Source organism: Delphinus delphis, chromosome 4 (genome assembly GCF_949987515.2).
Source record: "Delphinus delphis chromosome 4, mDelDel1.2, whole genome shotgun sequence".
Lineage (NCBI taxonomy): Eukaryota > Metazoa > Chordata > Mammalia > Artiodactyla > Delphinidae > Delphinus > Delphinus delphis.
Genome location: NC_082686.1, coordinates 8,558,139 through 8,701,346, shown reverse-complemented (window position 1 = coordinate 8,701,346; position 143,208 = coordinate 8,558,139). Strand labels below are relative to the sequence as shown.

The following is a 143,208-nucleotide window of genomic DNA, read 5'->3' as shown; positions in this document are numbered from 1 at the left end:
GAAAGTTTTAGTGATCTGGTTAGAAGATCAAACCAGCCACAGCATTCCCTTAAGCCAAAGCCTAATCCAGAGCAAGATCCAACTCTCTTCAATTCTATGAAGACTGAGAGCGGTGAGGAAGCTGCAGGAGAAAAGTTTGAGGCCAGCAGACGTTGGTTCATGAGGTATGAGGTATAAGCTGTCTCCATAACACAAAAACACAAGGTAAAGCAACGAGTGCTGATGTAGAAGCTGCAGCAAATTACCCGGAAGATCTAGCTAAGATCATTAATGAAGGTGGCTACACTAAGCAACAGATTTTCAGTATAGATGAAACAGCCTTATATTGGAAGAAGATGCCACCTAGGACTTTCATAGCTGGAGAGGAGAAGTCAACGCCTGGCTTCAAAGTTTCAAAGGACAGGCTGCCTCTCTTGCTGGGGGCTAGTGCAGCTGGTGCCTTTAAGTTGAAGCCAATGCTCATGTACCATTCCCCAAATCCTAAGGCCCTTAAGAATTATGCTCAATCTACTCTGCCTGTGCTCTCTAAATGGAACAACAAAGCCTGGATGACAGCACATCTATTTACAACATGGCTTACTGAATGTTTTAAGCCCACTGTTGAGACCTACTGCTCAGAAAAAAAAATATTACTACTCATTGACAATGCACCTGGTCACCCAAGAGCTCTGATGGAGATGTACAATGAGGTTAATGTTTTCATGCCTGCTAACACAGCCTCCAACCTGCAGTCCACAGATCAAGTAATCATTTTGACTTTCAAGTTTTATTATTCAAGAAATACGCTTTGTAAGGCTATAGCTGCCATACACAGTGATTCCTCTGATGGATCTAGGCCAAGTAAATTGGAAACCTCTGGAAAGGATTCACCATTCTAGATGCCATTAGAAACATTTGTGATTCATGGGAAGAGGTTAACAGGGGTGTGGAAGAAGCTGATTCCAACCCTCATGGGTGAACTTTGATGGGTTTAAGACTTCAGCAGAGGAAGCAACTGCAGGTGTGGTGGAAACTAGAAGTGGAGCCTGAAGATGTGACTGAATTGCTATAATCTCATGATAAAACTTTAACAAATGAGGAGTTGCTTCTTATAGATGAGCAAAGAAAGTAGTTTCCTGAGATGGAAACTACTCATGGTGAAGATGCTGTGAAGATTGTTAAGGATTTAGAAGGATTACATAAATTTAGTTGATAAAGCGGCATCAGGGTTTGAGAGGATTGACTCCAATTTTGAAAGACGTTCTACTGTAGGTAAAATACTATCAAACAGCATTACATGCTACAGAGAAATCATTCTTGAAAGGAAGAATTAATTAATGTGGCAAACTTCATGGTTGTCTTATTTTAAGAAACTGCCATGCCCCCCCCAGCCCTCAGCAAACACCACCCTGATCAGTTAGCAGCCATCAACACCAAGGCAAGGGACTTCCCTGGTGGCACAGCGGTTAAGAATCCGCCTGCCAATGCAGAGGACACGGGTTTGAGACCTGGTCTGGGAAGATCCCACACTCCGCGAAGCAACTAAGCCCATGTGCCGCAACTACTGAGCCTGCGCTCTAGAGCCCACGAGCCACAACTACTGAAGCTCGTGCACCACAACTACTGAGCCTGTGCTCCAGAGCCCACGAGCCACAACTACTGAGCCCACGTGCTGCAACTACTGAAGCCCATGCGCCTAGAGCCCGTGCTCCGCAACAAGAGAAGCCACCGCAATGAGAAGCCCGCGCACCGCAATGAAGAGTAGCCCCTACTCTCTGCAACTGGAGAAAAGCCCACGCTCAGCAACGAAGACCCAACACAGCAAAAATAAATAAATAAATAAATTTAAAATAAAATAAAAACCCACATAACATAAAATTAAAAAAAACAACATCAAGGCAAGACCTTCCATCAGCAAAAGTGTTATGATTTGCTGAAGACGCATGACGGTTAGCATTTTTTAGCAATAAAGCATTTTTTAATTAGGTACGTACATTGGGTTTTTTTGACATAATGCTATTGCACACTTAATACAGTAGAGTGTAAACATACCTTTTATATGCACCGGGAAACCAAACAATAAACGTGACGCTTTATTGCAATATTAGCTTTATTTCATTGGCCTGGAAGTGAACAGGCAGTATGTCCAATATATTCCTGTCTATGAACATATAGAAAGAGCTTTATTATAGGAATTGACTCATGAGATTATGATGGCTAAGTCCCATGACCTGCTATCTGCAAGCTGGAGGCCCAGCAAAGTCAGTGGTGTAATTCCAGTCCAGGTCCAAAGGCCTAAGAACCAGGAGTGCTGTTGTTGAAGGCCAGGAGAAGATGGGTGTCCCAGCTCAAGCAGAGAGCAAATTTGCCCTCCTTCTCCATTTTTCGTTTGTTTGTTTGTTTTTGTTTTTGTTTTTGCAGTACACAGTCCTCTCACTCTTGTGGCCTCTCCCGTTGTGGAGCACAGGCTCTGGACGCACAGGCTCAGCGGCCATGGCTCACGGGCCGAGCCGCTCCGCGGCATGTGGGATCTTCCCAGACCGGGGCATGAACCCATGTCCCCTGCATCGGCAGGTGGACTCTCAACCACTGCACCACCAGGGAAGCCCTCTTCTGCATTTTTGTTCTCTTTGGACCCTCAGTGGATTGGACGATGCCCACCTGCTCTGGTGATTACAATCTGCTTTACTCAGTCTACCAATTCAAATGCTGATCTCTTCCAGAAACCCCCTTACAGACACAGAATAAGGTTTCACCATCTAGTCTGGGCATCCGTTCGTCCAGTCAAGTGTGACACATAAAATTAACTATCACAATATATAAATACACATCCTATTGGTTCTGTTTCTCTGGAGAACACTAATTAATACACTCTGAACCAGTGTTCACAGAACAGTTGGGGAACATCAATGCAACATCTGCTGTCTCAGCCTGATGAAGGATCCTGTCACTGATGCAGTGCTAACCTCCAAAAGCCCCTCTGGGCAGGCTATCATGGAACAGAAAGGCTCACAGACCAAGTCAAGATGCTCCAACCACACAGTTTATTAAATCAACTCAAAACACGCAGCAAAAAACAAGGGGAGAGGTATGGGGTTGGTTGGCTGACTCAGGATCAGATGCTGGTGGGGTGGAAGGACCACACACCTGAATCCTAGACTATGCAGTGTTCACACAACCTCTCTATCTGCCACGTCAGCCTTCCCTGCTGATGGTGTGGTTATGGGACCAGCCTATAGTTGAACCAGGAGGCTCAGCAGACGGCAGGTGACCTTGCTCTTTGAAGAATCACAGGAGCAAGTTCACTGGGCCAATAGCTGCAGCTCATCAATTAGCCTGTTGAACGGCTGCAGGATTTACCTGCATTTCTGGGGGGTAAAGCACACGTAGAACCAGAAAAGTTGTCCCTAATGGGTGGCTGAGTTAAGACCTCTTGAATACTGAGTTCCTCATGTATATTTGCTTTCATCCCTTCTAACTCCATTCAATGCACAAATGCTTTACTTTATCTATGGCTAAGGGGTATCACAAGCTACTTGCTTCTATGCACGGTTTCATCTATCCTCCTTATTAACTTCTCTTATTTTCTCTAGCAAAATAGAAGAGTCTTAAACACAAGAACAAACACACATTGCAGATTCAATAAGAGAAATGATGGTGAAACTGCTGATTTCCCTAGTACTTTAAAAAATGGATCTAGCAAAGATCATTCATATTTTATATATCTGTTGTTTCAAGTAGAAATGCCCTTGATTAGAGATGAAGGAAAAGAAGGTGGTTTTTATTTCATGACGGTTAGCATCTGCTTTGCTTTCAAAACATACCAGAAGTGAATTTTTTAAAAAAATGAACATCATTTCTGAGTAGAGGGAAGATCTTTTAGAAGGTGACATTTTGGGAATTCCCTGGTTGTCCAGCGGTTAGGCCTCCACGCTTTCACTGCTGGGGGTGCGGGTTCGATCCCTGGTTAGGGAACTAAGATGCTGTAAGCCGCGTGGTGTGGCCAAAAAAAAACAAACCTCCTATATCAATAGAAGGTGACGTTTTAACTAGAAAAATGGAATGCGCTGGGCAAAGGGAGGGAGAGGGCAGCAGAGTGTGCGCTGAGTGCGTGGGCTCCACCAAGGATTCCTAGTGGGCATGCAGGATTGGTTGCAGAGGCGTGATGGGAAGGAGGATGAGGCAATGCAATAAATTTAAAGAAAGGGACAGATGCATATGTAAGTTATAAATCTCAAAAAAGATAAATAAAAGATTAGGAGTGAGAAATGCGAAGGCTGAGAGGTGTTATCTGAATGAATACATTGAATGTAGAAAAAGTTTCACAGCAGGATTAGGTAGAAAAATGCATCTTTCCCCCCTTTAACCAAGAGGCAAGAACTCTCCAAGGAAATACATTCCGCTTGAGAATGGCCATGGTAATTTTTCAGCAATAGAATCAGACCATTTCGGGGGGAAAACCTAATAAATGTCCTCTCTCTCAGTGGTCAGAATTTAGGATGGAAAACAGACTCCAAAGGCAGGCATTGATTCCCCAGAGGAGAAAGCATAAAGCTGAGATGAGAATGAGGCCAGCGCTGAGGGCTGAGAATTTGAATGTCCAAGGTCAAATTCAGTCTCCTAATCCCTGCCTCGCCTCCACACAGGGACTGGTTCCAAGAGGCAGCTCGTCAGCCCGCCAGCGTGGACCAGTTTTGTCTCCACCCATTGCTGACGAACACACTCCGCTTGGCCTCAGACCAGGAATTCGACACATGTTCTACCTACAACAAACAAGCTGTAAGGAAAGGGTTTTAGGTCTCTAGCGATGGAAGCTTCTCTTTGCAGTACCTTCCATGATCTTGAAAATTAAACTTGGTAATGACATAGCAAGATCTGTAGCTCAGGTCCCCTGTCCCCAGCCCCCCGTGATGTCAAGGGTGACAGCACAGTACCTGGCCAAGGCCTTGGGTGAGCTGTCAGCTCCTCAGTAGCATCCGGAAGGTCTCTGTGTCTTTAATGACTGTTCCATGATCCCCAAACCGACTTGGTCCATAAAGGGAAGTCCCTTACAGCCCCTTCCCAGCCCTCCAATGGTTGGGGTTAATGAATTGGGAGATTAGGTTTGACATAAATACACTACCGTGTGTAAAATAGATAGCTAGTGGGAACCTGCTGTAAGCACAGGGAGCTTAACTTGGTGCCCCGCGATGGCCTAGTTGGGTGGGATGGGGGATGGGAGGGAGGTCCAAGAGGGAGGGGATGTGTGGGCACGTCTGGCTGATTCACTTCGCTGTGCAGCAGAAACTAACACAACATTGTAAAGCAATTATACTCCAATTAAAAAAACAAAAACAAAAAAAACAGCTGAACAGAAAGTTACAAAAACAAAAACGAAAGTCTCAGCCAGGTTTCCCCTCCTGCCAAGGCTAAGCTTGGGAAGAGAGTCAGGATGCTGGGCTGGAGGGAGGATGGACGGAAACCCCTCCTATTACGTGCCACACGCAGGGAAAGCGCCCTCGAGGGTCCTGAACAGCCTTCGGAGGCCTGTGTGGCCACTCACAGCAACCCAGGAGGAAGCTAGGTATTTCCACAGGCAAATCGCTCCCATCAGGGATGTGACTGACAGACTGGGGAGGGCTGCAAGTATCTAGGCGATGCAGGGCTTCGCTAGAAGTGAAGCCATAGGGCATCCCACCCCCTGCCATCACCTTGTACGGGTCCAGTGACACCTGATCCTGGCCATTCCTTCATCTTCTCTCCACCAAAGAAAACCTACCTCCTGCTGCTTCGAGGGCCTCCATGCTGGCCTTGCCACTCTGAAGGCTCCAGGGAAGAATCCTCGCTGGCCTCCTCTAGCTCAGCCGTTCGCGGGCATCCTGGGTGCTGTTTGGCCTGTGGCAGCGTAACTCCAGTCTCTGCCTTCATCATCACGTGGCCATCTCCCTGCGTCTGTGTCTCTGTGTCCACTTTTCCCTCTTCTAAGGACACTGGTCATCTTGGCTTTAGGGCCCACATTAATGCAGGATGTTCTTACCTTATGTTGATCACATCTGCGAAGACACTATTTCCAAATCAGGCCACATTCCGAGGCTCCTTCTGATACAGGAGTTTTGAGAGGATACTACTCAACCCCGTAAAAGAAGCCAGAACGTTTAACTTTGTAGGTATAGCCAACTTTTATTACAGTACCCCCTTTTCCGCCCAAAGCACTCTGAAATGACCAGGGGTCTCCCCTTTCCATTCGGTAAATCTGGGCTAGCACAGGCACAGCAGAGCTTTCACGTAAACGAGTTTTCCAGAGTGACTACAAGGCAAGGATGTGTGTCAGCTCTAGTTGCTGGCCAGGCCAGGCTGGGGGTGCCCGTGGGAAGCCCCTCAGGATTCCTTCCAGGTGAGGGGGCGCGTTGGCCTAACTCCCGCCTCTCTCTGCCCGTCGCTCACTTTCCTTCCCGGCTGGTGCGTTTAGAAGGAGAAACTGGTCATGAGCAGTGAGACATCCCCTCTTTGGAGTGCTCTGTACCTCCATGGGGTGCCCAGATCCACCACACATCCCTGCTCAATTTGGTCTTCGTATTAGGGAACTTATTTGCCCACAGATACAAGCCATATCTTCAACCTGGCCTTTATCAGCTATAAAGGTGGTCTTTGGGACCCCTTACCCCTTCACTTCATCTCTCAATTGGTTCGGAATCACGGCAGGGAAGAGTGGGCCGTTTGGGGGGCACTCCAGACAGGGCTCACTTTGAACACCGATTAACTTAGCACTTTACACACAATCCACTCACATCAGCCCTTCCTGTGCCACAAAATAGACCTGAGGCTGAAAAGCAGAGGGCCCAACCCCAGGCAAGGTTGAACTTTCCATAGAAGGCCAAGGAGGGAATTGATTTCTCCGCCGGTATTATTACTCCACAATAGCAGGTATGCTTTCCAAATAAGGCAACAAAGGAGCCAGGCCAAGCTGGGGAAGGGAGTTTAAGTGAAAATCTTCCAAACACCAAAATCTCAAAGGAGAGGAAGCAGCTGACCACCCCCTGGGCTACAGTTCATCCTAACAGGGCCCATTTCTATACACCAGGCTTCCACGATTATCTCTTTGCCGAAATGTACAAACACAGTCAGCATACTCTGCGCCGAGGAAAGACCTGGATCTGTGTGAGTAACAGGAGAATGAAGGAAACAGAAAAGAAAAGATTTTATCAAGCCTATTTGCTTTAAAGATGCCTTAAAGACCTGAACAAACACACCTGCTTCTTCAGCGCCCTCCAAGAGCAAACATCTGTCTTTAAAAGTAAAGTGCGGAGAAAGAGACACTGCAGCCTCGGAGCCAGTCTCCCCCGGAGGCACTCCCATCTCAGCAAGTGAAAACGAGAAACCTAATCTTCAGGTCAAGTGTTTTAAAAAATGAGCCAGTGATCACTGTAAAAACCCTGATTATTAACAGTGTTCTGAATTAACCCTGCATCACACTGGGGACAGTGGGGTGCTGGGGAGTGTTTAACTGGATTGCCAAGGGGGAGAAGAACCCGGATCTGTACCATCTGCCAATTTCTGTGGTGTAAAAACTCCCACAGCAGCTGATTTCAAGCTACCAGTGTGGCTCACGGAAGGGGGAGTTGGAGCTGCTGCCAGTGCTGCATACAGACGCAACAGACACAAATGACGTCTCAGCACGGAATAGTAAAATGTACTAAAATAGGTAGGAAATTGTGAGTTGTGAGGACTTAAGACCTTTTTTTTTTAAACATTTTTTTTGATGTGGACCATTTTTAAAGTCTCTATTGAATTTGTTACACTAATCCTTCTGTGTTATATTTTGGCTTTTTGGCCCCAAGGCATGTGGGATCTTAGCTCCCAGACCAGGGATTGAACCCACACCCACTGCATTGAAAGGTGAAGTCTCAACCACCGGACTGTCAGAGAGGTCCCACGACCTTTGTTTTAAATGTCATTTATTTAGTTGTAAGCTTATATATTTTAATTTTTGGAAATACCAAGTCCCCCCCTCTCTCCTACTCCACAATTGCCCCAGGCCAACCGACGGAGCCAGAATCCACCGAGTAGGGACTGCGCATGCGTATTTGGGAGGCGGGGCGGGGCTCTCACTGCTGCGGCCTCTCCCGCTGCGGAGCACAGGCTCCGGACGCACAGGCTCAGCGGCCGTGGCTCACGGACCTGGGCATGAACCCGCGCCCCCTGCATCGGCAGGCGGACCCCCAACCACTGCGCCACCAGGGAAGCCCCGCATGTGTATTTTTAAAAGCTCACCAGTGTGGTTCTCATGGGCATCCTCCACTGGGCGATTCTGATGTATCTCTACAGAAAAGGAAACTGAGGTTTAAATGTCCCAGCTGTTGGTTAACCCTTGACCACGCTGGAGAATGACCGCGAGTGAGGTTTCATTGCTTCCCCCAGGCCTCCCATCCCGGTTATGTGCAATTCTTTAAATTAATTAATTAATTAGTTTATTTTTGAAGTGTAAGTTGATTTACAATGTTGTGTTAGTTTCCACTGTACACCCAAGTGATTCAGTTGTGTATATATATACATATATCTGTATATATATATTGTTTTTCAGATTCTTTTCCACTGTAGGTTATTACAAGGTATTGAGTAGAGTTCCCTGTGCTAGACAGTAGTAGGTCCTTGCTGTTTACCTATTTTATATATAGCAGTAAGAATCTGTTCATCCCAAACTCCTAATTATCCCTTCCCCCTCCTTTCCCCTTAGGTAACCACAAATTTGTTTCCCATGTCTGTGGGTCTATTTCTGTTTTGTAAATAAGTTCATTTGTATCACTTTTTTAGATTCCACATGTAGGTGATATCATATGATATTTGTCTTTCTCTGACTTATTTCGCTTAGTATGATAATCTCTAGGTCCATGCTGTAAATGGCATTATTTCATTCTTTTTTATGGTTGAGTAGAGCAATTTTTAATCGATTTTTGAAATATGGAGCCTTACGTTAGGAGCCATATAGCAAAACTTCATTGCTTTTTAATTATTTTAACAAGAGCTGCACTAAAGTTTACCTTTAGAACATCTATGGAAAAAAAAAAAAGGGCTTGGGCTTCCCTGGTGGTGCAGTGGTTGAGAATCTGCCTGCCAATGCAGGGGACACAGATTCGAGCCCTGGTCTGGGAAGTTCCCACATGCCGCGGAGCAACTAGGCCCGTGAGCCACAACTCCTGAGCCTGCGCGTCTGGAGCCTGTGCTCCGCAACAAGAGAGGCCGCGATAGTGAGAGGCCCACGCACCGTGATGAAGAGTGGCCCCCGCTTGCCGCAACTAGAGGAAGCCCTCGCATAGAAACGAAGACCCAACACAGCCATAAATAAATTAATTAATTTTTTTTTTTTAAAAAAAGGGCTTAAGAAAACTCATAGGTAAGGAGACTAAAAGGCGATATCAATGTCTTCAAGAATCTTTTAAAACCAGCTTTGTATCTATTTTTATACAAACCATTTGTTGATAACAAATGATTGTCATCTACTCACCCACAGGGGGGTGACTGAGCTGGCAATGTTTTGTTAGCGGTTAGTTTAAGTTCTTCTTTTTACTTAGAAAATGAACTTACTCTGGGGGACTTCCCTGGTGGCACAGTGGTTAAGAATCTGCCTGCCAATGCAAGGGATACGGGTTCGAGCCCTGGTCCAAGAAGATCCCACATGCCGCAGAGCAACTAAGCCCGTGCACCACAACTACTGAGCCTGAGCTCTAGAGCCCACGAGCCACAACTACTGAAGCCCGTGCTCTGCAGCAAGAGAAGCCACTGCAATGAGAAGCCCGTGCACCACAATGAAGAGTAGCCCCCGCTCACCGCAGCTAGAGAAAACCCGTGCACAGCAACTAAAACCCAGAGCAGCCAAAAACAAATAAGTAAATAAATTTATTTTAAAAAAAAGAAGAAAATGAACTTACTCTGTCTAGCAAGATTACAGGTGATTTGTATTTCCTGTGATCTACTTTACTATATTTTTCCTAAATCTTCTTCAGCAAGCAGAATGTTGTAATGCCGGCATTTCTAAAAGGCTTTTATAATTAGGGGAAAGTTGACATTATTTTTTCATAAAGAAACAAAATCTATTCTAGTTCTTTCTGCACTCAGACTGTTCACCAATCCAGTCTGGTTTTTCCCCGGAACATCCTGAAGAGAGAAATGAGAGGCTTTAACGGAGCCTGCAGCTCCTTTAAACTTCTCCCTGCTCTTCCTGGGGAGTCGAGGATAACCTCCACTGAATTCCCGCTCTGGGGCTGCTGGGTCCCCACGGGACAGGACACGGTTACTCGCAACAGGTCCCAGGCCAGTTTCTCCCTCTCCTGCTGTTAGTTGAGAAAACACTGCACTAACTGTGAACTCATCCCCTAAAGATATGAAATCTGAGTTTCATTGGAAGCCAGTCCAGTTAAGCCTGCTAAGCACGAAGGCTGCTGATTCCAGCGTCTTCCCTGTCCATCTCGAGAGGACATCCTTGCCTCGTCCTTCCGCTGCAGAGGAAGGGGCTGCTAAGGGGGGGTGTGTATGTGTGTGTGACAGGGCCGGGGAGCCGAGTGTGCAGGGCGATGGGTGCTGCACTGTGCTGTAGGCGCCTGCGCTTTTTCCTGAGAACAAGTACACACTTTTTATCCTTTTCTCTTCCAGGTGGGCCAGACTCCTTGAAAGCAATTTACTTCTCACACCCCAGGCAGCTCAGGTCTCTATAGCCACGCAGACCTTCACCCCCTTCTAAGCCACACTCGCTAAACCCCGATTCTAAGCCAGGATCCCTGACACTGAATCTCCCAGTGGACACCACGTCCAGCGGCAGGTTTCTCTGACACACCTCACACAACCCTGGGGTGCAAGGGCTCCCGCAAACAGTTGTGGGGAGAGTCACATCAGCGACCCCTCTCCTGCCCCTACTGGATGTGTGTCCGGAGGAAGTCACATGACCTCTTAGCATCTCAGTGGCCTCACTGGCCAGCTGGGGATAATGATGTCCACCCACAGATCAGTGTGAGCATTCGAGGAGCTACCGCATATGGCGAACTGTGCAAATGGCAGAGGCCACAACAATGCCTGAAACAGTCTCCAAGTCTCCTTCCCTGCAGACCCCTCCTCTGGGTCCCCTCGGTCCTTAAGCAGGCACCACCCATCATGTCCCCTGATCTTGGTATTGTCAGTAGGGTTGCCAGGTAAAAAAACAGGACATCCAGTTAAGTTTGAATTTCAAATAAACAACAAATAGTTTTTAGCATAAGTGTATCCCATGCAATATTTTTCTTTGCTAAATCTGGCACCCCGAACTTAAGGAGAGTACCTGCTTCATGGGGTAGGACACTAAGGCTCATTCATTTATGCTCCCAGCCCTCCTTCCCCCTCCCCTCCCCCTCCCCTCCCCCTCCCCCTCCCCTCCCCCTCCCCTCCCCCTCCCCTCCCCTCCCCCTCCCCTCCTCTCCCCTCCCCTCCTCTCCCCTCCCCTCCCCTCCCCTCCCCCTCCCCTCCCCTCCCCTCCCCTCCCCCTCCCCTCCCCTCCCCTCCCCTCCCCCTCCCCTCCCCTCCCCCTCCCCTCCCCTCCCCTCCCCTCCCCTCCCCCTCCCCTCCCCTCCCCTCCCCTCCCCTCCCCTCCCCCTCCCCTCCCCTCCCCTCCCCCTCCCCCTCCCCCTCCCCTCCCCTCCCCTCCCCTCCCCTCCCCTCCCCCTCCCCAGCCTGGCACACACACAGAGTAGATACTGATAGATAGTCCAATAGGTACCTGATCCCAACAGGGGCAGTACTGCCCCCTAGGGGCTGTTTTGGAGATTGGAGGAGGCATTTTTGATTGGCACCTTCAGGGAGAGGGGAGGGAGGAGGAGGGAGGGGAGGGGGATGGGGAAGGGGGAGGGGGAAGGGGCCTTCCAAGCATCTAGGGGACCCGCCAGGCACAGGAGAGTAGCTCTCAACAAAAAGTTGTCCCCTGTCCCACACGCCATCATGTAAATGGAAACCTTCTTGCAAGTCGGCCTAGAAACTATTTCCATATGAGCGAAAAGTGAATCTTGTTCTGTGTTTTCCAGGAACGTGACCACCGTGTAAATCGAGGGAAGACTGTTCTTTGTTTTGTTGATAACCAAGAGATCATCATTATGTCAGGAATCATCACATCTGTGGGCTTGAGAGTGTCACAGCTTCTACAGTTGGGGTCTCACGCTTCATTCGTGAAAAGTACAACTTTCTCCCCTTCACTCCCTTCCCGTCTCTGTGTTTCTTCCTCTCCTTCCTCTTCATTCTCTCCTTTACGTCTCACCTTCCAGTTCTCCCCTGCCGTGTCTTTTTTTTTTTTTGATTGATTGATTGACTGATTTGGGGCTGCATTGGGTCTCCGTTGCTATGAGTGGGCTTTCTCTAGTTGCGGCGAGCAGGGGCTACACTTCGCTGCAGTACGTGGGCTTCTCACTGCGGTGGCTTCTCTAGTTGCGGAGCACAGGCTCTAGGAGCGCGGGCTTCAGTAGTTGTGGCACGCAGGCTCAGTAGTTGTGGCTCGCGGGCTCAGTAGTTGTGGCTCGCAGTCTCTAGAGCGCAGGCTCAGTAGTTGTGGCGCACAGGCTTAGTTGCTTTACGGCCTGTGGGATCTTCTTGGCCCAGGGCTTGAACCCGTGTCCCCTGCATTGGCAGGTGGATTCTTAACCACTGTGCCACCGGGGAAGTCCTGCCGTGTCTTCTTTTGCCTCCCTCTTCCTCCTGCGTCCCTCGGCAGCACCAATGCCGTCTCTTCACCCTGATGGGTAGGAGGTTAATTTAGTTATTTTTTGGTTAAACACTCAGAAGAGTTCATGACACATAGTAATACTGGTATGTATAGACATAATTAAATAAATATGTAGTTAATTTTTTAGAAGACAAAAAAATAAAAGAGGGTCTGTAATTACCAAAACAAGAGAAGCATGAGACGGAGGCGTGAGGCCAGCACACGATGCTCTTCAAGTGGACGGACCCAGCCCTGGAGGCTCACCAGCTCAGCAGTGGGTCCCCCCTCCCGAGGAGAGCTGGGCTGTCCTGCAACCCTCTCTTGGCCTAAGGGGTCGCCTCCTCCTTACTCAGGCAGGGGGTAAAACCCTCAGAGACCCCGGTCGGCTGTGGGTGGGGACCGTCCCCTTGGCCACGGAAGCTCCTGGAAGAATGAGGAGTGTGTTTGGGGGATGGTCTATGGCTGAACTTGCCTGAGACATTGGCACCCAGAGCCCATCTTCTGAGGACCCCCAGGTGGCTGGGGTTAAAGTGCTGCACATCTGTCATCTCCCCTGGAGACATGACAGCTCTGAGGGGTCTCTGGTGCCAGGTGCCCATGAAGCAGCCCTGGTGACCCTCTTGTAATTCCCAGCCCCACCTGCATATCCAGGCCAAGTCCATCGCCACAGGCTGGCCTCTCTGGGCTGGGGCCTCCTTCAAACAGTCCAGCTGTGGAGTCTGTGGGGCTCTGTTCTTGGCTTCTTCCTTCTCTATTTCCGTGGGAAACAACCTGCCATATTTCTCTCTGTCCGCGCTCCTCAGGTAACCTCGCAGCCCAGGAAAATGCCTCACAGATTTCCTTACAGGCAATGCCCCTCTTTACTGCCTACAACAAGTAGCAAACTTTCTGTAAAGAGCCTGACAGTGACTATTTGGGGGTTTGTAGGCTATACAGGGGTCTCTGTCACAATTGTGGATGGGTGTGGCTGTGTTCCAATAAAACTTTATTGATAAAAACATGTAGTGGGTCAGATTTGACCTATAGGTCATAGTTTGCCAGCTGCTGGCCTTTGAGGTTAAGGAATCTAAAAGGGCAGAAGCTTTTCTGTTGGAATCGCTGAAGGACCACACAGGCTCCCTTTCCATTTTCCCAGCCGAGTCACTTGGGCTCTTCTTAACTTCTACACCCCAAGGAAGGCAGCTGGGCCTCATACTGCTCTGCCGGTCACAGTGGCCTCCAAGTCTTGAATGCTGGCAAGACAGTTCCTCTCTCCCTGCAAACTCCTCAGAGCTCACTGCTGCTTGTTAAAAATCTAGAACCTCCCTTAAGCGAGTGTGCTCCTTTCTGTGTCTTTTATGAGCTCTCAGGAACTGGCCCCATTTTGAAAATGTTTTATTACTACCTCTTGCTGAGCAAATGCCAAGCCTGTCAAGATGCAGAGAGAGGAGATTTGGTTCCTTTTGTTTCATAGAAAAGCATAATCTCCTGCACTCGTGGGCATTCTTGTGCCGTCTTCAGCAGCCCAATGGGACCAGCTCCGGTGGCTAACACCAATGACAAAAGGACAGAGACGGGCCATCTGGAGATCTTGTTATTACAGAGGCAATTCCAAACACAAAGGATTCCTTGGGCTTTATGAATCTATTTTCTGACTGTTAGACAAAACAGCAGTGTTTTGAAGCCAAAGAAACAGGGGGTGTCTTCCTAGATGATAGATTACATTTCCAAGGAGACTTTAGGTCTTGATTTAATTTATCCGATGAACAAAGGTTTGAGCCTAATGTTTTTCCCTCAGCAAAGATTCTTCAGACCAGGATTTTAAAACTCCTTCAAGTGGCTTAGAGAGAGATTTTTCTCTGAGTTGAAGAGTGTATTTGACATGTACTAAACATGCTGGGTTTCCTGAGTAGGTGATGTGCAGCCTAGAAGGTGAATGAGAAAAGTCTGGAAATGATGCTTTCTAAAGGAACTCTGGAAAGGTACAGAAGAAAAGGAGGGAGGGGGAGGGGGAAGGAGGGAGGCCAGTTTTCACTTCCTACTTTCTGTGTTCTTTTGGTTTTTCAACCACGTAGCTCTGGTACCCAGACCCTCCCACCCCCCAAAAAAAGTTAATTTTAAAATAGAATAAGAATGATGCTGTTTATTGCATCTCCAGTCCACTTGGGTTCCTTGGCCACCTCCTCTACCCTGGCCAGGGGGCCTTGCCAGGTGTGGTGGTGAAGAGCAGCGCCCCCTGGCTCGTAGGGTGTGTCGTAGCTCTGGTTTTAAGACACTGCCTGGACCCCAACACAGTTCCCGTAAAAAGGGTATTGTAAAAATTTTGGAAACATTTGAGTTTACTGATTTATTGCTAAATGAGTTAAATAGCCCATCTAGAAGAGCAGCCAATAGTTTCAGCAGGAATGTGTAGGTGTCAAGGGGATCTCAGAGCCATGAGGACTGAGGGAAGGAACTTGCAGACTCCAGGCCTGGGTTCCATCATAAAGTGAGGAAAGGTCTCTGGCCTCGTGGAATTGTGAAGAGTCACCAGGCAGTGCATTAAAGCCCCTTAGTAACTCGGCTTGTTCTCAGTAAAAGAAGCCGACACCAGCACGTCCTGGGAGGGAAGACCCCAGGGGAAGAGCCAGGCCATGCCCCTGCCTCCACCCCACCACTATCTGCTGCCTCCTTGGTACCCCGGCTCTCCTGCTGGTATGGCCAACGGGCTGCCCACTCTTCACGTCCCGTCACTCCCCAGGCCTGGGGGACAAACGCCCTGCTCCTCTGTTCCCCCATAACCAACACTCCACCCTCCACCCACCCTCCTTGCCAATAGCACCCAGGATTGTTTCTCTTGGGGAATCACCCTCACCTTTGCAGTGACCCTGACTGCTGATCAAAGTGCCCTCCCTAGACCGAGAGCTGGGCACAGGATGGGTGGGAGCTGGCCCGTGGGAGTCTCTCTCTGGGAACCTGAATTGTGAGCAGCGGGGCTCCAAGGCGGAAACGGTTCCCTTCCTCTGTCCCTCCCCTTCCACCCCACAAGGCTCCGGGCCCTTTCCGACCTACGTGCGTCCGACCTTTCCTCCGACGATGCCCCCCTTCCTAGTGAGGAAGGCTCCCGAAGCCGTCCTGAGGTAGCCCACAGGTTGCCTTCTTGGGGTGCCCGCTCTAACCCTGCAGGTAGAGGCACCGCTGCCCACGAAGCCCTCGCCAACCTGCACTGCATCCTGTTCGAGTGCACGTCTGCTTCCCACCTCGTTCCCCGCGCTGGGAGGCCTGAGACTGCGTTTCAGTGACCTTCGCACCCAGCCTCTAGGACATTGTCTGGCCTGTGGGCCCTAAAGACTGCTTTGAATGTGGAGGATTTACTGAGGTGGCCCATCCTCTCCGCTCAATATTCTGTAACAACCTAACTGGGAAAAGAATTTGAAAAAGAATAGATACACATATATGCATAATTGAATCACTTTGTCGTACACCAGAAACTAACACAACAATGTTAATCAACTCCACTCCAATATAAAGTAGAAAGTGAAAAAAAATTTAAAAGAAGAAAAAGAAAAGAAACAATAATGAGGTGGCGTATCCGCTCACAGGAGGGTTACAGAGAAACCCCACCAAGACCCCAAAGCCGGGCAAGCGTGGCGTCCACAGCCGGGAGGAAACCCTCTCTGTGTGGTTATGACAGAGACAGCTGATCCCACGGAGTGGACACCCTGCTCTCGCTGCATCTGGAAGCTGGTAGGGATGAGCGCTAGGGACCCAGCATCCCTGGAAAGAAGCATCTCCTGGGGGTATGCAGGGACCAGCTGCTCACAGCCAGAGCCAGGCATTAGAGGAAGCGGCGATCCTGGGTGTCTGTCCCACAGACGTGTGCCGTCACCCTAGCACCATGGGGTCCAGGGACTTGGAGGCGGGACAGAGGAGGCACTTTCCAAACACACCCCAGGACTTGACCCCTAGACGCAGAGCTGCCTCCCAGCCCACTGCCCTGCAGAATACCTGCCCTTGGGGTCCCACCTTGACCTCCCCAGAGGTGGGAGGAGCCGCTGCCAGGCCCTCCCACACCCCACATCCAGGGGCCTGCAGAGCCCAGGCCGATCTCCAAATGATTTCGGCAGAAACAGTCCCAGCTAAGTGGTGCTTAAAAGGCAGAGGGACTTTTTACCTAATTACTCCAGATCCCTCATGTCTGCATCGATCACACTGTCCTGATAAATGCCCGACTCCCCACCTAATTACTCCGGATCCCTCGTGTCTGCATCGACCACAGTGTCCTGATAAATGCCCAACTCCCCACTTCTCTCACGGGATAAATGTGGCATGACGCTGAGGACGGGCGGCCCCAGCTTTCCACACACTGGGCCTTTGTGGAGGAGTGTTTTTTTCACGGCCATTAAAGTGAACAGAACACGAGCAGGAGGTACGAGGGCGCCGGTGAACAGCAGGCGGCTCCTAGGGGTGGGAAGCCGGCGGGTGTAAGCTGAGCGCGGCCTGGCCCCCTGTGGGACCCCTGCCGTCCGGCCCAAACCCCACTCGCTTGGTCAATGGTGTTTGCAAACCTGGATGCTGTGCAGAAGCCCTTCGGCGGTCCCCTGCCTGATGCCACATCGGGACCTCGGCCTCCTGCACACTCCCTCCCCCTATCTCTCCATTTCGTCTCCCACCAGCCCCCCAGATGGACGGGGTGCCCCGTCCCAACTCAGGACACTGAACTACCACCTCAGCCCCTTTGCCTAGGCCAGTGTGTCCCCATCCCCGCCCTGCCCCCTCTTGTCCTAGGGTCCTCACACGCCCTCGCCAGCTCCATGCGGGCCCCTCTGGGGATGCTTGCCTGGCCCCCTCCAGACCCCCATAGCATCACCTCCAGCCCACTGGGCTGCCCTGTGTTGCCCTCTTTTCTGTCTCCTGGCCCCAGCCAGCCTGGGAGCCCCAAGCCTTCCTGGTCCCGGCACCCAGAGAGCTAATTGGGCAACAGATGCCTTCCCATGCTGTTCACCCCACTGATTGGCTCCTTTTAGAGAGCAGGCTCAGGCCTTCCACACTCCCCTCTCTAACCTGCGACACTGCTGCGCCTCTGATGTGTGCGGGGCTCCCAAAGCCAGCCTAGCAGAGGCTTCAGCAGTGAACTTGAGCCCCAGCCTGACCATGTCTGATTCCTGTGTACCAACAACCCCATGGACGCTTACCTCAGAAGATCATTCCCAAAATCAAACGCAAACAAAATGGGTTGGGACTTACGGGGACGTTCTTCATCAAACAGGTTGGAGGACTTGCAAAATGACCTCTCCTTTTCCCCCCAGTCACCCAAAACTGAGCTGATTGGGCATCCTGACCAATCACTTACCCTAACCTCTCCCAAATGTGCACCCCCAGCCCTAGTATGGGAGCAGTGAGCTTCGATGAACCTTGTAACTTCTGGGTTATAACTTCTATGTTCCCCTAAATCTGTGGTTCTCAACCAAGCACGGGTGATCTCTCCCCTCAGGGGACCATATCTGGAAATATCTGTGGTTGTCACAATCCGGGGAGAGGAGCGCTACTGGCTTTTAGCGGGTGGAGGCCAGGGGCGCTGCTAAGCCCCCTACAGTGCACAGGACAGCCTCCCACTAAGAATGATCGAGCCCCAAACGTCAAGAGTGCCGAGGGTGGACGCCCTGCGAGGGTTCCATGACGCATGTAGGCGTGGATCATGGCGTGCATCTTTGAGCTGATCCATCCGTTTGATTTGAGCTCCAGGGTGACAACTTCTGCTCTTCCTTTTTGTCCAGGGAAGCTCCCAAGATCATCCGAGGCATGAGGAATGGAGAACGAGAGGAAACGTCTAACCTGGAGAGGAAACAAAAGGTACACGACACCATAATTGCCAACACATTGGGGTGCAGGAGGCCCAGGGCGTCTCTGGGAGCCTCCCTTTGAAATTCAGAGCACGCATTCAATCCAGCTCACAGGAAGGCTCTGGACGAGAGGTCGATGAGAGAGATGTAAAGACAGCACTTTTGTTTCGAAGCTTACAGGGAAGGGTGGGGAATTCTTTTAACGGAGCCAAACCACACACACCTCTATTGGGCCGTGAAGATGTGCACATCAACAAGACAAAATAATGCACGTGATTCAGCTTTTCATGTGCACGGCACACATGGCTTACCGAACGAAATGTGAAGGCTTATTTGTTTAGTGGAAATTCTCAAAGAACGGCTCTGCCTGTTGCAGCAGGTAAAATGCAAAGTTTAATTGTGCGGGAGTTTTTCAACACAGGATTTCTCTGTTGGACAATATTTGAACAGAGAGCATGTAGGGCGGCACCTATGACAGCAAGAAGCCTGAGCGGTTTCCAGCCTGAGAGCCGGATCCCGAGGTCTCCCAACGTTGGCCAATGCGTTTGTACGACTTGGAGAACTCAGAGGTCCTTCCTGCCTTGTGCATCGCTGAGACTCCACTGGCCTTATTTTTGCTGACGCTTTCCCCTGCACTCCACTGATTGTATCAGTTAGGATTGTTTTAGCTGCAAGTAATGGCCAAGCCACCTAAGAGTGGCCCAAGCAATAAAGACAATTGATTATGTCACATCACAAGAAGTGAGAAGTAGAAAATGCCACGGTTGTTCTCACGTGGCTCAGGCATGTCACTGAGGACTCTTTTTCTGCTTAGTTTTTCTCAGTAAGTTAGTTTTTCATCCTTAAATGCAACACCTCGTGGTCCTAAGATGCCTCTGCAGCTGCAGACACAACATTTCGAACAAGGAAGAAAAGGTGGTCGACTGCCAGGGTGACCAGCCATCCCCCTTTGCCCAGGACTAAAGGGGAGTTTCCCTGGTAGTTCCCAAGCAGACTGGGACAAGTTCGTCAAGACCTGGACCTCTTTCATCACGGAAGGACGTCTCCTCCAGAAGCCCCAGCACACTGCCCTTGTGTCTTAGGTCACACACTCACCGCTAGGTCAATGACTGGAAAGAGGCCTGGGATCCCTGTCACGATTCACCCCCTTCCTCTGGGCTTGCCCGTCACTTGGACAGAGTTGGTATTCTGTTGGCCAGGAAGAAAGCAAGGGCCAAACACCTGCCAGAGTTCTCCTGAAAAAATGAAAATTTCCAATTAACTGTATCTTACCATCTGAGCAAATTCTGACAGACTACTCATTCATTCATTGATTCATTCATTGAACAAGTGTGGGTTGGACCCTACGACCTGCAAGCCCAAGCTGGGGTGGGTTCGGGTGGGGAGGAGGGAGCCTACATCTATCTGATAGGATTGTTGTTTGTTTGTTTTTTAATAAGTTTATTTATTTTATTTATTTATTTTGGGCTGTGTTGGGTCTTTGTTGCTGCGTGTGGGCTTTCTCTAGTTGTAGCCAGCGGGGGCTACTCTTCGTTATGGTGCACGGACTTCTCATTGCAGTGGCTTTTCTTGTTGCAAAGCACGGGCTCTAGGCAGGTGAGCTTCAGTAGCTTTGGCACACGGGCTCAGTAGTTGTGGCTTGCGGGCTCAGTAGTTGTGGCTAGCAGGCTTAGTTGCTCCACAGCATGTGGGATCTTCCCGGACCAGGGATCGAACTCGTGTCCCCTGCATTGGCAGGTGGATTCTTAACCACTGAGCCACCAGGGAAGTCCCAGGATTGTTGTAAGGATTAAATTACTTAACACAAATAAAGTTCATAGAGATAGGTTGGCACATAAGAAGTACTCAATAAATGTTAGCTATTACTGCTTGTGGTAGTTTTAAAACAGGGCTGCAAAACTTTTTCACTCCTCCCTTTGCAGGGGCAGGGCGGGCAGAGGAGAGAAAGTCCACATCCCCCATGCTCGAATCTGGGCAGGCTCTCTGACTGCCTTGACCACTAGGAGACAGGAAGAGTGTGACTTCCAAGGCTGAGTCATGAAAGGCCGTGCCCGTTCCTTGTTCACCGGGAACACTCACTCTTGGAAGCCTGAGCCACCAAATAAGATGACCCACCCTGAGACAGGCCTTGTGGAGGCACTCTGGTCCACAGTCCAGCTGAGTGAAGGCTTCCAGTTCTCCCTGCCAAGGTGCCAGACATCACAGTTCCTCCAGACCAGCCCATCTGCCAGCTGAGTGCCACTAAGCACCTCCCTCCCTCAACACCACGTGCAACAGAAGAATCGCCCAGCCAAGCCCCGCCTGAATTCATGACTAACAAAATTGGGCGCTAAAATACAACAGTGATCTTTTTTTTTTTTCGTTTGCGGTATGCAGGCCTCTCACTGTTGTGGCCTCCCCCGCTGCGGAGCACAGGCTCCGGATGCGCAGGCTCAGCGGCCATGGCTCACGGGCCCAGCCGCTCTGTGGCATGTGGGATCTTCCCGGACCAGGGCACGAACCCATGTCCCCTGCATCGGCAGGTGGACTCTCAACCACTGCGCCACCAGGGAAGCCCAACAGTGATCATTTTAAGCCTCCTGGGGTTGGGGTAGTTTGTTACACAGCAGTAGACACTGGAATGTGACTAGAATAATTACTTCTATTATTAGTTACTATTACTACTGTTATCAGTGTCAATATTAAAAGACTGATAAGGCAGGTATGACTGTGCTTTCCTAACAGAGCAGGAAATAAAAGGACAGAGTTAAAAGGGTTTGACCAGGTGAGTTGTGAACACAACTAGTCTTCTGGGTTGGTCATCCCTCCCGATGTCCGGCCTGGGACTCTCTGATGAGTCTTACACTAACTGTTTCCGGCTGGTAAACTGCCCTGTAGGAAGCTACAGAAACATTCCTATTACCTGGTTCTTCAGGACTCAACCCCCAGGAAAATTACTCATCCTGTGTGATCTGACCCCGAAGAATGAATTAAACTCTGTACATAGTAAACACTACCACACCAATGGTCATCATCAAACGACCATTTGCTTTTGCTGCAAAAATGCAAGACAAACGAACGAGCACAACCCCCCACACACGCTTTTTGAATTAAAATTATATAAAATCTAAACTCCTATTCCCCCTGAATATAGCAGAGGAGCCTTGGTGAATCCAATGTCTGTAGTGTACCAGCCAAGGAGGAAAAACTCTGATGACCCGATAAGTCTTTCTAACTGTGAAAGTGAAGGAAAGGACGCAGAGCTTTTCATCAATATTTACGTAACACTCACCAAAAGCTGTACTTGCTGAGGTAAAATATAACCTTTCTCTCTTTAAACACCTTTTACTTGTTATTTGAATAGGAAGTTATTCTTTCAGAATTAACTACATCTGTCAACCCAGCATTCCTGGCTGCCACACGTAAAGTTCTTACCATATCCCACCTTCTCAATAACTTTCTCTTTAGCTTAGATTTTATTTATTTTTGACAACTCCCTGGGGTTTCCTGACAGGAGAAATCTTTAAGACTGGGGTAATATGGTTTTTACATTCAGAGCTACGTTATTTTTTTATTAGTGTTTTCAAGTCAGAATAAGAGAGTGGGACAAATCCACCCCAAATGCAGTGAGTTTATTATTAATGGTCCCACCGACCAACATTTATTTTAAACCTTAATGTTTCAACTTTCTTGTCTCCTTTGTCAGTTTAAGAGGTGCCCGGCATGTTCTCAAATGTGTTTTTGTTCAATCGGCATAGGTTATAGCTCTTTGGCAGGAAAGCACGGGTTAAGTAGATGAAAATTCATCAGAGTCTATCTGTGCAAAACTCCATGCCCTTACTCCCACCGTTTCGTTATGTTGCCATCAATTGATCAGAATGAAACTGTCCTCTTTCTGCCATTGATCATGGTTTATAATCCCTTATCAAAGATGGGTTTTTGAGCTTTAGTCCTTGGCTGAAAAACACAAAGATTATCTCCTTCTGCCTTTTGTCTTGTGTCTAATCCAGTCCCTGTGGCTCTCCCGTCTGCCACGGATGCCCCTCCCTGTTATATTTTAACCCCATCATTCAAGTGCCACAGAATTAGTTAGGTTAGCCTTGGAGACTCTCCAATTTTTCCCCTAAAGCAATGGCAGGGTGGAGATTTTCCTTCCTCTCCTGGGGCAAACCTTACAGAGAGGGTCACCTTCTTTCTCTGGGGGAAGGTGGTCCTAAAAGAGGAGAATACTTTGTTTACAAGAGAAAGGGTTTACCAAGTCTGGCCTCAGAAGCTCTGATGTCTACATACCTCTGGCATTCCCCTTGGGGTCTTCTGGATGTCAGCTAATCTAAGCGGAAACCACAGAGGTAGAAGCAGAGCTCTTGAAAGACTGAAAGCAAATGGATTGGGTGAGGTCTTAAACCTGCTTTATTTTTTTTTGGCTGCACTGTGCCACATGCAGGATCTTAGTTTCCCAACCAGGATCGAACCCATGCCCCCTGCATGGGGAGTGCTGTGTCTTAACCACTGGACCACCAGGGAAGTCTCTGCTTTTTCTTTAAAAAAAAAAAAAAAATGCAAACCACTCCTTGCCTGAAAAAAGCTGCAACCATTTCTAGGTTCTCGGTTGAACACCTATGGCAGCCCAGGTCCTAACTAGCAGGCTCACTGTGATATATTCCAGACTTAACTTTAAAATATATATTATTTATTGTACCCTACCTTGTTCCAGAAAGGGTTTAAGGCAGCTAACTGAAATATATAATCATGAAAAGCCGATTCAACTTCTTATTTGGCTAAAGACATTCTGATGTAAACGGAAAAAAGTTTTGAAATCCTCTTTTTCATTTTAAAGAGAGTTATTCAAGATGATTACCTTATTTTACAACACACAGACGTTTCTAGTAATTGAAGACAGTTAAGTATCTGTCCAAAAATTTCCTTTGGACCTTGTAAATTACAGCTAATATATAGTGTTTTCATTTCTTGCGAACCACCAGGAAATCCGATGTCATCGTATAGATCATGCAGAAGAAATGTTTTGCACAGGCAAAGTTGGACAATCAGCAAGTTTGGATCACCTCTGAGGTCAGTGCCTTTGCCTGTAGCACGGAGGGTCTTCTGCCCTGACCCCTCCCAGGGTCCTTCCACTTTTTATTGGAACACGAGGGAAGGGGGCAGGGCACAACCTCTGAAAGAATGACATAGCCCGAGGACATGACATAAACTGATTAAAACCAAATGAGTCCAAGATGGTGGACAAGACGACTTCCCCTAGACCTTGAGCCTCAGTATATGCTCACTGTAACACATCAGCAAGCTAAATGACACACCCACAGGCACCACGACAGTTCCAAGGATCCATAAGGATCAAAAAGTGGGCGGTAGCCCAATTCCTGGACATCCCCGCCCCTTCCCGAAATAGCTGGAATACTCCTCCCCCTCATTAGCCTATGAAATTACCCGCTCCTAGAAAAACTGACAACCCCCATCCGCTGGTGCCTATCTCACTTTCTGCAATGGCCCACACTCTCTCTGTGTTTCTCTCTAAATAGATCCACTTCTTACCTATTACTTTGTCTCTCACTGAATTCTTTCTGCGATGACACATTAAGAACCTGAGCTTCATTTAAATCCTGAAACCAGGTGTGTGATCTCAGTTGGAAGACTGTGGGTTTTGGCCGGGTTCGAGTTCCAGCCATGTGGGGTCAAGTCCCAACCTGGGTTTTGGCTGGGTTCGAGTTCTGGCACTTGGGGTCAAGTCCCAGTCTGAGGTGCCGGTTTCATTATTTCACTTCCTTCAACATTGAGGCACATCGCTTTCAATTTTTTCCTTCCACAAGCCACTTAAAAACGATGTTCCTGTGATTTACTCAGTATTCAAGTGTCATTCTTTTATATGTTTTATAAATAAACTCTTGCCTGTATCCATAGCAGAACTGAGTTTGCATATTCTCTGGCCAGGCTTTGGTGGGGCTCCATGGCCCTCGGTGGCCGTGAGGTCAATTCCCCTCTACTGGCCATTGCCGCCATTTCCTGAATGGATGGACGGATTCTGGAGAAAGAAGGAGAGGAGAAATGCTATGGCATCGGGGTGGAAACCGGCACCCGCATGGCCCCTCCATCCTGCCTGTGTTCAGGTGTGGGCGGGACAACATCTGGATTACATGGTCCCCTTTAACTGCCTCATGGCTGAGAAGATACACTGCCCACCAGCCCTCTGGCTGACTTACTCCTGAACTGGCAACACCAGGTAGACCAGGTTTAGGGACGCGGCGACTTGGGGGAGAGGAAGCTCATTCCCTGGGTGGGTGTCAGGCCCATTGGTGCTAAAGGTGGAAGGGGGCCTTAGAAGCTGGTTTCCACTGGGAGCTGAGGGGTGGAGTTAGGGCTGAGGAGGGAGTGGGCGTGTCCACCTGCACCTACACCCGGGCCACCCCAATGCTGCTGGAGCCTGGACTCTGGCGACTATAGCATCTGATTTTGAGGGGCTTTTATTATTTTTGTTTGTTTAATAACAGGGCGGTCGAGTGGTTAAGACTCTGCGCTTCCACTGCAGGGGGCACAGGTTCAATCCCTGGTCAGGGAACTAAGGTCCCACATGTTGCACGGTGTGGCCAAAAAATTTAAAAAAAAAAGACATAACAGTAAAACAAGGAACCAAACAGAAAGAGGGAATGAAATCACAGGGGACACCTTCTTTTTAAAAGTCCCTCCCCATGTTTTGAGCTCTGCGGGGCAGGACAGGTGCTGAGGGACTTTCACACACAGGATCTCCCTGTGGAGGGGACTCTGTCACCCATGGTTTACAGATGAGGAAGTCAAGACCCAGAGAAGCCGGGATATTCCAAAGATGTGTTTGTTTTAATCAGGTGTGGTAAGACACGAAAACGCAGAAATGATGATCACGGAGGAAGGAGTTTATACTCACAGCTCCCGAGAAACAGGAAGCACGGAGTGCCTTGCCGGGCCACCCGGGGAAGCAGGGGGGTCGGTCAGGGGCAGAGGGCAGGGGAAGGAGAGCTCGGTCCACAGCCTTTACTGGCGTTTTCGTGAGAAGGAAAGGCCGGGCAGAGGAAACAGTTTAGGACTGGTAAGTTTGAATAATTACCGCAGGCTCTGGGCCATAGGGTTGTCTGGTTGTCTGTCCTTGGTTGTCTGGTTCCTGGCCCCGGGGTGATTTAGGGCAGGGAGAATATTGACGTGACATGTGACAGTTAAACACAGGAGATTGCCGAGATGTGGGCTCTGGATTGGTTGGCTTGTATATCAAAGGCGCACTTGCAGGGGAGCCTTGCTATCTAAGAATTAGCCACCCCTGGGAGGGGCAGTCTCTCCAGGTTCAAGACCCCAAATGCCAGAGCATTAAGAATACAGAAAATAAGAAAATATAGTCAATATACAGGATTTAAGTTAAAACACAGGTGCAGCTAATAAGGGACAGAGGCAGGGTTCAGACCCAGGCTGCCCAAGTCCAAGTCCGTCATACGATTCAACCCTGTGAGAGGTTTCTCACCTCCTCCCGCCCTCAGCCGGTTAATGGGAGTCATTTAATGCACGTGTCCTGCTCTTAGGAGCCTGTTTTTGTTCAGGAGTCAAAGACAGAGAGAAAACTCAAATATAAGACTAGAAAACCTCCCCCCCTCCCCGGCCGCCCTGTGCCGGGAAAGTCACCCCAGCGGATCAAATGGTATTTTAAATGCTTTAGGACATTTACGTTTCTAAGGAGGCTTATGATTCGTTTTTTTCTATAAATTAACAACACTTTTCCTGCTTTCCTTCCTTCTTGAGACCCTCCTTTTTCATGCATCTTTGGGCTGGGGAGTCACGTTTGCTCAGAAGAACATGTCTATTAGGCCAATATTTCTGTGCATACCTGGGGAGTTTCTGTGGCAGGAGTGGCTGTCGGAGCTTGAGTTTCCAGAGGGTTCCTGCTCGTTGGAGAACCACCACGCTGGGTGTCCTCTGTGCCACCGTCCACGTGCAGGCCCACTGTCTCCACGATTGACACACAGGTGCACAGAGGTCTGTGGAACAAGCAGGGAACAAATGAGAGGTGAATTGAGAGAAAGAAATTAATGTGGTAGATTTAGAACGGCCCCACCCGACAGAAGTGTCAGTCACACCACAGATGTAATTTAAAATTTTCCCGGGCTTCCCTGGTGGCGCAGTGGTTGAGAGTCTGCCTGCCAATGCAGGGGACACGGGTTCGAGCCCTGGTCCGGGAAGATCCCACATGCCGCGGAGCAACTGGGCCCATGAACCACAACTACTGAGCCTGCGTGTCTGGAGCCTGTGCTCTGCAGCAAGAGAGGCCGCAACAGTGAGAGGCCCGTGCACCGCGATGAAGAGCGGCCCCTGCTTGCCACAACTAGAGAAAGCCCTCGCACAGAAACGAAGACCCAACACAGCCAAAAATAAATAAATAAATTTATAAAAAAAAAAAAATTTCCAGTAGCCATATTAAAAAGATAAAAGGAAACAGGTGGAAAAAATGTAGAACTCTGTTCTATTTAAACCTTATATATCTGAAGCGTTATCATTTCAACTTGTAATCATATTAATATTATACAAAAATTATTGAGATATTTGACATTACTTTTTTTCTTTTTAAGTCTTTAAATCGGTGTGTATTTTATACGTAGAGCACCTCTCAGTTCACACTAGCCACATTTCACATGCTAAGATTTCACATCTCATGTGGCTGATGGCTGCTACCCTGGACGTAGAACAACAAATACCAGGACATTTGGTCTCTTGGTTACTATGAGCAGGAAAGGGAAGGGTTGTCGTCCATCTGGGTACAAAGAACTTATGGGAGAAAGTTGGCCTGAGTCTGAGCAGTTGAACAAAAATGAGACACAAGAGCAAAATGTCTTAAAAAGGAAAAAAGAACAGGATGAGAAGCACAGAGAAGACATAAGATGCAGAAGCGCTTCGATCATTACGTTTGTCCGCTGCGTGAGCACATCCAAGCTCCTAGGACGGTCACACGTGAAGTTCTCACAGCCACCCTGGGGGAACTGTGATGGTCTCTTTGTCATCCGAGGAAACTGAGGCCCACAGCCCAGGTACTGCTCACAGCCTGGGAGTCGCGATCCCAGAAATCAAACCCGTATTTGTGTGACTGCGATGCTGCCCCCAAACTTTCAGTAACATGCCCTGGGGACCCACTGTGTTTGCACCAAGGTGGAAAATTTTCTACTGAAAAGATTTATGAGTAAGTTACCATGGATCCAAAAGTAACTCCCCCTGTAGGGTTTTCACCCCAATATCGACTGGAAAAATGAGGCAGGATAACCTCATAGTAACAAGAGGCCGGGAAGCCAAGATGTCACTCCTAGGTAACCGTGGCCAATTCTTTAGGAAAAAGGCTTTTTTTTTTTCCTCTCCAGAATGGAAGTATCCTTATTGTTTTATTTTTAAGGAAGTGCATGTTCATTAGAAAATGACCAAAGAGCCTCAGTAAATCCTCTCCCTGCTCTGCAAGAATCAACGTAGGTACTTGTGCACAGTTGGAACCGAGAATCCACACAACGTGCACTGTTGGGTACCTGCCTTTTCACTTGGCTTTGGCCCTCAGGTGTCTTTCCATGGCGACGCCTTCCCAGGTGTGCTCCATCACCGCATGGACCCTGATTCAACACTTCCTGCGACAAGTTTGCAGGTTGTTTCCAATGTCGTGATACGCAGACAACCCCGTTTGGGAAATGGTCATGTATCGTCCCGTGTCTTGAAGTATTTCCTCAGGATGGGTTTACAGGGCAGGGTTTAAAAGAAGGGTGTCATTGCGCAGGTCATTCTGGGCCACGCCCTTTGCGAGTAAAGCGTCCACATCACAGTAACAATACAACCTGCATTCTTGGCTTATCCAGGCCCACCATGTGGGACCCCCAAATCTCCTTGAAGTGTCCCCCCTAAATTCTAAGGAGCAGGACACGGGCCTCTAGGCCACCCTACAGCTTTCTTCTGCTCACTTTCCCCGCACCCATCTTGTGAGATGTCAGCAACCCAGTTCTCCGCGCTGAGGGCCCGCCTCCCACCTCTGGCACTGCAGGTCTCCAAGCTGATGGGGGAAGAGCAAAGTCCTTCCCCAGCTCTGCCACCTACAGGCCAAGCTCGGCACTGCCTTGGCTCCTGCTGTCTCTGTCCACAGACCCCAGAGCTAGGCAGGCCTGGAAGATTCCAGAACCCACATGCAGGGACAGTATTAGTATGCTCAGCCAGACTGGAAGACCTGCTGGCTCTTACCTGTGGATGGGTTCTTTCCAAGGGAGCGCTCAGGCCTCCAGACCACTAGACTCCTGACTCAGGCACTGACAGGCTTCAGAAATGCCCAAAGCCAGCAATATCCTAGACTCAGCAGGCCCGGGTTCTTGCTGCGTCCCCACCACAGACTGTTGACCCTCTGTCCCTTGGGAGTGACAAAAGACCATGTGGGGAGGAGTAACATGGGCATCTCCATGTGTCCGAGGCTGACGAGGATGGGGAGACTTGAGAGGACAACTCAGGGCTAGGGTCAGATGCATTGAAGAACGTTGGAGTGTCAGGGCTGGAGGGGACCTGAGCTGGTGTATCGGTCAGCATTACTGCAGTAACAAACATCTCTAAATTCTCTGTGGCTACAACAGCAAAGACGTCTTTCTCACTACATTATCGGGTCCACTGCTGTGGCCCTGGTCTGCCCATCTTCTCATCCCAGGACACAGGCTCAAGAAACAGCCTCTTCTGGCTCTCAAGGCAGAGGAAGAGAGCAGGAGAGTGGGCAGACACTCCCACAGTGCCTCCTAGAAAGAGGGTGTGCTCACACGTGGCTTAAGTCCATGGATTCACGTTCCATTGGCCAAAAGATACCCCGTGGCTAAGCCCAAAGTCAACGGGGCAGGGATGTCTAATCCTTTAACAAGGGAGTGGAGAGTGATTCACTGTGAACGCCAACTCTAAGTACGGCAGACAGCACATCCCTAACTCTGTTACACACCTGAGGAAACTGAGGCACCGGAGGGGAAAGTGGCTTGCCCAAGTCCACACACCAGGTAGCAGCAGAGCCAGGGCTAGCATCGAATCTCTGGCAATCACCCAATGGTCTTAATCCTACCCTCAGAGTTTCCCAAAATACGTTCCAAGAGATATTAACGAGGGTCTTTATTGTAAGACATCTCAGAGCCTTTAATATGCCATTGAGATTTATGACTCTGCCAATTAGGGAAGTGGATTCTAGCTTTTTCTGACTTTTTTGACCCCAGAACCCACAGAACCAGCTGAGGAGCAGTTTGGAGAGGTGGCCCTACTGGGAACACATTGCGAAACACAGCAGCACCACGCCAGCTAAACAAATGGACTCTAATTCACCATCAGGAACTTGAAACTTAAAGTTTTGCATTGCTATAAGGAATGTTTTAAAAACACATAACCTTCCTATAAATTCTTCACAGCTTAGAAACAGACACAGCTTTCACTTTTAGAAAGTTCACATAACTTCGTGAGGCCATCATTAATTTTGATGATTTTTTTCCACTTTCCTTTCTTTTTTCAGTTGTAGCCAAAAATGTAATAAATGTAATGAAACTGATCTTCATAAAGTCTTTGGTGGATGAATCATAGGTCTCTGGAAAATGCGTTTGTCTATCTACTACAAGTCTTCTTTTTTTTTTCTTTGATAAAGACAACAAATGTTATGTATCATTTCTCAACCATAAAAATATGTTTTAACAAAATGAAAACGTGTGCTTTGGTGTGATAATGGCAACACATGTCATTCTCAAGACATCCCAAGTGGTCATAAAGGGCCTCCAGTTGGGACCATGGAGCTATTCTGAAAAAGGCACAGCAATTAGATCATCTCAAATCATTAGGGTGATGAATCTTTTGATCAGCAACATATGTGAAATTAAAATCAGCTTTATACGGTTTTGTCAAAGGCTTCACAAAGTAAAATCCTATTCAAATCGCTCAAAAATAAAACTGTGAAATACACTGCAGTCACCCTTTAAAAGAATTCTCTGACATAGTCGAATAGATGGTAACCCAGGCCGGGAGGGTCAGCTCCTTTTTCCGGCTCTCAGGCAGGCAGCCCCACAGATCACAAACTCCTGGGTTCGAAGAGGCCTGAAAGCCACCAACCAGCTCACCCAGGGCCTGGGTCCTCTCTGATATGTCCCTCCAGGTCACAGCACAGGACCCAGGGCAGACTCCTTCCTTGGGATAGATTGGGAGGTATAGAACTGTTCTTTATGTGCAAACACGACACACTTCCCTACAATTTCCATCCCTTGGGGAAGGAGAAAATGAGTCTCATTCCTCTGTTCCATGACCATCCCTTCAAATATGTCAAGACGATCATCTTCCTCCCAATCTTCTCTTCTCCGTGTCAAACACCTGCAGTTCCCTGGCTGCTCCTGGTGCAAATATCTCTAAGGGCCTTCAGCTGCTGGAGACGGACATTGGCCTAAAGGAGCCCCATGCATCTAGGACACCAGACAGGGCAGAGACAACCTGGGCTGCTGTACCCCAGGAAGTGGGGATAAGGGGGGACAGGTGGCATCAGAGCCACTGGAGGACCTCGTCGTCTTCATCTCAATGTGTCACCGTGACTGTGACCCCACACTGCCACGATGTGGCCTTTCTACCCAGGACCAAACATTGACTATGTAGGGATGTTTGTTCCTGCAGCAACACTGACTAATACACCACCAGCACATGTATGTATGTATGTGTATATATATATATACACATACACATATATACCACTTAGATAACATTCATAGATTTGCAGAATATTTCTATTACCATTCCAGGATGAAGTCATTTGTCATTTTTATTTGTGGCCTGCACCAAATCTAAGATTTCAGGTTGTTTTCCGATAGTATTGAAAATACATTTTAAATAATCTAAATCTTTTAGGTGTCAAAAGAAAAGTCCAGCCAAATTTTTGTCTGTCAGATCACAGTCTTCTTCAAATAACACAGGGGTTTCTTTTCTCCTCAGTGCTCCCTTCACATCCCAGACACCCTGCTTCTATGACAGTTGTGAGAAAAAGTAAAAATCGTTTGGAGAAGAGAGTTCAGTCAGGCCTCCATCTCTGTCTGGGCCTGCTTGGGGAACCTGTGGGTTTCATTCTGTGAGCCCAGAGGCCTGGCATCCCCATGTCCACGCCTGAGCGAGCTGGAGGGCTCCGCTAACCGCTGAGGTCCATCCACCTTCTGGCCTCCCTGCGGACAGTGAGCCATTGTTTTTCTGAAGGAGAAAATGACATTTAACGAGGGCACACAGCCCCTCAGCCCTCTGTGCCAGCAGTCTCATCCTGGAGAACACAGGGCAACAAAATGCAACTGTGCCGGGCAGGCCCCTGGAGCCCACACGCCTCATGCCACGGCTCCCCCACTGTCCCCACTCCTGCAGGCGTCACCTCGGGTCCCTGGGTGCGCCGTCCTCCTGAAACTGGACTCCATGGGACAGGACTGCAGGGTGAATTGTGGCAACAAGCGTAAGCCCCTTGCTTTTCCTCCCTGCTGGAGGGGAAGCAGCCAGAGTCAATCAGCTACTTAACTGACAAAACGCTGAAATGCCTTACGGGTGATTATCAGGGTCTCAGCGTCTGCTCTGTCAGAGGAACCCTGAATGCGCCAAGGTGACGCCCAGGGAGCCATCGTCACCGCCCCTGCTCAGCACATCCATTCTGCTTCCATAACAGTAAGTGTAACAGGGAAAAACCCTTTGTGTTGTATTACAAGGTAATCTTGTAATAGAATTACAAGATTAAAGGGATGTTGCCTATAAGCCTAAATTATACATAGTGGCCCATTTCTGGGAACCCTGCCTCCCAGGTAATGAGCATTAAGCTAAAATAACTGTGTTCAGCTCACAGGAAACACCCTGACCAGGCCCACCTGTGAATGACTGCAGGGAGGAAGAAATTAACACATCCCTTCCGGAGGCTGATGGGAACCAGGAAGTGTTTGACTTTACTCCCCGCCTTTTAGTATAAAAGGAGCCTGGATTCTAACTCAGGCAAGATGGTTCTTTGGGGCGTGAGTCCACCATCTTCTCGGTCTGCCGGCTTTCCGAATAGAGTCATTATGCCTTGGCCCGGCAAGTCATCTCTTGATTATTGGCCTGTTGTGCGGTGAGCAGAAGCTTAGACTCAGTGACACAAGGGGTTCATAAACCACCAACCTGGGCTCAGTGCTGATCTTTCTGAAGGGCAATAAGAAAATACTTGCTACCTGAGATCTTTCTGTAGGTTGGTGAAGGCAGCAGGTTCGCATGTGGGTTGCATCAGCCTCAGAGGTGAGCGTGGCTTTCTGACACAGGCGTATGCAGAAGGGTGAGTTTCATCACAACTACAACTCTCACTGGTGCTTATAGGCAATGAAGACTCAGCACCTCCAGCGCATAAGAACAGGCTAGTTGCTGTGTTCCTATGTCCCTAAGTGAAGGGTGCCCCAAAGACAACGTGGGGAGGCGATCACCCTGCCAGCATCCACTTGGATCAGCCTTGAGGAAGACTTTGAAGAATCAACACACTTGTGTGTGGGGAGGTGCTGCAGCTGTGCTCCCCAGGAACGCTTTGTGCAACTCAGGACTCCTGCCATCTGCTAGGCCTCGCCCGACGATGGTCTCCAGTCCTAAATGGACTTACGTCCCATCCCTTCATGACAGTTGCATACGAGGAAAGCGCCTATCTGGACTCCATAACTTTGGCCCTTGACGAATTGCTTCAGTATGTTCGTGTTTATGGTTATGCCCTTAGATTTCATTGAGGTCATTACAATAAGCAGCTGGATAAGAATTGCTTCTCCATTGGGGCTGAAATCATTGTCAAGGGTGGGGCTCATTCTGTCACCCAGTGAACCCAATAGAAGGTCCATGGAAAGATTTAAAATTTTTTAGAATATAATGCCATAGGGGAAAAACCTCTTAAAAGATTGCTGACTCCCCTTTTTCTAAAATGAATATTATGCAACCTAGTGGCTGCTAGGAAGTTCAGAGCCAAATTCAAGGATAAGTCTCAGAAGTATCTGGGCTCTGCCTACTGTATCTGCTTCCTTCTCCTTTGCAAGGTCTTGGGTTTGTTGCTGTTGTTACATTAACATTGCCATATATATTATTTGGCTTTGTGTATAGCAGCTTCCAAGGTTTTTGGAAGGAGATAGAGTATAAATAAATAATGCCCCTAATTAAACTCAAAAGCTTTTGCGCAGCAAAGGAAACCATAGACAAAATGAAAAGACAAGCCATAGATTGGGAGAAAATATTTGCAGATGATGCAATCAACAAGGGCATAATTTCCAAAATATACAAACAGCTCATGTGGCTCAATATCCAAAAAACAAACAATCCAATCAAAAAATGGGCAGAAGACCTAAATAGACATTCTTCCAAAGAAGATACACAGATGGCCAAGAGGCACATGAAAAGATGCTCAACATTTCTAATCATTAGAGAAATGCACATCAAAACTACAATGAGATATCACCTCACACCAGTCAGAATGGCCATCATCAAAAAATCTACAAACAAAAAATGCTGGAGAGGATGTGGAGAAAAGGGAACCCTCCTAGACTCTTGGTGGGAATGTAAATTCATATAGCCACTATGGAGAACAGTATGGAGGTTCCTTAAGAAACTAAAAATAGGGGTTTCCCTGGTGGCGCAGTGGTTGGGAGTCTGCCTGCCGATGCAGGGGACTCGGGTTCGTGCCCTAGTCCAGGAGGATCCCACGTGCCACGGAGCGGCTGGGCCTGTGAGCCGTGGCCGCTGAGCCTGTGCGTCCGGAGCCTGTGCTCTGCAATGGGAGAGACCACAACAGTGAGAGGCCCGCGTACTGCAAAAAAGAAAACAAAAATAACCTAAAAATAGAGCTACCATATGATCCAGCAATCCCACTCCTGGGCATATACCAGGAGAAAACCGTAATTCAAAAATATACATACACCCCAATGTTCATTGCAGCACTATTTGCAATAGCCAGAACATGGAAACAACCTAAATGTCCATCAACAGAAGAATGGATAAAGAAGATGTGGCATTTATATATACAATGGAATATTACTCAGCCATAAAAAGGAACGAAATAGTGCAATTCGCAGAGACGTGGATAGACCTAGAGACTGTCATACAGAGTGAAGTAAGTCAAAAAGAGAAAAACAAATATCATAAAATATCGCTTATATGCAGAATCTTTAAAAAATGATACAAATGAACTTATTTACAAAGCAGAAACAGACTCAGACTTAGAGAATGGACTTATGGTTACCAGGGGGGAAGCAGGGGGAGGGATAGGTTGGGAGTTTGGGATTGACATGTACACACTGCTATATTTAAAATAGATAACCAACAAGGACCTACTGTATAGCACAGGGAACTCTGCTTATTATTCTGTAATAACCTAAATGGAAAAAGAATTTGAAAAAGAACAGATACATATATAGGTATAACTGAATCACTTTGCTGTACACCTGAAACTGACACAACATTGTTAATCAGCTATGCTCTGATATAAAATAAAAATCTTTTAAAAAGGAAAAAAATAATGCTAGATATTGCTAGCTCTGTAAACAAGTTTAGCTCTGTTCGTGTGCAGGAATCACCTGTATTTTCAGGTCTGGAGACACTTCCACAGCACTGTGGGCAGACCCCACTGATTAAAGTCTCTAAGACATTTGCAAATCCTAGAAGTGTGGGGAAAAGGAATCCCTGTTAGCTTAATGCAGAAACTGATTCTGTGACTGGAGGGCAAACACCAACAAGTCTTTTGAAAATGGCATTTCCCCACCCGATCCTGGGAAATGATGGGACAAGCTGCCATACTTTCTATAAGCAACATTTTCTGTAAGAGAGTACCCTCACTTCACCCCTCCCCAGAATATTCCTTTTTTAAAAATTCCTAGTTAGAAACTCTACATTGTCACTGATTGAAGAAAAACAGTTTTTCAAAAAAAGGAAGTAGACTCACTGATACAGAGAACAAATTAGTAGTTACCAGTGGGGAGAGGGAAGGGAGGAGGGGCAATAGAGGGGTAAGGGGAAAAAAGGGTTATTATGTGTGTGGAACTTTTGAAAATTGTAAAGAGTCTTTCATTCAATTAAAAAAAACTATAAAAAAATGACTAAATAAACAAAAAAAAAAACCCGTTTCTAGAAGATAACTAGCACACTAAAGCATAAGACTCTTAAAAAGGTGATTAAAACATTATGGTTTGGGTTTCCCTGGTGGTGCAGTGGTTAAGAATCCGCCTGCCAATGCAGGGGACACGGGTTCAAGCCCTGGTCTGGGAAGATCCACATGCTGCGGAGCAGCTGAGCCCGTACGCCACAACTACTGAGCCTGTGCTCTAGAGCCCGTGTGCCACAGCTACTGAAGCCCAGGTGCCTAGAGCCCGTGCTCTGCAACAAGAGAAGCCATCGCAATGAGAAGCCCGTGCACTGCAACGAAGAGTGGCCCCTGCTCACCGCAACTAGAGAAAGCCCGTGCACAGCAACAAAAGACCCAACACAGCCTAAATAAATAAATTTTAAAAAAACACATGGTTTTCCCTATTTTCCATGACACCACCTAATAACTAACCTATTGTCAATCACACACAGGATCTGGGGAGGAGCTTTACCCCACCCCCAACTGAACATTTTTCCACTTAAAGACATGAAGAGGCAGAAATGACCCAGTTCTGCATGGTGTTAAATTATCCTTGCTGTCCTGTTAGATAACCAAGTGTTCTAAGCTGCTCTGCCTTTTTTTTTTTTTCTTTTTGAGACTAGAACAGCACAAGCTTTCTTCAGCGGTTCAAGAATGGAGAAGTCTGCTCTGCCTTTAATAGCTCTAAGACAGTGGAAATGTCACCTTTCTTCTCGGCCTCCATTTTCTTATCTTTGAAACCAGAGACATGTCTTGGACAATGTTAATGTCTTCTCTTACTCTGAGCCTTTTTTTTTGACTGCGCCAGGCGGCATGTGGGATCTTTACTCCCCAGCCAGGGATCGAACCCGTGTCCCTTGAAGTGGAAGCACGGAGACCTAACCAGTGGACAGCCAAGGAAGCGTCCTGGGGGAACCAACCATTCCTCCAGCTGCCAGCACGCGCCTTTCTAAGGGGAGTATTCAAAATGTCCACCAGGGGGCGCCTGATTCACTGCAAACAGTGGCCCGGGGGTCAGGACAAACTGTGGGCAGGTGAGGTGACCCCAGTTTTCCCATCCAGTCCTGGAAGGATTCCTGGCATCCAAGGATGGGAGGTCCTCCTGGGGGTTAGGATAGAATGGCACCATCTCCTCTACCAACCTGTTTTGCAATTTATCCCCACCTGGTCTGGACGATGCTATGTTTCTGAAATGTCTGCCATTTGGTAGTTTGGGGCCAGCTGCCTATGTGGGCAACTTTTCAGTTCATTCACTTATGCTCCACCAGAAGCCAAGAATCTGGAAGCTGGTTGAAGTTGAAAAAAAGGTCTGTCTCTTGCCCTCAGCCCCTGGTTGCTGAGAAGTGGGCTCAAGGCCAGCATGACAGCTGTGATTTAGAGGCGGTGGTCAAGGAGGGTCCTGGGTGATGGGAAGGGGGCCAGGGGCCAGAGGAGCGGGGAGAGGTGTGCCCATGCTATTCTTCCAAGATGTCCTGAATGCATCTCCTCTCATGGGGGCCATAGTCAACCATGGAAAAAATATGCTGTTTCGGCCACTCTATTTGTGGCCGGAATCTCACACCACATGGGAATTCTCTGGGTATAATTACACTCAGACACCAGATTCCACGTGCTTCCACTGAAGTTTCTTGGATTCCTGGAGGTGATATTTCTAAGCCTTTTGAAGAACTTCCCCAGCTCTGTAGAATATGTTTGTTATGGATTGTCTTTCCCTCAAAAACATACGTTAAAATTTTAACCATCAGTACCCGTGAATGTGAAGTTATTTGGAAATCATTGGAGTCATTGCAGATGTAATTGGTCATGTTAAGAGGAGGTCATTAGGGTGGGCCCTTAATCCAATACGACTGGTGTCCTTATAAGAAGAGGATATTAGGACATAGGCACAGACACAGAGAGAAGGCCATGTGGTGACAGAGGCAGAGGTTGGAGTGATGCTCTACAAGCCAAGGACCACCCAGGAGTGCCGGCAGCACCAGCAGCTGGAAGAGGCAGGAAGGATTCTCCTCTACAGGTTTCAGGTGCTGACACTGTGATTTTCAACTTCTGGCCTCCAAACTGTAAGAGAATAAATTCTGTTGTTCGAGTCCCCCAGTTGGTGGCACATTGTTACAGCAACCCCGGGGAAACTAATCCAATATTGAAAGTGAAATGAGGGTGGAAGTGTTTGCATACAACATGATGGAACACCCCAGGTCACCACAATTTTGGAAAACAATTCAGTCAATGTTTTGTTTTCCTTCCTCAATCAGTGTTGCTTTGCTCTTGCTAACACTGAACATGAGGCAGCCTTGCCAATTATCTCCAACTTTGCTCCATGGAATAACTGTTTCTCAGTCACCTCCTGCCCTTCTAACACCTCCAACCTTTTTTCTCCTCTCTTTCTCTGGTACTTCCAAACAAAGACTGAAACCGATCGTTAACTTTTATATATTTTTTTCTCTTCTTTCACTCTCAAAAATGTCAGTCTATGGTCACTGTGGGTTGAGTGGTGGCCCTACCAAAATTCCCATCCACTTGGAACCTCAGACTGTGACCTTATTTCGAATAAGGGTCTTGGCAGATGGAATTAAGTAAGGATCTCAAGATGAAATCATCCTGGATGATGGTGAGCCCTAAATCCAATGACTCGTGTCCCTGGAAGAGTCAGAAAGGGAAAAGACACAAGGAGAGACCCAGAGAAGGCCATGTGTAGAAGGAGGTGAAATTTGGAGTGACGCTGCCACTAGCCAAGGAGTGCCAGGAGCCACCAAGAGCTGGAACTGGCAAGGAAGTCTTCTCCCCTGGAGCCTTTAGAAGGAGTGTGGCTTGCCGACACCTTAATTTCAGACCTCTGGTCTCCACAACTGTGAGGGAATAAATTTCTGTTGTTTTAAGGCACGCAGTTTGTGGCCAACGGTGCAGCTGCCCCAGGAAACTGATACGATATAAAAGGTCTACATGTGCTGCTCCAAGGTTGACCGCTGTCCCTTCCTAAAATACTCTTCAAACTTGGCTGCTGAGGCTCTATCCCAGCTTTCTTCCTTCACTCACTAAACAAGTATTTGTTAAGCACCTACTACGTGCCGGGGACACTGCTAGGCCCAGGGCTTTGGCTGCAGTGACAGACAGTCCCTGCCCCAGGGAGCTTATGATCTTCTACTAGCTTGTCTCTCCTCCTTCCTTCCTCATCCCACTAAATAGCTTTGGGATCTCCCGCTGCTCCCTCTGCCCCTTGAAGCTTCTGTCACAGGAGCAACCCCCAAGTCTACAACTCCGTCCTTTTCCTGTCTCCTCTCTTTCAGACCTGCCTTCTCTGGTTGCTCCATGATTCCTCCTGGGGCCTCCTGCCGAGGCAAAGGCCTTCCTCCCTCCAAGCACCTCTATTCCCATCAATATAACCCTGTTCCCCCTAGAGCGCCCCCATGTGGCACATAGGTGCCTTGATGGCTCCCTCTGACTGGGCCATGCCCAGGCCCAGCCCCAGGCCTCTTCCACCTTCTTCCCTCTCCCTTCCGGCTGCCCCAGCCCACCTCTCATCACCCAGATCCGTGTCACTCACGCAGACTAGTGGTCTGAAAACCTCACTTTCACAGGCACGCCTCATGTCAGAAACCCCTGACGGCACTGGACTGACCCCAGAATAATGTCTGGCTCCTTGGCAGGGCAGCTCTCCTTATGGGGAGCCCAGCACACGTGCCCCTGCTTCTGCCAGCCTGGACCACTCACATCCTTCAACACACCCAGCCCTGTCCTTCTCCTTCCCTCCTTCCCCAGTGCCCTCAAGCTTCCCTAATCCAACCCTTCCAGTCACTGGCCCAGCGTCAAGCTCACCTCCACAGAGAACGTGTTCTCTCCTTCTCTGGAATGCTGACGGGTCCTGGAGCAGGCTATGACCTGTCATCTGTGCAGCATCCTGTCTCCCGCCTCCCTGTTCTTGGAACCTGAACCTGGTGGGAGCCACCCTAGGGCACCATGGCACTACTGCCCACCCCTCCCAGCCGCCACTACAGGAGTGGGCCCAGCAACCAGCCTCACGGTGGACCAGAGTCCCACCAAGAACATGGAAGTAGGATGGTAGATTTCAGCTCTTGGGGCACAGTTTTTCCTCCTTCAAGTGAAACATGAATCTCTTTAAGAAATATTGAATAGAAGGAAATAAGGTGACAAGTTCACTGTGATGATGAGTACTGTCCCCAGAACACACATGCCCCTCCCCCATCACCTCTGCTGTCAAAGACCCCAAGGTCCCCTGCTATGGGTTGAATTTCATATGTTGAAGTCCTAACCCCCTGGACCTCAGAATGTGACCATATTTGGCCAATAGAGTCATTGCAGATGTAATTAATTAAGATGAGGTCAGACTGGAGTAGGGTGGCCCTTAATCCAAAATGACTGGTGTCTTCATAAAAAGGGGAAATTGGACACAGACATGCAGAGAGGGAAGCTGATATGAAGACATAGGGAGAGGACCACCGTCTACAAGCCAAGGAGAGAGGCCTCAGAAGACACCAAGCCTGCCGACACCTTGACTTCAGACTTCTAGTCTCCAGAACTGCAAGACGTTTCTGTTATTGAAGCCACACCCAGTTTATGACACTGTGTAACAGAGGGACACTTACCAAGTGCCCTCAGACATCTCCCAATCCTCTGTCCTAAAGAACTGCATTTGCCCCCAGTACCCTCAACTAGAGACGTGCTTAATTCCTAAAGGGCAGTTACACAGCTCCACTGGTGGCTAATGACTCTGCTTTTCATGGTGGGTTGGGGGAGGCGGGTGTGGAAGAGCCCTGTACCCCCCTCCTTCCCCTCCCCCTTTTCTTCTTGGATCCCTTGGGGGTTTCTCCATTCAGCCAACACTAAGGGAAGGCCTGCCATACGCAGCCACAGTGCTGGCAACTGGACCACATGTCGCACCCTGATGCGAAGAGGACGTCAGGGCACCTTCTGAAGCTCACCATGGCGTCTACATGTCTGCTGGTCAGTGAGCGAGGGCCCTTTGGACCCTGAGTTCAGCCCTGGAGTAGCAGTTGTCCGTGAGAACATGGGTCTTCTTAGATGCACAGCATTCTGTACAAATATTCTAATTTTATTCTGTTCTTCAAAGGAAAAGAGGAGACCCCTTCTCTTGGGAAATTCTAACCCACTGAGGCAAAAAATGAGAACCATTTTCCCCAAAGGGCTGGTGGGAGGCTCCTGGGCCCCAGCAGCGGTGGGCAGCTCTTGGTCTTGATATGTGAGACCAAGCAGGGCATGCAGCTGGGCAGGGCAGGCTGGGACGGCTGAGCCCTGTGCCCCGGGAAGGGCAGGGGGTGAGGGGTAGGCGAGACCCAGGGTGGGAGAGAGTGCCAGCCTGGGAGCAGAGCCAGGAAGGGAGGGAGTCCAGACCAGCAGGAAGAGGCCAGCCCACCACTGTGCAGGGCTGGGGAGTCTGGCAGGGACCCAGGAGGAGAATAGGGTCCAGGATCTAGAGAGGCAGGCAGGTGGGCTGGGAGATGGCCATGGCTGGCCACAGGCCGACAGTTCAGGCAGGAAACGTCAGGCCCAGGCAGAGGGGGCGTGATGGTGCGCAAGGCCAGGTCTCCCACGGATAGACTGGGAAGCTCACCAGCCTAGGGGCAGCTGGCCTGAGAGCAAGACCTCAACTAGCATCCTGGCCCGGATGGTGGAAAGGAATTGTGTCTCTGACGGAAAAGGAAGGCGCAAGTTTTCAGAAGGGGACTGGCGGAGGAGCAACTTGAGAAGTCAGGCTCCTGAACGTAGGGCAAGCGCTCCTACCTGAGGTCAGGACCCAAATAGGATGGGGGGGAGGGGCGGGGGATTGGGGGTAGGGGAGGGGAGGTACACAGAGCAGGGAGAAAGGAGGGCTGGGGATGACCCCAGTCCGAGAGCCACACTTTTGGAAACCAAGGATCCTGATGGTCTTTGCATTGTCCCCAAAGCCACGGACCTGCCCCAGACACTTCCATGACTTAACACCAGCTCTCAGACTGCCTTTTCTACCTGGACAATAATCTTTTGAGAGCCACTGGGTTTAGAAAACACTCTTACTGCCTACGGATCTCAGGCTGGAGGGTTGGTCAGCAGCCAACCCCCAGCCAATACAGGGCCCGCCTGGAGGGTAGGCGGCCCAGATCAGGAAAAAGTCTTATTTGGTCTGCACCAGAGCTCCTGGGAGAGATGAAAAGGCGTGGTGGTGGAGCAGGGGACGTTGCAAGCTGACCCGCGTTGATGTTTGAGTTGCGAAAACCCATTAACCGGAAGACTAACGTTTAGCTTTCTGCTGCTGTTGATAAGAGCAAGGTGCTTAGGAATGTCGTCCCTTTTACCATTTCCTGACCTGGAATAAGAATAGCTTCTTTTTTCCATCAATAGATAGACAAATATGGGGTTTTATCCTTTAGTGAGTTTGATCAACCTACAAAGAGTTCATCTTGCCCTGTAATCCAAAAAAAAAAAAAAAAAAAAAAAAAAAAAAAGCCGTGTTGTGACATTTAAAAGGAAAAGGCATTGGCAGGAATCATCTGCTGTTTTGCAACGTCTCCCTTCTCTTTCCCCTCCCCACCACCCACTATTCCATTTTGGAGAAGCGCCGGCAGGGGTGACGTCTCTGGATTAGAAATTCCGCGGCTCCGTAGTCTCAAAAGACAGAGCTAACATGGGTGAGTACGAATGACTGATTCTTAGTGAGTCTGAGAACCAGAAACTTACAAGAGAAATGACCTCTTCTCTTGGAACTGATCGTCTGAGGAATCGGGCAGCCAGGCCGACGGCAGTCGTGCTGCACCTTTCCCCGCGACGTGAAGGCTGCCCCTCCACGATGACAAACACGCAGAGAATCCAAGACACCTGACGCACCCCTCTCCGCCAGCTTACCCAAGACGAGGGGCCCACATTGGTGCAGTCACCTGGTCCTGCAGGCAAGGAGACAGACAAAGGCAATGAGAGCGTTCTGGTAGGAATTATCTGAAGAGGAACGGCATGGGTGCTCGGGGTGGTTGGTGTTGTTTTCTCCCCAAGAAGGGCGGAAGCTGATGCATGGGAGAGAAGATCCAGGGACCTGAAATCTTTGTCCCAGAAGCTAACCCCGGCCTGAGCCTGTGGGGGAAGCACTGCATCGTAATCTCAGGCTATTCTTGGCCCTTCATCTCTGGGACCCCTGAACCCCACCTGTGTGGATGGAAGGGGCTGACTTCCTGGCCCAGTTTAGGGGCCCCAACTCTCGGCAGAAATTTCCAGGTGGCGTCCTGGAAGGAGCAAGCCAGGCTGCTGGGCCTGAGTGGTTGCCGGTCTCAGCAGGGGTGCCTGATGGCTGTGAGTGCTGTGTGACCCTGCCCTGCACCTGCTGGAACACAGCCTGCGGGGAGGTGGGCGTGGGGAAGAAGGGAAGGGGAAGCAGGGCTTCCTGGTGCCACTCCCGGAGCTGGTAGAGATGTCAGCCACGTGGCCTCTGAGTGCCGGGGCGCCGGCCCGCCGCGAGTACCCCGTCAGGAGAACTCGGTCCCCGCCAGCCGTTGGCTCATCGACCCGCACCCCAAGCCTCCGTGGAGCCGCAGGGGGCCCGTCTCGCCCCACCTTACACCCTCACATCCCACCTGCCCTCCCTGGCCCAGGCTGGCCCAGGGGAGAGTCGAGGAACCGGTGTTGGACACATAGCGGCCCACAGGCTACTTCCTGGGAAGGAGGCCTGGGACAGGTGGCTGAATCTCTCCAACTTCATCTTCTCCCGCACAACAAAGAATACCAGAGCCATTTCTGTTATCGTAAAGATCAAACAACTGAAGCTTGTGACAGTCCTTCTTAGAGCAGGGAACAAATAGGCTTCCCTCTTCAAAGGCAGAAGGGGTGTCTTGGCTTCACTGCTTCTCAAATCTGGGTCCTCCAGGCTTGCCCTCGGAATAGGAAAGAGGGCAGTGATTAAGGAATTAGGAACATCCGCTGTAAGGTCAATTCCCCTTTTATCGTTGTAGCTTCTGTAACAAATCTGAATGTCCCCACCGGCAGGTGGGTATTTTGGGCAGGCCAGAGCAAAGGTAACCGACAGGGTTTGTTACCAATTAGAACCAAGTAAAATCAATTTTAATGTAATTTTAAATTAAAATTTTAAATTTTAAAATGTTTCAAATGTAGGGCTTCCCTGGTGGCGCAGTGGTTGAGAGTCCGCTGGCCGATGCAGGGGACGCGGGTTCGTGCCCCGGTCCGGGAAGATCCCACATGCCACGGAGCGGCTGGGCCCGTGAGCCATGGCCGCTGAGCCTGCGCGTCCGGAACCTGTGCTCGGCCACGGGAGAGGCCACAACAGTGAGAGGCCTGCGTACCGCAAAAATAATAGTAATAATAAGTTTCAAATGTTAAAACTCACCAGCCCAAGGCTACCTGGGGCATACTTGTAGTCACAGTTAGGTGTATTAGCTTGGAAAGGAGAACAGTGGGGAAACTGCAGAGCATCTCAAATGGGGGTGATCAGGAACTAACGCAGACCCTTCCATAGGCTCATCATAGGGTGATTTGTAATCAAGGCAAGTAGCCGGAACAACGTCTTAACTTTAGAACAGGTGAAGAACACGTGAGTCCGAGCAGAGTTACCTGAGGTCAGCTTGTCTGTAGTCTTGTTGAGAACATAGGTCTGAACAAGCTTGGTTTGTCTCCCGTGTCATGGTTTAATAGGTTTATTGTTTGGGGATATAGCGCAGTTTTGTAAGCGGTGGCTTCTGTTTCCATTCTGTTTTCTCTCGCAGCCTAACTACCAGTAGGTTCATCTTTTACTTTATCATACATAGTTTTCAGAATGCTGCCACATCAAAATGATAGTGCTTTATCTTGATTTATCAACTTTAGATCACAATCTTATAGCTATGAGAGATGAGTGATTTAGCTTACTATACTAATCCCCAACACCTCCACCTTCTCCACATTTTTGTTAATTTTATTTTACTCTTAGTTCTTCCACTGGTTATACTCATAACTCTCAACTAGTAGTTCTCACCAGGGGCAATCCCCTTAGGTGTGTGTTGGGGGGTGCGTGTATTTGGCGATGCCTGGAAACAGCGTTAGGCTGTTACAACTTGGGGGTGAGGTTGACATCTAGGTAGAGGCTAACATGCTGCTAAACATCTTACAATGCACAGGACAAACCCCAAAGCAGAGATTTCTCCAGCCCAAACCATAACAGTGCCAAGGTTGAGAAACCCTGCTTTAAACAATACATTCAAACCTCTGGTCCATCAACCTTAGACACTACTGGACTTTGCTTCATCCTCTGGGATGAAGACATGTGGCCTGTCTCCTCCATTCCATCTCTTCCCTCTCTTTCAGCCATGCCAAGGTTTGATCATCCACATTCTACTTAGAGTGAAAACTGAGAATTTGGTCCAAAGGTTGGTTCTTAAATACAAAACCCAACAAACAGTGTTTACAACACCATGACTATGTAAATATTGATCTCTGAACTATGTGATGTGATTCAACCCGTGAAGCAGGAAATACCGTGCTTTGCCCCCAGCTTGGGCCCCTCCGAGGAGACAGAGCCAGGTGTCAGAGTCAACTGGATTCTTTCTTCTTACACCTCATCACCAGCTCCAGTCATGCCCCACTTTAGTTTCCTTCATGTTTGGACCATGACATCCTTGTGCAGTTTCTTGGGTTTGATGGAGTTTAAACATTTGTTTACAAAAGAAGCATATTCTTTCAGCCCATCATAAGATCACCCAGCTTTCTTTTTTTTTTTTTTTTTTTTTGCGGTACGCGGGCCTCTCACTGCTGTGGCCTCTCCCGTTGCGTAGCACAGGCTCCGGACGCGCAGGCTCAGCGGTCATGGCTCACGGGCCCAGCCACTCCGCGGCATGTGGGCTCTTCCCGGACCGGGGCACGAACCCGTGTCCCCTGCATCGGCAGGCGGACTCTCAACTGTGCCACCAGGGAAGCCCTCACCCAGCTTTCTTAATCACACTCTTTGTTCAGAGAATCTAGTTCCACCTTAAAGCTGTGCTCCCTGAAGTCTGTTCTTCTCTTCCTAATTTGGAATGCCTGCTTCCTACATGCACTGAGTGGCTCGCATCCTGACACCTATTTTCTGTTTTCTCCTGGGTTAGGTTCACTTGTGCCTGCAGCCTTCCCTTCCCTTCACTGGATTCTTTCTAGCTCCAAGAGGTGGGACATTCTGTTGGTGAAGTGCTGGACTCTCGGTACAACTTCAGGCGCACCACAGAGTAGCTGCACGACCCTGGATCAGTTCCCTCATCCCCCTATACTTCAGTTTCCAGTGTATAAAATGGGATTATAATGATAAATATAGTGACTTAACTCCAGGTAACTGTGAGGATAAAATTAGTTCCTGCATATCAAGTGTTTAAAACCATGCTTGGTATTTTGTAAGCCCTTGATAACTGCTGGCTGTTACTGTCATTATTTTACTGGAGTATATCCTTAAGTAATTTTTCCAGACAGATTACATGGAAGGTAAAACTTTCTGAGTCTTTTCATGTATTTTGCCTTCTCAGTTGATTGACAAGTTGCTAGATATAAAGTTCTATGTTTGAAATCACTTTCCTTCAGAACTTTGAAGGCATTGTCTTACTGTTTTCTAATATTCAGTGTTGTTGATGAGAAATTCAATGAAAATGTGATTCTTGACCCTTTGTATATAACCTTTCTTTGCATCTGTGAGTTTTTAAGGTCTTCTCTTTATGTTTGGTGTTCGGAAAGTTTACAAGGACCTGTCTAGGTATGAAATTTGACCTATTCAATGTGCCCAATATTTGTTGAACACTTTAGTTGAGCTTTTGTTTCTCTTCAGCTCTGATAGGTTTATTTTAAGCTCTGGTAATTTCCTTCTATTATTTTTTCTGAATATTTCCTCCTTTCAATTTTCTTCTTCTGTATTTTTGGAACTGCTGTCTGATAAAATACTGGACTTACCGAATTGATCCTTTATGTCATCTACATTTTCTTTCTTATTTCCATCTTTTTATTCTGGAAGATTGCCTTTACTCTTTCTTCTAAGTCTTTTATTATAGGTTTTATTTTCGATAATAATATTTTTAATTTTCAAGAACTCTTCTTTATTCTCTAAGTGCTCCTTTTCAAAGCAACTATTCTCATTTTATAAATGCAATATCTTCTCAAACTTCTCCAAGATTCTTATTGCAGGTTGGATAGAAATTTTGTTTTGAGTTCTTACCTGTGGACTAGTTTATTGATTCTTTCTCTGGCATCAGTTATTTTGTTTATCATTTTGGTCCTCCTGCTCGGGGTTATTTTTCCTTTGAATGTATGGTGCTCCTTGGTTGCCATTCATATTTATACATCAAAAGACAGGGTTGGTTAGTACAGGTAGCTATTTTCTGTTATCGTGTAGGCCGGACCAACTGCCTGGATGGGCTAGCTGGGAATTGTGGAGAATTTGTCCTCAATCCTCTCATATCCATCACCTCTCCCTCTCCCCTTCTCCCCACATAGACCACTCACTCTTTCCCTCTACTGGATTCTTCTCTCCCTGGTCCCCAACCCCCAGCCACTAGTCCATCCAACGACTGCAACAAGTCAACACCTACAGTGTGAGCCAGCCTAACATAGCTCTGCAAAGGCTTTGGCGGCATTGGATCACTTCCCAAGGACACCGCCTTAGTGCCAGGTTATCTCATTTCCCAGGTGCCCAGGAGATACATGTTGCTCGTCCAAAGTTAGTACCAGCATTTTGTGGACAGGGTGTTAGAAGCCCTGAAGTTAATGCACCCAAGCAGCTCAAAGTAGCCTGTACAGTCTGCTGGTGTCTGCACATCCCATATCTGGATGTGGCATAACCTAACTGTCCTGTATAAGGAGTCCATTTGGTACAGTGGTCCCTGGAGAACCTTTAGGGCACTGCCGGGCTGCCCACAGAGATCGAAGTGGATCCTGGGTATTGAGATTTAAGGCATTAGTATGGAAGCCTCATAGTCCTAGATTCATGCCTGAAGCAGAAATGCTATTTTCATTTCTTTCTGCCTTTGTATATAACGGGATCAAAACAAACTGAGGGCTGGAGATAGACAGAACTATTCCTAGGAACCAGAAAGCTATTTCCAGCAGCCAACACATTCCTGTGATTAACATGAAAGATAGTTGGACACATTTTCCACTCTGAGGGGGCTGCAGTGGGGACAGAGTACAGGTCAGTTACTATCAACGAACTAATTTACTGTCAACTTGACTGTAGAATTACATTCAAGCTAAACTATAAGAAGTAAAAGAAAGAATGCTGTTCAAGAAGGATTTTCCAAAGAAAGAGTAAAAAAAAAAAAATCCATTGGTTTCAATAGCAGTGGTAAAACGAGAACGTTTTGAACTCTGTGTAACCAAGGAATTCAAAGTTGATCTGCATGCCTTGTCCCGGTTGACTAGTTCTCCAGCTAAACTAGCAAACACCAGAGGAAGAGCCATATCTGCGCCTTCCTTAGTTCTTTGCTCTGAGTAAAAATACAAACACCTGTATTCAACTCCCAACCCCCCCCCCCTTACTGACTAATTCATGGGATCCAGTTGACCACCACTGATAAGTTTTCCCATTCATTTTTTAAAAAATAGGTTCGATTTAATTATTCTGGATTAAATATGTTTGGCTCTCAGTTTCTCCTAGAAATTCAAAGTTGAAGAATCCTTTTGTTTCTCTTAATGAGCTACTATAATAGTAATAATAAACTAACACTACCGTATTACTTTCCTAGGGCTTCTATAACAAAGTACCGCAAACTGGGTGGCTTAAAACAACAGAAATTCATTCTCTCCCAGTTCTATGGGCCAGAAATCCAAAATTAAAGTGTAGGCGGGATTGGCTCTTTCTTGGGGGCTCATAAAGAAAACGTCTGCTCCATGCCTCTGTCCTAATTTGCGGTGGTTGCTAGCAATCCTTGGAGTTCCTTGGCTTGTAGCTGCATAATTCTCATCTCGGCCTCAGTTGTCACATGACTGTCTTCCCTCCGTACGTCTGTGCCTTCACATGGTGGTGTCTGCTGTATGTATCTCTGTGTTCATTCTTCTCTTCTTATAACTTACATCTTAATTACATCTGCAAAGACCCTATTTTCTTTTCTTTTTAAAAAAATATTTATTTACTTATTATTAATTTATTTATTTGTTTTTGGCTGTGCCGCGTCTTAGTTGCGGCACATGGGCTCTTCATTACGGCGTGCGGGATCTTTTTAGTTGCGGCATGTGGGATCTTCAGCTGTGGCATGTGGACTCTTAGTTGCTGCATGCATGTGGAATCTAGTTCCCGACCAGGGATCAAACCCGGGCCCCCTGCACTGGGAGCACAGAGTCTTACCCACTGGACCACCAGGGAAGTCCCAAGACCCTATTTTCAAATAAGGTCACATTCCCAGGTACTTGAACATATCTTTTGAAGGGGACCCAACCCACAACAACTGCCTACCTAGTCCCACAAACATTGGTCTGGTTACATCACAGAAGGTGGGGATCCAGGGCTATCAGACAAAACGTCCTAGATCCTGATCCCAAGTTCTCAGCCTGTGACTATGCACACTGTTTCTAACAATGACATTAAAGGATCCTAAAGGTTGGTTATGTTGAAATCTGCCAAAGACCTCTAACCTTGAGACCCAGAAAACCCCAAGAATCTAAGCTCTTAGTCCTGGTCCCCAAATCAGCCCATCTTCTGCGTCACAAGGGTGTGTGGAGACTGCCCTGATGGTCTCCTGGCCACGGGTCCAGCCGGTGCAACCTTCCTCTGCAGCCTACAGAGCCGTCAGGGGCATATCGCGCTGCTCTAAGCATCTAACAGACGGCAGGATGTGGCTTTGCATGGTAGTTTGAAATGATCAAGAAAATATATATTTACCGAAATATGGGCTGAACTAGGATGCCCAGATGCTGAGTGTGAACGTACCGTGGATCAGTGCTTAACAGCTGGGGCCGTCGGTTTCACAGGGCTGATTCAAATAACGTTTCCAACTGTACAGGCCATGCAGGAAAAAGTGGCACATGGATTGGCTTATAGGAAAACATATAAATGGAGGGGGAAAGAAAAAAACAACCCCAGGGGGGACAAAAAAGAAAAAGGCTAAAAGGAAAAATAAATGTACACGTGTACCTCTTAAGTCTCACACATCAGCAGGGATTTGGAACTCAGGAAAACCCTAAAGTGAAACACAAATTAAAAAGTGACCAAGAGCCATAATCCACATTTCTAAATAGGTTGTCATTTCCAGTAATGAAAAAAGAATAAGACTGTAAATATACAATATCTCTCTCCATCATTATAGCTTCTTTCATTTCTTTCTTAAACTATTACAAAGCAAACAAATCCTGCATTCGAATCCATTATAAACCAGTTCCATGTCTAATCAACTTGAAGCCAAAGCCATATGGGTTGTGCAAACATTAAAATAAAAAGAAAAAAAGTAATTCTAAGATAAGCAAAACAGGAAATTGGAGGTTGACGATGTTGAAACTGATATCCAAATGGTAATCTGAGCGCTCAAGTCACTAAACCCTTCCTGCACCATAAACAGAGTTTCTCGGGGTGTGTTTCACTTTCTTTCCCTTGAGATTTGGTGGTAGGTTACACCAGTTAGTGCAAATCATCATCTTTCTCTTTATTACCCTCATCTCGGCAGAATGTGCCGGGGCTGCAGGATTCGAGCGCACCAGGCGTTTGCATCTGCTCTGCCGAATGCTGTGTGGTCCACCCTTAAGCCAAAGAAAGTGCAGACGGATCCACCACGGTTTCCCAGTGTCTACGAAAGTCAGTCTGCCTGTCTAGACCAGGCTTCTCAACCTCAGAGCTCATCACACTGTGGGCCCAATTCTTTGTCATGGGTGGACTGTCCTGGGCCTTGTCTGGCCGCTACCCACTAGATGCCAGTAGCAACCCCTTCAGTTGTGATGATCAAAAATATCTCCATATAGGGCTTCCCTGGTGGTGCAGTGGTTGAGAGGCCACCTGCCGATGCAGGGGACACGGGTTCGTGCCCCCGTCCGGGAAGATCCCACATGCCGCGGAGCGGCTGGGCCCGTGAGCCATGGCCACTGAGCCTGCGCGTCCGGAGCCTGTGCTCCGCAACGGGAGAGGCCACAACAGTGAGAGGACAGCATAGCACACACACAAAAAAATCTCCATATATTGCCAGGTGTCCCTGGGAGGGAGGGGCAAACCGCCTGCACCTGAGAACCACTTATTTAAAGGAACCTTTGCTGGAAAGAGCTTGAATCATGCATTTCAGAAAGTGTTACTTCATTAGACTTCACAGAGGGAATTAATCGTGATGCTTTGGACTTGAACGTCACCTTCCCCATAAGACCTCCCCTGACCACCCTATTTACACTCACCTACTATTTCTGTTACTTACTTATCATGTTTTTTGCTTAACAGTCTTTCTCCCTGCCATAATACATGCAATTCCGGGCACATAATGGGTTCTCAAAAAACAATCGTTCAATAAATGAAGAATGAAGGCCAAATGCCACACAGTGTAAACAGTGAAGAGACGCATTCCCCACGTAACCAAAGTGCTGGGTGAGGCATAACCAGGGTTCGCTGGGTCAGTAGGCCCAGCCACAGACCCCGGGGTCTGCCTTTCCTGCTCTGCTTCTCACGAAACACATGAATGCCTGGCGGGAACTCAGTCTGTGAGGCACCCATGGCATCCCCACCAGGAGCATCATTCGTCACTCTGGGACAAGCTACGGTTTTTTTTCCACTTTGGCTTTGGCACTGCAGAGAGTGGGGCTTATCACAGGATACCTTGATGGGCTCACTGTTGCCCTTACAGGGAAGGGCCTGTCAGGGGTCCCAGAGGGCAACGTGGGGCTCCTCGTGCCCCAGCGAGGCTGCTGAGTTCATCCCATCAGGATGTCCCTTCCCCGCCCCGGCTAGTCAGGCTGACAATGCTCACCTCTCGCCATCCCCACGCGCAAGCCGACGTGAGAGGCTTACAGAAAACCCCCATCCTGCCAGAACCCGGAAAATACTGATACAGCCAAGGAGTAAATGTCAGCATTTACTGAGCACCTACTGTGTGCCAGCCCCTGGGCTAGGAGCCAAGCAAACACAGCCCTGCCCTCCCGACAGGAGGCAGGTAGGAATCAGATTTATTTGGGGGGTTTTGATAGCTTCAGAGTCCTGGTCACAGAGAAAAACTCAAGCAAGGTTTTAAACTGCATACGTGTGAGTGAGAACAAGAGAGAAAAAGAGGGAACACGCATGAGAGAATTGCTCCTGACACGCCCAGTAGGAACCATTAAAAAACAAACCTCCTTCACTGATTTCCCCAACAATCATCCCAAACACTTCATCAGGGAGAGAGAACAACGCCTTTTCCTCGTGAGAGTCGGTACAGTATTGTTTCTCAATGTTTCAAACCCATAAACAAACACCCCCATTTATAAAATCCCATTTCACTCAAGAATCATCTATCTTCATCTCAAACGCACATTTATGCTTCTTGGTCAAAAAAAGAAAAAACGCTAAAGAGACTTTAGCGGCCATTCCATGAAATCTGAGAGGACAGAGAAGCCTCAACTTTCATACTTTATCTGATTGGAAGGGGTCCAGGCGTGGGTATTATCTGAGAGCGTTTACAGAGCACGGGAGTGAGGGTGCCTGGGAGGAGGGGGGTTCTGCAGGAAATTCTGAGCAGGACACTGAAAAGTTGAGGGAAATCCTGCATTGTCACAGCGACATAGGTTTAAGAACAGCCTTACAAGTAGCCCAAAGTGAGGGACCTTCCTTTCCAATGAGAGAGACTCCATTTTTAAAAAATTTTTATTTTATATTGGAGTATAGTTGATTAACAATGTTGTGTTAGGGAAGCAACGTAAGTGTCCATCGACAGATGAGTGGATAAAGAAGATGTGGCACATATATACAATGGCATATTAGCCATAAAAAGAAACGAAATTGAGTTATTTGTAGTGAGGTGGATGGACCTAGAGTCTGTCATACAGAGTGAAGTAAGTCAGAAAGAGAAAAACAAATACCGTATGCTAACACATATATATGGAATCTAAAAAAGAAAAATTGGTTCTGAAGAACCTAGGGGCAGGACAGGGATAAAGACACAGATGTAGAGAATGGACTTGAGGACATGGGGAGGGGGAAGGGTAAGCTGGAACGAAGTGAGAGAGTGGCATGGACATATATACACTACCAAATGTAAAATAGATAGCTAGTGGGAAACATCCGCATAGCACAAGGAGATCAGCTCAGTGCTTTGTGACCACCTAGAGGGGTGGGAGGCAGACGCAAGAGGGAAGAGATATGGGGATATGTGTGTATGTATAGCTGATTCACTTTGTTATACAGCAGAAACTAACACACCATTGTAAAGCAATTATAATCCAATAAAGACATTTAAAAAAAAAAGAAAGAAAAGGACACTGATACTTTCAGAAATTAAAAAAGCAAAATAGAACAAGAAAACAATGTTGTATTAGTTTCAGGTGTACAGCTAAGTGATTCAGTTATACATATACATGTATCTGATCTTTTTCAAATTCTTTTCCCATTTAGATTATAAGAGAATATTGAGCAGTTCCCTGGGCTATACAGTATTTCCTTGTTGGTTATCTATTTTAAATACAGCAGTGTGTACATGTCAATCCCAAACTCACAATCTATCCCTCCCTATCATCCTTCCCCCCTGGTAACCATAATTTCATTCTCTAAGTCTGTGAGTCTGTTTCTGTTTTGTAAATAAGTTCATTTGTATCATTGCTTTTAGATTCTGCATATAAGAGATATCATATGGTATTTGTCTTTCTCTTTCTGACTTACTTCATTTAGTATGGTAATGTCCAGGTCCATCCACATTGCTGCAAATGGCATCATTTCATTCTTTTTAATGGCTGAGTAATATTCCATTGTAGATATGAGAGACTCCATTTATGTAATGCCACACCAGCGAGAGAGTTCCCCAAATCATTTCGTTTAGGACCCCACCTCAAGAACACTAACTGAATTACCTTTGCCCTAACCTGCCAAGACCCCAGCCTCCAATTTATTTCTCTGCTCACTATTTGCGTAACTTTGAGGGGTCAAAACTCCATTTCCAGCAGTGATGCAGGTTCCAAACACCTGCAGCCCAAGCCTCACCTGAGCACAGCTTTTCGCTTGTTCCTGACCCGCCCTTCGTGTGCCGCTGCAGACGTTTCTTGGCGATCTTACTCTGCCCTGTTGCGGTTGCAGGGAGGAGGTGGCAGGGAATTTCACAGTGCCATTGCATTTCTTCTCTGCCAGGGAGCCACCTTTTGCCGTGTGCATAAAATCGGGCTTAAGCCAGTGCCAACAAGACTTACCTGGTCACAGATAACCAAGGGAAAAGACTCAAAGTGACTTCTTAAAAAAAGAACCCCCAGGCTTCCCTGGTGGCGCAAGTGGTTGAGAGTCTGCCTGCCGATGCAGGGGACACGGGTTCGTGCCCCGGTCCGGGAAAATCCCACATGCCGCGGAGCGGCTGGGCCCGTGAGCCATGGCCGCTGAGCCTGCGCGTCCGGAGCCTGTGCTCCGCAACGGGAGAGGCCACAGCGGTGAGAGGCCCGCGTACCGCAAAAAAAAAAAAAAAAAAAAAAAGAACCCCCACATGCTCAGTGAACGTCCAGTGGAATATTACCCAGCCATGGAAAGGAATGGTGCATGCTGGTACCCGCTGCCGCGCCATGAACCTTGAAGATATGCTGAGTCAGAGAAGCCAGATGCAGAAGACCACATATGGTATGATGGCGTTTATACGAATTATCCAGAGCAGGCCAATCTATAGAGACAGAAAGCAGGTCAGGGGAGCTGGGGAGAGAGCAGGAACGGGATGCAAGTGCTTCATCAGCGTCCTTTCGGGGTAAGGAAACTGTTTCGGAACTAGATACGGGTGTGGTTGCACAACACTGTCAATATGCTAAATGCCACTGAGTTTTTCATTTTAAAATGGTTAATTTTCTGTTATGTGCATTTTCCCTCAATAAACATACATACACTCATTACCGCCAACCTGAAAAGAGGCTATGATTTTAACCTTTTGATGTCACCTGGATGTCTTCTGTAAGTCGTACATGTGTCTTAATAATGAAACCCCTTCCGTTATACACACAAGACACATTCTTGGATTTTGATAATATTTTTTTTAAAAAGAGGAGTGACATCTGGTGTAGGGGCTGAGAGCTGGTGTACCTGCAATGGAGTCATACACTGACAAGTCTTGATAAGAATAATTTGCTCGAGGGGATAAAGGAGCACAATTCCGGAACATGTGGATCTCTCCTCTCTAGGAGAAGCATCAGCTCAGAAATGGGGGTTTTTAGGAAGGAACATATATTTTGGGGAGCTCCCGCCCAGCCTGTGGTCCCAATGCACTGATGTCTCTTTAGTAGCATGTGGTCGTAATGACAGACTTTGCCGATTGCTTTCCACATCTGCGTAAGGGGTTGGGTGACATGAGTTTCTTGTTTTGGTGCTTGACGAGTGACATGGGGTGTCAGATGTCGCAAAGCATTAAATAAAACCTCAAAGAGATGGATATTGGTACCGTGTTTATTTGGAAGTGCCAGTGGCTGCTTAATTGCAATTTTGTAGAAACAAACTATAGGCTGAGAGTTATTTTATCAGTCAGGTTTTTTGTTTCTGCCATTTCCAGGTTGAGCCTTGAGTACCAAGGCCAGTCCTCTGAGGCTGGAGTCATTTCCCATGCAGCCTGGGGGCTGATGGCATTTGAGGAGCTAATCACAGGTCCTGCCTGGGGACCTTGCCTTGTCTCACTGCTGTCCCAGGGCTCCTGCCCTAACTCATGCCAAAGAAGCTCACGGCTCACACCCCTGTGTCCAATGAGGGTCCACCACCCTCATCTACCGTCAATTATTCCAAAGCTGACTTACCCAGTTTGGGACTAATTCTGGGCTCTTTTTTTTTTTTTTTTCCGGTACGCGGGCCTCTCACTGTTGTGGCCTCTCCCGTTGCAGAGCACAGGCTCCGGACCCGCAGGCTCAGCGGCCATGGCTCACGGGCCCAGCCGCTCCGCGGCATGTGGGATCTTCCCGGACGGGGTCACGCCTGCATCGGCAGGCGGCCTCTCAACCACTGCGCCACCAGGGAAGCCCTAGTTCTGGGCTCTTGATTCCTTCCCCTCCCCTTCCTCTACTCCTGTCTGGCTGATAGCACCTCTGCCAGAGGACTCAGGCAAGTCAGCCAAAGGGAGAGAAAATCCAAAGCCCTTTCTGCTGCTTTCCCTCCAGGAACAGGAGAACATTTGAATGGGGAGGGAGGCTACCTAATCGGCAGGGCCCAGTGCAAAATGAAAATGCAGGGACCCTTATTAAAAAATTGTCGAGGGACTTCCCTGGTGGTCCAGTGGATAAGAATCCGCCTTCCACTGCAGGGGATGCAGGTTTGATCCCTGGTCAGGGAACTAAGATCCCACATGCTGCGGGGCAAGTAAGCCCGTGCGCTCTAGAGTCCATGCGCCACAACAAGAGAGAAGCCTATGAGCCGCAACTAAGACCCAGCGCAGCCAAATAAATAAATAAAATTTAAAAATAAATATTGTTTAAAAAATCGTTGAGAATTTCAAGATGGCGCTAGAAGAGCTTTAAAGCAAGCACAGGCCCTTCTAAGCACGGGGGCCCCTGGGATTGCACAGGTCTAGGCCTCTGATGCTGATGAGGCGGTGCGGGTGGCAGGAAGGTTGATATACAAGAAACTCTAAATATCCAATCTTCATCCTGAGTTAAGGGATCCCAAGGTCTAGGAACAGTACCTAAAACTGGGTGGATTCATCTTCTGTGTTCCAAGCCCAGACTTCCATCCCCCCAAATGGTGAGAGAAGGCAGGTTAGGGGAGGAGCTGGTGAGCTGAGATTGGAATACGCTGAGCATGAGGGGATGGTGGGACATCCCAGTGGAGAAGTCAGCTGTGGGAAACAGAACAGCCCCTAACCTGGAGTCACCCAGCAGCCCCACTGCCCATCCTCCTGGCACAGCAAGTCCAACAGAGATCATCTCCCCCATTCTCTGCTGAATAAAATTCCCAAGGGACACCAATGGACCCAGCTTCTGACACATGCCCATCCCTGAACCAATCACCGTGGCCAGGGGATCGGGTACTCTGATTGGTCAGGTCTGGGTCATGTGCTCCACCCATGTGGCCAGGAGAGGGTGAGACAGCTTGATTGACAGCTCCATCAGAAACTGCAGGGAACAGGGGATGGTTCCCAAAGGCAAAGTATATGCTGCAACCAGAAGGGCAGTGGAAAAGCGTGTTGCATGCACAGAAAGTAAATCAAAGTGATCTGCAGCAACTCAAGCTAAGTCATGCAAAAAAGGAAACATAACTGCATGAAAAACTGGGAATCCTAGACTAGAGCTAGGTTCAGAGAGTCCAGAAACCCGCACGCATCACCAGATCTCCCATCTATCTATTTGGTTAACTACTGATCCAGCCAGCCAGCCACCCACCCACCCGTACATCTGTCTTTCTCACGGTCCGGCTTCTATCTATTCATTTTTAAGGCACAAGTCTCTAAAGCCAGACTATTGAGGTTCAAGTCCAGATTTCATAACCTATAGTTATGTGGCCTTGGGGCAATTTACTTAAACTCTCTGTGCCTCAGTTTCTCCATCTGCAAAATGGGGATAATAAACTATCTCATAGGACTGATGTGAAGATTGAGTTATTCTTGTAAAGCACTCAGAACAGCACCTGGCCCATAGTAATTGTTCCATAAATGTCAGTTCTCACTATTCTCACTGTAGGTGGGCTCTTTGCATGTGGCTGGGGTGGGTGGGGTGGGGAACAGCCATAGGCAGCTCCAGCCCTATGCTATTGCACCTGAGCAAACCTAAAGGACAGAGAGTCACTCTTCCCAGCATCCACGCATAAAACCTCAGGAAAGGACACTCAGATGCCCTGGCCTGAGTCACGTGCCCATGTCTGGGGTACTCACTGTGGCCAGTGGTGGGATACTAGGATTGACCAAGCAGGCATCATGTGTCCACAGCTGTGCCTAGGAGGAGGGTATGTGATTGGCAGTCTACCCAGAACCCAGACAAGGGGCTGGCTTTTACCAGGAGGCAGGGAGAAAGCATGCTGGGTAGACTAAAGCCACAAATGTTCTCTACACTGGTAAACTTTCTGGGGGGACTTCAGCACCTCTTATAAAGTTTGTATCTTGAAAGAGTTATATATGACTATCATCTTTTCTGGTCATCTTTTCTGGTCATCTGTTCTGGTCAGAACATTAAGAAACATCTACAGGGTGGACTGTGGTGGGCCATTATTTGAGGTCCGCCCTCCAGGTTCCAGAACCTTCTGTGTACCCTGCACAGATTGCATGATCCCCAGCTCCTGGTGCAACACTTGGCACACGATGGGCCCGTCTTGCTGACTCTGCTGCCAGCCCACGCTCACGATGGCTCCTCTCGTGTCCCAGAGTTCTTATGAGCTTGTCTTCATCTGGGATTTCTTCTGAGGGGATTCTTTGTTGCCTGGTTTGTGGAAGCAATTTTAGGTAAGTTCTCAGATTAAGAATCACTCACCAGGGACTTCCCTGGCAGTCCAGTGGTTAAGACTCCTCCTTTCCACTGCAGGGGGCGTGGGTTCGATCCCTGGTCGGGGAACTAAGATCCCGCATGCTGCATGGCGTAACCAAAAAAAGAATAACTTTTTTTCCCCACTTAGAACCTTGGATATGAAAAAAAAAAAAAAAACCCTCTTGGCTTCTGGGTCCTCCATTCACAGAGGGTGTTGTTGCCTTTGGAGGGTCTTAATGCAGGGGGTCTGAGACGCAGGTCCCCGGCCCTTAAGTGGGTGTTAAAACCAAGTGCTAAGACCTAATTGTGGTGAGACTCCACCCTGGAAGCTCCAGTTGCATGACAGATGGCTCCATTTCCTCTGGCTTCTAGTTTCCTCTGTGTTTCTAGCACTGGGATTTCCCCTTTCTTTCACCTATGACTTTTTAATTGATTTAGTTATCCAGCTTTTACAGGCATTTGTATCCAGATCTGCTCCATATCAGCTTGGTCCACCATGTAGCCAACGCCAGAAGTGCATCGTAGACACTCAGTAGGACCATTGTCAAAATTCTGAATCACAGAGAAATTCACCAACGACCTGTCATCTCAGAGGAAGCGAAGAGCCATGGTTAGGTTGCCTACCAGCCCTACTGTTCTCCAACTATTTGAAAGATAATATGGAAAACATTACAGGTGCCGCCCATCTTTTCCTTTCCTGTTTGGCTTATGAGTTGGCCCTCATCAACTAAGAGATAAGAACAGCCCAGTATCACTGTCATTAGCAACAATACAGATTGCCATCCTAGACAGCATTTCTTCACCACGCACCAGACTGTAGTAAGTGCTTATACACATTATCTCATTGGATGTTCATTATAATTCTGTAAGGTAGCAGCAGTATTATCGGTCACGCTTGACAAATGCTGAACCCGTGTGATCCAGAGAAGTAAATTCACAGCTAATGAACAGGCGCGCTGGGATTGAACTCAGGTCATTCACGCTTCAAAGTCTGCCTTTTTTCAGGGAAGAGAAATTAAAGCAAAATGGCAAAGTGGATAGAAAATGCTGGATCTCTTTTGATTTAAATGTCCTTGATGTTCACGGGCACCGTGTCGTGAGATCACAGCACTCTGGCTCATTTACTTCAGTCCTTCCCCATCGTACCTCTACCTCCTCCTTCTAGGAGGACACATGAAAAAATCAGGTTGACAAAGAACAAGGATGACTTAAAGTCATTAAAGTTTCTGGGTGCTTTTCCCGGCTTACCCTCATCCCTACCTTACCCCCACTTACCAACTGCTTTTCCCTGCTCTAGATTCGAGTTGCGGAAGCTCACAACTTCCCGTGCTCTGGTTCAGGAGTCACATGGCTCATCACTGGAAAGATCACAGGGTGATGAATATGAGAAGTGCCCTCTCATTTCTTCTAGTCTCCCACCCCTCCCCCAAGCCCGAGTCTAGCCCAAGAGCAAACCCTGGGGTCCGTGTCTGTACCAGAAGGTAAGCTGCATCTTGTGATATGCCTTCACCCCAAGTTCACACACGAGGGGGCCTCTTCCTCTTAGCACAAACACAGAACTATCAATAAGTTTGCCTTCCTGAGAACACAGTCCCAGGGAGAGGCCAGTGTCAGAATCGGATTCCACTACCCACCAGCAGTAGTATAAAGCCAGCAGTCTAGAGCCCAATCAGATCAAGGGAGACCTCAAGAGCACCTGTCCAAGAAATTTTAGGGAATCGGATGAATGAGGGGAGAGGGTACTCGAAAGAGTCTTCATACCAAAGCATTCAGCATACCAGACGGGAACCATCTGTGCACACATCCTTCTGCTGGCCTCTGTCACCCCCTCCTTCCTCCTCAGAGCTGCCCAGGCTTCTCTTTTCCAATAACTTGCCCCTTTCCTAGGTTTGTTTTCCCCTCCAAAGCTTTATCCCTCCCTTATTTGATGTCCCAGATCTGGATCTAAAATAAAGATGTGCAGACATTTCTTCTCTACCTTACCCTCAGCATCACCATTCCACATTGCACCTCCCCTCCGCCCCCGCCGACACACATACACCTGACAGTTGACAAAGGCAGACACCTTTGTGTGTCATCTAGTGGAGACCAATGGCACTTGAAAGGGTTATTGCTCTTACAGTAAACTGTGTAATGCTGGGACAGTCACCTTGTGAGCTTCTTTATTCATGAGTCCTCGCTCTTCTTCCCAGGATTGACGGGTGACACTTCCTCATTCTGAGCCTTTCTTATATATATTTACAGTAGTTTCTGAAGTACATCCTTAATCAAAGGGGCCATGACTTGTTGACACATCTTTGGAATATTACTGAGTAACTCATTAAAATGTTAATAGCTTCTGTCCGGATGTATTGATCGTGATGTCAACTATTCTTGGAATAACAAATAAAGGTGAGTCTTTAAATTTTATCCTTCAACCATGCTGAGCAATAAGTGAGCCAAGGAGTACCTGAGGGGAAATCAGTGACCTTGCAGGCCTCCAGGTGAACCGGGATCAAATAAAGAGGGATCTTCAATAGCTAGTGGGAGGCAGCCGCATAGCACAGGGAGATCAGCTTGGAGCTTTGTGACCACCCGGAGGGATGGGATACGCGGATATAAGTATACGTATAGCTGATTCACTTTGTTATACAGCAGAAACTAACACAACAATGTAAAGCAATTATACTCCAATAAAGATGTTTTAAAAAATAAATAAAAAGGCTCAAACCCAAATACAGCGTAGGGGAAAATACCCCAAAATCTGTGGACGACGGTTTTTTCCCCAGGAAAATCAACAAGGACGATTTTGGACCAACAACCTGACAAATACCTCCTGGCTTCCCCAAGTGTTCTTAGAGATGGAGGTGTGAGCAGCTCCAGATTGAGAGGAGCCCATGTTCCAAGAGCCATTTTCAGTTTCCCAAGACTGAAGTCCAGGGTGGGCATCCTCTGATGCCCTGGCCAACTGCCCATTGCTCTCTGGCTTCTGCCTCACTAACCTTTCTACATTTCTGATCCTTGAACACGCCATATTCATACCGCATCGGCCTTCCGCCCTTGCTGTTCCTTCTGCCCGGGAAGGCGCTTCTGGCCTCAGATGTTCAGGAGGCTGTGGGAAGCTGGATCCTTCCTGCCAGTCAGTTCTCACCCCACCCAACTGAAACCCTCCCTAACGTGACCCTGCTTGATTTTAAATGCCACATCCCTCTCTGAAGTCATCCTTGTTCTTTGTCCACTTGATTTTTTCACGTCTCCTCCCAGGAGGATGGGTAGGGACCGTGTCTCTCTTATCCCTCACTGCAGCCCCAGCATCTGGTCCAGGCCGGGCACACAGTAAGCACTCAGTAAATATTGGCTGAATAAATGAAGAGACCGCTAAAACGTGGAAGGGATCCTGGGATGCCCAGAGGGCATGAAGCTGAAAGCGGCTCAACTAAAAAAAGCAGGAGAGAGACTGGAAAGGGGCCGACATGGAAAAATCCGCAGGAAATGCTCTACTCAGAGCATGGGGAGGAGTAAGGGATTTGGTTGGGATGCACATCAAAAACTCGAATTACTACTTGGAACTCAATTCAAGAGGGAAAATCGTTCACATGGCTCCATGACTCAAGGCCTGAGCGCCATGGTTTAAGGACCTGCTTGAGCCTTAAGTCAATGTTTCCAGAACAAACACCCACAACCAGAAGTGGCCAGGGCCGCTGACACATCACACCACTCTCTCGGGCCGGGGCAAGTTCTGTTAGGGACATTATTATCATTCCTGACAATCCGCCATCCCAGCCCTGGCCTCTCTGATACCCAATCAATGGGCCCATTCAGATGGAGCCCCGTTTTGCATATTATTCTTAATAAACATTCATAGTGCGAGCTAGAATGGCCCTTTCAAGGCTGCTGCTTTGAATGCGTGTTAGCAACAGAGTGCCTTTGTGTACTTACATGTAAAAATACACTGGCCACCCTGTTGATACGCGGCATATATATTTATAAATATTTATCAGCGAGCCATGGCTGACATTTTCAAAATGCTGCATTTGAACTAGACCTCGGTTTTTTTCTGTCTCCCAAGCTGAGAGGCCAGACGAGGTTAATTAATCCAATTTTGTCTAATAATGTGCGTCGTAATGATCTCCATGCCCTGGTTTTATTTGTCAAGGGGGAGCGGGCTGCAAGGAAGGGGCTCTGTGATTCTGAAAGGAGGGGTGTCCCGACTCCAGGCTTGAACTCCAGCCAACCTGGGGCGATGGGGACGTGCCCAGAGCACCTTCTGGGGAAGCGAGAAAGAGAAGAAGCAAGTCGCAAATAAAATCCAGGGCTCTGGACGTGGGTTATCCTCAGGGCAAGGGATAAAATGGCGTCATGAGTTTCTCTTCCGATTCTATCCCCCTCTCCTGCCCAAGTCCCTGGGAAATTCCAATGATTCAGAAACGACATTCCAAATGCGCTCGGATGGACTGGAGTTCCTTGCTGTTCGTCATGTGGTTGATATGAGAACACTTGCGCCCCTGTCTAGGACAAAACAAGTACTGGATTTGATAAGGATTGACCAAGAGAAATACCTGTTTTTAAGAAGGGAGGGTGGGGGATGGGGTGCACGCTGCGAACGCTTTGACCTCCTGCCCCGGGTTGGTTCACAAAGCACCGTGCAACCGAAGACCCTCCTGCAAACCTGATATCTCTCCATTAGCCCCCAAAGGGCCTCCTGCTCTGTGCTTTTTTTTTTTTTTTTTTTTGCGGTATGTGGGCCTCTCACTGTTGTGGCCTCCTCCGTTGCGGAGCACAGGCTCTGGACGCGCAGGCTCAGCGGCCATGGTTCACGGGCCTAGCCGCTCCGCGGCATGTGAGATCCTCCCGGACCGGGGCACGAACCCGCGTCCCCTGCATCGGCAGGCGGACTCCCAACCACTGCGCCACCAGGGAAGCCCTGTTCTGTGCATTTTGATCCCTATTCAGATTCGTCTTCTAACTCTTGAAGCTGGGAGGCATCTAGGGCAGGACAATATTTCGAAAGGAGGTCTTCAAAGCATATCGAAACTCCCTGAACCCCTGCTCACCTCTACTCCACTCCAGTTTGGGGCTCAGCTTTGTCTGGCCTTATGGGTGCCTCTGTCTTCCCTGCAATGACTCTTGTTGTCTTAGGAAACCCTGTTTGTCTGCCCCCGCTCTCCATCCCCGTGTGGCCTCCCAGGTCGCAGAACAGACCTCACAGACGACAGCTCCAAGTTCACCCTGTGCCATCAGCTCTGGTTTGTCCCTGTCCAGCTCTGTTCCGCCAGCAGGCTAACACCACACCACGCCACCCTCCACCCCGTACTCACCTCCATCAAGCAAAGCTGGGCTACCAGATCTCAACACGACAGTCCCATTTAATGCTGATTCAACGAAACCTAAGAACAGTGATCTACTTTAAAAAAAACAAAACGTCAAGCACAGGCCAGCACCAATTTAGATGTTAAACCATCTATTCTTTGGATCCCCTGTGTGCCACGGAGGTTCACTGCTCATGGGGCTTGAGTCCCAGACGCCTTACTCAACACACCCTCGCAAATGGCTTAACTGTCCACTGGGCGTTTACTGCACCCATGTTCTCTTCCTTACACCACACAGCCAACAAAACGGCAATGGACTTGAAGTCAGAAACTTGGAAAACATTCCCAGCTTTGCTACCTGAAAGCTGTGTGACCATGACCTTGGGCATGTTACCTAACTTGTGTGAAATAGAGGTTATAACCTTATTCCACAGGACCATGGTGAGTTCAGAATAAGACAATTCAAGAAAGCACCCAGCATGTGGCCACGCCACAGTAAGTAAGTTCAACAGCAAATCTCTGTTGAATCAGTGACAGAGGAAGCGACGTCTAGAAATGCGTTTATTTCTGCTACTTAAAATCAGGTTCAGTAACACCTTGAGAGCTCTAGCCGCTAAACCTTCAAACTCATAAAGCTCATAAGCATTTGTAAACTTGTGAATGTCACCGGCATTTTTGAAACAAAGGTCCCCTCTCCCCTGGGTACCATGAATCTTTATTTGTGGCCTTAGGTGTATATCTTATGCCAGGGTGGAATCCCCCTGATGGCGTGTGTAGTTATGCCCCTGGTGTGATTCATCCTGGTGGGCCCTGAGCCGAGGAGGCATTAATAACTGTTTATTAAGCAGCATGTGGATGGGCATGTGTGTTAGACGCACCTAATGTACCCGTCGGGCTCTCTCAGCTCACCGTTCTCTTCCTCTCCCACACCTCCCATACCCCACCAGCCCACCCCCTCACCCCGCCTGCTCGCTCAGCCCCAGAGGCGGACCAGCTTCCTCGGGCCCTCGAGGTTCTACTGCCTGAGACCAACCAGCTCCACGCCCCCCGGAGTCTCTGGCTCCTCCTGACTCTTATGGACTCAGCAAAAAAGGATGAAATGCACACCCCAGGGCCTGGGCTCTGACTTCTGTCTGGCTGGGAAGGAGCTGATGTGCCAGTTGATCGTACAGGGGAGTTAACTCCCCAAAGGAGTTAACACGGACCAAGCCGAAGCAGGAGATTGGAAGACGCCAGGTCGATGGTAGATGCCTTCTCTCTCTCTCTCTCTCCCTGCGGTGGACTACTCTTAGACACAGTGACAGCCCACAGAGCCGAAAGGCACATCTGCTGACCAGCTAGTTCTGTCTTCACGGTTCGAGGCCTTGCTTCTCACCCTCCTTGCCTTGGAGTCCCCTTCCCTCACTCACTGCCCCGAGATTGTACCTCCCAAATAAAGAGTTAGTACTGAATCTCTGCTTTAGGCTGGGTTTTCTAGGGAACCTGGACCAAGACTGGTTATTTTAAAGATGCACAAGTTGAAGAACAGGGGAAACGTCTCCTGAATTGAGGCTGTGAAAGAGAGGCCAAGATTGTTCATTAGTCCATTCAGCTGATTTCATTCAACTGCCTGGTTAACATGGTACTATGGACTGAATGTCTGTGTCCCGCTCCCCGCCCCCCCGTCCCAAACTCATATGCTGAAAGTCTAACCCCCAACGTGATGGTATTTGGAAGTAGGACTTCAGGGAGGTAATCAGGTCATGAGGGTGGAGCTATCCTGAATAGGATTAGTGCCTTTTTTTTTTTTTTTGGCCGCATTGGGTCTTTCTTGCTGCGCATGGGCTTTCTCTAGTTGCGGCAAGCGGGGGCTACTCTTCATTGTGCTGCACGGGCTTCTCATTTCGGTGGCTTCTCCTGTTGCGGAGCCAGGGTTCTAGGTGCACAGGCTTCAGTAGTTGTGGTTCACGGGCTCTAGAGTGCAGGCTCAGTAGTTGTGGCACACGGGCTTAGTTGCTCCATGGCATGTGGGATCCTCCCAGACCAGGGCTCGAACCCGTGTCCCCTGCATTGGCAGGCGGATTCTTAACCACTGCGCCACCAGGGAAGCCCTATAACACTATTAGTTTTTATTAGGTTGTTTCTTAAAGTCTGGCTGTGCTTCTTCAGCACTGTCTCCTGCTGGATCCCTCCTGCAGTGCAGATACTAAGTGAGGCCAGTGACAGAGCAAGATTTTGGAGAAGTACCTGATTTTTTTAGTGCCCTTTTAAGAAGAGTCACAAGAGAGCTTGCTTTCGCTCTCTTTCTGCCTCATGAGGACGCAGCCAGGAGGGAGCATTCTACAGTCCAGGAAATGGGCTCTCACCAGGAACCCAACCGGCCAGCACTTCTGGCCTCCAGAACTGTGAGAGATAAATTGCTGTTGTTTAAGCCACCCAGTCTCTGGCATTTTGTCATAACAGCCCAAGCTGATTAAGACACGTGGTCACGCCAGTTACACCTGGGAGTCCAGGTCCTCAGAAAAGCAGGGGCACCAGGCTGCGGGCCCCACACACCAGCTCACCTCTCTGGGCTCTGTGCAGTCCCAGTGGGAGAGTCCAGAAAGCCCTGCTCCCAGCTGCCCCTTTGTCCAGGGCTGAATCTTCTTTAGCTGCCCAGACCCAGCCAAGAACCTCAATCAAGGGCAAAGCATTAGAACATTTTCTCTTCCTTGCCTTGTGCTGTTTTAAAATAATTCATACAGATGTGGTCACATAGAAAAGAGTTTTGCTCTCATGCAATGATGAAAATATGGTCAAAACAAGGTAGGTGAGTCAGATGGACAGGCAGAAGGCCTGCCCTCTGGGCACACCTGCTCTCTCTCTGAAGTAGGCTGATCCACAGTAGGGGTTTCATCTTACTTCTGTCCCTGGAAGAATTCATGAGGGCACAAGCCCGGCTGTGCTCCCTCTTGGCCAGGCCCCGCTCATCGTCCCACAAAAAGAGGGAAGAGCGTGGCTCCTTTTAGAAGATCCCAGTTGAGGGCTCTCATAAGTAAATTATCAATTAAATCCAGGAGCCAAGAGATCCTTCCTTTAATAATAAAAACAGAACCATATACCTTAGATGTAGCATGACGCCATTTTCAAAATTCCTTTCCAGGTATTGTGCAGTTTGATTGTAACTGCAAAAGCCACAAACCTGTGTAGCAGCCTTGCACTGGGTTGAATCATATGACCGGTTTTGTAAGCCAAAAATGATTGAATATCAGTTTCATACAGTTCAATGTATTTGACAGCCAAGGTCCAAATTCTGAAAGAGAAAGCAACAGAAGTAAGCAAGAGGCCTTGAGAAGGTAAGTGCTAGAAGAAGAGATGCAGGAAGAGAGGAAAAGGAAGAGAAATGGGCATTAAGTTAAATGGTACCAACAATGACCTCTTTTCTTAGTAATAAGAGTTCAGTGTGGTTTTGAGGTTTGAAATTTGATCTGTATTCTTTCAACCAAAGAATCTTATTCCTACAATTAACACATTTAAAAGTAGGTATTTAACAAGTACTTGATGACTGATGAATGGACACAAAGGTCAACATAGGGAAGAGGGCTACCAGCACCCCAAAATGAAAGGACTGAGAGTAAAAACATGGATTGTTTGTCTAAGCCCTCGTGGAGCTTAAGCAATCGTGGTTTCTAATGTGGAATAATTTGTCAGGTGACCTTGAATGAGACTGTTAACCCTCTTTTTGTTGCAATGAGAAAGGGGGATAATACTTATTCCATACAGGGCAGTGCTGAAGGGGGTAAACATGATTGATCACTGCGAGTTTGGGGAAGGAAGACGGTGTAATAAATACTAATTATGATGACCATTCCTGGCTTCTAAGAAAAATGCCTTTTAAAAAAAGGAAGGAAGGAAAGAAAAATTCCACCCAAAGAGGGTCTCATGGGGCAGTCATAGGGTGTCATGGCCTTACGCTCTTCTGAATAAATCCAAAGGGGAAAAGGCTTGATTACAGGTCACAACAGCCACAGCAGGCAAAGAAAGTATTCTTTAAAAAAAAATTATTTTTATATAAATTAATTTCGTGTTTTGATTGTCAAATTAGCACAGTTTTAGATTAATATATCGGAGCCAAAACTTTCTCGTAAGCACACGTCTTCATTTTCGTAAATGCTAAATACAAACATTTAAAATGTAAAGGTCATAAATTAGCCTCCTACAGTAACTCAGCTTTACATGGTGGTGGATATTTCCTCAGCATCCCTGGGCCCCTCATAGATGGCTGTGTTCTGGAGTGAATTTCTCCATGCAGCCGTGGCTTCCGATCCTATGTCCTGCAACATCCCATAGTGCACTCTCGAAACAAATGGGAACAATGCCTGTATTTTCAAGACGAATTTTGCAGCCCTTTAGCCTTTCCCCTCTCAGTTCTCTGTTTCCTCCCTGTTTCTCTCCAACACGCACAGGGTTTACAGTGCTTCCAGCCCAAACAACACGCTCCACAGGGAAGGGGGCTGATTGGTTTAGTTTGCGGGCAGCCCCGTAAGGGGTGGTAATTGACACTTTAACGTATGACATGTTGCATTCCTTCATCTCGAAGCCGTAATTGAATACACATGAACCCCCCCTGCACTGGTGACCCCGGAGTGTGCCACACACCTGGAAGTAGTGAGGTTCAATTAATGTGTCACCGTCACTAACAGCGGCTACCAGTGAGAGCCGCCAGCAGCCGGGGAACAAAGCCGGGAGCAACGCGGGGTAAACCCTAGGGGCGCGGGTCCCCAGCAGAGCTGCCCTGGACCCGCTCTTAAAATCTAGTTTTCCCAGGAAAACGATTTACTTTTAATTACTCCAATTAATTTTACCTAATGGCTTTGCTCATCGCTCACTCAAGGAGTTATTTTTGTGCCAAAATACCCCAACAGTCAACTGAAAGGAAATGACAATAGCCCAAATAAATTTCCATGATAACACTTTTTAATAAAGAAACAGATGAGAAATTGAATATGATCTGAAAGGCGGGACTCGAGCTGCGGAAATGCAGAATTAGTATGATGAATTCCACCCCCTCATTCTTTGAGTATTCGCGCAGCGCTTACGGTGGCCCAGGGACCCTGCAGACACTAGTGCAAAAGGGTCTCTGCCTTCCCGGAGCCCATGGACTCGGGGGGAGTCAGAACGGTTATGTGGACCAGGGCCAGGAGGCAGAGGAGGGGCGATTCCGGGCGAGCCGAGCCTTAGCGGCGACCGCCCCGCACCCCGCCTGGCTTCCCCGGCTGCAGACTCGGGAGCTGCCTCTGAGCTCCAGGAAGAGCCCGAGTTCACCGGGGAGGGGGGAAGGGAGAGAAGAGTTTTTCGGGCAGAGACCCGCGTGTGCAGACGCAGGGAGGCCAGAGAGAAAGTGAAAGAACCTGGAGTGGGTAGGAAAGAAGGGGGCCAAGCTGGGGGCGCGGGTGGAGGGCTTTGGAGGAAGAAGATGGGAGAAGATGGGAAGAAGAAAGGGAAACGATGGGAAGAAGAAAGGGAGAACCCAGCAGAGAACAGCCACCTCCCAGTCTTCCGGAGGACGGGAGTTTGGGCTTCGGTGTCAGTCTAGTTACTTTTTCCAGAGCCAATAGCCTTTCTCTTCCTTAAATACACACACACACACACAAACACACACACGCACGCAGAGTGGGGGAAGCACTTGCATATTAGAATTTTAAAAAGGGGCAGGACTACAATTTTGGTATATTGTTGGAGGAAAGAAAGGAAAAGTATATTGCATTTTATATTTGAGAAATTTCATTTCATTTACATTAATTAATTAAATTAAATTAATTGTTAATTAATTGCAGCGATTTCTAAGAGTGGAAGTAACACCAAGGCTGGAGGGCAACCCTGTTCCACAGAAGGCGCTGACTGGTTCTCCCTGACCACGCCCAGTCCTCGTGGGCCCTGGCCACGCCCCCGCCTCATTCTTTCCCACCAAGTATGCCGCTCTGTCGCTTTGCCGACTGGCTGTGGGCTGCAGAGATTGCTTTGGTTCTCCGGGCCCCTGTGAAGCTACAGGGGTGTGACCTAGGTAAGTGTGCACCTTAGCACTTTGATTGGCCTCCAGGACCCCCACTGCTCCCTCCGTGACCCACTCCTGGCCCTTAAGCCCCTTAGGAAGAAAGCCTCCTCCATCTAGGAGCCAGCCTGGGTTTTCCTAGACATGGAGGTATTGTAGATGGCTTCTGGGTGAACCCCTGGGCTGGAACGCACACGTGATTATCTCTGCATTCTCCTCACATCCCACTAAAATGGCAGATAAGGCAGAAAAACTAAGGAATGTCTCCCAAGGACAGAAAGGTCAGGAGAAGAAGCATTAGAAGAGAAGAAGAGTTTTGTGAGGTGCAAAGTGAGTGGGCAAATGGTATCTGACTTAGCAGCAGGGAGAAAGATGCACCCTACCTGCTGGAGGGAGGTGGCGGGAGGGCCCTCATAAGAAACAAAGCGATTCCTGCAGAGCCATGGACAGGCTCCAGAATCGGGAGCAGCAGTTATTTCTGAAGGCGAGGGTAACACGTCATGCTGAAAACCCGAGGACTGGTTGAAAGACCGCGCAGGAGTGGGGGGATCCGCAAGTCCCTTCCTCCAGTGCACGTTTGGGGTTCTGCACCTGAATGGCATGCTATGCACCCTCTCTCAGAATCTCTGCTCCCTGCCCACCCCTTCAGGAGACTAGAAGTTTCCTCTCTGACCCATCAAACCAGAGAGACTCAGAGCAGTGGACCCAGCTGAGGCCTAGGCAAGTGGGAAACACGATCCCTGAACGGGGGCGTAGGGGTTATCCCACCCCACCTACTGGCATTTGCAAAGTGTGGTGTAGCCTTGGAGGGGAAGGCGTTCCTAAACTCGCAGTGTGGAATTCATAGTTTGGTCCCTTTCAAAACTGGCGAGCCCTGGTTTTCTCACCGGATCCCCATGTGTTAACATGCACGAGCACTTTCTAGCCTCTGGGGGCGGGAGGAGTTTTGTGCAGGGGTTTGCAGGAGAGAAGAACAGGAGAAGGGTGAGGAGAGTGGAGGACCCAGCAGAGAGCTACCTCTCCCAGTCTTCTGAGCTGGTTTGCGTCCCAGTGGAGAGGCGTGTTGACACTGTGAGATTCTGAGCCTGGGTTGTGTGCCTTCAACGCCCCACTGTGTTGTTAGTTGAGGTATTTGCTGCCCTCGCTGAGGAAGGATTACACCTCCTCACCCCATGGTCACTGGGCGTGACCAGTGAAATGTGAGTGATGGGTGACGCTTCTGAGCTGAAGCTTTAAGAGCCATTGCTCTGTGAGGCCATTTGCTTCTCCCCTTCTGCCACAGAACCAGCTTGTCCTGGAGGAAGCTGGGCCCTGGATCTTCAGCCTGGGTCCCAGGATGAGGGCGACATGGGGCAGAGTGAAAACAGTGTGCACAAGCAGTAAACCTTTATTGTTGGAAGCATCTACCATTTTAGGGGGTGTCTGTTACCACAACATACCAGTAGCAAAAGCTGATGGCTACAGCCCCGGTGACGCTGCAGCCACGCTTAGCAGAGGAGGCATCTTCTGTCACCTGCAGGAAATGAGCACCCTCGCTGGTTCCTTGGAGACAGCGGTTGGGGCCACACAAAGAGGGCACCCTTGGCCCAGACACGCACCTTCACAGAAGGCACCAGCAGGGGCGACGTGAAGAAGCACCTCCATCTGGTGGACTGTGGGCTGCAGATGGCACGGGGAGGCCGGGGTGCGGGGGACACAGAATGGTACCTCCTTCGGGGAAACCCAGCCATAGCCCGGGACTCTGCATGGCCTGGGCGTCCTGTGTAGGGAGGTGGGCGCCATGAATGACCCGGTAGGAATTGGGTCTCTGTGCCAGGTATTAAGCTTTTCCTCTCAGCTCTACTCCTCCCTTTACGCTGTGCTTTTTGATGCGAGCACAGGGCTCTGTGGATTCCGTTTCTGCTTCACTGTGGGGCTCTATCAGGCTCTGCCAATGGGCGACCCCAAGGCTGCTAGAAGGACTGGGGACCCACTCCTTCCCGCTGGCTGTTCCTGATGGTGCTACGTCAGCACACGCCCTTCAGTCCTGCTGAAGCAGTTGGTTCCTGCCTCTTCCACGCTCCCAGGACCAGGTTCGTCGTACCCACTCCCGGGGTCAGCACGAACAAACGAGGACCCTTCTCGGGGCTCTGAGCCCTTAATCCATTGTCCTTCCTCCCAGCTTCTATTCTGATAACCCTCCCTGTCCTGTTTTCCTGACTGGATTCTGCCTGGTACGGTAATGCTGCCCCCACCTGTGGCATCACTGGGGGAGAAAACAAATACCTGGGAAGCAAGGATAACCAACCCGAAGGAGAGTCTTTGGTCTCTATGAGCCAGAGGACTGACCCAGTGTGTAGTGGTTGGACACCTGCTGAGTGCCCTAGTTGTACTGGGTGCTGCGCAAGACACAGGCTGTCTAAACTATGGTCCTGCCACCAAAGAGTATAGCTGGGAAGAAGGGCTCTCTAAGGCCACACACAGATCCAGAGAAGGGACAGGTTCTGAAGGCTAGAACAGTCAAAAGGTCACCAAGGCTTCTAATCAGCAACTTCTAACCAGCAACTCTTACTTAAATCAGCAACTCCAGGGGCTTCCCTGGTGGCGCAGTGGTTAAGAATCCGCCTGCCAATGCAGGGGACATGGGTTCAATCCCTGGGCTGGGAAGGTCCCACATGCTGGGGAGCAACTAAGCCCGTGCACCACAACTACTGAGCCTGCGCTCTAGGGCCTGTGAGCCACAACTACTGAGCCCTCATGCCACAACTACTGAAGCCCGTGCGCCTAGAGCCCGTGCTCTGCAACAAGAGAAGCCACAGCAGTGAGAGGCCCGCGCACTGCAGTGAGGAGTGGGCCCCGCTCACCGCATCTAGAGAGGGCCCACGTGCAGTGGCAAAGACCCAACGCAGCCAAAAATAAAAACAAAAAAAAACCCCAGCAACTCCAGGCATCTTCAGGGTAGACAGAGGTGCCAAGTGTAATCTACTCAATTTCCTGATGGAGAGATAGAGTTTACAGGGAGTTTATCCCTTTTCCAAGATCACAGAGCAAATTACAGATGGCCAGGGATTGTGTCATATCTCCAGGAATGGCCACATTTTTTTGCACAGAGCTACCAGAAAGGCTAACATTTCAAGGACTGACAGTATCAAGTGTTGCCAAAGATCGGAGCAACGAGGACTCTCACATCACTAGTGGGAAATGTAAACTGTTACAACCATGTTAGAACATGTGTGGCAGCATCCACCCAAGCTAAACCTCCATGGTCTGTGTCCCAGCAATTCCCCTCCTGGACATACACCCAGAGGAAGCAAGTGCTTGGGTGCAGCAACATACGTGCACAAGAAAGTTCACAGCAGCTTTATTCACAATAGCCTGAGGCAGAAAACCACCAAATGTCCAAGAGTTGAAATGAATTTTTAAATTATCTGATAGTCATACAATGGAATATAACAGTAGTAAAAAACAGCAAACTATTTCTACAGGCAGAAAGATTTCACAGACATAATGTTGGACAAAAGAAGCCACACCCCAGAAAGTACATACTGTGGGATTCCATTTATATGAAGTTCAAAGACAGGCAAAGCGGGTCTACAGCAAGAAAAGAAGTTACTTTTTAGCTTGCTGTTGATAGTGGGGTGGGTGGGCGAGCCTGCTGGGGCGTTAGAAATGCTCTGTAGTTGGATCTGAGTGGTATTTACAGAGGGATATACAAATAGAGATAGTTGTCGAGTTGTTTGCTTAGTATTTGCGTACTTGACTGTATGTAATTTAAACCTCAGTAAAAAGGGTGGGGGGGAGATTTGCTCAGTTATCTCCTGTCTGGTTTGGGCTCTTCTGAGGCAGATCCTGAGACCAGGTTTGGAGGCACATGGTTTATTATTCTGGAGGTCAAAGAGCACTTGTGAGATCATGGAAAACATGTATACTGGTCCCTGACCCCCATTCCTGGCTCAGAGCTCCTGAAACCCTTGTCATTTCCTGGGTGACAGGACTGTCGTTTGTTCTGACGGGTGATTCTGGGTGGGCTCCTGGATGGGGGCTGGTCACAGAAAGAACAAACCATGGTTAGAAGCTTGGGATTTTCAGCCCCTCCCCCCAGTCTCTTGAGAAGGGAGAAGGGCTGTACATGGGGTTAGCGATCGATCATGCCCATGTGATGAAGCCGCCATAAAATCCCCAAATCCCAAAAGCACAGGCTTCGGAGAGCTTCCGGGTTGGTGAACGCATGGAGGTTGTCGCAGAGCGCATGGCAACCCTCCACCCTTCCCACCTACCCTCCTCGCTTCACCTGGCTGGTCATCTGTATCCTTTATCATACTCTTTAACAAACTGGTAAATGTAAGTAAGTGTTTCCCTGAGTTCTGTGAGCCACTCTAGCAAATTAATCAGACGTGAGGAGGGGGGTTGTGGGAACTCTGATCTGTAGCCAAATCAGACAGAGGTTGTAGGTAACCTGGGGACCTACCCCTGGCAATTGGCCTCTGAAGTAACATGGGAGCCGTCTTGTGGGACTGAGCCCTCAGCCTGTGGAATGTGATGTTATCTCTGGGCAGAGAGTGTTAGAATTAAGTTGTAGACACCCAGCTGGTACAGCAGAGAATTGCTTGGTGGTGTGGAAACTACCCCTCCACACACACACACACACACACACACACACACACACTTTGTAATTGGGTCTTAAAATCATTTTAGCACTGGTAGGAAGTGAAAGAGTTACGAGGAAAGATAAAAGGTGAACTGTGGAACCAGCTCTCATGGTTGGTAACTGGGCTTAATTCCTCAAGGAAACTTGGGGAAACTTGCAGAACACACACCTCAGAATTATCCCACCTAAGGGGTGAGGGAGCTGGGGTATTTATACACCTACTCTGGAGAGTCAGAGGATGTGGGCAACCAGGAACAGGTGCAAATGTCCTGGCACTTCTGACCAGAAGGCTGGTGGGGCCGGTGAGCCCTCAGGCAACTGAAAGTCAAGCCAGAGCACAGAGAGGGACACAGATGGGGGACTGACGGCATCTATCACACACTCATATGATACAAGTCACGGTGATAGTGCCCATTGGTTAAGAGAATTTACCATGACAAAAATAATGATCTGTGAATTCCCGAAAGGTCTTGAAATAGATGTGTATTTAATTCCATCATCTGCACACATTTGAAAGCCAGAGGTACTAATGCGTTTGTGAGAAGCATCATTCATGTCGATTCTCAGCGTCTCGTGGAGGGTCTCTGGCCCCCGGAAGTCAGTGTATCAACCACTAGTGCTCCTTCTGTTGTGAAATGAGCCAGCTGCCCCCCCCCCCCAGGCCAAAGCTGTTAGGGCCGGGGGTGGGGGGCATTTTGATGGCTTGATCACCTGAAGATCAAGTGACGTTTTGGTATTATCAGAGTCTGAATTAAATGGGTACCCAATACAATTAACGATAGATTGAGGAGGAGGAAAGGTGCCCATTATCCATTCACTGTCATCCTCTTCGGTACAGAACTGCCGACCACAGGTCCCGACAGAGCCATCTCTGCAAAGACCGTGGCCGTCAACCTTGCCCACAGCTGCCATCATGCAGGGCTTTTCGTGTGGCCACGTGGACTACCCCACGCTCCCTGCCACTGTGCTGTCTCTAAGGCACTGTGAAAACCCGAATCTTCAGCCTGTGGGATTTCCTCTGGCCTCCCTGGTCCTCAGACCCAGCCAACAACCTGCCTGCAGTCGGGACAGAGCTGCTCCGAGGGGCTGTGATGCAGGCTTGTGCAGTGAGTATAGATCCCCACTGACACTGGCTTGGTCTGTGTTTGCAGATGGAGGGCAGGGCACAGATTTTCCTTTTACTGTAACTTCACTTAGCTCTCAAGCCCTCAGTTCTGTTGGTGGCAGGATATATTAATCTTGCCAAGTCAAGTTAAAGTCCAGGTAGTCGCCATTTAAAATGAAGTCACTTTGAAGTATCTCTTCAGATAATTCAGGTTCTCAGGTCAATTCCACACTTAAGTCTTAGGTGATCCCAGGAGCTTCTGCTCCCTGTCTGTCCACTCTGGTCATTCCTTTTCCTGGTGTTGATGACCAGGACAACAACAACCAGCAACAACTCCACCCCTGTCTGTCTGGGTCTGGTTTCCAATCCATCCAATCTGGTTTCCAATCCTGTGGCCTCTGTCTACAAGGCCGCCTCCCCTCAGGGACCTGGTGCCCGGCACTGTGCAAACCTCCTTCCCAGGCACCGAAATACTCACTCCTCACCCATTCCCCATTGGGCTGCAGAGGGGGACGTCCAGGGCTCCGTCCAGGGCTGGGGACACGGTCATCTTCTCTCTTGCCCACCTCCACATCCTAGAGGCTTCAGTGTTTTGTCTTCACAAAGAGGCCATTCCTCATGTCTGGTTTTGTGGACCAAACATGAGACCCCAGGAGGGGTCCCACAGCTTGACTGTATGCACGAGGGTTACCTACATGCATGACCTCGATCCACCCCTCATCCAGCAAAATTCAATTTGACAACCGCCTAAGGTCTCTTCTCCCTAATGAGTCTTTTCTTCCACTTGTCATGTCTAAAGAGAACAGCGTCCCTGGTGCCTGTTTTGTCTGTTAAAGACTCTTTTTCTCCTTCCCGACTCTGTATCCCTGTGCTGTAAACCTAAAGGGAATTTCTCTTGACGATGTCTAATCAAATGCCGAAATAGGAGAGATTAGCTTGAACCCCCGGGGAGAGCGGGGCTGGATGCGCATTTAGACAGGATGGGAGAGGATATCTATGCAGACAAAGGGATGAGAGGAACACAGAAAAGGCCAAGCAGTCACGGTGACAAGCAGGGGAGCAGAAGAAACAATGAACCGAGTGGGAGATTGATGGCAAACGGAATCACAGGCACTGGGGACCTAGGCAGGGTGTGTGTAAGCCTTTAGGTCCCCCCCATTTCTGGAAGTCCATAAAGCAAGAAGACACTGGTGCTGGCCACCAGCCCAGAGCCTCTGTGATACCTGACTCAGTTTACGTGGTCCCCTGATCGACCCATCCCTGCCAGCCTCCTGTCCACAGTCCTAGCTGGAATGGCTCCAGAGTGGTCTCGTGCCACTCCCACCGTCACCAAGCTCCTCTTAGCCTCCCCCAGGGGTGAGACCCTATCACAGCCTCCATTGTGCCTCCCAAGGTTGGAATTGCCATAGCTCCGGGACCCAGGTCTGGCCTGACCCAACCCACGAAGGTTCTAGCAAGTGCTAGGAGCTACAGTCTAGAAGGATAGGGCGATCTTTGCCAGGAGAGAACAGCAGATAATTGCTTGCCCTTCCTGGCCCCTCCCACCCCCACCCCCCACCCAGCCTGTTCCAAGTAGAGTGGTTACACACGGCCTCTCCTGAGGTGTCTCACAGGGCCACGCAGCCGTATCCCCTAAGAAACTGTGGCCGTTTGCCTGTGTTTCCTTCCCTCCCTTTCGGCTTCACTCCCCTTTCTCCCTCACTCTTCCTTGGGATTGCACTACCACTCCCCACCCCACAAAAGTATTAGCACACAAGCTTTGCTGCAGGCCCCGTTTTCTAGGGCTCCCAGAGCCTTGCCCCAGCAGGTGGGCACCCCGCAGCAGAGCAGTGAGGGGCTGCACACGGGGATGTAAACTACAGTCTTATCCATTTCCTGGAATGGGTGTTTGAGGCATAGTCAGTTATATCCGTTTCCTAGGACTGCTGTAACAAATTACCACAAACTGGATGGCTTAAAATAACCAAAATTTATTCTCTCACAGTTCTGGAGGCCAGAGTCTGAGATCAAGGTACTGGCAGGGCTGCACTCCGTCCCCAGGCTCTGGGGGAGAAGCCTTCTTTTCCTCTTCTAGCTTCTGGTAGCTGCTGGCACTCCTCCGCGCTCCTTGGCTTGTGGCTGCATCCCTCCATCTTTGCATCACGTCTCCTCTGTGCATCTGCCTAATCTCCATCTGCATCCCTGCTGTAAAGGACACGTGTGATGGTGTTCAGGGCCTGCCTGGATAATCCAGGATGATCGCCTCATCTCAGGATCCCCAACTTATCACATCCGCAAAGTCCTTTTTCCAAACAAGGTCTCATTCACAGGTTCCAGGGATTAGGCTGTTGACATATCTTGAGGGGGCGGGCACTTTCCAATCGACATACCATCCTCACTTTCTTGGTTGGAATATGCAAGAGAGAATATGTAGAGAATACGTAGAGAGAAAGAAAAAAAATCAAGTGAAATGCTAACTTTACCACCAAACAGTTCTAGGGAGAGAGAAGCATAAGCAGGAAAAAAGTGCTAATGTTTCCATTTCTGGTGCCGACTGGGGCACAGGAGAGATCCCACTTTCAATCTTCATGTCAACACGTGTTATTTCTTCCTCGAGAGAAACAAAACTGAATAACCCAGCATCGCCGAGTGGAACAGCTCACAAGTGGAAGAGCCGGGGTTGGCTGCGTGCCCCTGGCCCGTGGCAATGGGACGCGCCCACCCAGCCCCTCTCTGGTCTCTCGCCAGCTCTCTTTGGCTCCTTTGGGCCCCAAGGCCCCCAGCCCAGCCATAGCTGGAGTGGAACTGTCAGTGGCCCCATTTAAAACCCATCTGTGAAAGGCTCATAAATCACACCCTCGGAAAACTCACTCCTCATTATAACTCAGCAGAGCACAACTCTGTTCAGAGACTGAAATAAATGTGAGCGTGTAGTAGGTTGGTTGTTTTTTCAGTTGGTTGTTTTTTCTATGTAGGAGGATTTTGCATCATATTCTTTCAGCTGTTCATGTTAATAAGGCCAGGAATAATTACAGGCCTTTCTCCAAATGTAGCAGTCTCTATTGTCAGATTAAGCAAGTGGCCAATGAACACTTTTAGCGTGATTTCAGGGGAGCCAGCAAGGCTTAGAACCCCAATACCTCTTCCCTCTGACCTTGCAGAACAACTAGGTCAATGTCGCAAATTCTACAATGAGAGCTTCCTTCCTTTGGACCTGCCCATGGTCAAAACACGAATATCGCTGGAAGGGGCCACACTTTTAAGCAGTGTTCACGTATACATTTATCCTAGCATTTTCTCAGAGCAAGGGTTATGGTGGGAATGCAGGATAATCCATTGGAGGGGACAGGGAGACACGATTAAGGGGAAGGTGAATAATCACATGCAGGGTTGATCCTGGAGAAGGTCCCTTGTGCTTGTCATTTTACAGTTCAACTGAATGTATTAAGTGCCTACCTTGTGTCCAGGGATGCGATCTTCCTTATAGGTGATCTCATTTAATCCTCACATCCACCTGTGGGGTAGGCACCAAAGCGCCCCCATTTATAAGTCAGTTTGTTCCCACCTAGAGTGACACCAGACAAGTTACCACAGTGTATATGTCTGTGTCAAGTTAAGTTTCACAAAAGAACTGTCTCCAGACCCTGAGAAACTAGTGCTTTGGGGCTGGCTTGCTTCACAACAAGATCTCAGACACGACATATTTCTGGAGATGGAAGAGATCTCCAGAGCTGCCACAAAATAGACAGACAGGCTTCCCCGGTGGCGCAGTGGTTGAGAGCCCGCCTGCCGATGCAGGGGACGCAGGTTCGTGCCCCGGTCCGGGAAGATCCCACATGCCGCGGAGCAGCTGGGCCCGTGAGCCGTGGCCGCTGAGCCTGCGCGTCCGGAGCCTGTGCTCCGCGACGGGAGAGGCCATAACAGTGAGAGGCCCACGTACCGCAAAAAAAAAAAAAAAAAAAAAAAGACAGACAGACATGTAGACAAAGGAAAGCTGAGTCTGAGAGCGGGCAGGGAGGAAAGGAAGGAGGTGGGGTTCTCCGGGTTTCTTTGACCAGAGGCTGAGCAGGAATCACCAAGAACTAGGACAGGAGTGGTCAGGAGCTGGCTGAGAGGCCAGGAGGGAGACAGGGCTGCAGTAACCAGGTATCTGCATGGCAGGAATTGGCCTGAACCTATGGCAACAGGGAGGCGGTAGGGCTGTCCTGAGGTAGAATCCCGTAGGGGGACCGAAATCTGAGATACTTACTCTAAGAAAAAATCTTTGAAGGATTCTGGGGTGAATTGTATGGAAAAGAGGGGCTTTAGCATCTATGGGTAAAAGGAGGTGTAGACCCTCTTTGGAGGAAAGGCTTCTCAAGTTAGTTTGCAGGAATCCCACAAATTAAAATCAAGCACTACCTCACGAACAAAAATCAACAAATACTTGGGAAGGCAAGTCACTATGAACAAAAGCCAAAAGAAACAAGAAACAGCAGCTGTAGACCCCCAAGGACTACAGATGTTTCTACTGTAGCAATAGCCTGCAGAACTGTGAAGTATAAAACATCTAAAGAATGGATACACTTATAATGTATGAATAAACAACAGGAAAACATTAGGCATCAATTGGTAGAATCAGGGAGAAAAACAAATCGAACTTTTAAAAATTAATAACAAAACTGTTGGGGAAAAACGCAATGGATATAAATACTGAAGAGGTCACCCTTTTATGTATTATTCACCAGTGGAGGGAGTTCTCATTTAAATTTGCATCTAGTACTTTGTCAGTCACTTTTTTATATTCTTTGCAAAATTCACACAGATTATTGATTTTTTTTTTGCGGTACGTGGGCCTCTCACTGTTGTGGCCTCTCCCATCGCGGAGCGCAGGCTCAGCGGCCATGGGTCACGGGCCCAGCCGCTCCGTGGCATGTGGGATCCTCCCAGACTGGGGCACGAACCCGTGTCCCCTGCATCAGCAGGTGGACTCCCAACCACTGCGCCACCAGGGAAGCCCTATTGATTATTTTTAACAAAACAAATGTTTCTGTACCAATGGAAAAAAAACCTCAATGTTTAAGTTAAACAGTAGATTACACTGTTAAAGAGAGAATTCATGAACTGGAAAATATATCTGAATAACTTATCCAGAATACAGCAGAGAGAAAAAGAGAAAGATATGAAAAAGTATAAAAGTTACAGAAAAAGAACAAGAAGATCTAGCAAAGTGCTTGGCAAACTATGGCCTGTGTGTCAAATTCATCCAGCCACCTGTTTTTGTAAATAAAGTTTTATTGGAACCACCACATTCATTTGATTGTGTATTGCCTATGGCTTTTTTTACAATACGATAGAGCTGAGTAGTTGTGACAGAGACTAAATGGCCTCCAAAGCCTAAAATATTTACTCACTGGCTTTTTACAGACAAAAAAAAATTACCCCTGGACTAGTACATACATGACTGGGAACCCAGGAGGAAAATTTGGAGAGAAAGGAAGAAAGGTAATATTTTAAAAGAGAATGACTAAATTTTCCAGAACTATTTAAAACATGTAGCCACATCGCCAGAGAGTACAACATATTCCAAGCAGGATAAATAAAAAGAGTCGTGCTTGCATTACAGGTTGAATTTTGTCCCTCAAAGAGATACATCCAAGTCCTAACCCCAGTACCTGTGAATATGACCTTATTTGGAAATAGGGTCTTTACAAACGTAATCAAGTTAAGAATTTTTTCTTAAGGCCATGCCACACAGCATGTGGGATCTTCGTTTCCCGACCAGGGATTGAACCTGCATAGGTTCAATCATAGCTCCCTGCATAGGAAACGTGGAGTCTTAACCACTGAGTGCCAGGGAAGTCCCAAGGTAAGGATCTTGAGTGAGATCATCCTGAATTTGAGATGGGTCCTAACTTCAATTGTTAGTGTCTTACAAAGAAAAAGGAGAAAGAGAGAGAGAGAAAGGGGAAAGATATTAGTGATACAGACACAGGGCAGAAGGCCATGTCAAGACAGAGGCAGAGATTGGAGGGATGCAGCCACAAGCCAAGGAATGCCTGGAGCCACCTGAAGCTGGAAGGGGCAAGGAAGGATCCTTCTCTAGAGCCTTTGGAGGGAGTGTAGCCCTGCTGACACCTTTATTTTGGATTCTGTCCTCCAGACCTGTGAGAGAATACATTTCTGTTGTTTCAAGCCACCAAGTTTGTGGTAATTTGTTACAGCAGTCCCAGGCAAGTAACACAGATTTTGTTTCGTGTGGTGGAATAAAGATGATTCCAAATTTTTCTGCATTCTCCATTCTCCATACTAAGTGATGTTATTTATCTCCCCTCCTCTGGAATCTGGGTTGGCCCGTGGTTGTTTTAACCAATAGAATATGGCAGGAGTGATGCTGTGCCAGGTCCAGGCTAAGACTTCAGAAGCCCTGGCAGATTCTGCTTTTATGCTTTTGGGAGCCTTGATCTGCCTCGTGAGATATGCAGCTACCTGCTGAAAAGAGCCCATGGAGAAACCAGAGCAGAGAGAGGGGAGCCCTGGGACTCGATGGAGAAAGAAAGAAAGGCCCCGCTATCCAGCATTCCAGCCAGCCCAGCTGTCTAGATGTCCCTGCCACCCAACACTCTGGAGCTGGCTTCCGGCTTTGCCTCCCTCCTGTCCCCTTCCAGAGCCTGGTTCTCAGGATGAGAGCCCTTCGTGCCTTCTCAATCCCGAGGCACTCCACCAGAGGTAGTCTTGCCCAGGGCTTCTTGTCACAGGTGGATGAGCTATCTTGGATGTCCCAGCCCAGTCGAGCCCCAAGAGGACTGCAGCCCCAGGCAGCAGAAGAACCACCCAGCCGATCCCAGTCAACTCACAGAATCACGGGCCAACGAGGCATTGACAAATTTGAGTAAGAGATGTCCTTACAGATACAGGCGTTGCAGGCAAAACCTGGTAAAGATGAATGGTCGGTTCTTGGTTCCTATTCTCAGTAGATGAGCTGATAATAATAAACTATTCAGACATGAATGAGTAGGAAGTTCACAGGCAAAGTTAACTCCTGGGTCTTAGTAGCATATGACTCTAGTTTTGTTAACCATACACAAGGAGTGTATTATTATTATTATTATTATTCACCTCTTTTTATACCTATGTAGATAAAACTACTAATTAAATAAAGCAAAACATCAAATGAATAAATATTGAATTAAAAAATCATTAAAACAAACTCATGTGGTTAAATATGTGCCTCAGAACCAGAAATGTGACCACCAGGTGGAACCGGAGAAGCCAAGTGGCATCTCATTTTGGGTAATCACGCACATCTCATCCCATAGAGAGGAAAAAACACATCGTACCTGAGACAAACAGACAAAACAGGGTCAGAAAAATGAGGGAAACCTTGAGCCCTTCCTGTAAGTCACTAGCTCCCTAGCAAAAACAACTTTATCCCGGACTTTGGCAATGCTGCTGTTTGGAGATTTATCAGGACCTTGGTGGATATGACAATCGTGTGATGAATTTGCTGTTTTCTGCCATGCACAGACTAACTGTAATCTCAGTAACCTTGGTCATTTTGTGGATTTTTTTTTCCTTTAGATACCTTTTGTATTTTTATTTGATGATCTAGTCCTTCTAGCCCCTGGAGGCTCTTTACAGATCTTTTTAAAGTATGCTTCTTTTCGAAATGCTTTTGTCTCCAAATCTTCCATTTATAGAGGCCCTGAACTCAGAGACAACAGGCAGAGTAGAAGGTGGGAGCAGGATCCTGGATGGAAAGTAGGAGAATTAAGTGAACCTCTATATGCTGAGCAGCCAAGTTCTCCCACTCAGTTCCCAGAACACTGGAATGAGGGGTTTTTTCCCCAGGAAAGAAATGGGAGGATTTGACCAAAAAGAAACTAAATGGCCCCAGCTAAAAACCTTATAGATACTCATAGCTGGGGACCCCAGTGAAAAAACCAGAGAGCCTCTCAATCACCCCACAGGGAAGCCCAGATGCCCACATGTCCTTCCAAACTGCTTAGAGCTTCCAATCAGACCCATTCTCTGACCTGTGGACAGACCGAGATCTTTCCCTTGTCTTTGTTTGCTTGTTTGCTTTGCTTTCTGTTCTTGTTCCATGATCTGTTTCATATTAGACACCACCCTCTAACATCATGTTACAGACTTTTTTTCCCTAGCATTCTAACATGACCTGGCCTCTAACATGATAGGTAGAAAACAAACAACTGAAGAAAAAGACATATGTGGGCAGTAGAACCAGAGCAGCAAATAGTATAGCCCCCAATTCCGAGAACTTCAGCAAGTGACCTTATTTGGATATGTAATTAGTTGTTATCTTGAGATAAAATTATCCTGACTCAGAGTGGGCCCTCAATTCAATGACTGGCATCCTTATAGGAAGAGACAAGGACACAGAGACACACGGGAAGACCATATGACAACAGAGCCAGAGATTGGAGTGATGCAGCCACAAATCCAGGAATGCTTGGGGTCACCAGAAGATAGAAGAGGCATGGAAGGGTCCTTCCCTAGAGACTTCCAAGGGAGCATGGCCCTGATGACACCTTGATTCCTGACCTCCAGAAGGATGGGAGAATAAGTTTCTGTTGTTTTTAAGCCACCAAGTTTGCGGTAATTTGTTATGGCAATGCTAGGAAACTAATACAAGCCATGCTGCTAGAGATGCAAAAGTTAGAATCCAAGGCCTGCCAGAGAGGAGGAGCCTTGAGGATTCAAATGCATTTGACTGGGATCTCAGGACTATACCCTGAGAGAAAGGGAAATCAGATTGAGTCTGAACACCAGACTAAATCTCAAGGGTGAACAATGCAGAAACATGCATATGAAGCATGTGGAACTTAGTGTAAAAATCTAACACAGGTATAACTGGAATGCAGACAAGATGATGGAGGGGACAAAAAGAAGTGATATCTGAAGATTTACTAGCTGAGAATTTTCCAAAATGACAAAAGATATTAAACCACAGAATCAAGCAGGATAAATACAAAGAAAATTGTTTCTAGGCAAATCAGTAAAACTAATGGAAACCAAAGACAAAAAAAAAATCTTAAAAGCAGTTACAGAAAAGAAAAAATACATGACATTCAAAGGAGTAACAATGAGACCAACAACTGACTTTTCAACAGGAACAATAGAAGCTAGAAGACAATGAAATAGGAGGGAAACTGCTCAATCTGCAGGAACAGGAGTATCTATTAAAAACCTGCAGCAGGGCTTCCCTGGTGGCGCAGTGGTTGAGAGTCCGCCTGCCAATGCAGGGGACGCAGGTTCGTGCCCCGGTCCGGGAAGATCCCACATGCTGCGGAGTGGCTGGGCCCGTGAGCCATGGCCGCAGAGCCTGCGCGTCCGGAGCCTGTGCTCCGCAACAGGAGAGGCCACAACAGTGAGAAGCCCATGTACCGCAAAAAAAAAAAAAAAAAAAACCTGCAGCAAACATGATATTTAATACTGAAATCAAGTTTTCCTCTTGAGACCAGAAATGAGGAAAGGATGTCTGTTCTAACGACTTCTCCTCCAAATTGCATTGAAGGTCTAGTCCGAACCATAAGGCAATAAACAAATAAACTAAAAGATAACGGTGATTGTGAAGCAAGAAATAAAACTGTGATTATTTGCAGACAACACGGCATGTTCTTCGGACAACCTGGTAGAAAAGCCCTCTCATCCATCCCTGTTGCAGGTGTAGAGTGTGTCCTGGAGCAGAGATTATAATTCTTTGCGGCTGCCCACAGGCTGTGGGAAGGAGATATCCCTGGCTTGACTTAGCTGCCTCTGGCCAGGTCAGACTGTATCAGTGTTGGGGCAGGCGGGAGGGAGAACCAGCAGCTGGTGGGCTGCATGCAGGCGCACTAAGCCCCACAATGGGGCCCTTGGACACCTGTGAAGGTCTGTGCTCACCTTGAAAGCATCCTCACGACTGGGGTGCGGGGAGTGACATTAAATAGCAATACAAAAACATGATGACAGGTTGAGAGAGAGACCACAGAAAAAAGAAAAGTTTTCTATGTTAATAACTTCAATGTCACTTTTTTTTCTGTTTTTGAAGAAACCTCACATTTTCATTTTACCTTGTGCCCTGCAAATTATGTAGATGGCCTCACTTCCCTTTATACCTCAAGGCACAGCTTAGACCAGGTAAAGTCTCAGTGATAACAGAGGAGGAGGGGAGAGGAGATGCTGAGGGAAACACATGTGAGACTGTCTTCTTGAGGAGGTCAGAAGATCACAGAACTGGCTGACTCCCCTTTGTAGCTCCTGGCTTTCGTCTATAATGAACTCCTGAGACCATGCACTGAGGTCAAACCTGAGAGGTTGGAATAGCAGATGTACCCTTGGAGAAAAATTCTTATAAGATCCTAACTTACACTTTCTCCTTTAGATATATTTTAAAATTTGTAAATAGTTTGGTATTGGGGTGGGATGAACTGGGAAATTGGGATTGACATATATACACTACTATGTATAAAACAGATAACTAATGAGAACCTACTGTATAGCACAGGGAACTCTACTCAGTGCTCTGACCTAAATGGGAAGAAAATCCAAAAAAGAGGGGATATATGTATAAGTATGGCTGATTCACTTTGCTGTATAGCAGAAACTAACACAACAGTGTAAAGCAACTATACTCTAATTTTAAAAATATTTTAATAATTAAATAAATAAAAATAGTTTGGTATTTGTAAATAATTTGGTCTCTTTCTAAAAGATAAGAACCTTTTTTTAAAAAGGGTATCTACAATATCATTATCATACCCTAAAAAAAGAACACAACCTTCTGAAGCTGTACTATGGGCCAGCAGGGACCACCACCAGGCAACAGTTCAGAAAGGTCCTTCATCAGCTAATGCACCTGAGGCCAGTGTGATGGGTTATGTACAGTATGTGAGCAGACAATACACAAAATCAAATGCATGCATCTGTGCTCAGCTAGAGAGTCCTTCTGTCCCCAGTGACCTCAGGGCAGCTGCAAATGGCGGCTGAGATATTATCCCTCCGGAAGCACAGGCGTCGCCTCTCTACATAGAACGTCCTCATTTCCTACCGGGACTCAAGGAGGAAAATTGGGTAGACATGGAGACCCCTGCAGATATTCACTTCCTTCGTCCAAGTAATTGACATTCAACCTATGTATCTTTCAACTCAGTATATCTGGGGACATGCAAGTATTTTGTTTGTTTTATGGTCATTGTTATAGCCTTTTGGCATTTGACATTGTGAGTTGAACTCACGTTTAATGCATGAACTCGGGGAAAATTTGATAGATAGGATAGATTGCTAATATGTTTAAGGAATCGCTTACAATTATTAGGCTAGACTCAAAACAGCAGAAACTCTCTCCAAATAAATGTGCAAGTAGCAAGTCTTCTGCAAACTGTAGCAAGTCTTCTACAAACTGAATAACTCAGCAAGTACTCGACCTGAAAGGAAAGCTCTCGGAGCAACTAATCTTGGCTTTAGCTCATGTTCCTACTGACCCATTAAGTTATACAAGGGCATCGGTCACTGAAAGCTAAAATTAACACTTACGGGTCTTGCCAGAGAGCTCTGATACCTCCAGTGGGAACTTTCCATGTGCTTGTGACAGACCAGCATCCACTGGTGTTGCCATGGGGAAAAAATAAGAATTGAATTTCCTGCCTTGGTTTTTCCAGCAACTGCCAGGTGGGCAGTCTGCTTGGCCTTTGGTGATAACTCTGCTTTGGTAACACTGACTCAACAAATATTTATTGGCCATCCACTACATGCCCAGTATGATGCCGGGTGCTGGGGGTAAAGAGGTACACAGGACGGACAAAGCATGCACCCCAGATCCAGAAGATCTGGGCCCCTAGACCAGCCTCAGTACTCATTAGCCATGTGGTTTGGGGCCAAGTCTCAAAAATCAAGTCGATTCTAGGCACTGGAAGAGTTCCTAGTGAAAGCAACACTCCACACCAAGTGAGTAAGAGCTGGATTAAATCCCAGCTCTGTCCCTTACCAGCTGTGTGGCATGAGCCTGTGGTCATTTAGAAATGGCCAGAAAGGAAGCAGCAGCAGTTGGGAGTGGGTGAGTGAAAGGGAGATCTGAGGGAAACTGCTTGGTTATCATTTCTTCTTTTCTTTAATCAGAGTGTAACTTTCATATCGTTAAATATTATAACTTACACAAGTCTTAAGTATGGGGCTTGATGAATTTTTCCCATGAATCTCATGTAACCACAACCCAGATCAAGATACAGAACGTTTCCAACACCCAGTAGAAGTGAAAATACCAAAACCCAAATCTCAGGACCTCTGATAGGTTACCACAATCAGTGCTACCAGCCACAGAGCTGATTTCTGACTAGTGGGGATGAGCTCATAGTCTCATTCTTCTGGTGACCAAGAACACTACTTATAAACTAGTCTGCTGGACGTGGGCGTACAGATGAAGCCCGTAAATATGACTTAGAAGAGAGTTTTAACGTGTACTAAGCTAACTGGCCGATCCAAGGATGAAATCTACACTCTTGCCCTGTCCTTACCGCCAAACTCAAATGTACTAGTTACCCAGGCCAGATTTTCCTTGTTATAAAATGTATTAAATATGTATCATAAACTTGTTGCAAGGCAAAAATAAAGGTTGGAGGCATATTATTCACTACAGCCAAAAGGTGGAAACAACTCAAATGACCATCAACGAATGAATGGATAAAGAAACTGCGGTATATCCATACGATGGAATATTATTCGGCCGTAAAAAGGAATGAAGTCCCAGTACATCCCACACCATGGATGAGCTGTGAAAACGTCATGCTAAGTGAAAGAAGCCGGACACATAAGACCACATACCATATGATTCTATTCATAGGAAAGTCCAGAATAGGGAAATCCAGAGACAAAGTAGATTAGTGGCTGCTTAGGACTGGTGATAGGAGTTGGAGGATGGGGAGTTAATAGCTAATGGGGCTCCTTTTTGAGGTGATGAAAATGTTCTAAAACTGACTGTGAGGATGATTGCACATATCTCTGGACACACTAAAAACCACTGAATTGTACACTTCAAATGGGGGAATTGTATGGTACATGATTATAGTTAAAATTCACAACCTCCTTAGGAGGTAGCTTCTATCCCCAATGTACAGATCACAGAACTCAGGGTTAAAGAGAAGCCAAACTAGATTTGACACCAAATCTTGCCCTCTTAACCACTGTGCAAATACTCGTTTAAAAAAAGGCATTTTTCACATTAGAAATGATTTCCATAGGACATCGTTTCTTATCTCTCAGTTGATGAGAAATAGAATTACTAGCTCAAAAGCTGTGAACATTTCTAAGAACCTTGATGCACATTAGAAGGCCAGATTCTCAGTCAAGGTCATCATCAGGATGGAGAATGCCTCCATGGCAGGGACTCACTTTTATCATGCGAATGCCTGGCTCTGCGCCTGGCACACTGTGGCCACCCAGGGATATCTCCTGAATGAGTAACAGCATATGTGCTAGCAGGAGAGTGGGAGGGCTCCCCAGCGCAAAGAACTGCACTCCTTTTGATACATGATGTACAAGCTCCTAAGTGAGGCCAGCTCTAGACTACACATGAATAATGAGCGCCTGGATCACGCAGCCCTCCATCTATCTGCGTTAGCCACCTGCACACGCCAGGTGACTCACCACACAGTCCCCTGATTTAGTTGACTGCGAGGAGGTCAAAAATGACTTAATACGTTACACCACGGTGCATCTGGGTGACCACACACGGGGTTGGAAATTGCATCTATTCTTTTAGGTAGTAGTTCAGTGGCAGCATTTTTTAGCAAGTGCAACTGTTTCTGTTTGGATTATTTAATAACTTCCCTAGTAAATGCTGATTCTCCACATAAATATTAGCAACTGACATACATAGTCACAGTTCACCAATGCCCCAAATAAGTTAGACTGTAAACCCAATGCCTCTGGAAGCTGCGTTAACCAGTGTAGGCCACTAAGTTGCCTTGACAAGCCCGGCCCTGCTTCTCCACCAGGAAACAGTTGTACCTATATCACAACCAGCTAAAGAGGTTTGCACTGCAAAAACCTTGGGATCTCAATGAACTGCTTTTTCCTGCAGAGCAGTTTGGTGGCAAGAGGGTCTGTCTTGAGAATTTCACCACTCAGGTGCCAAACAACCTCATCTGACCTGTAATCAGGTGGGTCTATGTTCCAATGGGTTCATTCTTTCAGACTCTATCACATGGGGTTTTCCCCAGTCTTTACTGCCCCTTAAAAAAAACCCAAACCCTTCGGTTATTAAAGATACTCCTTTTAGTGTTACCTTACCCACCTCTTGTACTATACTATTCAGGGGTCTTTAAACGGATGGAATTATAACTTGTATTATCAATATAGGAAATACCTGGAGGAAGTGCAGATGCCCTTTGTCCCACATTCCACAGGCTGCTCTCCTGTCTATGAACCTATATCAGGTCCTCCTGGCACAGTCAGAGGAAGGCTGAGAGGCGGTCTTACCCAACCAGACCTTAATGATTCTATTTATTCCACATGGCCTAAAAACATGTTTGAACATAACTTGCCATAATTTTTCTGGTGATTTCTATGAGTCACTTTTTAATTATGAATTATGGTTTTTAGAGACACTCCTGAGAAATTTTACCCTAGGTTCCCTTGACAACCATCTCATAAAGTATCTAAAGTGAAGCTGCTTCCACAACCAATGCAGAAAATCAACTTTAAAGCATAGATTCCTAAAAGATCCATTAGTCATCTTTGCTGAGAGTGAATCAGATTCACACATGCAGAGGGTCGCTGAGAAATTCAGATCCACCCACATAACTAGCAAAATACATTTACTGTCAAATAAGGTTCAAAGGATTTTTGTACAAATATAAATTTTCTAACTTCACTTGGAGCATTTTTTCTTTTCTCCTAGCTGGGCATTTTCTCTGTGTGTCTAAATTATTGCCTTTCTACCCTCGGCTGAAAGTTTCCAGCTTTTACAGGATCTGCTATGTCCACCGCAGGAAGGATCTTTGCCTGCTGGATCAATTCAGGCCACTCAGAGATTCAAGTGTTTGTGCACGATAATGAGCACAAATTTCCATTTCTGGGATTTACTTAGGAAAATCCAACTGCTGGATCTCAAACAATCAGGTAAGGTCCAAGTACTCTTAAATGACAGTTGGGCGGGGTTAGCCTGGAAATTCTAGCACTTTCTACAGGTGCAGCTTCCCCGGCTTCCACCTTCCTTTCTTTGGCAGAGTTGACAGCTTCTGCAAAAATAACGATGTAGACATCAAGCTAAACAGAAATATAAATAGGTCAATCAGCTTTCAAAGGAGCACTCTTTATGTTGCTTAAACAGGGAGGTATTTTCTGGTCAATTACTTTAAGTAGACATCAATAAACACTAAAACTATTTGTGCATGGGGAGCCATGGAGCTGGGCTTTTCCCTCCCTGGCCCCCAACGGTCCAGGGAGTAAAACAGACTCACACAGGCGCTTTCCAGTGCTCACTACCGTGTTTAAAGTGTTCAACAAGTGTTTGAGGCTCTCGCTTTCCGTCCAGACCGTGCTGAGAGCCCCAAAAGACGTGGCACCTGGCGCCTGTTGCCTCGCCAGGTCACCGGGCCACTCCCCTCCGACGGCGTTCACCACCGCCCATTTCTTTCCCCTCGCCGTCTTGCTATTTATTCAAAAGTTAGATTTCGCAATAAACTCTTCCAAGTATCCACCTTCCCCCGCCCCCCACGCCCTGCTCAGGGCCCGGCAATCGGTAGGAACGCTTCAAAATGAAATGCAAGATTCAAACTAAGTCTCACAACACCATAATAAAGCGGTTTAATGAGCTTTGATCTTGGGAACGGCGTAGCATTTGCACAACTCCATGAAGCCACGCGCACGCTCACACCCTGACCACCCCTCCCGTAAAACGGAAAGCGAAGACAAAGTGCCCCTGGACGTGAAAATCTGCCCGGCCCCCGAAGGCTCACCCCGCCTGGTTCAAAAGCGTCTGGGAGAGAAGTACAGAGAATTCCGTAGTCAGATTAAATAATGTCTTTGTCTACACCCGCTGGGCGAAAAGAACGTTGGTGCTATAACCAAGATTATTTTGTTTCCGCTCTCTAAAAAATGAAGACGGTGCTGGAGTTGGGGCCAAAAATATTCATAAGCCACACGGTTTGAATCCACCCTGTAGTTTATCAGCTAACCGATACTTTTGCCAGGGAAAATATTCTTGAATTGAGGAAAAGTGTTAAATTTAAAATTCTCCTTTTATACGAAAACGTGCTCTACCCCGTACCTCCTCTTCCAGGGTATTTGCTCTGGCACCTAAAAGGAATTTTGTCTTGGGGCAGTTAAGAGGGGGAGAAGAACGGCGGAGGGGAGCTGGACCTTCTTCCTCGATCTGGGAACCGCGCCGGATCTCCCTCCAAGAAAGCTGAGCCGCCAGCGTGAGAACTCGACTCCAGATTCGGTCTAAGAGCGCGCGAGCTGGGGACGGCTCAGGGATCTTTGGCGACGCCAAGATGAAAGTACGGGCCTCTTAATTTCCACCAGACTTCCCTTCATCCACATACACCAGCTCTCACCCACTCCCCAGACCTCACGCGGAGCCCGGGTCCCTCTGGTCCCTACTCCCCACGTGGAAAAAATCTGGGGGGAGGAGCGGAGACGAGGCCGACCGTGTACAGGGAGCACGGGAGACCGGCTAGCACCAGACGAGGTCCGCACGGCCCCACTCACGCAAGTGAGCGTGCCGCACACCTCCCAGCGCGCACACCCGCGTCCGCTCCAGCTCCCCGCCCGCCTGGCTACGTGAGGACCGAGGCCCTCTCCAGTGTACACTGCGCCCCACCCGTGAACGCTGCGCGCACGCGTGCTCTCGAGTTCCCCACTCCCTCGTGCACTGCGCCGGCTCCGTGCGCACCGAGGCCCCTGACCCCTCCGTGTTTACTGAGCCTCTCCAGTGGCCGTGCGCGTTGCGCCCCCTTCCGCCAACCTGCCCAGGCCGCGTTTCTAACCACGCGGGCGATCCCGAGACTCTGAGAGCGCAAAAGGCGGGAACCACACCGCAAAGTCTGTCGGAAACAATCTCCTTCTGGGCCCTCACCCAGCGCGGGGAGTAGGAGTCCCGAGTCTCTTCTGCGGAATTGAGAAGACCTCTGGCGACGGGGATGCCTGAAGCTTGGCCCGTGTCCCCGAGTGGGACCCGCAGGTTCCAAAGCGGGATTTCGTCCTAGGACAGGGAGAGCCGGCGAGGGGGCCCCGCCACCGCCTGCGTGCCATGCCGGATGGGGTGCGGTCCCCCTACCGGCGTGGCCCCCTGCCGCTCTGAAATCTGGCTTTGGCGCGCCCGAAACCTCTGACGCGGGACGGCCCTCTGCTGTGGGCGTCTCCTCCTTCTCCACGGATGGAAGAGGATACACACCTCTCAGGAAACCCGCCTTCCATGCCAGCCCTTAAAACTAAAGAAAAAAATAAAAATCTGCGCGAAGCAGGAAGATGCTCACGCCCCGGGTTGGGACGGCTGCGCGCGCTCAGGCCAGGCTGGAGGGAGCCAATCCAGCCGGCCCGCCTGCCCGCTGGCCTTTCTGTAACTTTCTCTACTAAACCGCGAATGAATTAGCGTACCTCTTCCTACAGATTTGTTTAGATTAGGGAGGTTTCCCTCAATGTTCGCTTTGCTTTGCGAACATTATATTAATAATTATATTAATTAAATAAAACGAGTTTGTGTCTTTAAAGCATTGTAATAGCCCTATATTATAGTCAGCCTTACATTAAGGGTTGGCTGTTACTATTATTACCTGCTAGAAAAAGAAAATTAAGCCTATCATGTTTGTGCTTTCTTTGATGTGCAGAAATATGTGTCTCTGGTGGGTAGTTTTTTTTTTTAAGGAAAAGTTTTGGTTGATGTTTTTTGAAAGGCGGTTTCAGCGCCGTCGTTAATGAACTAATTAGTTTTCGGATTTCAAGGCGGCATGTCATTGATATAACCACTGAGGAATTTCAGCGCACACCAGACTGCAAGGACTCCTCCAGCTCAAGGGTTTCCAGACATGACCGCGGGCTCGCTGGAGGCGAAAAGCGAGGTTTTGCCGGGGAGCGGATGGGCTGCCTCTCCCCGAACCAGGACTTTGAGGCGACGTTTCTGTTAAGCCGGAGCGAGAGCACTCTGGGAGCGGGCTGTGGAGGCTTCGTGCCGCCGGGTCGTAGAAAGGGCGCAGGAGGTCGGCGCAGGACACTCGGCTCCCCTCTCCTACGGCCCGGATCCCTGGCTGGTCCCTGAGCGCCGCCCCTGGGCGCCGGGCGCTGCGTGCGCTCCAACAGAATAGAATCCTCGCTCTCTCCGGAGGACGCCGGATGTGTGTGCAACGGGGAGGGGTGCCAAAGTCCCGGGCACCTTCTCAGAGACGGGGGAGAAAGCGGGGCTGGGGCTGGGAGACAGCGAAGGAGTGCAGAGGAAAGGGCTGCCCTCTCACCACCGCCCCCCCGCCCCCCAGGTAAAATTAGAAGAAACGTGTGGCCGTTTCCCCAAACCTGGCGCGGCTTCAGTGGCTCCCTGTGGCCCTCGCTGGGGACTGTGCTAATCACTATAATTAATTACCAGTGACACTGATTTTGATCCGTAAATGCATCGCCTTGAGTGAGGGAGAGAAGTACGCAGTAGCTACTCTGTCCCTCGGATAGGAGGCACTGCCCCGGCGGGCCCCCTCAAGCCCGCAATCCCAGAACCCGAAGTCGTCCCGGACAACCAAGTCCGAGAAGGACTGCGCTCTTTCCGGAATCCCAGGGAGCAGAGTCAGCCTCGAGCAGGCCGGGATAGGCGACTGGGAGGTGGGAATGATCCCCCACTGGATGGTGCCTCCTTCCCTCCCCTCCCTGCACCGCCCCCCCCGCAGAGCCACTTGGGGCACCCTGCCGAGGACTGAACACACAAGCACCAAGGGACCCCAGGACCCTGTGCAGGAGGGCGGATCTGCCCTAGTTACTGTGATGTAATCAAATAATCAGAGAGAAGCCGACCAACCTAAAAGCGAACACTTTCTCCTAAGGGGTAACTTCCAGTGAAACAACTTATTAATAGCAAAACAAAACAAAAAGAAATAAACTTCTCTCCCTCTACTACTTAGGAACGTGTGAGCAGAGCGAGTTACTGTCTCGACCTCTCAAGGAACGAATCATTGTGAAATGGCTCTGTTTATCTGTAATTACTTTTATACAATGGGTAGTAATGTTGTAACTGTTGTCCGAGCCTTTCTGGGAGTAGCAATGACCCCAGAAAAAGTTGATGATATCTCCACGGGTCTTACACAAGGAAAGGAGTGAAAAATCGAAGTAACTTTTCAGATAGCTCAGACCAAACGCGCCTCCCAGCCTTGAAATACTCACATTTGTGATACTGAACCCAAGCGGGATTTTCTGAAGTAACCACATCATGCTAATTGCCTGTGTAGACAAGAGTTTATAAATCGAATAGGTTCACATGTCCATAGTCCTGGGTTTCCTGCTGTCTCGGCTTGTTTGGGCGGTTGAAGTTCTCCTTAAACAGCACTTCAGAGTTTCCAACCCCTTCCCCCAAATCTAGTGCTAGGCCTGGGAGAAGTCTTCCCCTCCCCACCTCCTTAGGGACAAAGTCTCTGATCCCCTTCTGCCACCGCAGCAGCCCATCCCTAGTGGAACATCTGCGCGTTTTCCCCTTGATCTCACGCGAAAGTCGGTTTCCGCGGAGGATGGGCCTCAGGTAGGCGCCGGGTGCGGCCCCGGGGAAAAACAGTTGCGGAGCATCTGAAGCGGAAAATCCAAGCAGATGTGGGGCGGCCGGGCCCCGCCCCTTTCCTCTTAGGGCCTCAATTTCTTCCAGATCAGCTTCCTAATGGAAAATTTCTAAGAGGTGGGGGGTATGCGGAGGCGTGCTCGTGCGCCTCGGGGTGCGCCTAGGCGCTGGGAAGCAGGACAGACTGGGGCTGGTGGCGTCCCGCAAGCGCTGCAAAAGCTTATTGGACTCATGGTCCGACCCCTCTTTCCACCTGCCCTCTTCCTGCCCCCGGCCTCTCGTCATTATAGATTCTGCCAACTCCTTCCGGGCCAGTAGGAGAACCGCCGTTTCTGGGTGATGCCCGGGACTGAGGGGTCTTTCGTTGCCCTATGCTTCTCCCCTGCGGGCCCGTCTCCGTGCTCTGCACGAAGCGCTCGACTTTCGACTCAAAGTATAGACTAGGAGGTACTCGCTGCACCAGGAGCCTGGAGCAAGGACTACGCAGTAGGTGTCCCAACCGGCGGCCACCGGCTTCTGATCACTCCAATTAGCACGCGTTTAGTGCTTTTTCCAATTTACACAGAGCTTCTATCCTGTGGGTGTCCTAAGGGCCTCAGGCTTTCCCTTCGGCAGGGAGAGCCCTAGGATGACCCCATCCAAGCTCAGGGGTTCTTTCTTCGCCATTCCACGCAGACATCACTATTCTTCCCAACTGGGGAAACCTCGAAGTTCGCGCCGAAGTACTTTGTGTTCTTTCGGTGGTGCTGTGCGGGAGCCCAGGCCCATCTCCGCGCGCTGTGTGTGTGTGTTGAATGAATGTGTTGGGGGGAAGGTGATAAAAGGCCCGCTTGGGCATTTGCTGGAGCACACTGTGGGCCCTAAAGTGCCCCACAGCCAAACATCTGTGAATCTTCCAACGCTCCGTTATGCTACGTCTCACACCACGCGATTCGAACATGTCTCGCAGATGCAACAGCGGCTGCCACTGCTGAAAAGCGGGTATCGAGATCTCAAGTACAATTTCCCGTGAAATCCGGGAACTTTGGTTTAAGGAACGTTTCTGTTCCTGTTACTTGTCGAGTTTCTCCCACTTGCACTTAACCATGTTTCTGCGATCTGGGTAATCCCTTTCAAGCCCAGGAGGAATTCTCCCGGGTCCATAATTGAGGATCGGAAATCGTGGGGGTGAGGGAAGCCTTAAATCCTCCCGAAGCCAGGAAGGTGCCGGAGCGCACACGGGGGCGGCCTGAGCAAGCGGCGGCGGGGCCCAGCCGGCAATCCCTTCCCCCCTGGAGCTCCTTCTCCCGGAAGCCGGGAGACCACGGCTGTCCCCGCAGCGGGGTGCAGGACTCCGGGCGGGGAAGCGGGCCGGGAGCCTTGCGTTTGGCCACTACGTACCCGAGCCGCTCGCGCGCCCCACCCCCGACCCTCTGCGCTCACGGCTGGAAAAAGGAAAGCGCTCCTGGATCCGAAACCCCAAGGAAAAGCGCTGGTTCCTACATGCGCCCGGCATTTGGTGGGGAGGCACCAACTCCGAAGCTCGCGCGGCTCGGTGGTTTCGAGCAAGGCCACGGCTGTGGGTTCCGCAGGGCGCCGGGGCAGGTGAGGCCGAGCCCGGGTCTGCGCACGATGTCCTGCCCACCGAGGGAACTACGACGCCTCCAACGCCATCGAACTTCTGACCTTCAAAGAGGTCCCTGGAAAGGGGTCAGGAGCGCCTGCTGCCGACGAGGTCGCTGTAGGCCCTGCCCTCCAGACGCGGGGGAGGGAGGCGAGCACCAAGTCATTGTAACGGCAGTGAGAGCGCGGAGCCGCAGGCTCCTCCCGGGCCGGGGGAGAGAGAAGGCACCTAGAACGGAGATCCTAGCGCTGGGCCCCAAGGCTCCGGCGTCTCCCCTCCCGAGCTGACCTCCAGATCAGGCCCCCACAGCCTACAGCCTCGGCACACGTCCGAGGGACCCCAGGACCCCGCGCCCTGCGTCCACTGCGGCTGCCCTCTGACCCCGCCCGCCAGGAAGCTGGGGTCCTCCCAGTGCATGCGTCCACACTGCGTCCGGAGGGTTCGGGCTTCTAGAAGGGAAGGGATGGGGGCTACCTCGTGGCCGGGGTAGCTAGGAGGATCCTCCGGGGTTGCAGGCACCGACAGTGAGGTGGGGTATACAAGAGGACTCGAGGTCCAGTGTGGCCCTGAGGGAAGGCGCCGGGACGCCCCACGGCCGGCCGCAGTCTCCGACTGCGCCTCCCTGCGCCAGCTGCCTCCTGCCCCCATCACCCTGGCCACCACGAACGCTTGTCCGATGACCCTCGCTCGGTGCTCCTCGCCCTGAAGCACCCGCCCCAGCCGGCTTCCCTGAAATTCCTGCCGCACTGGATCGGGCTGCAGGGACGGGTACTATTGGGCCCTGTTCCCGCCGCTGCCCAGGGCAAGGCCTCACCGGTAGGTTCGGCTCCCCCGCCCCTCTCTCCGTCCGATCCGCGCGTCCCCGCGGCCTCCAACCCCTCCGGGGAAGGCGCCAATCTCCTTTCGCTCTCCTGTTTACAGGAGAGAAAGGGCATAAGGGTCACTTCCGAGCCCTACTCGCGCCGCTTCCTGGGGAGGGGGGTGGTCCTTCCCCTCTGGCCTCCCCACCGCCACCACTTTCGGCTCTCGGACCTGCAAACTGGGGAGAGCGAGGGCTCGGGGCCCGCGCGGGCTCGGAGGACTCAGTCCTCCGCAGGGCACTCAGGCAGCGCCCGCGCAGTACCTGCGCCGGAGCCACAGACGAGGTCTCCGTACCGCTTCCTCCCTAGCTTCCTCCTCAGCCCCTCCCCGCCGCTCCTCCTAGCGCCCAGGTCCCGCGACCCGCCCGCCAGAGCCGGTCCCCGCCGCGCGCCCTGTGCACTCACCGCGATTTCCTCCAGGCCGGGAGCGCGCGGGTCTCGCCCGGGAGAGTCCCTGGAGGCAGCGACAGGGAGGCGCGCCTGTGACTCCGGGGCCGCGGTGGGGTCGGTAGGCGAGGTTGGCCGCCCCCGCCCCCGCCGCGGTCCCTCCCCCCCTTCCTGCCCCCCCTCCTCCCCGGGACGCGGCGGCCGAGTGCTCCGCCCGAAGGCGGGTCCGCCATAAACAAACGCGGCTCGGTTGCACGTGGACCGCTGAGCTTCTGCGCCTCGCGACAGATCGCGGGCTCCGGGCGCCGCATCACCAGGCACGAGGAACCGCCAGGGAGGGCAGGAGAGCGCACCCGGGCCGGGCCCCAGCCGCGTCCGCTCCCCTCCCGCTCCATGGCTCCGCAGCCGCAGCCGCCCGTGCCGTCCTCCAGCCTGGAGGGGCCTCACGGCAGCGGGTACGAACACCCGGCCAAGGACTAAACAGCACCGCCGCCTCCTCGCCGGCCACTCTCCACCCCTAAGGAAAGCCGAGGCAGGGGAGACAAGAGGGAGGAAGGAAGAGCGAGCCGAAGCGAGCGGGAAGCCAGGGCTCGGGTCGCCGCGGGACAGTCCGGCCCGGAGGAGGCTGCGCCCGGGGCGGTGGCGGGAGGAGCGCGGGGCGGCGTCCCCGGTTGCGCCGAGCTCCCGGCCCACGGCTGCAGAAAGGCGTCTTGGTGCCCCTGGTCGGCCTCACGCACCTGCCCGCGGCCGGCGCCCCACTCACCTGGTCTGCGGGGCCCCCTTCCCCGTCGCCGCCGCTGCAGCCAGAGCGGAGCTCCGCGGGCCTGGAGCACGGCCGGGTCTAATATGCCCGGAGCCGAGGCGCGATGAAGGAGAAGTCGAAGAATGCGGCCAAGACCAGGAGGGAGAAGGAAAATGGCGAGTTTTATGAGCTGGCCAAGCTGCTCCCGCTGCCATCGGCCATCACCTCGCAGCTGGACAAGGCGTCCATCATCCGACTCACCACGAGCTACCTGAAGATGCGCGCTGTCTTTCCCGAAGGTGAGGCCGCAGGTGGGCGGCCGGGAGCGCTAGGGGGCCCAAGCGGGGGGCCAGAGCTGGCCCGGAGGGGCTGCCTGAGCCTTCCGGCTGGTGCCAAAACATCTTGGGGAGGTTGCTCCGGGAACTTCGTCTCCTCCTGGAGAGAGGGGCCAGGGCCCTGGTGCCAGAGACACCAGGCCATCTTCTGGCCCACGGCTGGGGGGTAGGGGGGGCGAACCAGGGATCGTTCCATGAGCGTACTAGTCCAATCTGGTCTTTCTTCTTTCCTTCCTTCCTTTCTTCATTTCTTTAACTCCCCCTTTTATTTTTTTCCTTCTTACTTTCTTTCCGTGGAGGGGAAGCACAGTGCACCCGGGCCGGAGGTGAAGGGTGCTTGCTGGTCCCTGGGAGAGAGTGGAGTACACCAGGAGGCCCAGGCCCTGCAGGCCCCAGCTCCCAGCAGAACACTTGCAGGGACTTGGGCCTCAGACTCAGGCCTCTCAGGTGGTCTCTTCTCTGCTCGCCGTTCTTGGGGCTGGGACTCTGGAGGTCCGGGTGGGAGAGACTCACCTCGAACAGGTGAGCCGAGATGGGGCAGGAGAGAAAGGGAGGCGGTTAATTCGGAAATGGCAGGCGGGCCTGAGCATAGTCTTCTTTTCTAGATTGGATTATAAGCCCGGAGGGGCAGGAGCCATGGTGGGCAAGGGTCGCCAGGACCCACGGGCCCAGCAGGCTCTCAGCGGTCAGAAGTGGTGGCGCACTGGGTGGGCATTCCCTGCCAGCACACGGCCCGTGGGTGACAGTAGCTGCCAGGCGGGCACCTCTGAGCAGCAGGGCTGGAGGAGGTCCGATCACCACAGCATCCCTTTTGGTGTCCCGGTGGTTCTGAACCGACCACCTTCCAATGTCTCTGTCCCCAGCCATGTTGGCCGCGGCCTGGCGGAAGGGATTAGGGCGCTTGTCTGAGACCCTCTGCTCCAGCACCTGATGGGTACCCCCCAACCTGAAGGCCGAGGAGCCACTAGAGCTGTGGCAGCCTCTGGAGCATCAGAAGCCGGTGCATGCCTAGGGAGACCACTTTAGCCACAGGGCACGGGGAGGGTCGCTGCAGAGCCGCGACAGGTGTCTCTCCAGCGCAGGGCGCCTCCATTAAGGCAGCTCCAGGCCCGGCAATCGACCTAAAGTCAGTAAACTCGCCCTCTTTGCGGTGGGCGCCCCTAAGCCTGTTATTTGTAATCGTCTCTGGGTCATAAACTGCCCTGTACACCACCTCCCGGCTGGAGCTCCTGGGGCCCGGCCCCCAGCGTGACCTCCAGCTCGGCAGCGTGCTGGCTGGGAAGCTGAGCGCCACTGGCCAGGGAGCTGAGGGGGCCAGAAGCGGTGACCTGTCCTCGCCGGAGCCTTCCAGCTGCGCTGTGCGGCCAGGCGGGCACTTTCCTCCCTGGAGCAGGAGCCTGTGACCCGGCTGCCACAGCCCAGAGCTCTTAGAAGGGAAAGTTCTTTTCCTTTCCCAGCCCGATCAACCGAGGGGCCCCCCTCCCCGCTCCTGCCCGTCCCGCTGGGAGCCGCGGCCCAGCGGACGCTATTTGTCGGCCCTCCAGCGACGTAGAGATGATTCCTCCCCTGCTGAAGTTTTCAGAGAAAATTAAAGGAGAATTGGGTTTCCTAAGAGCCGAGTCTCCTTCCAACCCTGGGAGGAGGGATGGTAACGGGTTTGCTCGGGTGAACCGTTTCTTAATCCACATACTGCAAAGCAGGTGTGGAGCCCAGACAGGACATAAGCCTTCTCTCCTGTCCCCCTCCCACCCCACTGGAAATACAAATTACAAAGACATGATCAGAAGATTAAATGATTTCAAGTGAGCCAGAAATTGAGGCCTGGAGAAAGGGGCTGATTGCTAGCCACTTGTTGTTTGGGGCTTTCCAGGAAAGCGGCTAAAAACTGGAAAGCGGTGTGTATCTGCTCCTGCAAACATTAAACTGGGTCTGTAGGTTCCAGTGCTGCGAAGCGAGGCTGCAGGCCTTGGGACCCCGAATTGCTTGGCCCTGAGCAGGTTGCAGGGGTGCGCTGGCTGTGGTCTGGCCCTTGAGCACCGGGCCCCTGTGCTTTGTTCCTAGTGGTCTAGTTGAGGGGCGGCCTGGGCGTCTCCTGGGCCCAGGAGACCATCGAGACTGGAACTCCAGGAGGGGTCGGGGAGAGCTATGTGGCCCTAGAGTTTTGGAAATAGTCCCGAACCTAAGGGGGTCCCGATTCCTCCAAAATGGGGAGCAGGCGGTGATCTAGACCGCAGCGCTTCCTGCAGCGCTGAAGCTGGGAGCAGGGGCGCTCGCCTGCACGGTGGGGCAGCAGCCTCCGGACGCCTCCCTGCGCTCGGAGGCCTGGGGCCTGCAGACTTTCCCCCTCCAGTCAGTCTGCGACTGGAGAGAAGAGGAGCTGGGTGCCTGGGGCAGAGGAAAAGAAGCGTTTAGAAAGACCTCAATTACGCAAAATGACTCGTGCGCCCCTCCCGTGGCTCTGAAAGACGAAGGGTGGGAGCGCGGAAGCAGCATCCGAAACTGATTTAAGCTGTTCTCGGGAGACTGCGCCAGGGAGGCGGTGCGGGACGCGGTGCGGGAGGCGGACGGGGCCTGGCGGAGCCGCGAGGGTCCGGACGCGGGCGTCAGGGAGGCTTTAGCGGCCAGCCCGGTCCTGCGCCGCGGCGGGAACTCCTGGACCTGCTCCGGCTCCCGGCAACGAACGGAAAGATACCGAGCGGACCCGATGTGCCCAGCGCGGCCTCGCTGTGTGATAGCCAAGCCGGATCCCTGGGTGAAGAAGAATCTAGAAGCCAAGTTAGGACTTTGGGAGTTAGAAAACGAAGAGCACAGTCCGAGGGACCACAGAAATCGCCAGACTAACCCTCAGTATTTGAGGAAATTGAGACCTGAGAGGGGCGGGCCTTTCCCAAGGTCCCTGCGAGGGCAGGGCTGGCGGGAAGGCCGCTGTGTCGCCTGTGCTTCTGTGCGCAGGAGAGGCCGCTGGCCTCGGCTCCTTTCATCACGAGACCCCCAGGCAGGAGGAGAGAAAGAGGAGCTCGGAGAAGCCCCAGGGCAGGGGCAGAGAGGCGACTGGAGCCAGGTGGACACTCCGCGGAGAGGCCAGTCCGCAAGCTTGGGGGTGCTGGCAAGCCAGACAGCCGGTTCAAGGCTCAGCTCTGTCAAGCTGCCCCGCTGGGCCTCGGTCTCCTTGTCTGTAAAATGGGCCCATTAGCAACTCCATCGCTGCGCAGGGTTCCCGGGATAGGGTATGAGGAAGCAGGCGGGCGCAGGTGGAAATCTACCGTGTTCTTACTCCAGTCAGTCATTCCTGTGAAGCTCGCTGCCTTCCTTGGGCCAGATGCGACCTTAACGGTGGCGCGCCCCACTCGGTGGACCTCCGGGACTCACTGCCTGGAGTTGGAAGCTGAGCTGTTTTCCGGGTTCCCACCGTTTTCTCCCCTTTAACTGCGAACTGAGAAGTGGAAGGTAGAAGGGCAGGGAAGAGGGCAGGAGAGCAAGGCTGGCTCCGGCAGTGGACTCGGAATTGAAAGCTTAGTGAGTTAATGTGGTTGGGAAGGCCTGCTACTCACAGGGCTCAGGGAAACGCTGGGGCCCAGGGTCTCCCTGCCCTCTTTGCAGCGTGGCCTTCACTTCTGGAGAGGGGGCACTGTGGAAACACAGAAGCACCCGGGGTGGGAGAAGTCTGCTGCTCTCTGGCCGTAGCTGCATGGTGAGCACGCTGGGCAGGATGCAGGGCAAGCTCCCCATCTGGTGATCCACGCCGGGCCCCAGGAGGTGCGAGTCAGAGCTGCGGGAGCTCCCCGGCCAATCACCAGGGTCAGGCCTCTTCCTAGGAGCTGGGGGAAGTTCCTGTGCCCAGCTGTGGGGCAGAGGGTGGCCTCCCCTCCGGGCACTTGTACTGAAAGGGCTCGAGGAGGGACTGGCTGCAGGTCCCAGCTCAGGAGTGGAGCTGGAAGCTGAGGCCAATCGTGGGAAGAGAACAGAGCCCCTCTTCCCGCTTCCCACCAAGATCCCAGACAGGTGTGGGCGAGAGAGAGGCAGGAACTGCAACACTCACCACAACTTTTTACTGCAAAGAAGTGAACATGTCACACGCACAGTAAATGGGGTTGGAGGCCTGAATTATTCCAGTGGCTGGATTTGTCTGGGTTTACATTCAGGCAGAGTCCTTCCTACTCAATGCGCGTGCGCGCGCACACACACACGTACACACACCCCTGAGTGCCAAGGGGAGGTGCGGGGGTCAGGGCGGTCCTAGAAATTGTTGTCGGGAATGGAAACGCTTTGATTTAGAGGGTTTGGTGAGGAGAAACTCGCCCTAACCCGACATGGAGTCACAGACCCGAGGCCTTTCCCTGCCGCAGCCCGAAATAATGTAGTTTGTTTTTTTTAAGTAGACTTATTTTTTAGAATAAAGTGGGTTTTTACAACCTTCTCCCCGTCTCTACTTGGAAGCCTGCCAGGCTGTGCGCCGGGTCCGGGAGGGAAAGTTCACAGAGGCGGAGCGGGAAGCTCGGCAGTGGCGATGGGAACTCCAGAACTGCGGGGGCCCTGGAGGTGGGAGCGAGGATGTAGAGAGCGGCCGCCGCAGATTCAGCTCCCGGAGGCCAGCGCCCAAGACCGGCTCGGGGCGCTCCGGGGCGCGGACTGAAGCCTGGCCGGCGCGGCGCTGGCCACGCGCGCTCCTGAGCGCGGACTTGGCCGAGGCACCCTCCCATCCTGCAAGGTCTAAGCATCAGGCGACCAAGTCTCCGGGCGCTTGCGTCGTCCGTGGTCTGTGCATGTACGACACTGGCCCGTGGCCAGGCAGGCCGGGCTGGAATCCCCTCCCTTCCCCCACCCAGAGCCAAACCCTGTCGGGGCATCTCTACCTACCACCCCCTTCACACACCCTCTGGGCCGCTGTGCAGCTGTGGGTTTCTAAAAGGGTGCAAGGGCCGGGCTTTTCAGGGACCCAGTGACCGCGAACCATTCCAAAAGCCAGAAGAGGACTGAATTGCCACCATTTTAGATACCCGAGGTTGCCCTCGGGGAAGTGTGAGAACCGCTGTCCATCCTGGAAGTTCTTAGCCGAGTCTAGACCCTTCTCTGGGGCAGGACCCATTGGTCACTGGCCACAGTAAGTCCTGCTCACGGGTCCAGAGGAAGGAGCGAACCTAACTGCCTCCTTCAGGTCTCAACTCGTGTGTCACCCTCACCTGAGAGGGTGACCCTATCTCACAGTGAGGGAACCCTGCACACTGTCCCCTTTACTGGGAAATCAGATCGTTTGTGTGATTTGGTTTATGGTCTGTGACCTGCACCTGGCTGAGGACCTGGTACAGCAGGCACCCAAGAGCTGTTTGTTGATTGACTGACTGAGCACCCAGAGAGGAGGGACCATATTTAGATAGCTTCTGTGGTGGGCAGGGCCTGGCGGGGTTTAAGCCAAACAGCCCGCTCGCTGAGTGTGGGTACAAGTGCAAGCACCCACGAACCCTTGGAGGCAGAGGGGAAAAGGGGACACTTGGCTCCCTTTCCCTCTGACCTAGTGGCTGACCCCCCTCCCCAGTGACCTGGCCAGCTGGATTCCCAGTAGCAGGGAGTGCCCATCTGATTCCCCTATTGACACATGTAGGGCAAGCAGGACCCCAAACCCTGGCCGGAAACTACAGGCCAGGGTTGGAACCTCTCCTGTCTTGCTCCCCTGCAGTCACTGGGATGGGGTGGGGTGGGGATTTCCCAGAATCAGGCCAAACAGACCACCAATGGCTGATAACCTTGGAGGAGCTTAGCGCAGTCTCTTCTTACACTCCTGCCCTCATTTTTCTAACAAATAAAGCCCTTTGTGAGGCCCAGATAAGGGCCGCAGGCCTAGTGCCTCACTTTTCCAGGAGTATGTGTGGCTTTATAGTAACAAGATGATTTTTTTGTTACAAACCTTCCCTTATTTAGTCTCTGCATTCAGCCCAGAGTAGATGTTTATGGGCCCAGGGGAAAAGTCTTGCCCATAGAGGTCCTAATGGAAGAGCTGGCAGCCCTACCACCCTGTGAGGTGGCGTGGGGCTAGGGATGCTTAAGGAGAGCCTCCCCACCATCTGCTCCCCCTTGGGTCAGGTCCAGATCCCCGCTGGCAAAGCGGAGGCATCAAGAAATAAAACGAAAAATTATAATGATGTAAGAGAACAGGCTTGGAATCATACGGAAAAATTGTCCTGTGCGGCCAATGCACTTTTTGCATGTGAGGCCAGAGCTTTCGACAAGGCTTTTGGGAGATCCAGGCAGGGGAGTTTGGTTTGGGGGTCATTCCCGAAGAAGGTGCAGATTGCCCCAGGCCCTGTCAGGAGCCAAGGCTGGAGGCGGCGCTCACTGTCAACAGGGAGCCTGGCAAAGATGGCTTGGCCCAAAGCAGGGGACGGGCCCAGGAGCAGGGTAACGGGCAGTTACAGGGGCGCCTTTGTCCCTTTTCGGACACCAGAATTCCTGGGCCCTTATTATGTTTTTTCTTCATTCAGGGCCCGGAGGCTTCTAACTTTTGGTTCTTTCCATTTCTGGTTAAATGGAGTCAACGCCACCACCAGTAGGCCGGCCTCTTGGGCTGGGGAGGAAGGACCTACCGTGAGAGCCAGTGGCCCTATAATATGGTCACTGTGGTCATCCTTGGGAGTGAGAGTGAGGTGGGCAGTGATTTCCTGGGGTTAAAGAGACACCTCCGTTCACGTGCTGGAATCTGGGGGGTGCGGGGCTGCGATCATATTTGGGAGATCAGAATATGTGGAAATTAGCCACTTCCTCATGGGGAGACCAGGATAAATCTCTAATTCTAGAGCCCAGGAGAAGAATGAAAGGCCATCCCTTTCTTAGTTGCATAATAGAAATTGCCGAAAGAAGGGTCTCCAATGTCTCTGCGGGGGCCCTGGGCCTGGAGGTGCATTTTCCGCCTGCTAGGATCGAGGGTTCCAGAAGCCGCGATGCCCCGGGCGCCCCAAGGACAGTGGGGAGACCCAGTGTGCCTGCGCGACCCTCTCCGGAAACCCACTCGCTGCCGCCTGCTTGGAGGGGCTTTTCGGTCTTGGGAATGGGCCTCGGATTCGCTCTGGTCCCTGGTCGCACACTCCCGGAGCAGCGGGCAGGGGGCCGGTCAGACCTGCAATTCTGGTGGGAGGGGAGACGGACGCACCCGCGCGACCCACAGCTCACCCGCAGGGTCGCAGCCCTGGTGGGAGGCGCGCGAGGGGCCTAGAGCCTGGGGGGCGTTCTTCGCAGGGGATGGGGGGGCGTTGCTAGCACAGCGGTCCCCGGTCTTTGCAGCCTCGCGCCCGGCCCGCGGCGCTCGCTGGAGGGTTTCGGGCCAGGCCGCCAGCAGGACGCCTGGGAGCGGCTGGGGTTCTCCCAGCAGGCGTTTAGCGCCGCAAACTCACCCGGGCGTGCAGGCAAAGCCTGGGTTCTCCGGGGACACAGCAGCTGAGCCGAGGGCGCAGGAGAGAGATGTTCTGTCGAGCTGGGCTGCCTTGGCCCTGGTGCGCCTTCTGTAACACCTGTGGCCTTCGGGGAGGTGGTGGGGGAGCAACGGAGGCCTTGGAGGGACAGTTAAGCGGAGGGGCTGCGAGACCCCAATTATGTGCCAACAAACACCTCCCAGTTACCGTCTAGTATACACACGGCTCTCCCCGCCTTCGGCCCGTACCCCACCCGCCGCTGGCGACTTAGGAGTTCGCCTTCTGGAAGCCCCCAGGTAACCCCTTCCCAGGCTGTAGCTCTTGGATTAGAAGAGTGTGGGCGCTCCTGGGGCCCCTGTGAGGGCTGGAGAGTCCGGGGCGGGGGAGGGGAGAGATTACAGGGGGTTGAAAAAGTTTGGGTTTTTTTGGTTTGTTTTGTCGTTTTAATGCCGGAAAAGCTGCCTCCAGGACGGCGAGGGCTTTACGTTCGGGCCTCTCTGTCTGGGAAAGTGCATGGCTGCCGGCGGCGCAGGGAAGGGAGAGAGGAAGGACCCTTGGGGGCATATTTACTGGTCAAATCGATATCCCCGTTTGGCTACGAGGATGGCGGATTTCACAGCAGATTAGATTACTTTGTGGCATTTCAAATAAAACGGCAATTTCAGAGCCGTGAGCACGTGGGCGACCCACGGGAGCTGTGGGCCTGGCCGGCTTGGACCCAAGGCCTCGGCGGGAATTTCTCCTCTGGCCTTTTCCTTTTTAATCAAAGGCAAAGGGGCGACGGCTGGCGGGGCGCCGGGTGCCCAGGCACCTGGCTGGGCGCTGCTGTTTACCGGTTTGCCTTATTCCCCGTCCAGGTTTAGGAGACGCGTGGGGACAGCCGAGCCGCGCGGGGCCCCTGGACAGCGTCGCCAAGGAGCTGGGATCGCACCTGCTGCAGGTAGTAGGACCGCCGCGGGGTGAAAAGCGCCGCCGCCACCAACGGCCCTGGCCCGCCCGGGTAGGGGCTCCCTTCCGACCCCACCGTCCCAGTCTCCAGGGGTCCCTCCTCAAGGAGCCCCGGGCGGATCCACAGGCCGCCCCCAGGCTGCAGAGGTCTCCCGAGGCAGCGATCGGACTTCGGGCCAATTCCCCCCAACTCCCCTCGGAGGGCCGGGACTGCGGGTGGATTCCGCTCAACCAGCCCCCCATCAACCCCACACCTGGCACCCTCTTCCCCGCCCCAGCCCCAGGACTCTCTAGCCCCCGAGACCTAGGCCGAAGCGCGCCCCTGGGTGTGGTTCAGTCCTCTCCAACCTTACTTCCTTCGGCAAACTTTTATGGAGCTCTTGCTCTGTGCCAGACGCTGTGCCAGGCGCCGGAGCCAGAGAAGGAGGGATCCGGCTGCTCTGAGCCAGGGGGAGGCAGAGCCTAAAGCGTCTGACGATTGTGTGTGTCTGGAGAGGTTGCAATAGAGAGACAGCATCAACAATTATTAGCAGTTGACATTTACTGAGAGTTTGCTACCGGCCAGCTGTTCGAAATCTTACTATATCATCTCTCTTCACCAGCCACCTAGAGTGTGTCCTATTTTTAACTGCATTTTTTTCAGAGCAAGAAGTTGAGGCACAGAAAGGTTAAGCAACATGCCTGAGGTTCCACAGCCAGTGGTGGAGCCTTGTTCAACTCAAGTGGTCCAGCTCACAACATGGTGCGACCTCCGGGGTCACCTGGCTCACGGAGGAAGTCCTTGCTTGGTTGTGTCAGCCGCTTAGCGCCCCAGCCCGGAGCCATTCAGTCCGCGGTTACTAAACCGCCCCTGACCTCGGATTTCCTTCGCGGTGTCTGGGGCTCGGGTGGGGTAACCGTGCGCACGACCGGCCACTTCCAAGTCCGCGGCTGGCGCTAGGTGGGCACAGAAACGCCTCGTGTCTCGGAATCTTTCAAATGCCCTTTACAGAGCCTCATCAACGACCCGATTCATTCCCCCTCCCGTCATTTGTCTCTGCCACCGAAAAATGCCTACCGAGAGCTATTTTGCATTTCCTCCTTCTATTTTGTGTTTTCTTTATAAGGGGGGGAAAAAAAAGTTGGCTACGGAACTCTGTGTCTTGGGTCAGCGAGTCGGCTCCGCGCTTCGCAAAAGCAGGTCTTTTCAAAACTCTTTTGCCCCAAATGCCCTAGCGTGATTTATTTTTTTAAATGCATGAGCTGGGGAAGAGAAGATCCCGGGATGTATTTGAAACCCGAGGCTTTTACAACATAAAGCTAGTGGTGTGGGAGCCGGCCGGGAAATCGTGCTCTTGGAGCCCTTCCCGCGCGCCCTTTGCTCTGCCCGCAAGCTCGGGTCCAGCTCCGTGCGCGGTATTTTAAGTGTTTGATGTTCCTACATATTATAAGTGACACTAATATCAGAGACAACTAAGTGCCAGGGAGTTCCAGTGAAAACCTGGCGGCAAAGTCAACGCCCCCAAATTTCTCCACTGTACGTTTATTTAATTCCGGAGTGTGTCTGTGGAGGGGCGGCTTTGCAGTTAATACACTCGCAAGCGCATTAGGTCGTTTGCAGCTATGAAAGCATAACCAACATTTTCCATTAAGAGTATTATTTTTTAAGCTACCGCTGGCAACCTTCAGAATTTAATTTTGATAACTTTTTCTCTCTTACTCATATGGCTGGCTGTCTGATACTATTTCATTAAATGTATCTCTTTAATTATTTCGGAGTTAAGCAAGAATGCAAAATGTGCCAAAACGTGGATAACTTCAGAAATTGCTGAATAGTTTATATCTTTGAGAAGGAGTTCAGTTGGGGAAATATTTTGTAACTGAGTTGGAAACATGAAAGTCGGGCTTATAATCAAGATGTTGATTTCAACCTCAGCACAGGGAAAGCTAATGATAGCTTAGTTGGCAAAGAAGATTTTGCAGCAAAACTGTATTTGAGACGCAGAATGTAAGGATATCTTTCAGGTTTCACTTGTACATTCTTTTTAGGCCCCCCTCCAAAGAGGGGGCGGATTTAGAAAAACCAAAGGTAATCTGGTTTCAATTACATGCTGTAAAAATAGAATTTGTGGCCAGAAATTAATTTGGAATATTTTTTTATGGGGGCAATGTTGTGGGTTGTATGGGCCTTTCACCAACTTTATTGCTTTTCTTTGGTTCTGGATCTAAAATACGAATGAGTAAATAAAATGCAGTTTCCTTTTTTCAAAATTAATTTAGTCTTTTTATCCTTGCCACACATAAATATGATCATTACCCTTTCTTTGACTTAATTACCTCTTATAATTTTACTTTTTTTTTTGAGGGCTAGCCAAGTTAGGCAAAATCAGAATATCATTTAGGTAGCTTTAATTTTTCAGAAATTGATACTTTTTCTCCTGGAATTTTGCAAAGGTTGTTTGATCTCTTATAATTAGTTTTGTAGACATAGTCTGTTAAAAATAACCAGGTATTTTATTTTCTGGGGAGTGGTAGTGTTCGGAATTTATTATTCAAATGGTACTTAGGGATAACTAGAAAATTGTGGCAAATAAAGCCTATGTTCTAGTGGTATGACATGAAATGGTCTATACAGTGGTAGATTTTCCGCTAAGTACCATAGAACTCCGGATTTGTGCTAAGTGCTAAAATAACCCCAACAATAAAGCTACTACGTTTAAACTGAGCATGATAGGACTTCTCGAATGTTTTGCGTGATTTTTGTGATGTAGATGTAAGACTGTTTTTAAAGTCCTTTAAAAGCATTTGAGAGCCTGGCTGGGGAACTAAACCTATAGTCCTTCTCTTGGCCCCGGGGCGCCGTTTCTGCATTTGACAATATGCGTTGATTGAATACTTTATACATTTCTCCATCCCAGTGCCCGTACGATGATCAGATTGAACTCTGCTGTCTGCTGTCTCTTACCCTGGTGCTTTTTCTTTTGCAGACTTTGGATGGCTTTGTGTTCGTGGTGGCGTCTGACGGCAAAATCATGTATATTTCGGAAACAGCTTCTGTACATTTAGGCTTGTCCCAGGTGCGTATTGACTAATTTTATGTACAACCAAAGTAATAAGTTAAGCGTTGGCGGATCTTGACAGCCTTACCCAACTTGAAAATGAGTCCGTCCTAGTGTCTACTTTTGTGTCTGAACGTAATCCAAAAGCGTCTTTTGCGGCCGGCCCGCGGGGCTTTTCTCCTCCGTGTTATGTTTCACTTTTCTACTTTCTTTTTCCTTTGGGGCTAATGCCTCGTAATGTCTTTGCAACAGTCAGCCTTGTCCAATAGCCTGGACTCCGCTTATACAGTAAAGTTCTCTGCCGCTAACAAGAGCTTCACAAAGGGAGATTTTTCAGTCCACGCTTGACGGTCTGCACGTGGTATTGTGAGTTGCTATGAAAGAGAGGCAAGCTGATGTAGAACATGGATTTTGTGCGGAATGTGCTTTGGGGAGAGAGAAAAGGGTGGGGGCAGATTTATGAGTGTTCACATGGAATTCAGGGTAATTTTTCCTGAGTTTTTCCAGTTCAGTGGTCGTTTCAGTAAAGCATTTTATATGCTTGTGATAGAAACTCATAAAACTCAGTTTACTACTGTTTTGCACAGCAAGGTCCTGGTTTCTTCAGAACTTTTAAATATTACCTATTTTTCTGAAACTGGCTTCTAAAAGGGGTTCATTCCCTAGAGGAGAGAGGTGCACTGTTTTCTCTATCCTGTCAAGCCAAGGGTTTGGTAGAGGACTTGGCTCCTTGTCTGGGCTGTGGCCAGTCCGGATGGTGGGAGAGTCTACTGATGGTTGCCTTTCACGTTTCTGATTTCACAAGCATGGATCATGATTCTAAGAGTCACATTGTTTTATACATATAGGGGCTAAACGTTTCTTTACATTGTGAATTATCAGAGTGCTTTTTTTCATTACAACTGAAGACACACTAGAATTAATTAGATCCAGGAAATGGGCTCCCAGGAGGCACATGAATAATCTGTGCTGCACCAGCCTCCTCCTGTAGTGAAGCCAAAATAAAACATGCCAATTAAAGTGGCTTGGGCTTTCTCATTGAGAAACAAAATTACCAATTTGGAAACCTGCATCTGGTGTATTCCTCTGCTTTTTCTGCCAAGATGTTTTTAAACTTTCCATTTGTTTACAACCTTCTTTTCCAATGGATGTATATCCTTATCCATGTCCAAGTGGGTTTCCGCGCCTGTGTGTTTTCTTCTGCAAAGTCTTCTAAAACGAATCACATATTAAAATTGTTTGGCGTTCTCTGTTCTCTTCCTCTTCTCTTTTATGATACCGGGTCTCCCAGATGAGATTTATTAAGGCTTGTCTCTTTCACCTATGTGACTCATGGGATTAGTGTACTTGTAGAATGGGACATACTATTGGAAATATGAAATTTTCTCTTTTTATATTTTCCAAAATTATTATTCTCTGAATTTCCACCTCATTATTCTCTGAATATTTAGAATTATTTAAGGCCCTTTAGTTAGACCCAGCCTGGTTTCTACTCCTGACTTGATTTGTGGCTGAGTGCCCTTGATCAGATTCCTTAACTTTTTAAATTGTAACTTATAAAACCTTTGATAAGTCTTATAATAATGTCACAAACAAGACAAAACATTTCACATACTTTAAAAATGGCTGGTCAAAAAAGAAAATGACTGGTCAAACATACTTTAAAATTGATAGAGTCACCTTTACTGAATATTAAATTAAGATCTGAGCTCCCTAGCAGTCAAAGCAAAAAGGGAAATGCATTTTGTTGTATGGTTTTCATTGTCTGATACGGGCAGGCAATTGACCTCTCTGCACCATAACTTAAATAAGAAAATAATGCCCGCTCTACTACTCTTTTAGGATCATAGTGAGAAACATACCAAGGGCCCATGTGATTTATAAACTATAGGGAGCTCCACAAAACCAGGCATTGTAAGTTTCATTAGAACTGTACTTCAAATAGCACAAAAGTCGCTTCAAATAGCATCCTTTGGTGGGCACATATTAGGGATAATTAGTCATGGGGAATGTTCTGGCACATCATAAGGCACTGTGCACATATCAGGACCTTCCAGTTCATTCTGTCAGGCTGCTCAGTCTGGCATTCTACATCTCTCTTTCGCTCTCTGTCATTTTTCTCTTTTCACATGGGAAATAAAAATGATTGTTTTTGAACACAATAATTAAGAATGACCAAAACATTGGATAGGTAACAAATATATCTCCTGTTCATGATAAACACCACGAAAGGAAATTTTTTTTCTTTGGATTTTTGAATTTTATTTAATTTATTTTTTTATACAGCAGGTTCTTATTAGTTACCTATTTTATACATATTAGTGTACACATGTCAATCCCAATCTCCCAATTCATCCCACCACCCCGCCACAGCTTTCCCCCCTTGGTGTCCATACATTTGTTCTCTACATCTGTGTCTCACTTTCTGCCCTGCAAACCGGTTCATCTGTACCATTTTTCTAGGTTCCACATATATACATTAATATACGATATTTGTTTTTCTGTTTCTGACTTATTTCACTCTGTGTGACGGTCTCTAGATCCATCCACGTCTCTACAAATGACCAAGAAAGGAAATTTAAGCAGAATTGGAATTTAAATTATATTTCCTTTTGGTCCTAATGCAGACGTAAAACTTTGTATATCATAATTTTGTATTTTCCAAAAAATTTGTAAAGATGCCTTTTGTCTGTATGTTGCCAGGAGAAGTGTCAATTTAAAATAAGTCAAACTGCCTGTCCGTGTAGGACGGCTAATTTTTTTCCGATCTCCTGGCGGGACTATCTCACTATCAGTCTTCAGCTACAAAAACACTTTCACGCTGATGTCTGGGGAGTGTTTCATGGTGAACTGTTTAAATAAGCAACAACAAACTTTCCCCTCAAATCTGCCTCCTCTTCCCAGTTAACTCTGCAGAAGGAAACCTAGGCAGAATCACAATGTGTATTTTTTTCTGTCTTCTTAAATAGTAAAATAAGGTATTGAAAAGAATGTCAAATACCCAACTTCTGTTTAAAAAAATTTTTTTGCACCATTTAGATTATTTTTACTAGTAGTAGTGTAAGTCAGACAAACATATCAAACATGAAAACTTTAATTAAAATAGGCTTCAAGATTTTTTTTAATCACCGGAGATAAAAGTGTTAATAAAATTTTACCCACTAGTCAGAGTAACCTTTTAAACAGGTTTTCTGATGAATAAGGGCAGTAATAGCTTATATTTACGTAAGGCCCTTCTGTGTTCCAAGAACTTGCAATTATTCTCTATAACAATATCTCTAGGTAACGACATTTTTCACATTAATTCGGGGTTAAACTCTATGTTAGCAGCTCCTAGGGAACATAAGCTCCTAGATTTGCCATAATTGTGTGATAATTCATAGCAAACTGGTGGTTTTTTTTTTTTAATCTGCACTATCTAAATAACTTTCTGAACTATTTGAGAATATAAAAACGATTCTTTATGTGTTATAAGCCCATCCCAATTCAGGGCCTTTTATTGAACTTTTTTAAAAGCATGTATTGGAATAAGAAGTCTACTTCATATGGCAGAGTTTATTAATTCATTTTTGCTTTTAAATTAGTAAATGCAGCAATCCTGGCTGTCAGACTTTGGTACCAAAAAATGACAGGGAGAACCACAAAATGCTAATTGTCTCCTCAGCCCATAGTGCAAGTTGGGAAAAGCGTCAGCCATCTGCTTGAAAATTCTGTTTGGTGTATGCGCGCATTCATAATACAAAAGAATCCATATAGACACACATCTACTTGGAAGACATAGAGTTGGGGAAGCACTTTTTATCCACCAAATTTATTAAATGATTTAGTTTCATGGTTTTTTGGTTAACGTCATTAACTTATATTTGAAGAAGGAAAAAAGTCCTGCATACCTGTTGTGTGTTTCTTCAAACATTTTAAAGTATCCTTGTGGTTTAAATTTCCTTACGGAAGTCGCATATGGTATATAACATCTAGGTAACTAGTATACAGTCTCACATAATATAGATATGTATGAAATAGCTGTTCGCGAGATACATAAAGGAAAATGTAATATTTGAGAGTGTGGCCGGAAGCACAACTGTAAAAATAACCACGGTGTTGTTTGGGGCCATAAGACCTAATCCTTTCACTTTTGAAATAAAGAGAAAGAACCGGCGTTTAATGTTTGTTGACATAACTTGAACCCTGAAACCCAAACCATCTTTTTTTAAAATGGTTAATTTACCATAGTCAGCAAAACACCCAAAGCAGAGGAATGTGTGTTTCCAGAGTACTGGGTGAGTTTCCCCTTCTGACCCAGAATATATCCATTTAGTGCTGTATTTATCATATGTAGTTTTCTTGGCAGGAAGAAAAGCTATTCAGCAAAACATAAAAAAGCTCTTAGTAGGAAAGCAATTCATTTTGTAGTTAGCTGGGTTTTACAGATACTAAAATATCACATTGAAGGTCTCTTTTAATAAGGTTGTTGTATGAGAGCTGGGGAGTTTTATAGCAACAACCATAATTTTTTTTTTTTTTTTTTGGTGAGGTAGTCACATTTCTTTCAACATTCAAAAGCACGAATAGATATGTCAATACAGGAAACACCATGTCAACCGTAATTTTAAGTCAAGGTCAGTGCTGTTTTATCATTCCAAAATTTGTCTTTAAAAACGTTTCCGTTACTTGAAGACTACTTTACTTGCTAGACAGCCTTAGAGGTTTATCACTAACCCGAGTATTCAGAAAATCAAGCCTTTTAATTCATGGACCTTCACTCTTCTCACTCTCCAAAGGCATGTGATGAGAATGGGATCTTTGGAAACAGATAAAGCTACTTTCGGATTAAAACGCAAATCGGATCCCTACGAGCCCAGATGCAAGTCTTTTTGCGAATGTACGAAGGTGTTTCTCTAAAAAGACATCAATTACTTTTTTCTCAAAGAGAACTTGGAGCAAACCAGAATTGTCATTTTTCTCTAAAAACCTGGGTAAGGGAGAAATGATAGGCCAACACGCACAAAAATTCTATTTTTTATTTTTTCGTTTTTAAAGTAAACCATTGAGATTGTGAATCAACTTAAACAATAGCTCCCTTATTTATTAGCCTCTATCCCTCCCCACCGGACAGCATCTCTAGGGCTGCCCTCAGGAAAAAGGAGATTGTCCGGTCCCCAATGGCTGACATAAGTGTTGCTGATTGATTTAAACTTTTTAAGGATTAACAGGACTGACTTGAAAGAAGGATATTTCGTTTTTATTCTTTTATTTTTAATGAAATCCTGTAGTAACTTTTTCCATAGACAGATATCCATTTGGGTCCTTAGCGAAGTGGCAGGCTGGGGAGGTAGAGAGGGAGCATTTCTGCAAGAGGATTCTCTCTGCTGCTCTGTGTAATATTGGGAAAAACATTCCATGAAAAATGCAGAAAATAGAACGGTGACACCTGTTTTAGGGACAAGATTACTTCGCAGGCCAGAAACATAACTTGTTCTGAATTGAAAGGCAACTCACACATCTTAACACATTGGGAGAAGTGGCTGGGCAGAGTGGGACTGACTTCACCTCTCTGTGGCCCCCTGGTCCCGAGTAAAGAGATTATGGCCTTGACGCTGATTTGGAACGGTGGCTCCTGGGAGAACCTCGCCATTAAACGGCCTGGCTGGGGCTGCCCTGCTGTGTGAGACGGCCCCGTCGGGGCTGCCCCTTTACCGAGGATTGAGTCTCTGCTCCGATTGACAGCAGCCAAAAAAACAGGCGACAAGACACACTTAAAAATAACAAGGGGGTGATTGGGACAAGCCTGGCTTTGCTCTCTGATCTCGCCCTGTCCCCTGGGGGCGGGGCTGAGAAAGTCCCCAGACCCACCCAAGGCTCTGTGCTACGCCAAGGCAGTTCCTCACGCTCTCAGCATCTTCCTGAACTGGGCTGTGGGGCTCCCACTGGCTGCAGTAGGAGTACCATCACTGCCCCCACCTCCAGTACTCTAGGTGCGCTGACGCTGACTCACTGCCATTGTCTGCACTGTTGATCTCTGAAAAAGGATCCCCCCCCCCACTGCTCAGAAGTCTGCACCGTTGGTGGTAGTTTCTGGAACATTCTATGCCACTGCCCATCTTCCGATGGGTGAGGGGCCCAGGTCCTAAGAATCCCTGTCATCCCCTATCATGACACTTGTGTTTGGGAGAACAATCAAAAATTCTCAAGGTTAGGACCTGAGTCTCTGGGGACCTCTGTGGAAAGATCGTTAACTATGGTGCTTTCCTGGAAACGCCCATGCCTGCAAAGCAGGGTCCAGTCCAACAAGGACATGGCCCCTAGGCCTGCGTGCTGTCCTCTGTGGGGTGTGTCTGGAAGTAGGTGGTGTCCGAATGTCGGGGGAGCAGCCCCAAGGTCATGTGGCTCTCTGGAGTGACCCACAGCCTCCCAGAGGTCACTCAGCCACCCAGCCGCACCCAGGGGCGCGAGCCGTGGGGTTAGCACAGGCACCCTGGACCAGGAAGGCCACAGACAGGTTTCTGCCCACGTGAAAGGCCCAGCAGGGTCCGAAGGAAAGGACCTTGCTGGGGGCGAGTCTTCCTCGAGCACAGGGTGCCCCCGAGGCTCCCGTGCTCAGCCTCCGTGGGCACGAGCTGTCGCAGGGACCCTGCTCTGGACGTGGCCACTGGCCTCCTGGCCACCAGTCCCCACAGGCAGCAGGTGAAGGATGGGGCTGGCTCCGGTCTGATTTAAGCCGCCTCCCGTGTGAAGGATGCTCCCCAGGCCAGGAGGGTCCCCCGGTCCACAGTGCACCTTTTCCATACTTCACTCCTGCTCAGGACGCCCCCCTGGCCTTGTTGGGAGACAGCTGGGCGCTGACTGAGAAAAGGCAAACATTTCTGTGTGAGGGTAAGGTGTGGGCTGTGCACAGAGATCAAGGTCCTGTCTCTCCCTGGCAGGTGTGTACCTATAATACACCTTACACCTTCACCTCTCCACCTCCCCGAAGTCCTAGAGAAGATTCCTGACCCCTCCCTTCCTTTCCGCGGCAGGTGGAGCTCACGGGCAACAGCATTTATGAGTACATCCATCCTTCCGACCACGATGAGATGACTGCTGTCCTGACAGCCCACCAGCCTCTTCACCATCACCTGCTCCAAGGTATTTCCTCCAGACGAAAAGAAACCAGAATGAACACCGGACAATGCTCTTTGCTGTGACCCTAGGGCTTAGTTTCCCATGATGCCCAGCCAGGTCTCTCCAGCAAACATGCAGGGTCCACCAAGTGGGGATTTGTTTTTCTGCTTCTGTCCTTTAAAGCAAATACTGATACCCTTTCACGTGCCAGAGACTGTGAGAGGTGCACGGTAGGAGACAGAGAAAAGTGGTCCAAGGCTTCCACCCCAAGGTGCTCTTGGTTTAGAATGCCAGCGACACAGGTCTAGACCTGGGCCTCTTAACCAGAGCGTCCGAGGATAAAACTCGGGGCGGGGGGCATGAAATTGCACGGGGAAAATGACATCTTTCTTCCCTCTAGGTGAAATCTAGCACTTCCTTTGCTTGTAGATTGTAGACAGTAAGCCATCTCACTATCACAAGTACCTGTGGCTTTGCCTACAACAAGATTCACAGATATTTTCATGTCACCTTATGGTTGTTTCAGGTATTTAAACACATCGGTTACGCTCACCACTACTTTGAAATTTCAGGAGCTGAGAGTCTGCCAGGATCTTGTTATTTAATGTCTTAATAAAGTAGCACATGTATAACCACAGCACCGCTTGTTGGAATATTTTGATGTTTTTCAGTACAGCTGATCCCCTTTGTAATCTCATATATTTTATACTCTCAGAAACGTTATTCTGGGAGGGGATCTGCAGGTTTTGTGCCACAGCACGAGTCAGTTAAGAAGCCTTGGTCTAGACGGATGAGGCAGGTCTGTCTTGCTGACCTGGCTGCATTTGGCGACAGGAGTTTTCTCTTGACAGTCTCAACATTTAGCACGTATTGTTTTAAGCACCTGTTAGAACAGTTGTGGCATGGCTGTTTAGTAAGGGTGTGGAACACGTCTTCACACAAATGACTTCTTAATTTACAATTGCCATGTGTGCTAGGAAGACACAGAAGAACTTATTCCAGGGGCCCTGGCCTTGTAACTCCCTCTGATGGCCCAATGAGACCAACCAGTGTGCTGACCAAAGGGTCTCTTGTCTGCTTTGGACTATGGTATCCCAACTCGGCCAAAATCCCCTAGTGAGACACAATGCCAAAGAAGAAGTGTCAAAAGTGATGAGAATGGGGTAGCCGGCCACAGGAAAAAAAAAAAAAATGGGTTCCATTCTTATTGCTTCCTCCTGAGATGGGCCATTCTGAGGCTAGGAGGAGAGAACACATATAGCACACTCAGTTTTAAAACCCCTTGCAGGGCTTCCTTGGTGGTGCTGTGGTTGAGAGTCCGCCTGCCGATGCAGGGGACACGGGTTCGTGCCCTGGTCCAGGAAGATCTCACATGCCGCAAAAAAAAAAAAAAAAAAAAAAAACCCTTGCAGATCCAGCTCTGTGGCCCCCATGTTCTAGCCCCAGAAATAGTCACCATGTGTCTACCAAGGAGGGAGACTGGTTTGTCGCTTTCTGAAATGAGATGGGGGCTTAGTTGTAGCTATGGCCTGTGGTGCTTAAGTCCTTGGAAATGGTCCGGCTGCATACATGAACAGGAATACGACTCCGAAGAAATAATTTCCAACAAAATAAGGGCTAGGAGAGCACATTGCTTCCGAATCTAATGCTTTCACTTTGGGGTTGTTTAAAGTCAGACAAAGACAGCTGGAACCTTAGAGAATTCCTCAGAACACTGTGGGGGGGGTGTGTGTGTGTGTGTGTGTTTAATTGAAGTATAGTTGATTCACATCGTTCTATTAGTTTCAGGTGTTCAGCAAAGCGATTCGGTTCTATATGTATTCTCTGTCAGATTTTTTCCACTATAGGCTTTTACAAGATATTGAATGTGTTGTCATTGTTTTAAAAAAGTTACAGTGTGTTAATTGCACGGGAGTGGGCTTTCTGCCAGTAGCTCCGGTTTCATTTTACTCTTCCACGTAGTAGCCTTTAAAAAAGTGTTTAGAAAATGACAGCAAATGGGAGTATCGGGAGACCCGTCCAGTTTCCTGCAGGGTCCACGTCTAAGGTGGGCCAACAGTACAGGAGGAGAAGGTCTGGGAGACGTGGGGTCTCCCACTGACTCATTTCCACAGCCAACCGAGTGTTCAGGCTCTGAGAGTCACAGCACCTGGTTTTCACCTCATCTGCAGAGCTGGTTTTCTGTGTCTGAACTGGCCTCCTTGTTTTATGGTAATTGTGTGAGAAGTGGGCCCTCCCCAGAACTGGATAGTTAATTACTGGGTGATGGTTTTTACACCTGAGTGTGCTCTTCTGGAAATGGGGTAGACAGGCCGCCATGTTAGAGGGAAGCCTTCTGCCTCCAGACCCCAGCTGTGCAGAGAAATTGTGGGTAAATATGGCAGCCCCTCCAACTAGGGGAGGGGGGCCTCTGAGGTGATGCCCTTATCTACACTGGGCAGTGCCCTCGGGGAGGGGCGGAAGGCCTTGCTTCCATTCCTAGCGGTAACCTTTCTTTAAAAATTAATTTATTAACCACCACCAAAGAGCTGTTTATTTAGAGTGGAATGACCTCGCTCTCACCCTGGGGCGAGGACAGTCTGCCATCCGTGCCCAGAGAGCTGGTGTCCGCTCACTAAAGCAGAGGGTGTTTCCTTGGGGGACGTTTGCGCTTGCAGTAGTGAGGTTGGAGATTCGTGTGTGCGGCCTGCGACAGGAATGAAGGAAAGGCTTTGGGCCAGAGAAAGGGGCGGAGGGGGTGGGCGTCCATCCAGGGCTGTAACTGAGGGTGAAAGCTTTGATCTGGCCCAGTGGGTCTGCTGGGTCCTTTGCCCCATCCCACGATGCGGGGCAGTCTCGGTGCCCATGGCCGTGGGCGCACTGGCACAAGGGGCCCTGGGGCCGGCTCCCTCTGCCGGGGAAAGGCCGGCACTTCTGGTTCTCAGTCAGTCAGAGGGGGGACATCAGATGCTTCTGGGCTTCCTAGCAGGCTCGGCCCAGGGCTGGCCAAGGCGATGCTCCTGGCACCAGGCCTCTCTGTGGCCACCATCAGGGGACACGGCAGGTTGAGCAGGGCTGGGCTGCTGCGCACGGATCCTCACCTTGGCCCCAGGTTGGCGTTTAGCAAGGTCTTGCTGTGGCCATGTTTCGGGCTACCCCTTTCTGGAGCACGTGGAAGCTGCGCCGGGTCCTGGCCACCGCCTCTCTGGGTGGGGTTCTGGGTGGACTGGGCCAAGGCCTCTGGCTGCCTGATCTGGTCCAGAGGGTTTATTGGGAGTGTTGGGATAAAGTCAGGGGAAGCATCGTGGGACAGTTTGCCAATCTAACCTCACGCCTGCTTTCAGAGTATGAGATCGAGAGGTCGTTCTTTCTTCGAATGAAGTGTGTCTTGGCGAAAAGAAACGCCGGCCTGACCTGCAGCGGATACAAGGTACCGGGAGCCAAGGGCTTGCAGGCGGGAAGGGGCAGCGGTGGGTCGGTGGGTCTTCGCTGTGCTTTGCTCCACGTTCAGGAACGTCTGCAGACAGGAAGGCACCACTGCCTAATGTAGAACTTTCTAGGGACGCTACTCACGGCAAGTGTGAGAGCTGGAATCTTACAGGGATATTCCAGGCAGGCTGGATTTCGTTGTCTGAGGCCAGGAATCAATGGGGCTAAGGGTAGAATTTGACCTTGGCACCTTCAGGTTCTACATTGCACGCAGGGCAGTACTGCTGGAGCAGCCGTGCCTCGACTTCCTCCTGCCTCAGAAGAGAGAGGGTCATCAGCCCACCACTCTGGGGCTAGAGGTGGACGGGAGCCTTTTTGCGGGAGAATTTGCATAAAAGGAGGGAGGGGTGGGGTGAAGAGAGAGGGGAGGGTCCTGTGCCTTTGCCCTTTGTCCTGTCTTTCTGGAATGCCCCTCCCCCCTCCTACTCATCCCAGGGTCCGCCTTCCCTCAACCTCTCTTCAGCCCTGCTCCTCTGAGCCTCAATGCCAGCTCTTCCCTTTGACCATTACCTCACTCTGTTTCACAGATTGGGAGATACTTTTCTTATTTGCTGTCCTAGACCCTAAACCTCAGAGGTGGAAGCCTCCAGCACCACCCTGCACCCTGTAGATATTCTTCTGGAGACTTGGGTCCTGAGATGTTTCTGACACTTACTAACCGTCCAACTGTCTGATCTTAAGTAAAACACATCACCTACCTTGTCCTCAGTTTCCTCATCAGTAAAATGGGAGAACAGACTCCAAAGATTCTAAGATTTGTTCCAGCCCTAAAGACTGTGAGTGTATTCAGGAATCCTGAGGAAAGTTTTTGAAAAGAGGGTTTAAGATGTTAGCTGTTCATCACTGCTGTTATGATGATCGTGATTCTTTCAAAGATTTTACTGGGCTTCCCTGGTGGTGCAGTGGTTGGGAGTCCGCCTGCCTATGCAGGGGACACGGGTTCGTGCCCCGGTCCGGGAGGATCCCACATGCCGCGGAGCGGCTGGGCCCATGAACCATGACCGCTGAGCCTGCGCGTCCGGAGCCTGTGCTCCGCAACGGGAGAGGCCACAGCAGTGAGAGGCCCGCGTACCGCAAAAAAAAAAAAAAAAATTTACTGACTGTAACTGGTGTAAATGCTTCAATATTGAAGCTTAGGGCTGTACAGATGTTTCCGTTTGATATTTGGAACACTATACATTTCTCCTGTATGGTTCTTGGCTACAACAATTAGAAGTGTTTCTATATAGCCACTCTGGATTTTTGTTTATTACAAGTGGATAAAATCTTGAATTATAAATAAAGTAAATAAAATAAAATAAGCATACGTTCAAAATGAGGACTTTTTTTAAGGGACTTCCCTGGTGGTCCAGTGGTTAGGACTCCACAATCCCACTGCAGGGGCCACGGGTTCGATCCCTGGTTGGGGAACTAAGATCCCGCATGCCTCACAGCCGGAAAAAAAAAAAAAAATGAGGACTTTTTTGATTATACTGAAAGAACTCTTCATTTACTGGAGCGATACAGCTTGTCAAACTATTTAAATGTCAAGTTAGCAATTGCGAAATTCAATCTCATTGGGAGATGAGCTTTATAGTTACTGAAGTGAACATTATGGAACAAGTGCTCAGCTCCCCAAAATGCCATTGTTGTGGCATCTAATTGCAATGGCCGTGAGTTAATTACGCATAAATGCATCATACAGCAGAGAGTCTTCACTTGTGGAGTTACTGGGATAGTCAATTGCATAAGATAACTCTTATATTTCATGACGATATTGTTTCCTAAGAAAGAAGCATAGTTCATTTCTTCCGAGCAGTGAATCAGATGTCTGTCAGCATGTTCGCTGCACGGCTCAGTAGAGGCTGGGCTGGGGGAATATTCCAACCTGTTCCAGAAAAGAAGCAGGCCCAGAGCCAGGAGCGGTGGGTACCAGTCTGACCTCTGGGGCACCACCCGCTGACCCTGCCTGTGCTTTCCCAGGTCATACACTGCAGCGGCTACTTGAAGATCAGGCAGTATATGCTGGACATGTCCCTGTACGACTCATGCTACCAGATCGTGGGGCTGGTGGCCGTGGGCCAGTCACTGCCGCCCAGCGCCATCACTGAGATCAAGCTGCACAGCAACATGTTCATGTTCAGGGCCAGCCTCGACCTGAAGCTGATATTCCTGGATTCCAGGTGAGTTTGGCACCTGCTGCTGCAGAGTTCCGGAAGATTCTGATGGTGGAAACTGGCCCCTGAAAGCTACACTATTAAACCAACATGTAGCAAGCAATAAGCTGTACTAAGAATATGAATTAGAAAGAGATTTAGTGAAAGAATTAGTATCGACCTTAATCGTCCAGGAGAGGCTGGCCTCTCCAGCTTATAGGTACTTGTTTTATTTGTTTATATTTTCATCGTCTCACTGGAGTTTGAACTGGAAATATGTGTTGTGGGCAAAAGTTAGCCTTTTGAAGATCCATGAGGTCAGGATTCTGCCTTGTGTCTCCGTCAAGTTGGTAGGACTTTAAAACAAACAGAAAGTCTCCACTCTGAGCGGTGTGTGTTACTGCGAGGGCTTCCAGCTCCAGCTGGCGGGCAGCCGAACTCTGCGGTCCCTGCAGGGCTAAGGCAGCGAGCAGAGAGGGGGCCTTCTCTGGGGGGAAGGCTGGACCCACAGGTGCCCGTCGGCAGCTGGGCTGGGAGGGCACCTCCGGCTGACGGGGAGGGCGAGGCTGCAGCGTCCCCAGAACTGTCTCCCACTTGGCGAGGCCCAGCAATTTGAGAATCTCCTCTCAGAGAGAGGAGGGAGGGTGGACGAGGCAGAGGCACTGACCTGTCATTTCACTGGGCCTGGGGAGGCGTCTGTGCGTCCCCCGAGGCAGGCTGCGGGCCTGCGGGGCCTCCCTGGGCTTCCATTTCCTTTGCCCGTTTGGCTACTCACAAGGATGTTAGGAAAGATGAAGCTACGTCGTAGATGGGAAGCATTTGTAAAAGTGAAAAGCCTGATACACCTGCAAGGTGAGTCGTTGTGCCTCTTGGCCTTTAAGATTCCTCAACTGTACAGATGGAAACGAATGTTCAGAGACCCAACTCCTGACTTTTGGTGTGTGTAGCTGAGCTTTCTGGGAGACAAGTTTTACACACACACACACACACACACACACACACACACATTTTCCTGTATATCCTGAAGCTAGGATGTATTGATTTTTTTTCACTTTTTAAAAATTGTGGTAAAATATACATGACGTAAAATTGATCCTTTTACCCATTTATGGAATAAAAATAAACGTACCTGGTTACGGATAAGAGGTGAAGACACTAGCCTAGCTCATCGTGAATGCATCTCAGAACCATTCAGAGGTAGAGAAATGACAAGGGTCGGCCTTACAGGGTCGTCCTCACGCTCCCAGAAACTCCAAGCAAAGAGGAAATATGACCCCTTGGGGGAAAGATGCCGGCAGCTCTTGGGAGGGCCAGACGCTGGCAAGGGCTGTTTTCTTGCAGTAAAGACGGAGGCACCTGCAGGGAGGAGCTGGGAGGCTGGGAGCTGCTCCAGAGCCGGGCGTGGGGTAGGCCTTGCAGCACGCATGGGCAGAGAAGCTCTCTCCAGACTTAGGAGCCACTTCGGAAAGTGGACTGCAGGGGCTTCTTCCCTGGTGGCGCAGTGGTTGAGAGTCCGCCTGCCGATGCAGGGGACGCGGGTTCGTGCCCCGGTCCGGGAAGATCCCACATGCCGCGGAGCAGCTGGGCCCATGCGCCATGGCCGCTGAGCCTGCGCGTCCGGAGCCTGTGCACCGCAGCGGGAGGGGTCGCAGCGGTGAATGGCCCGCGTACCGCAAAAAAAAAAAAGGTGGACTGCAAGAAAATCTGACTGTCCATGTTCATTATTTTAGAAATTTGGGAGGATACGATGGGTTTCTCCCTTGTTTTATCTCCCAGTTTTTCTTTGACCATCCCGGGAAAAGGCTCTGAGGCTTGGTGAATCCTCTAGAAGAGGAAAGAGGGGCGTCTCCCCAGAGGAGAGATTTCAGGTCTCCTCGAGCTGTTTAATCCACACAGCTTTGAAACGTGAGGGGCAAATCTGGGAGCTTTATGGAGGAGGTTATGTGAATTTAGCTCAGAGGCCAGCTTGCTCCTGAAGGGAGCCTCTGCTTCTGGGTGTAAGGGCCGTACCCCCGAGGTGAGTAGTAAAGCAAGGTGGCCGTCTCGAGGAGGACTTCCTGTCTCTACAGAAGCCCGTGAAGTTCTACTAAGTACCAGGAAGCTTTTAGCAAAGCCTTGAGGTCTTTTCTGAACCCCCGTCGTCTAGGAGGCCCTGAAGAATTCTTCACACTCTGGTCTGCAGTCGGTTGCAACTCGATGGTCTTTGAAAGGCCACTGGGCTGGGGGACAGAACTGGCCCAGTGCCAGAGGGTCAGCAGAAAGGCCTGGCAGGGTGATGTCAACTCCCACATCCAAACCCCAGAAGCCACGGCAAGGGGTTGGCCTGAAGCCCAGCAGCCCCAAAGTCACAGGGGCCAGGGTGGGAGTCCTGGCAGGAGGGCCCAGCTGGTGCCCCCCCGCCAGCATAATCCCAGACAAAACTGAACTCGGCGTAACCTGAAATCTGGTTCATGGGGGTTTTGTGGTATTTCACTTTGAAACTGTAGCTGGTGCTTTTGCTAAGGATGGGTGAACCCGGCGATGTTTGGGGTTTGGCAAATCCCTCTGACAGGTCTTCAGACACTAGAAGGTTGGAAAAAAACAAGAGGGCAGCCTGCCAAACCCTTCCCTTCCCCTTTAATTTTTAAAGCCAGTGTGTACTTTGATGAGAAACTTAATACATGTGTTTCTGATTCATTTACACATTCGGGGCCGTTGTTCTGAAACTTTACGTCCAAAGGGTCTGGGAAGCCTCTTTCATCCCCACACCGTAGAGATGCCTGGTTTTCTTTTGGGGGGAAGCCAGACGTCTCAATTTTCCTGCCACACGGAGTTAGACTCCAGTGGGGCCTGAAGTTCTAGGTGGCCCTTGGACAGGTCCCCCGAGCCCTGAGAGGCTCTGGCCTGTGCAAATTCCCTTTCTACCCACCTCCAGCCCCAGCTCCTTCCTGCCCTGGAGGAACACCATGGAAATGTGTACACCAAATAGTGAGTGATTCCATGGAAATATGAGGCTCACAGAGATTTACGACCCAAAGCCTGTGCAGAGCTCCCCAGAAAGGGGAGTGGGTTAGGGAATGAAAGTGAGGTCAAGTTTCCCCATTTAATTTACAGCTAACATTTCAGATCTGGGCCAGCAGGGCCCCTAGGCCCCATCACCCTCAGTCCCCACTGACTTCTCACCATGGCCTCACCTCCTTTGGAATCCCCTCTTGTCTCCACTTTCATCTGTTCTTGAATGTCTGTCACCAAGATGTTAGGGCCACCTCCTCCGAGGGCGTGGCTCCCAGCACCGTTATCCATGGCCTGGGAATAGGTACCACGGCCGCATGCAACTTTCACCGACGGGTGGAGCGATCCAAATGCTAGCGATGATGCCGTCTTGGGTGCCGAGAGCCACTCTTCTTCAAAGAACTGAAGTGGGAAATGAATATGCCTGGGGCTTGATGAGAATAAAAAATGGGCTATGGTGAATAAGCACAGGGAGAATGCTTCCATTTCCACAGCGAGCTCGATAAGCCTTGCCTTCAGTCACGACAGTTTGGGGTGTCATTATACTATTTTCTGGGGGAAAACAGTTCTCCACCGATAGGAGTCTTAAACGTCTCCCGTTACTCCCTAAATCTCATCTGCAGGAATCCCCCAATCATCATAGCATCATCCTGAGACCCACTGTGCCAGGGAACAGTGTCCAGTGTGGATGGAGGGTTACAGGTTCGCACACCCAACAGGCAGGATGTGGAACCAACCCAAGTTTTCCTCATCAGGTGAAAGGATGAAAAAAATGCGGTATCTACATGAAACAGAATATTATGCAGCCATAAAAAAGGAATGCCATTCTGGTAGATGCCACAACATGGATGAACCTTGAAAACATGTTAAGTGAAAGAAGCCAGGCACAAAAGGTCAAATATTGCATCCCTCCACTCAGAGGAAATATCTAGAGGAGACAAATTACTAGAGATAGAACGTAGAAGAGAGGTTGCCAGGGACTTGGGGAGGGGGAAGTGGGGGGTTATTGTTTAATGGGTGCAGAGTTTCTGTTCGGGGTGATGAAAATGTTCTGGAAATGGAAGTGGTGATGGTCATACAAGTGAATTGTACACTTTAAAATGGTTAAAATGGTAAATTTTATGTCATGCATATTTTACCAGAATAATTTTTAAAACTTTCACACCGGACTTTCCCCCCCAAAAACCCCAGCGAGTGGGCTCTGTCTCACCTTGGTAGCTCCTCCCAGTATCAGTATCAAGTCCACTCTTAAGCATCCTCTGATAGGCTTCACCTTGAAAAGGTATTGACCATTTTGAGCCATCCCAAACCTTCCAGCCAGTGGCTTCAGAAGGACATTCCTGCTCATGACGAGTGCTGTGTCGTGCACTGGGCTGGAGCTCATAGACTTTCTTGTAAAAAAAAGATCATTCTCAGTTTCCAAAATCAACACTCTCTCCACCCACCCCCAAGCCTTTTAGCACTTGATTAGTTGGAAAAACCAATGTTAGTTTAAATGAAACGCAATCTGCAGGGCATTGTAATTCACGGAGCCACTGCCCTCCCCCAGGGTGACCGAGCTGACTGGGTACGAGCCACAGGACCTGATCGAGAAGACCCTGTACCATCACGTGCACGGCTGCGACGTCTTCCACCTGCGATATGCGCACCACCTCTGTGAGTACTGTGCTCACCCTGGCCAGGAGCCCTGGCAGCCTGGGAGGGAGCGCCGAGGACAGAGTGGGGGCAGCGTCCCTTGTGTGATGCCATGACTACCCATCATGTACCCACGAATCTTAAACATCAAGTCTGTCTCCAGGTAGCCCTTGCTTTCAGCACAGGCACTCACTGTCACTTCTCAACTGTCCAGTGAAACCCTGGCAGGTGTGGGATGATGTGGAAGTTGCTGGATTCTATTCAATAGATTATGGATTTGGAACCTAAATTTCTCTATGACGTCTGGATAGCAGTTGTGGATAACGACAACAGCAGTAGAAGAACTGATACTTACAGGGCCCTTACTAATGTCCGGCACTTGTTTGTTTAAGTGATTAAATCCATTACCAACCAAGTGAGGGAGGTTCTCATGTTCACGATCCTCCCTTTGCTGTTGAGTATGCCGAGGTTCAGAGAGGTTAAGCCACTTGCCTATGGTCACACAGCAAGGAGGTGACATAGCTGGGAGCTGAAACCAGTGAATTCGGCCTCCAACCGCTGTGCATCATTGGTTGGGAAGCTCAGGGAGACCACAGGTTTCTAGGATGGGAGAACTCCACGTAGAAAGAGAAAACCAACAGTATTCCATTTGTCAACAGAGGAAGTTTGGGGAACATCTGGATGGGAGGGTGGAGGCGCTCGTCACTGAAATGGTGAAAGAAGTAACACTTTTCTTATAGAACCAAATCGAGGCAGCAAATAACTGGGATGCAGTAGAATACCTCATCTTCCCGCCGCCCAGCCCCCCCATGCTAACGGCCGGTCCAGGGGTGCTTGTTAACGGGGTACGGGGGCTGGGGGAGCCAGATCTTCTGCAATGTGGCCCGGGTGGCACGTCCTCCTTCTCTCTGTGTGTTGACTAAGAGGCATCAGAGGACAAGATGCTGGTGTTGGTTGCAGTTGGGCGACGGGTCCCGGGGCTGCTCGCTCCTTGGCCACGCCATCTGCCTGGCCGTTTGGTGACAACTGGGACTCAGTTAGCCCGGCAGTTACTAGGGTATCTCTCTCCTCGCGAGTCACTAAGGGCAGAAACCTGTGACAACCAGGAGGTTGGCTGGGCAGACGCCATCAGCTTTTTTCTGCTCCTTGTAATTCACAACAGCATGGAAAAGCCCCCGTGCATGCAAATACGTGGAGTTGTGAGCAGCTTTTTATGTCTTTTTTTAAAAAAATGGCCAAATCACGATCTCATGTAAACATCCCTGACCTTCTCGAAGCCCAGCTTGGTAGGAAGCGGCTGCCTATTGTTTAGAAGGGCTCCGTAGGGCAGGTCGCTGATACGGGAGCTAGAAGTCTTCTTTGTGTGAACGGGGCAGGAAGTGTCAATTACAGAATTAGGTCTTCGGGAGACCTGAAAGGCAGGGCGGGCGGTAGAGGGGAGCCGCTGGGAACGTGTGCTCTGGAGTAAGGGGGGTGGAAGAGGCACCTGCTGGAGGCTGTGCACCACGGAACAGTCTAGAGGAAAGGACAGGCAGTGGGGGGGGGGGGCGGGCAGGGGAGCAAATGGGAGGGTTCACAGCTCCACACCTCCCTGCCACTGTCAGGGTGTCCGAGCCCTGGGGGTCCCAGCCCCGTCCCCTGAAGCAGGAGCACGGTGAGCCTCTCTCTCCAGCACAGGAGTTGAAAGCAAACCCTTGAATTACACGAAGGGAGAGTTATTTTTCAAAGCAGGGCTGCACTGTGGGAAAATAGCCTGTAAGCGCAGAGAAAGGAAGCTCACGGAACTAGTCTTTGTTTCAAATACCACTTTTCATCTCTCGCATTGCACGGCTAACAGAGGAGCACAGGGTTTTTCAGGGGGAACAAATTCAACTTGTGTTTTGGAAATGTAATGAAGCCCATGGTGGTGGCCAGTGGGAGGCTGCCGCGTCCCCGACATGGACCAGATCCTTTTCGCATAGGAACCAGAGGGGCGCTGGGGCAGGTGGGCCAGGTGAGGCTGGGAGGAGGAGAGGCCTGTCTGTGGGTGGGACAGGCCATTGGGTGCTCAGGCCTTCAGTGGTCCTGACCACACGATGGGTCTTCAACTTGTCCACCAGGGGCCCCCGTCTTCCTGAGCTCATCTGACTTCCTAAACCTACTGCGGGGGGGGGTTTATTCGAGAGGTCTCCTGTGATTTACGCGATGAATTCGCCTCACTTCATTCGGAATTGGGGATTTCCAGACTTTGCGATTATCGCAAGGTTCCTGAGAGGGAAGTGCACACGGGCTTCCAAGGGACACGCAGAAAAGGCGGAGGGTTTACACGCCAGAGGGAGCACGGCTTTGCCAGATGAGCTAGAATTGGTGAATCAAAGAAAACAGAAAATAGCAGTCTAGGCAATGACTGCTACTGTGCTGTGACTCTGACCTTCACCATGGCCGAGAAACCACCGCGGGGGCAGCAGGTGCAGAGCACAGGGCAGCGAGGCCGGGGGACGGCGGCCATGGCCTCGGATCCCACCCGTCTCCCCTCCGCCAGCTTCCCTGCCCCCCCCCCATGTCAACGAAAGCCGAGTGACAGCCGGAAACAGCTGGGGCCTCTACCCACGCGTCAGGTGGGAGTGGGTCTCCTGGAGCTCAGCCTCGGCTCCAGCCTTGGAACAGACGTCCCTCAGGGTAGCCGACACGCTTCCCCGAACGTTACTTCGCCTCCAGAGCTGGACGAGGAAAGGGAAGACAGTCTGCAACCAGGGCAGGTGTTTGGAGGCGGGTCTTCAGGGCGTGCTGTTCGGGAGATTTTGAAATCTCTCTGTCCGGTGGTCCCTGCGGCCTCACTCTCCTTCCCAGGCTTCCCGTTCCTGCCTCTCCCCGCCCAGGGCTGCTTGGCATATCTTTAATTTCCTTGAAACACAGGAGCTGAGTCTGAGGTTCAAGGGCAGTGGTTTATTTGGACAGTGGCTGAAGCAGGGGCAGCGAATGGGAAGAGGGGCGGAAGGGAGGGAGCCATCGAAGGGGCGTGTCCGGCGGCTGCTGCCACAGGCCACCGGCCCCCAATCCGCCGGGGACCCTCGCAGGCCAGGCAGGACACCTGCCTCAGCTGTGGCACTGAGGAGAGAGGGAGTGGGGGTATTTATACACTCCAGGCATTGGCTGAGGCTGCTCTTGGGGTGTTGTACCCCTTATCTGCCAGGGGCTCAGGCAAAGAGCAGCCTGGGGGGGGGGAAGTGGGGCCTCAGGGTGGAGGTGGGGCCTCAGGGTGGAGATGGGGCCTCAGGGTGGAGGTGGGGCCTCAGGGTGGAGGTGGGGCCTCAGCGTGGAGTGGGGCCTCAGCGGGGAGGGGGGCCTGAGGCCAGGTTGGGGGGCCTGAGGCCAGGTGGGGGGAGCCTGGGCGGGAGGTGGGGCCTCTGGAAGTTTCTGGGGCGTCCGTGGTGGGGGGAGGGGTGTGAGGCGGCCAGTCCCGAGTGAAGGTCCACCTCTTCACTGCGTGTCCTCAGCTTCGTCCCCTCCCTGGCTCCGTGAGGCACCGTCCCTCCACAGGCTGCCCCTCGCCTGTCCTTGCGCACGTGGCTGTCCCCTCTCTGGGGGCCTGTTGCTCCCACTGTGCAGGGCCCCTGCTGGATGGCCGGAGTGTCGTCACACTGAAGCTCCCGCCCCATGAGGGCTGAGGCGAGCCCCGCACCCTGTCCGGTTCTGTTTCCACCCCCGGCTCGGTGCCCAGGCGGGGCCGGCCTCTTGCTTCCGGGCAGTGCTCTCCCTCATGCTGCCCACGTGCTGTGCGGTCTGCCAGTCAGCGCAGGCTGCGGACGAAACTCTGCAGACCGGGCTTAAGGTCAGGAAGTCGGCAGGGCTGGTTTCTTCGCTCTCCTTGCTGTGTAGACGCCCGGCCTGTGTCCTCACGTGCTCTCCCTTCCGTGTGTGTCTGGGTTGCATTCTCCTCTTCTTCTAAGGACACAGTCATACTGGGTCAGGGCCCACCCACGTGGCTTCATTTCACCTGATCACCTCTTTGAAGGCCCCGTCACCAGACGCAGCCGTGTCCTGAGGTCCTGGGGTTGGGATGTGAACCTGTGAATTTGAGGAGAGGACATAATTCAGCCTCGCCTGAGTGGTGGGCACGGTCCCGTCCCACCACTTAGCTGGACATCCCGGCTTGGGGAGGGCAGGTGAGGGGACCGAGAAGGTGGGACGCGTCCCTTCACAAGGTGACTTTTTGGTCCTGTTGCCGGCTGCTCTGGTGGCTCAGGGGCCCGGCCGAGCCTCCCGCCCTGCAGGCTCCCCTCTGGCGACTGGACCTCGAGTCCTTCAATCTGACCACAGCCGGAGCTGGCCTGGGGGCTGCCCCCGGGGCCTGGGCACCCACGCGGCTTTGACTGCTTCCCCTCCATGTACCACAGCCTAAGGCGGCCGCGGTGACCCACCCGCTGGGCCCCTCAGGCCTCTAAGGCCCCCAGGGAGCCTCCGGGTCCTGGGAGACGTACAGACCGGACTGTCTTGGCAATTGATCAGGTAACTCGGCTCAGGAAGAAAACGAACAGTTGCCGACACCCAGGACCCCAGGAAGCTCGCTGTCCGGTTTGCCCGGGCCACGCTTTCTCCACACCGGTGTCCGAAACCCAGGAGCCAGGCGAAGGGCTCTGCTAGAGGCCTTATTGGACGTAACAAGTGATGGTTCTGCAGGACCGTGGTCAGCCATATGGTTTCCACACATTCTTCAAAACATTATCTTAACCGGCAGCAGGCGTCCACGAGGTCTGAAGAAATCTCAGCCCCGCAAGACAGGGAATCAACGCCTTCCAGAAAGTCAGCCGCGTGAACAGGAGCGGGGCTGGCCCTTGTGGTCTGGGGGAGCACAGGCTTCCAGGGCCCAGCTAGATGGGGGCTGGGATGGCCCCGGCACCTCAGCCTCTGGTCAGTGTGGTCCTGGGCATTCCCAGCTGAGCTCTCCAAGTGAGTCTGTGCCAGGGCTTTCCCCAGAACCTTCTGTAAGGAGATCCTCTAGGGGATCCTCTAGGGAATGTCTTGGACCCTCCCAGCTCGTTCCCGGCTCACTGCCTCCTGGTGGCTGAGGGGAGGCCCTAGCAGCCCTGTCCCGTGGCCTTGGGAAGGTCCTCCCAGCAGGGGCCTGCCTCCCTGCCTCCCTGCTCCCTTTGCAAAGCATTTGGGAGACTCTTGTATATGGGGGGCTTGACCTGCAGGTCCTCAGGGTGGGCAGGGGGCAGCCTGGTGCACAGGCGGGGCGGGGATCAATATCTGTAAACTTGAAGATGTGTCAGGGACACCAGGCAGGATTCTTGTGGACAACAGTGTTTTAGAAGAACCATGATGTCTACATGGCTGTTCATCCAAAGTAGTTACGAATTTCACCTAGTTCTCTAGGTAGGACCCTGTCCAGAGTGGGCCAAGCCCAAATGCCAAAGAGAACACAGGCTGTGTCCAACTATGAAAACATTTCAATGTCACAGAAAGGCTTTGAAGCCTGAATATGTGGTCCACATATTTCAAGCAATAACTGTTACAACAAAATTATAGGATGGCTGGTGTAGACCCATGGAAAACGCACTTTAAATGACGTACAGGGGCCACAAACCCAAATGTTTATGGGGCTGGACATGTAACATGAATGTATGAGTGGGTGCAGATGGGGCAATATGGAGTGGTGGAGCTTGTGGCAAACTGGAGAACACATGACCCAGCCAAAGGCATTCTGGGTAACAGCAACACTATGCCACCAACAAAGCACATCTGTGGACACATGCAGTCCATGGGATGTCAGCTTGCAACCACTCTGTAGCACAACTGTGGAACAGGGACAAAGGTCTTCAAATAGAAAATACAGTTGAAAGAAGTTTCCAATCTACCGTGAGGAGTTTTGATTGACATCACAGGGAGGCTGGCTTCTGCCACTGGCCTCTCTTGCCTCTGGACTGGAAATGGATGATGGAGTTTAATTCATATGCAGATCCTTTCTAGATGCTCCCCTCTAAAAGAGTCTGGAGGTAGAAGCAGCTTTGTCTTCCTGACGAAGGTGCAGGGAGCCTGTGCATTAAGGGGGAGCCATGAGCAATGAAATGGGAAATAATCGATAATAGAAAACACAGTGCGATCCACACGCTGTCCTGCTCCCTGGGAGCAGTTTGGACATTTATAGGTGTGGCTTGATGGGTCTGGCTGAACCCATCTTCTGTGGTCAGTGTCACTTTGCAGATGTTGCACAATGCAGCCCCCTGGAAGTTCTTCCCCCCCGGGCTTTCCAGGTCTCAGTGACCAAACTCCCTCCAGCCCCAGGTGTAGAGCAGGGGCATGGGGGGTCAAGGACACCGAGACCCGCTCCCCAAAGGACCCCGTGGCTTGTCTCCAGTCTCGCTGACTGTGCTCTCCCTGAGGCTCTGCTGGCAGAGACGAGAGCCAGGAAGAGCACGGGGACTGCACGTACATCTTCCCCACAGGGGTGGTTAGTTTCCTGTGGCGGCCGTAATCAAATACCACAAGCTGAGTGGCGTGAAACAGCAGCAGTGTACTGTCTCACAGTCCCGGAGGTCAGCGCGTCGGCAGGGTCATGCCTCCTGTGGAGCTTCTGGGAGACGAGCCTTCCCGATTCCTCCAGCTTCTGGTGACTGCCAGTGGTCCTTGGCTTGTGGCCACAAACCCCGGTCTCTGCCTCCATCTCCTTCTGTGTGTCTGTGTCTTCTCCTTTTCTGTCTCTTATAGGGACACTTGTTATTAGAATGATAGCACCTTGAGATCCTTAATTACATCTACAAAGACCGTTTTCCCAAATATGGTCACATTTGCATGTTCTAGGGGTTAGAATCTAGAACATGTCTTTTGGGGGGACACCATTCAACCCACGACAGGCATTTTTGGTGTCCTTTTCAGCTCTTAAAATTCAAAACAGAAATGGATATTATGCTTGAGGCCAAAGTTTACTTTCCTTCCAGAGGCCAGCTCGTTGACGTGGCTATGCCTCCAGGAAAGATTCTGGAACCAGGAGGAATTCTGGAAGAACCAGGAAGGCCATCCATTTTTCTGGATAGTGTATTTGTGGAAGTAGACGTTCCATTCCAGAGTGGCCTCGGTAAACTGTGACCACTGGCTCTCATCTGGATGTCAGAGATGCTGCATCCCAGAGGAAGGTGCAAGGGCAGGGCCTCTGCCTGCAGGAGCTGACAGCTTAGGGGACATCTCCCCCCTGCCCCCATGCACCACTAACTACTGTAAGCAGGGCCTTGCTTCTTAGCACCCTGGCCTGGGATCCTTCAGACAGATTATTAAATTCAACAGATGGGATGAGGAGCTAGAGCAAACCGAAGAATGTTGTGACTAAGTGTCTAGGATTTCACCTTGAATTGATATGCTCATTATTGCCATGGGTCACAGAGAAGCAAAAAGAAAAACCAAAAAATTAAAAAAAACTACATCGGGCTTCCCTGGTGGCGCAGTGGTTGAGAGTCCGCCTGCCGATGCAGGGGACACGGGTTTGTGTCCCGGTCCTGGAAGATCCCACATGCCACGGAGCGGCTGCGCCCATGAGCCATGGCCGCTGGGCCTGCGCATCCGGAACCTGTGCTCCGCAACGGGAGAGGCCGTAACAGTGAGAGGCCCGCGTACCGCAAAACAAACAAACAAACAAACAAAAAACTACATCTATGTTCGTTTGGCCTCTGTATCTAAAGCTTCATCGTAGAAGACTCAGGGAGGGTCAGCGCGAATAAAATCTCTGCAAATCCTGCCATTCGAATCCTCATATAAAATATTTGGGATAACTATTCCAATAGTCATTGCATTCAGCTTAAGATGACTATGGAGAGATTTTAGGAATATTGTAAGAAATAAGGGGAAGTATAAGAAAAAGGAAAAGTATAATGTCATAGTCCCAGGGGCCTTACAAACACTGCAAGGAATAGAGGTCCTTGAGATCAAAGCCAAAGAGATTAACAGGTGTTTCTGTTGAAGAAAGAATGACATCTCGGGAAAGCCACAGATGGGAACCTCAGTTTGATCATGTTGCCTCTCTTTGAGGGGCCATAAGCAAATTGGTTAACCGAGTCTCCCCTAAACATTGGCCCACACCCACCCCCATAAGTAGCTACACAGAAACTTCGAGAGGCCGCTGCCCCCTCCTCACACAATGGCCCCTGAGAAATGGGAGTCAGAGGACGTGACTTGGGCCCCAGACATGTCCTCGAGCTGTTTTCCTGGTGATGCCCGCCTGCCACGGGTGTGTGCAGGGGAGTAAACGAGGCAGTGTATGCGAAAATGGGCTGGAAATAGGAACCTTGTATTTCGTTGTTAAAAAAGCAGTCCTCACAAGGAAAAGAAGCACTGTAGAGGCGCTTTCCTACCAGCATGGGCTACACTCTTCAGCATGACCTTACTTCTGCCAGCTGAGTCCAGGGACATGCCGATGGTAAGCCTGGGAAGAAAACAGCAGGTCCTGCGCTGTTCCAGAGCCCGGCCTCGGCGTCTGGGCTGGACGGTGGTTACACGTTTGACCCTGGCTTCATCCCTAGGGGGTGTGGGGCCTCATAGACGTTGTATTTCCACTTCCCACCCCCAGACAGACTGCTTACCCATGTGAAAATTAACTAAAATTTCATTCTGATTATAAAACGAATACCCCCTCCTTGTTGGAAATTCAGAAAATCAAGAAAAGAAAATGAAAACTACCTGTAATTTCATCAGTCTGATAAACGAGAGCTAGTATGTCGAGTCCTTCGCGCAAGTCTGCCACTGTTCTAAATCTTCACACGAACGCTCTAACCCTCACAGCAACCGATGGTGTAGGGACTGTGATTATCTTCCTGTTATAGTCGGGGAAACCGAGGCACAGGGAGTTAGCAACTTGTCCAAGATCACATAGTTAGTTGGGCGTGTATGTGTGTGTGTGTGTGTGTGTGTGTGCGCGCGCGCGCACGCGCACACGTTTTCATATTAGGATTATACGTTATGCAGTTGAGTCTTGTCTTTCCTTCATTTAACGTTGTGTCATATGTATTCCCCGTCATATTACAAATTCTTATCAGTCATCGTGTTAGTGACTGCTTGGTATCCCATCACTTATATACCCTCTTCCTTATTATTAGACAGGTAAGTCTCTCCTTCCTTTTCTCCTGAATTAGAAGCAGGACTTCAGGGAATCTCTTTGCCCTTGAGTCTTTCTTTGCATTACTCATAATTCCCATAGGAGTAACTCCTAGATATGAGATCGGTGTGTCAATGGGTATGAGCTGCGGATCCAGAAGGACCTCACCAATTCACCTTCCTCCCCACAGCCCGCCCCCTGCTCTCCCGAAGGCCCTGAGGGGAATCAGTGCAGCTTAGGTGCCCCTGGAGGCTTTGGAAGTGGGCTGCCTAGAGGTCCAGAGTTTGTAGCCCTGCATAGAAGATGGGCCTACAGGTCCAGCTTTCAGAAATTACACAGCCAGGTAGAGGTCTCTCCTACGTGAGCATCATAGGAAACTCGTGGGCCCAGGGAGAACTAGGGTTAATGGGAAGAAGTATAAGTGGTAATAGAGTAACAAACAGTTTCACTGTGAGCACACACATGTTCTGGGGACAGCAAAAATCAGCAACAATGTGACACTCCGTTGAATGCACTTAACTTACTATTGGGTTTAAATAACTACATCACACACACACACCCTTCCTTCCACCTATTATGAGTTTGGGGGATTATAACGTAATTATGGCATTTTGGAAACCAAAAAAAAAAACAAAACCAATATTATCACTCTGCCAGGTGCCAATGTTGTCTGGGGACTAATTGCTTCTCCCAGTGAAAGCAGTGACAATTAAATTCGAGTTCTTCACAGGGGAGGGGAGAAGTTGCTCTGTGGACCCCGTGAAATCGTAGGCAAAAATCTTGCGTGTGTGCCCGTGCGTGTGAGCACGCACACGCACGTGTGCATCTTCCTGTGGAGAAATCCCACTCCCTTAGTCCAGTTCTCAAAGGTGTCCTTGACCCCAGAAAGGTCCAGAACCTGGGCTGTAGGTCAGCTGCGGGGGCAGCCTCCTCCAAGGCGGGTGAAGGGCCGCCTAATCATTCCCCAGGACTCATGTCACCTTGTGCTTGCAGTGCTGGTGAAGGGCCAGGTCACCACCAAGTACTACCGGTTGCTGTCCAAGCTTGGCGGCTGGGTGTGGGTGCAGAGCTGCGCCACCGTCGTGCACAACAGCCGCTCGTCCCGGCCCCACTGCATCGTGAGTGTCAATTATGTCCTCACGTAAGTCAGACGCATTTGTTTCTCTCCTTGCTCTCTCCTTCTCCCCCGGCCCTCATCAGATCGCTCCCAGAAGCACCATCTCTCTCTCCCTCTGTCTTTCTGGAACTGTTCATTTGTCTCCTGTTTTGTTTTACTGAACAATCTGGTTGTCTGGGAAGGGCTGAAGGATTCCTGTATCAGCACTGAGGGCCGGGTGTGCCCCGAGGCTGAGGATGGGATCGGACGGCCCCGGGTGAGGGGGGTGAGTGGGCAGAGGGCGGGCGGGCGATGCCCCCCATCTTGAACAGGATGGAAAGGGGGTGCATATCCTGGACCAGGAATACAAATTTATACTCTTTGGGGCCACAGACGTTTAGGTCGTCCTGCTGCTTCTGCCATTTGAGACAGGGGCTATCTCCCATTTTTTCCTTGTCTTCCTACGTAGCCTGTTGTAAATGATAGTGAATATTTAGCGCCTTTAAAACTCCAGAACGTTAAGTTCAGTCGCAGTTAAGACCAGTAGAAGCAACAGGACCTAAGTCTACCTGGGACCATATGTTCCTCTCCGCCCAACGTGGCTATTACGTGTTAAATCACTTTGCACCCAGCCCCACCCTGAACAGGGTCCTCTCTAATGCAGTGAGGTTTTAGGCTCTCCGTGCTTTCACAGAGTGAGTGCCAGGTTCCTGGGGGTTTGGGGCGGGGTGAGAGGTAGGTGGTGTTTTTTTTTAGGGCTAGAGTGATTTTAGCAAAACTGTACGGGAGAAAGCATTTTAGTCCCTTAATGATTCTACCTGAGCAAACAGGCCCACGTGGGCTAGGGCTAGGGCTCTGGGCAACTTCCCCTCCTGAGAATCTGACGGTGCCGAGTTGGCTCTTTAGGGCAGGAATGGGCCCCTGGTGTGGAAGTGGACAAGGCTGGAAGCCAGGCTCCTGGACCGCCAAGGGTCGCCACTCACACCTCCCTGGTGCTAAACAGGGAAGCAGCTGGGCCACAGACACTTACACTGATCAGTAGCATTTCTGTCCTTTCCTTTGTGCCCTGACACCCTGCCTAGTGGTGAATGGTGTCCGCAGGAAATGTGCGTGGGGCTCACGCGGTGGGAGAGAGCCATGCTGCGCTCCCTCTCTTCCTGCCGAAGAACACTGACATCACTCGGCATCTCCCGGGGGCTCTGAGCTCGAGGCTGTGGGGTGGCTTTTATAACGAGGGTGGGCCGTCCCTCGAACCCCAGCCCCATCCACTTAGTGGAAACGACACAGTGGAGCTTCTCGAATGAACTCGCCCTGGGGACAGTCCCGGAGCCCACCCTTCCTCACAGCCCGTGGACATGACCTGTCTCCCTCTTTTGTTCCTCAGGGACATCGAATACAAGGAACTGCAGTTGTCCCTGGACCAGGTGTCCACGTCCAAGTCCCAGGACTCCTGGAGGACCGCCTTGTCTACCTCACAAGAAACTAGGAAATTAGCTAAACCCAAAAACATGAAGATGAAGACAAAGCTGAGAACAAACCCTTACCCCCCACAGGTAACACACACCACCTGCAGGGGCTCGGGGCACCTGGGCACCTCTGATCGCACTCAGGGCTCTCCCAGCCCGGGAGTTTCCCTGGGATGTCCCGCCCACAGGGTGGAGACGCGGCCTGGGGAAGGCAGGCAGAGCTACCATCCAGGGGGATGAGTCAGGTCTAGGAAACAGACTCCACTGGGGAGGCTGATCAGCTGCTAGAATCCATGTAAACCTGGCTCAGAACACTGGTGCCTCGTGTTTCCATAGCACTTGATTTTAATGGAAACCTTCCCTGTCTCTTAAAGTCTTCTGCAAGCTCTCAAAAGGCGCGAGTGGCTGCATGTATCTGGTGTGTTGTCACTTGGGGTGAGGAGATCTCTTTCCACCCAGAGGGTGGGTCCCCGGGGTGCTGTCTCCTGGGCACCTGTCCCCGGTGGGACCGCGTGCTGGTGGCCGGGGTGGGCCCAGCCCTGGGATGGGGCGGGCACTGTAGGATTGGAGAGCGGTTGCCGCCGGCCCCTCGGTGAGCCCTTCATCCGTCTTCTTCGCTCGGCAGCAATACAGCTCGTTCCAAATGGACAAACTGGAATGCGGCCAGCTCGGAAGCTGGAGAGCCAGCCCCCCCGTCCACACCCCAGTTCCCCCAGAACAGCAGCTCCATTCAGAAGGCGGCGACCTTCTGTACGCCCCGTCCTACAGCCTGCCCTTCTCCTACCATTACGGACACTTCCCTCTGGACTCTCACGTCTTCAGCAGCAAAAAGCCAATGTTGCCGGCCAAGTTCGGGCAGCCCCAAGGATCCCCGTGCGAGGTGGCACGCTTTCTGCTGAGCACGCTGCCGGCCAGCGGCGAGTGCCAGTGGCACTATGCCAACCCCCTAGTGCCGGGCAGCCAGTCTCCAGCTAAAAGCCTTTCCGAGCCGCCGGTGAACCCTGCTCGGCACAGCCTCGTGCCAAACTACGAAGGTGGGTCATGTTTGCACGAGGGAAGGGGGCAGGGCTGTGCACAGCGCTGTCGGTGGGTGGCAGATGGAAAAAGAACCCTCACACTGTGGGCAAACTTTCCCTTTTTTTCTGCTTCTAAGTGGGAATGGCTGTGCTTTCCTGCCCTCACTGAGAGCGCTTCACGAGGGTGGCCGAAAGCTGGGCAACTGAGCCGGTGTGCCTCATGGGCACCAGGGACAGTATAAAGGGCAGAGGAAACTGGGTGTTCGGCCACCCTCCATAAAAATCCTGGCCCCGTTTGCTCCCCAAAAGGGAAGCAAACTGATTTTCCTATGTACTGAGAACCCCCAGCTATATTTATTTTATAAGATTACTTTCTACTCCACCCAGAAATGAACATGGAACACTATTGGTTTTCTTCCCATGCCAGTTTTCGAAGTGTGGGAAGCGGTGGTGGAAAATCACAGGCTCAGGGACAGAAACGCCACTCACCACCCCAGGGCAAATGGCAAAAACCGTCCAGGACTCAGTTTCTTCATCTGTAAGACAGGAACATAGGCCATGGCAATTGCCTACCGCAGGGCTCGGCACACAGCCAGCTCCTCTTGGCGGCAGGCAAGCAGAGGTCCTCTGTGGGGGTGCCACCAGCTGCCGCGGGCCCAGCAGACTCCTGCCTGCTCCTTGGGACAATCCCAGGCAGAGGGTAGAAGGTGGGGATTGAGGGTTAGCTCAGCGGGGTGTGTTCCTGTTTCACCCAGACCTAACTACTGCTCAGACTGTAGACGAGGTTTGTGCAAATGTCCTGCGGGGACCACTAAATCCCAGAGAAGAGTCACCTGCGTAAGGAGAGCTCCCTGGAGTCCCCCTCCCACCTTTCTCTCTTTGCAGGCAGCTGGGGCTCTCTGCTGCTCCTAGGGCTGCTTTGTGAACCTCTTGCTCTGTGCTGTGACCCAGTCTTTACAAGCCTGTGAGATAAATTTGGTCTCCATAGACAAGAAGAGGGCTAGATCCCGGGAGAAATCTAACCTTCTTGGAGATTAACAGGACATGTTTCTCAAAAGTAGCCAGTTTACAAAAGAACATACCAGCGGCCAGGGCAGTGCAGCTCTGCCTTTTGGCCTCAGGCAGTCCAGAGATTTGACTCCCCAGCACCCATCAGCGCATAGGATCCCTCAGATAACCAAGGAAGGGCCAAGGGGAAAAAACAAAGCAAAGGGTTTTCATAACAGCTGAAAATACTATCCACTTAAGACTGAGTTGAAAAGATTGTTTGTGTGTGTGTGCGGGAGTTGACCAATGAGATAACACAGTATTTGATTTTTAAATTGCTATTTTGAAAGTGAAAGAGCTTAATAACGACTTCATTTGTCAGTCACTTGGTAAAAAACGGACCAAAGATGCCAACTGGGGGCAGTTGTGATCGACTTCCTAGACTTTTTGATATTAAAGGAACAGGAAGGATGTCTTAAGGTTAAAAAAAAAAAAAAAAAAAAGACTTCCCTGGTGGTCCAGAGGTTCAGACTCCACGGTCCCAATGCAGGGGACCTGGGTTCGATCCGAGGTCAGGGAACTAGATCCTGCATGCCACAACTAAGACCCCGTGCAACCAAATAAGTAAATAAATAAATATTTTTTAAAAAAAGAGAGGTGGGGGGAGCCAATTGATTGCAGACGTCTAATTAGTGACGATGGTCATTACTTTAATTATGACTAAAGGGAGCAGGGTGATAAGCGCTCCACCCTCCCCACTGAGGTGAAAGCAAGAAAGCGCACGGCAGCCTGGGGTCACCTAACACTAGGGCCGAGGAAGCCTCTGGACCAACGCTGTCCAATATGGTAGCCACCAGCCCCGTTCGGCCAGTGCAATGAGATGTGTTCGGAGTGTCTGCACTGCATTTCAAAGACAGAAACAAAGAATACAATTTCTCCCCGATTTTTATATTAATTACACACTGAAATAATAGTCTAGCTATGCTGCATTAAATTAAGTATCTTACTAACACTAATTCCATCTGTCTCTCTTCACTTTTTCCTGTGGCTGCTAGAACACTGCAACTGGCATCCTGTGATTGGACCTCGCGGGCCCGGCACGCACGCGGGAAGGGGCGAGGGCGGCTCCGGGGCTCGAGCGCGCGGGCGGCAGGGGTGGCCCAGGGGTGGTGGCGGCCCCAGGGCCCCCCGGCTTGGTGTCGCTCTGGGCATGTCCCCCTCCTCCCCCGCGCGGGCGTCTAACGTGTCGCCTGTCCCCGCAGCGCCCGCCGCCGCCGCGCGCAGGTTCGGCGAGGATACCGCGCCACCGCTGCCGAGCTTCCCGAGCTGCGGGCACTACCGCGAGGAGCCGGCGCTGGGCCCGGCCAAGGCCGCCCGCCAGGCCGCCCGCGACGGGGCGCGGCTGGCGCTGGGCCGCGCGGCCCCCGAGTGCTGCGCGCCGCCGGCCCCCGAGCCGCCGGGCACGCCGGCGCAGCTGCCCTTCGTGCTGCTCAACTACCACCGCGTGCTGGCCCGCCGCGGGCCGCTGGGGGGCGCTGCGCCCGCCGCCCCCGCCCTCGCCGGCGGCCCCGGCGCCCCCGATGCGGGGGCCGGCGCAATGCGACCCCGGGCCCCCGACCCCGCCACCGCCGCCTCGCCGCCCGGCGCGCCCCTGCCGCACTACCTGGGCGCCTCGGTCATCATTACCAACGGCAGGTGACCCGCCCGGGCCGGACCACAGAGTCCTGGGGCCGCCCCGCCTCGCGCGGGGCTGCCCGCGGGGAGAAGCCATAGGCCAGCCTCTTTGGCTCCCATTTTACCAAGTCCAGCCGAGTCAAGAGGGACGAGATGTATATGCACGATTTAAATTAATTTATACAGAGACAACTATTTTACTAGAACTCCACCGCCGACTTTTGGATTTTTACCGTAGATGCCATAACCGTCCGTGTAGAGAGGACAGAGACACGGCGACGTTGGGGAGACGTGACCGCCCGACCTTTGTTCCGCAAGAGCCGGGTTTTCTGAAAGGGCGTAGCTGAGCGTCCCCGACCGCCCACGTGTGGCCTCAACTACTCCGTCTTTGGGGGGACTTGGTTTCCGCACCTTGAAATCAGGCTTGCGCGCCTTGCGTGTCCCCGATGTTCAGGAACAGTCCCTCTGGGGGC

At 50.1% G+C, this 143,208-nt stretch overlaps 1 protein-coding gene and 1 long non-coding RNA gene across 2 annotated transcripts; one reads left to right on the top strand and one right to left on the bottom strand.

Moving 5' to 3' along the window:
- Nucleotides 1-77,066: 77,066 nt before the first annotated feature.
- On the bottom strand, nucleotides 77,067-97,765 carry LOC132423956 (uncharacterized). Its single transcript, XR_009519146.1, has 3 exons — nucleotides 97,661-97,765; nucleotides 78,523-78,631; nucleotides 77,067-77,468 (listed from the first exon to the last, which is right to left on the bottom strand). It is a non-coding gene; the product is annotated as an uncharacterized lncRNA (long non-coding RNA).
- Nucleotides 97,766-98,486: 721 nt separating this feature from the next.
- SIM2 (SIM bHLH transcription factor 2) lies at nucleotides 98,487-142,760 on the top strand. The gene is made up of 11 exons (XM_060009799.1): nucleotides 98,487-98,683; nucleotides 106,977-107,059; nucleotides 110,034-110,123; nucleotides 117,119-117,227; nucleotides 120,527-120,612; nucleotides 122,634-122,833; nucleotides 127,347-127,453; nucleotides 137,490-137,637; nucleotides 138,977-139,145; nucleotides 139,684-140,092; nucleotides 142,324-142,760. Exons 1-11 carry the CDS (start codon nucleotides 98,509-98,511, stop codon nucleotides 142,758-142,760), a joined length of 2,013 nt encoding a protein of 670 aa, XP_059865782.1. The 5' UTR covers nucleotides 98,487-98,508.
- Nucleotides 142,761-143,208: the final 448 nt, after the last annotated feature.

Excerpts from the sequence above, each read along its gene's own strand:
- SIM2 (XM_060009799.1), top strand. The coding sequence starts at position 98,509 with ATGAAGGAGAAGTCGAAGAATGCGGCCAAGACCAGGAGGGAGAAGGAA. Across the intron at positions 127,454-137,489 it reads GCGATATGCGCACCACCTCT|TGCTGGTGAAGGGCCAGGTC; the intron begins GTGAGTACTGTG and ends TTGTGCTTGCAG. Across the intron at positions 140,093-142,323 it reads CCTCGTGCCAAACTACGAAG|CGCCCGCCGCCGCCGCGCGC; the intron begins GTGGGTCATGTT and ends CTGTCCCCGCAG.